Raw genomic sequence first — 110,288 nt, 5'->3', positions numbered from 1 at the left:
AGAAAGATGCAGAAAGGATATTTAAAGCTAAATGGCTGAAAACTTATCAAATGTGGAGAGAGAAATGAAAATCCAAGTTCATGAGGCTCCAAGGCCCCCAAACTGGTTAAACAAGATAGGGCTATACCAACATACCTTGCCAAAACTGAAAGGCAGAGGGAATTGTGAAAGCAGCAAGAGAAATGTGAGTCATCACACACGGGGACTCCTCCCATAAGACTTAAGGTGTATTTCTCAACAGAAACTTTGCAGAAGAAAGAGGTAAGATAGAGTCAAATGTTTAAGATAAAAAGTGCCAACCAAGAATAGGATGCCCAGCAAAGCTATTATTCTGAAATGGAGAGAGAAAAACATAACAAACAATAGTTGAGTTCATAACCAGTAGACCTGCCTCCCCCCAAATGCTAAAGAATATCCATGAAGCAGACATAAATGATCATAATTAACATTGTGAAAATGAAAGTGTTTGCAAAACTCACTGGTAATGGCCACCATATTGTCAAGGTGATAGTCTCTATATGTTATGGTGGTCCATAATTACCTAGAACTCTAGTTAAAAGGTTAGAAAATGTATAAAATAAAAAAAACCACAGTAAATTGTTATTGGTTAAAAAATATTTAAAAATAGGTAAATTGTAATATCAATTACCTAAAATGTGAAGGACAGATAAATGTAAGGATAAATTTATGTATGCTATCAATAAGCTGCTATCAGCTTAAAATAGGATGTTATAAAAATAAGATATTTTATGTAATCCTTTACACAATTACAAAGGAAAAACCAATAGAGATAAGCAAAAGTTATGAGGGGCACCTGGGTGGCTCAATCGGTTAAGTGTCTGCCTTCACCCAGGTCATGATCCCAGGGTTCTGCAAGCCTGCTTCTCCCACTCCCTGAGCCTGCCACTCCCCCTGTTTGTGCTCTCTCTCTCTGCCAAATGAATAAAGTCTTTAAAAAAAATAATAAAAATTAAAAAACAAAAGTTACAAAATAGGAATGAAAGGAATCAAAGCATATCCCTACAAAAAGTCATGAAAAAACAAAAGACAGCAAGATAAGAAAAAAGAAACATATAAATAAAAATAAATTACGTGGCAATAGTAATAAATAATTCCTTTAATCATAAAATAATTAAATTCTTTAATCAAAAGACACAGAATAGCTGAATGGGTAAAAAAAAATAAGATCTAAGAATATGCTGCCTACAAGAGATTCATTTTAGCTTTATTTTTTTTATTATGTTATGTTAATCACCATACATTACATCAATAGTTTTTGATGTAGTGTTCCATGATTGTTTGCATATAACACCCAGTGCTCCATGCAGAATGTGCCCTCTTTAAAACCCATCACCAGGCTAACACATCCTCCGACCCCCTCCCCACTAGAACCCTCAGATTGTTTTTCAGAGTCCATAGTCTCTCATGGTTCATCTCCCCCTCCAATATCCCCCCCTTCATTCTTCCCCTCCTATCTTCTCTTTTTTTTTTTTAACATATAATGCATTATTTGCTTCAGAGGTACATATCTGTGATTCAACAGTCTTGCAAGCTTCACAGCACTCACCATAGCACATACCCTCCCCAATGTCTATCACCCAGACACCCCATCCCTCCCACCCCGCACCACTTCAGCAAAACTCAGTTTGTTTCCTGAGATTAAGAATGCCTCATATCAGTGAGGTCATATGATACATGTCTTTCTCTGATTGACTTATTTCGCTCAGCATAATAACCTCCTCCAGTTCCATCCAAGTCATTGCAAATGGCAAGATTTCAATATTTTTGATGGCTACATAATATTCCATTGTACACACACACACACACACACACACACACACACACACACACACACACACACACACACACACACACACACATATCACCTTCTCTGTCCATTGATCTGTTGTGGGACATCTTGGCTCCCTCCACAGTTTGGCTATTGCGGACATTGCTGCCATAAACATCGGGGTGCACGTACCCCTTTGGATTCCTACATTTGTATCTTTGGGGTAAACACCCAGCAGTGCAATTGCTGGATCGTATGGTAGTTCTATTTGCAACTTTTTGAAGAACCTCCATACTGTTTTCCAGAGTGGCTGCACCTGCTTGCATTCCCACCAACAGTGTAGGAGGGTGCCCCTTTCTCCGCATCCCCGCCAACATCTGTCATTTCCTGACTTCTTAATTTTAGCCATTCTGACTGGTGTGAGGTGATAACTCATTGAGGTTTTGATTTGGATTTCCCTGATGCTGAGCAATGTTGAGCACTTTTTCATGTGTCTGTTGGATGTTTGGATGTCTTCTTTGGAAAAATGTCTGTTCATGTCTTCTGCCCATTTCTTGATTGGATCATTTGTTCTTTGGGTGTTGAGGTTAAGAAGTTCTTTATAGATTTTGGATACTAGCCCTTTATCTGATATGTCATTTGCAAATATCTTCTTGGTTGTCTTTGGGTTTTGTTAACTGTTTCCCTTGCTGTGCAAAAGCTTTTTATCTTGATGAGGCCCAATAGTTCATTTTTGCCCTTGCTTCCCTTGCCTTTGGCGATGTTTCTAGGAAGAAGTTGCTGCGGCTGAGGTCGAAGAGGTTGCTGCCTGTGTTCTCCTTTAGGATTTTGATGGACTCCTGTCTCACATTGAGGTCTTTCAAACTATTGGAGTCTATTTTTGTGTGTGGTGTAAGGAAATGGTCCAGTTTGATTCTTCTGCATGTGGCTGTCCAATTTTCCCAACACCATTTGTTGAAGAGACTCTCTTTTTTCCATTGGACATTCTTTCCGGCTTTGTCAAAGACTAGTTGACCATAGAGTTGAGGGGACATTTCTGGGCTCTCTACTCTGTTCCATTGATCTATGTGTCTGTTTTTGTGCCAGTACCATACTGTCTTGATGAGGACAGCTTTGTAATAGAGCTTGAAGTCCGGAATTGTGATGCCGCCAGCTTTGCTTTTCTTTTTCAACATTCCTCTGGCTATTCGGGGTCTTTTCTAGTTCCATACAAATTTTAGGATTATTTGTTCCGTTTCTTTGAAAAAGTGGATGGTATTTTGATGGGGATTGCATTGAATGTGTAGATTGCTCTAGGTAGCATTGATATCTTCACAATATTTGTTCTTCCAATCCATGAGCATGGAATATTTTTCCATTTCTTTCTGTCTTCCTCAATTTCTTTCATGAGTATTTTATAGTTTTCTGAGTACAGATCCTTTGCCTCTTTGGTTAGATTTATTCCTAGCTATCTTATAGTTTTGGGTGCAATTGTAAATGGGATCGACTCCCTAATTTCTCTTTCTTCTGTCTTGTTGTTGGTGTATAAGAATGCCACTGATTTCTATGCATTGATTTTATATCCTGCCACTTTACTGAATTCCTGTATGAGTTCTAGCAGTTTTGGGGTGGAGTCTTTTGAGTTTTCTACATAACGTATCATATCATCTGCAAAGAGTGAGAGTTTGACTTTTTTGCCGATTTGGATGCCTTTGATTTCTTTTTGTTGTCTGATTGCTGTGTCTAGGACTTCTAATACTATGTGGAATAGCAGTGGTGATAGTGGACATCCCTGCCGTGTTCCTGACCTTAGTGGGAAAGCTCTCATTTTTTCCCCATTGAGAATGATATTCACTGTGGGTTGTTCATAGATGGCTTACGATATTGAGGTATGTACCTCTATGCCTATACTCTGAAGAGTTTTCATCAAGAAAGGATGCTGTACATTGTCAAATACTTTTTCTGCATCTATTGAGAGGATCATATGGTTCTTGTTCTTTCTTTTATTAATGTATTGTATAACATTGATTGCTTTGTGGATGTTGAACCAACCTTGCAGCCCAGGGTTAAATCCCACTTGGTCGTGGGGAGTAATCCTTTTAATGTACTGTTGGATCCTAAGGGCTAGTATTTTGGTGAGAATTTTTGCATCGTGTTTATCAGGGATATTGGTCTGTAATTCTCCTTTTTGAGGGGCTCTTTGTCTGGTTTGGGGATCAAGGTAATGGTGGCCTCATAAAATGAGTTTGGAAGTTTTCCTTCCATTTCTCTTTTTTGGAACAGGTTCAGAAGAACAGGTATTAATTCTTCTTTAAAAGTTTGGTAGAATTCCCCTGGGAAGCCATCTGGCCCTAGGCTTTTGTTTGTTGGGAGATTTTTGATCACTGTTTCAGTTTCCTTAGTGGTTATAGGTCTGTTCAGGTTTTCTATTTCTTCCTGGTTCAATTTTGGTAGTTGATACATCTCTAGGAATACATCCATTTCTTCCAGGTTATCTAATTTGCTGACATATAGTTGCTCGTAATATGTTCTTATAATTGTTTGTATTTCTTTGGTGTTGGTTGTGATCTCTTCCTTTCATTCATAATTTTGTTTATTTGTGTCATTTCTCTTTTCTTTTTGATAAGTCTGGCCAGGGGTTTCTCAATCTTGTTAATTCTTTCAAAGAATCAGCTCCCTGTTTCGTTGAACTGTTCTACTGTTCTTTTGGTTTCTATTTCATTGATTTCTGCTATGATCTTTATTATTTCTCTTCTCCTGCTGGTTTAGGCTTTATTTGCTGTTCTTGCTCCAGCTCCTTTAGGTGTAGGGTGAGGTTGTGTATTTGAGACCTTTCTTGTTTCTTGAGAAAGGCTTGTATTGCTATATACTTTCCTCTTAGGACTGCCTTTGCTGTATCCTAAACATTTTGAACAGTTGTGTTTTCATTTTCATTGGGTTCCATGAATTTTTTAATTCTTCTTTAATTTCCTGGTTGACCCATTCATTCTTTAGTACGATGCTCTTTAGCCTCCATGTATTTGAGTTCTTTCCAACTTTCTTCTTGTGACTGAGTTCTAGTTTCAAAGCATTATGGTCTGAAAATATGCAGGGAATAATCCCAATCTTTTGGTACCGGTTGAGACCTGATTTGTGACCTAGGATGTGATCAATTCTGGAGAATGTTCCATGGGCACTAGAGAAGAATGTGTATTCTGTTGCTTTGGGATGGAATGTTCTGAATAAGTATGTGAAGTCCGTTTGGTCCAGTTTGTCATTTAAAGTCTTTATTTCCTTGTTGATCTTTTGCTTCGATGATCTGTCCATTTCAGTCAGGGGGGTGTTAAAGTCCCCCACTATTATTGTATTGTTGTCAATGTGTTTCTTTGCTTTTGTTATTAATTGCCTTACATAATTGGCTGCTCCCATGTTAGGGCATAGATATTTACAATTGTTAGATCTTCTTGTTGGATAGACCCTTTAAGTAAGATATAGTGTCCTTCCTCATCTCTTATTACAGTCTTTGGTTTAAAGTCTAATTTGTCTGATATAAGGATTGCCACCCCAGCTTTCTTTTGGTGTCCATTAGCATGGTAAATTGTTTTCCAACCCTTCACTTTCAATCTGGGGGTGTCTTTGGTTCTAAAATGTGTCTCTTGTAGACAGCATATCGATGGGTCTTGTTTTTTTATCCAATCTGATAGCCTGTGTCTTTTGATTGGGACATTGAGCCCATTTACATTCAGGGTAACTATTGAAAGATATGAATTTAGCGCCATTGTATTGCCTGTAAGGTGACTGTTACTGTATATTGTCTGTGTTCCTTTCTGGTATGTTGCTTTTAGGCTCTCTCTTTGCTTAGAGGACCCCTTTCAATATTTCTTGGAGGGCTGGTTTCGTGTTTGCAGATTCCTTTAGTTTTTGTTTGTCCTGGAAGCTTTTTATCTCTCCTTCTATTTTCAATGACAGCCTAGCTGGATATAGTATTCTTGGCTGCATATTTTTCTCATTTATTGCTCTGAATAGATCATGCCAGTCCTTTCTGGCCTGCCAGGTCTCTGTGGATAGGTCTGTTGCCAATCTAACCTTTCTACCATTGTAGGTTACAGATCTCTTCTCCCGAGCTGCTTTCAGGATTTTCTCTTCTTCTCTGAGACTCGTAAGTTTTACTATTAGATGTCAGGGTGTTGACCTATTTTTATTGATTTTGAGAGGGGTTCTCTGTGCCTCCTGGATTTTGATGCCTGTTTCCTTCCCCACATTAGGGAAGTTCTCTGCTATAATTTGCTCTAATATACCTCTGCCCCTCTCTCTCTTTCTTCTTCTGGGATCCCAATTATTCCAATGTTGTTTCATTGTATGGTATTTCTTATCTCTCGAATTCTGCCCTCATGATCCAGTAGTTGTTTATCTCTCTTTTTCTCAGCTTCTTTATTTTCCATCATTTGGTCTTCTATATCGCTAATTCTCTCTTCTGCCTCATTTATCCTAGCAGTTAGTGCCCCCATTTTTGTTGCACCTCATTAATACCCTTTTTGATTTTGATTTGGTTATATTTTAGTTCTTTTATTTCTCCAGAAAGGGTTTCTCTAATAACTTCCATGCCTTTTTCAAGCCCAGCTAGGATCTTTAAAATCATCCTTCTGAACTCTAGTTCTGACATTGTACTAATGTCCATATTGATTAGGTCCCTGGCAGTCGGTACTGCCTCTTGTTCTTTTGTTGAGGTGATTTTTTCCATCTTGTCATTTTGTCCAGAGGAGAATAGATGAATGAGACAACAAAATGCTAACAGGGTAACAATGTGCCCAGAAAATATACACTAAACAAATCAGAAAAGACCTGAAACTGGGGGGAAAGAAAGGGAAAGAAAGAAAAAAGAAAAAGAAAAAGATAAAAACAGACAAAAACAAAACAAAACAAAAAAAATAGGATATGATCAAATATGAGCAGGCTGGTGCATAGATCAGTGCCACACACTAGATTTTGGACATATTTTGGTCTGTTAGAAGAAAGTACCTCCCAAAATTTTAAAGAAAGAAAAAGTTAAATATGTACAAAAATAAGGGTTAATACAATGAAGGAATGGAATATGACTGTAAAGATGAAAATTATAAAAGATTTTATAAAAGGAATTGATGAAATAAGTTGGTTGAAAAAAATAGAAGAGGATTTAAAAAAATAAAAAAAGGAGAGAATGTGATCAGGCAGGAGACTAGAACAAAGCCATACACTAGAGATTTAGGGTATATTTTGATCTGTTAGAAGAAACTGTATCTTAAAATTTGAAAGAGAGAACAACATATATATATACCAAAAATAAGGGTAACTACTATGAAGGGATAGAATATGACTCTAAAAATGAAAAATAAAAATGTTTTTTAAAAAGGGGATTGATAAGATGTTGGTTGAAAAAGGGAAAAAGAAAAATTCAAAAATAATTAACTTTGAAAGACTAAATACTCATGGTAAAAAAGCCGTGAATTCTATGTGCACTATTCCCCTAGCACTGGAGTTCTGCCGTTCTCATTGATTAGTAAACTTGGTCTTGGCTGGCTGTTCTTGCTGATCTTCTGGGGGAGGGGCCTGTTGCTGTGGTTCCCAAATGTCTTTGCCGGAGGCGGAATTGCCCCGCCCTGTGGGGGGCTGGGCTAAGTAATCTGCTTGGGTTTGCTCTCGGGAGCTTTTTTTCCCTGCAAGCTTTCCGTACCCCAGCTTTGGAGGATGAGAGTGAAAATGGCGGCCTCCCAATCTCCACCCCGGAGGAGCTGAGAACTCGGGGCCCCACTCCTCAATGCGCCCCCAGAGGAAAGCAGTCAATCACTCCCGTCTCCCCGGTCTCCGGCCACACTCTGTGCTCACCCGGCCTGTGACCGAGTGTTTCTATATCTGGCACCTGACCCATGTGGAGTCTCCAAACCCAGCAGATCCATGTGGTGCACTCCTGCGATGCTCCTCCTGGGGGAGGAAAGGGAGTCTCCTCAGATCTGCCACTTGTTGGGTCCCTGCTGGAAGAGCAGTGGCCCAACTGTGCCACAGATCATTGTTTATGGCAACCCCGAGCTGAGAGCCTGCGTCTCAGCTCTGTCTCTGTAGCCAGCTTCCCTGCTCCAATCCCTGGGAGCTCTGCCACACTCAGGTGCCCCTGGTCTTTCTGTGACCTCGAGGGTCCTGAGACCACACTGTCCCAGTGAGGGTACCACCCCCCACTTAGTCACTGGAGCGACGTCCCTCAGTGGAGCTAACTTCTAAAAGTTCCGATTTTGTGCTCCGCAGCTCTATCACTTGCCAGAAGTGGCCGACAGAGGCCCCCTCCCCTGCCATCTATCCTCCCGATTATCACCTCGATTCACTCCTCCACACATCCTACCTTCCAGAAAGTGGTCGCTTTTCTATTCAGAGAGTTCTTGCTATTCTTTTCTTCAATCTCCTGTTGAGTTCATACATGTTCAGAATGGTTTGATCCCTATCCAACTGAATTCCTGGGACCAGACAAAATCCAGGTCCTCTACTCCTCCGCCATCTTGCTCCACCCCCTCACTTAGCTTTAAATACACATAGAGACTGACAGAATGAATGGAAAAAGATATTTTAGGCAGATGGTCCCAAAAGACAGCATTGATAGCTATACTTCTATCAGACAAAATAGACTTTAAGGAAAAAATGGTCAAGAGGCAAAGAAGTCATTATATAATAATAAAGAGGTCAATCTATCAAGAATATACAGCAATTGTACTTATTTATGCACCCAACATTGAGCACCTAAATATATAAAGCAATTTCTAACAGAACAAAAGGATAAATAAACAGCAATACAATAATAGGTGAGGGCCTCAATACCCACTCCCAACAATGGAAAGATCATCCAGACAGAGAATCAATAGGGAAACACTGGATTTGAACAACAGTGTAGACCAAACGAGGTCTAACACACATAGCCATTACATGCCAAGCAATAACAGCAGAATACACATTTTTCTCAAGCAGCTGTGGAACATTTTCTAGGATAGATCATATTTTAGGCCACAAAAATAGTCTTAACAAATTTAAGATGATTCAAATCATTTCAAGTATCTTTTCCAACCACAATGGTATGAAACTAGAAATGAGTAACATGTGGAGAACTGGAAAATGTTCAAACACATAAAGATTAACCACCAAACACTGAGTACCCAATGAATCACAGAAGAAATCAAAAGGAAAATACAGAAACATTTTGAAAAACAACATTGGAAATACAGTATACCAAAATATATAGGATGAAGCAAAAGCAGTTCAAAGAAGGGAGTTTACAGAAATAAAGGCATATACCAAGAAAAAGGGAATACAGCATCTGAAAAACCTTACCTTACACCTCAAGAACTATGAAAAACACTATGTGCGAAGTTAGCAGAACTTATAAAGAAATAAAGATTTCAGTACAAATAAGTAGAGAACAATAAAACTGTACAAAATGTTAAAGAAACGAAAACTTGGTTGTTGTTGGGTTTTTTTTGAAAAGATAAACCACATTGGCAAACCTCTAACCAAGAAACTAAAAAAAGGACCAAAATAAAAAAATATATATAAATGAAAGAGAAGACATTACAACTGATACAGGAATACAATAGATCATAAAATGCTGTGAACTACAAGCTGCCAAATTGGAAAAGTTCGAAGAAGTGGAAAATACAACTACCAAGACTGAGTCACAAATAAATAGGATATTTTAACAGACCAATAGTGAGTAAGGAGATTCAATCAGTAGTTGAAAATCTTCCCAAGAAAAGCCCAGAACCAATTTCACTGGTGAATTTTACCAACATTTATGGACTTAACATCATTTATTCTCAGACTCTCCCAAAACACTACAGAGGAGGGAACACTCTTAAACTTATTTTTCAAGACCAGTGTTACCCTGATATTAAAGAAAATAACACTACAAGAAAACAATAGACCAATATCCCTGGTGATTATAATACAAAAATTCCCAACAAAATACTAGCACAGAAAATTCAGCAGCATATTATAAAGATCATAAGCCATGATCAAGTGGGATTCATTCCTGGAATACAAGGATGGTTCAACATACACAAATCAATAAATGGGATACATCACATTAATAGAATGAAAGAAGAAAATCATATGATCATCTCAATAGATACAGAAAAAATCATTTGACAAAATCAATATCCATTCATGATATAAACCCTCAACAAATTGGGTATGGGAAGACCATACCTCAACATAATAAAGGCCATATATGACAAGCCCCCAACTAACGCCATACTTCAACACTAAAAGGTTGAAATCCTTTCCTCTAAGATCAGGAACAAGATTGCTAGCCCATTCTCACCCTCTTATTCAACACAGTCCTAGAAGTTCTAGCCGGAGCAATGAAGCAAGAGAAATAAAAGGCATCTGAATCATCAAGGAAAATATAAACATGTCTCTGTTTGCAAATGATGTGATGTTAAATGTAGAAAATCTTAAAGACTCCACCAGAAAACAGATTTCATTAAATTCAGTAAAGATGCAGAATACAAAATCAACATTCAAAAATCACTAGTGTTTCTATATACTAAAAAGAATTACCTGAAAAAAATAAAGAAAACAATTCCATTTACAATAGTATCAAAAACTATAAAATACTTAGCAAAAAGTTTAACCAAGGACATGAAAAGATCTCTACACTGAAGCTATAAGACACTGATGAAAGAAATTACAGCATAAGTCATAAATAAAAGCAAAAATGAACTATTGGGACTTCATTAAGATAAAAATCTTCTGCACGGCAAGGGAAACAGTCAACAAAACTAAAAAGCAACCTATGGAATGGAGAAGACATTTGCAAATGACATAACAGATAAAGGGCTGGTATCCAAAATCTATAAAGAAGTCATTAAACTCAACACCCAAAAAACAAATAATCCAGTCAAGAAATGGGCAGTAGACATGAATAGACACTTCTCCAAAGAAGACATACAAATGGCTAACAGTCACATGAAAAAATGCTCTACATCACTTGTCATCAGAGAAATACAAATCAAAACCCCCTCATACCAGGTAGAATGGCAAAAAATAGCAAGGTAGGGAACAACAAATGTTGGCAAGAATGTGGAGAAAGGGGAATCCCCCTAACACTGTTGGTGGGAATGTAAGCTGGTATAGCTACTCTGGAAAACAGTATGGAGGTTCCTCAAAAAGTTGAAAATAGAGCTACCCTATGACGCGGCAATTGCACTACTGGGTATTTACCCCAAAGATACAGATGTAGTGAAAAGAAGGGGCCCCTGCACCCCAATGTTCATAGCAGCAATGTCCACAATAGCCAAACTGTGGAAGAAGCTGAGATGTCTTTCAACAGATGAATGGATAAAGATGTGGTCCATATATACAATGGAATATTACTCAGCCATCAGAAAGGATGAATACCTACCATTTACATTGACATGGATGGAACTGAAGGGTATTATGCCAAGTGAAATAAGTCAATCAGAGAAAGACAATTAGTGTATGGTTTCACTCATATGTGGAATATAATAGTGCCAAGGATCATAGGGGAAGGGAGGGAAAACTAAATGGGAAGAAATCAGAGAGGGAGACAAACCATGACAGACTCTTGACTCCAGGAAATAAACAAGGCTGCAGAAGGGGAGGAGGGTGGGGAGTTGGGGTAACTGGGTGTTGGGCATTAAGGAGGGCACATGATGTGATGAGCACTGGGCATTATACGCAACTAATGAATCACTGAACACTACATCAAAAACTAATGATGTACTTACTCTATGTTGGTTAACTGAATTTAAATTTTAAAAAAAAGAAAGACAAATACCACAAAAAAAGACATAAACACATGGAAAGATAACTTGTGTTAATGGATTGGAAGATGCAATATTGTTAAATGACTATGATTCCTAAAGCCATCAATAGATTCACACAATCCCTATTAAAATTCCAAAGGCATTTTTCATAAAAACAAAGAAAACTTCTAAAATTTATTTGAAATGACAGATGTTTATAAATAGCAAAAGCAACCTCAGAAAGAGCAAACCGTGAGGCATTACAATTCCTTATTTCAAACTATATTACACAGCTATAGTAATTAACATAGTAGGTCCTGGCTTAAAAACAGACAAAGAGAAAAAAGGAACAGAATTGATTACCAGTAATAAACCCTTGGGTGTACATTCAACTAATATTGAAAAGAGAGCCAAGAATACTCAATGGAGGAAATATAGTTTATTCAATAAATTGTGCTGGGAAAATTGGACATTCACATGCAAAAGAATGTAAATACACCTCTAATTTACACCACTCACAAAAATTAACTTGAAATGGATTAAAGACTTAAATATATAAGTTCTGGGGAAGATGGAAGAGTAAGAGGACCCTAAACTCACTTTATCCCATGGTTACAACTAGATAGCACATCAGAGCAAACAAACCCAGAAAAGGACCCAAAGACTGGCCAAACCTCCACAACTAAATGTAGAGAAAAGGCCACACTGAAGAAGGTAGAAAGGGCAAAGACTTGTTGGGAACCTAAACCTTGCCGGTCTCAGTATTGGAGGGAGGGAGCCACAGGTCCAGAGAGGGGTGAGAAACAGACTAGAACACCGGGGAGCCTACAGGGGGAAGACAAATTCCCATAGCATTTGGCTTTGAAAATCAGAGGAGCCAAATTTCAGAATTTCATGAGTGCTTACAACCAGCCAGACTTAAAGCCTGGAACTTTAAATCAGCAGGCTTGGCTCTGAGAGAGCCCAGAAGGTGTTAGGAACTGAGCCCCTGCCCTTAAAGAGAAGAGACAATACTGCAAACAACCCACAGAGCTACAGCTTCGAAGTGACTGTTTGGAAGACACCTAGGGCTTACAGGAGGGAAAGTTTAGTTACTAATCTCAGAGTTCACTAAGGGACTTCTCCAGGAATGAAGGACCTGGTAGGTGTCATTTCCATCCCCCACCCCTCATCACAAACACACGGTCACCTGCGGGAACCAGTGCTGCACCTACTCTCACTACCTAACTTACTTACACCACACCACAGCCCCCTAGCCAAGCCTACCTCAGTCCCAGTGCTACAGATCCCCTCCCCCCAGAAGACCTGCACAAACCTTACCAAGACTGCATCTCCTGACCTCCCATGGAGGCCGAGTGCACCTTGTCAAAATGGCACACCCTGCTTGTGCTTTGATGAGCATCCCAGCTGGCCCAGGTCTCTGTGATGGCTGTGCATCCCTGGTGGAGGAGGAACATCACCACCTAGTTAAAGGTGCATGTCTCAACCACTACTTTGAAAGTAAAAGAGGTAGCTGACTTTCCTAACACAGAGAAACAGACACAGAGAGGTAGGTAAAAGGAGAAGACTAAGGAATGTGTCACAGATAAAAGGACAGGACAAAACTACAGCAAGAGACCTAAGCAAAATGGATATAAGTAACATGCCTGATAGAAAATTTAAAGTAATGATCACAAAGATACTCACTGGACTTGAGAAAAGAGTGGAGGACATCAGTGAGACCCTTAAGAAAGATAGAACACATAAAAAAGAACCAATCAGAGATGAAGAATATAATAAATTAAAAATGCACTCGATGGAATAGAGAGCAGGCTGTAAGACACAGAGGAACAAATTAATGAACTAGAGAACAGAGTAATAGAAAGTAATCAAGCTGAACAAATGAGAGTAAAAAGAATTATGCAAAACAAGAGTAGACTTAGGAAATGCAGTGACTCCATCAAGCCTAGTAACATTCACATTATAAGGATCCCAGAGGAGAAGAGAGAGAAAAGGGGGCAGAAAACCTATCTGAAGAAATAATAGCTGAAAACTTCCCTAATCTGGGGAAGGAAACAGATGTCCATGTCCAGGAATCACAGAGATCCCCCAACAAAATCAACCCAAAGAGGTCCACACCAAGACACAAAGTATTCAAAGTGGCAAAAAGTAGTGATAAAGAAAAACACTTTTAAAGCAGCAAGAGGAAAGATCATTACTTACAAGGGAAACCCCATGAAGCTTTATCAGGTGGATTTTTCAGCAGAGACTTTGCAAACCAGAAGAGGGTGGCATGATATATTCAAAATGCTAAAACAGAAAAGTCTACAACCAAGAATACTCTATCCAGTAAGGCTATCATTCAGAATAGAAGGAGAGATAAAGAGTTTCTCAGACAAAAACGAAAGGAGTTCATGACCACTAAAGCAGCTCTACAAGAAATATTGAAGGGGACTCTTCAAATGGAAAGGAAAGATCATAAGCGAGTGTATAAAACGTGGATAACAAGAAGCAGTAAAAATAAATATTTCTGTAAAAAAAATCAGTCAAGAGATTCACAAAATAAAAGGCTATAAAATATGACACCATATACCTAAAACATAGGGAAGTGAGGAGTAAAGAATGGGTTTGAACTTAAGCAACCATCAACTTAATCTAGACTGCTATGTGCAGAAGATGTTATATACAAACCTAATGGTAATCACAAATCAAAAACCACTAGTAGATATGCAGAGAATAAACAGAAAGTAATCCAAGTATATCACTAAAGGAAACCAGAAAACCATGAAAGACAGAGAAGATCAGAGAAAACTGCAAAAACAACCACAAAACAAGTAACAAAATGATAATAAATATTTATCAATAATTACTTTGAATGTAAATGGACAAAAGACACAGGGTGGCAGAATGGATAAAAAACAATAAGACCCACCTATACACTGCCTACAAAAGACTCATTTCAGACTAAAAGACACCTACAAATTGAAAGGGAGGGGATGGAGAAATATTTATCATGTAAATAGACATGAAAAGAAAGCAAGAGTAATAATACTTCTATCAGACAAAATAGACTTTAAAACAGAGACTATAAAAAGAGACAAAGAAGGACACTATATAATAATAAAGGGGACAATCCAACAAGAAGATATAATAATTGTAAAGATTTATGCATCCAACATGGGAGCACCCAAATACATAAAACAATTAATAACAAACATAAAGGAAGTAATCCAAAGTAATACAATCATAGTAGAAGACTTTACCACTCTACTTACATTGATGGACAGATCATCCACACAAAAAATCAACAAAGAAACAATGACTTTTGAATGACACACTGGACCAGACAGACTTAACAGATATATTCAGAACATTTCATCCTAAAATAGCAGAAAACACATTCTTTTCAAGTACACATGGAACATTCTACAGAACAGATCACATATTAGGCCACAAAACAAGTCTCAGCAAATTCAAAAAGACTGGAGTCATACCATGTATCTTTTCTGACCACAATGCTATGAAACTAGAAATCAAGCACAAGAAAAAAATCTGGCAGCAAATTAGACAACTTAGAAGAAATGGATAAATTCCTAGAAACATATAAAATACCAAAACTGAAGCAGGAAGAAATAGAAAATTTGAACAGACTAATTACCAGCAAGGAGATTGTCTCAGTAATCAAAAACTCCCAACAAACAAAAGTTCAGGACCAGATGGCTTCACAGGCAAATTCTACTAAACATTTGAATGCAAAAATCCTCGACAAAATACTAGCAACCAAATCCAACAATACATTAAAAAAATCATTTACCGTGAACAAGTAGAATTTATTCTTGGGACGCAAGGGTGGTTCAATATTTGTGAATCAATATATATATCACATCAATAAGAGAAAGGATAGAAACCATATGATCATTTCAATAGAAGCAGAAAAAGCATTTGGCAATGTACAACATCCATTCATGATAAAAGACCTCAACAAAGTAAGTTTAGAGGGAACATATCTCAACATAATAAAGGCCATCTATGAAAAACCCACAGCAAACATCATACTCAATGGGGAAAAACTGAAAGCTTTTCCTCTAAGGGCAGGAGCAAGATAAGGATGTCCACTCTCACCACTTTTATTCCACATAGTACTGGAAGTTCTAGCCAAAACAGTCAGACAATAAAAAGAAATAAAAGGCATCGAAATTAGTAAGAAAGAAATAAAACTTACACTATTTGCAGATGACATGATACTCTATATAGAAAACTCTAAAGACTCCACCAAAAAAACTAGAACTGATAAAAGAATTCATTAAAGTCACAGGATATGAAATCAATGTGCAGAAATCTGTTGCATTTCTATACACTAATAATGAAGCAACAGAAAGAGAAATTAAGAAAACACTCCCCATTTACAATTGCACCAAAAATATAAGATACCTAGGAATAAACCAAAGATGTGAAAGAACTGTACTCTGAAAACTATAAAACACTGATGAAAGAAATTCAAGACAACACAAAAAATGGAAACACATTCCATGCTCATGGATTGGAAGAACAAATATTGTTAAAATGTCTATACTACCCAAAACAATCTACAGATTTAAAGCAATCCCTATCAAAATACCAACAGCATTCTTCACAGAACTAGAATAAACAATTCTAAAATAAATATGGAACCAGAAAAGACCCTGAATAGCCAAAACAATCATCAAAAAGAAAAGCAAAGCTGGAAACGTCACAATTCTGGACTTCAAGTTTTATTACAAAACTCTAGTAATGAAAACAGTATGGTACTGGCACAGAAATAGACACATAGATCAATAGAACAGAATAGAAAATCCAGAAATGAACCCATAATGATATGGTCAATTACGACAAAGCAGGAAAGAATATTCAATGAGAAAAAAACCGTCTCTTCAACAAATGATGTTGAAAAAACTGGTCAGCTACATGCAAAATAATGAAACTGGACCACTTTCTTACACCATACACAGAAATAAACTCAAAGTGGATTAAAGACCTAAATGTGAAACCTGAAAGCATAAAAATCCTTGAAGAAAGCTCAGGCAGTAATGTCTCTGACGTCAGTCATAGCAACATTTTTCTAGATGTGTCTCCTGAGGCAAGGGAAATAAAAGCAAAAATAAACTATAGAGACTACATCAAAATAGAAACCTTCTGCACAGCAAAGGAAACAACAAAATTAAAAGGCAACTTATGGGATAGGAAAAGATATTCGCAAATGACACATTCAATAAAAGGTTAGTATCCAAAATATATAAAGAACTTATAAACTCAATACCAAAAAAACAAATAATCCAGTTAAAAAATGGGCAGAAGATATGAACAGACATTTATCCAAAGAAGGCACACAGATGGCCAACAGACACATGAAAAGATGTTCAATAGCACTCACTACAAATGCAAATGCAAATCAAAACTACAGTGATAGATCACCTTATACCTATCAGAATGGCTAAAATCAAAAACACAAGAATCAAGTATTGATGAGGATGTGGAGAGACAGCAACCCTCTTGCACTGCTAGTGGGAATGCAAACTACTGTAGTGGCCTCAAAAGGTTAACCTTTTAACCTCAAAAGGTTAAAAATAGAGCTATCCTATGACCCACAATTGCACTACTGGGTATTTACCCCAAAGATACAAAAAAGTGATCCAAAGGGGTACCTGCACCCCAATGTTCATAGCAGCAATGTCCACAATAGTCAAACTATGGAAAGAGCCCAGATGTCCATCAACAGATGAATGGCTAAAGAAGATGTGGTATATATACACAATGGAATAATACTCAACCATCAAAAAAATGAAATCTTTCCATTTGCAATGAAGTGGATGGAACTAGAGGGTATTATGCTAAGCAAAATAAGTCAATCAGAGAAAGACAATTATATGATCTCACTAGTATGTGGAATTTAAGAAAAAAACAGAGGATCATAGGGGAAGAGAGGGAAAAGTAAAACAAGATGAAATCAGAGAGAAAGACAAACCATAAGAGACTCTTAATCATAGGAAACAAATGAGGGTTGCTGGAGGGGAGAGGTGTGGGGGGATGGGGTAGATGGGAAATGGACATTAAGGAGGGCACATGATATATAATGAGCACTGGGTGTTATATAAGACTGATGAATCACTGACCTCTACCTCTGAAATCAATAATACATTATATGTTCATTAACTGGATTTAAATTTAAAAAAACTACAGTGAGATATCACCTTGCACCTGTCAGAATGGCTAAAATCAAAAACACAAGAATCAAGTATTGATGAGGATGTGGAGAGACAGGAACCGTCTTGCACTGTTAGTAGGAATGCAAACCAGTAACCACTGTGGAAAACAGTATGGAGTTTCCTCAAAATGTCAAAAATAGAACTAGCCTACAATCCAGTAATTCCACTACTAGGTATTTACCTAAAAAAAATACAAAAAAAAAAAAAACTAATTCAAAGGGATACATACACCCCTATGTTTAGGAGCATTATTTACAATAGCCAAGATATGGAAGCAGCCCAAGTGCCCATCAATAGATGAATGGATAAAGAAGATGTGGTGTAAGTATACAATGGACAATTATTCAGCCACTAAAAATAATGAAATCTTGCCATTTGCAATAACATGGATGGATTTAAAGAGCATAATGCTAAGCAAAATAAATCAGTCAGAGAAAGACAAATACCCTATGATTTCACTCATGTATGTAATTTAAGAAACAAAACAAACAAGCAAAGGAAATAGAGAGAGACAAACTAAGAAACAGACTCTTAACTATAGGGAACAAACTGATGGTTACCAGAAGGGAGGTGGGTGGGGGGATGGGTGAAATAGGTGATGCGTATTAAGGACACTTGTGATGAGCATCAGGTTTTGTTTTGTTTTGTTTTTAAAGATTTTATTTATTTACTTGAGAGAGAGAGAAAGAGAGCACAGGCAGAGGGACAAACAGACTCCCTGCTGAGTGGGGAGCCTGACACAGGGCTCAATCCCAGAATCCTGAGATCATGACCTGAGCCGAAGTCAGACACTCAACCGACTGAGCCACCCAGGTGTGCCAGGTATTGCATGAAGTGTTGAATCACTATATTGTACACCTAAAACTAATATAACACTGTATGTTAACTATACCAGAATTAAAATTAAAAGACTTAAATACAAGCCTTGATACGACTAAATTTCTAGAATCAAAATAGAGAAAAAACTCCTTCACATTGGCATTAACGATGATTTTTTTGGATATGACCCCATAAGCACAAAACAAAAGCAAAAATAAACAAGTGGGACTACATGAAACTAAAAGCTTTTATCCATGAATTTTTTAAGTTCTTCTTTGATTTCCTGGTTGACCCAAACAATCTTGAGCAGAGTTGTGGAAAAAGAGGAACCCTCTTACACTATTGATGGGAATGCATGTTGGTACAGCCACTTTGGAAAACAGTGTGGAGGTGCCTCAAAAAATTAAAAATAGAGCTACACTATGACCCAGCAATTGCACTACTGGGTATTTACCCCAAAGATACAAATGTAGGGATCTGAAGGGGTACATGCACCTTGATGTTTCTAGCAGCAATGTCCGAAATAACCAAACTGTGGAAAGAGCCAGCATCCCCTTCAACAGATGAATGGATAAAGATGTGGTCCATATATACAATGGAATATTACTCAGCCATCAGAAAGGATGAATACCCAACTTTTACATCAACATGGATGGGACTGGAGGAGATTATGCTAAGTGAAATAAATCAAGCAGAGAAAGTTAATTATCATATGGTTTCACTTATTTGTGGAACATGAGGAATAGCATGGAGGATATTAGGAGAAGGAACGGAAAAATGAAGGGGGGGAAATCGGAGGGAGAGACGAACCATGAGAGACTATGGACTCTGAGAAACAAACTGAGGGTTTTAGAGGGGAGGGGGGTAGGGGGATGGGTTAGCCTGGTGATGGGTATTAAGGAGGGCAGGTACTGTTGGAACACTGGGTGGTATATGAAAACAATGAATCATGGATCACTACATCAAAAACTAATGATGTATTGTATGGTGACTAACATGACATAATAAAATAAAATTTAAAGAATAAAAAATAAATAAAAAAACTTTTATCCAGAAAAAGAAATGATCAAGCCTACAGAATGGGAGAAAATATTTGCAAACCACATGTCTGAGAAGGGATTAGGATCCGTAATATATGAGGAACTCATACAACTAATAATCCAATTTAACAGTGGGCAAAGAAACTGAAAAGACATTTTTCCAAAGAAGATATTCAAATGGCCAATAAGTACATGAAAGCTGCTCAGCATCACAGCGGATCATCAAGGAAATGCAAATCAAAACCACAGTGAGCTATCAGCTCCTGCCCATTAGAATGGCTATCATTAAAAGCGGAGTAACAAATGCTGGTGAGGATGTGGAGAAGAGGAAACCCTGGTGCACTATTGGTAGCAATGTTAATTGGTATATGCACTATGGACAACAGTATGGAGATTCATTTAAAAAAATATGAATAGAACTACCTGCAATTCCACTTTGGTGTGTATCTGAAGGAAACAAAATCAATAACTCCAAGAAATCTCTGTACCCCCACATTCATTGCAACATTATTTACAATAGCCATGACATGGAAACAACCTACATGTCCATTGATGGAAAATGGATAAAGAAATGTTCATAAATACATACGATAGACTACTATTGAACTATGAAAAAGAAGGAAATCCTGCCATTTGTGACTTCATTGGATGGATCTTGAGGGCATTATGATAAGTGAAATAAGTTAGAGAAAGAAAAACACTATTATTTCACTTACTGTAGAATCGAAAAAACAAAACCCAACTCATAAAAACAGAAAATAGATGGGTGGCTCCCGGGGTTGGGAGGTGGGAGGTGGAAGAAATGAACAAACATGTTACAAACAAGTTATAAACTTCCACTTATAAGATAAAAATTCTGGGTGTGTAATGTACAGCATGTACATCTCAGACTCTGAAAATATCCTTCCCTCAGGTGACGGATGGACCACACTGATCATGGCTTAAGAGGGCAGATCTGCCTAATGGGGGAATGAAATAAAATTGTCCATTGCAGTATCATTTGTAGTGGTGAAAAATGACAAATCCCTAAGTGCCTAAGTCCAGAGACTTGGCAGATTGTGATGCATATATCACATGGCTTCATGGGATTCACCTCCACATCTAGGCTCTGCTGATAGGTGTGGCTGCTTGGAGACATCCATATCAATGTCCTGTGCCCTCCCTGCAAAGGGTCTGAGAATTGAAGATTTAGCTTTCCCACCAGGGAAGCTAAGTAGAAGGGGTAACAGAGTTCTTGATTAAACCAATGGACAACTGCCAATGTAACACTGAACACAGCTCATCCCACGAGGAGGCCAAGGGGATACAGTCATACAACTCTGTCCCCAAGTGTTCTCCTCTCCCCCGCTATTCTCTCTGAGTCAAAGAGGGGTTTTTTTGGCATGTGGCCACTGGTGGTCTGGCATGTGGCCACTCAGTGGTTCATGGGGTTTTTAGGAATTTTGTGAGCCAGCTATTTTAACACAGCCATTAATAAAAACTAAATTATGTAAACTTAAAAAGGAAGTTATATTTAAAACAAATGGAAGAAATGCTCAAAACTCAGTACTTCTTATTCTTTTGCTATATTTTACTATTTAATGGTTAAAACCCATGTTTTGAATGTTACTGCATCTATCAAGGTTGCTAAGCCAAGGCTCAGGGCTCATGGAGCACACTCCACAGCATGCCCTGACCCTGCTGTCACCCTTATTACCCAGCTGATTACTCTCCCCATGGAGAGACTGTGTGTCTCATTTATCTTTATAGTCCTGCAGGGCATCACAATGTGGCTGGTAGCAGGCTCTCAGGAAATGCTGGCTGCAGTGGACAGAAGTGCCCCTTTGTGTACCCAGGTCCCTAAACCAGCAAGTGGGAAGAAAGAACTATGTAATCTGTATGACATTACGTCAGGCATCAGGTGATTTGCTTGCAATTTGTGCAATTTGGCATCCTTCTAAGCAAACTCGGAACTCTCTGAAGGAGCTCAGTCCCCATGTTTTCCAAGCTTTGTTCTCCAGTCCTGCCATTAATACTGGGATCTACTCTCCCCTCCCCAGCCCCACCACATCCCCACCCTAGCCTTCTAGTTAATCTTGACTAAGTTGGCCAGTCTTTGCTGTGTGCATCCAAAGAAGCCTGACTACTATGGATGCAGCAGCTCACCCTGACTCAGAGCACTGTGCCACCTACTTTCACCTCCAGGATTCCATCAGGGAGGAAGGACCATGCCATGTGACCCTGCCACCCAAGGGCAAGGCTCAGCACTGCCCCTGCACCTGCCAGCATCCAGGCAGCAACTGCTGTGTTCCCACAGCACACGATGTGTCCACCGGGCCATTCTGACCCAATTGACAAATCTAATGTGTTTGCACCCTGATTTATGAAAGTTTTCATTGTTTAGAGTAGTCTTGCAGCTCAGTGTGTCCATTTTTCTTCCACAGAATCAGACATGACAGGACACCGAGCACCTGGGAGTGGAGCTCCTGCAGCACAGGTGGCCAGAGGGTAAACGCTGGACAATAAAATGCCCAGGCATGGCAGGGTGGGTCTGGGCCCCACTCCCACTCCTGGGGGGCAGCCCCCTCTTCTCCACCTGGCCCTGCCCCTGGAGCAAGCGTGGGTCTGCCCCGCATCCACTCACCAGAGTGCCCACACTTGGTTCTCCTCAGACATTAATCCATTTCCTTCTCCTCTGCTCACCTGTCAACTGTCCTCTTGTGCCAACCTGCTGGACCTACTCAGGTAGACCAGCCTCCACTTTGCCCTGGAGGTGCTCAAGGCTTGGAGGAAAGACACTCACGGCCATATGTGAGGTGGCACTGAGGAGGAGAGAGTGCCATCAGCCCTGCTGGGGAGGCTTTCCTCCTTGCCCTTCCCTAATCAACTCCACCAGCCAGTTCTTGAAGCTAGGACACCCATCTTCAGGGCTCCCCCTGCCCACTCTCCCCCAGCTGGTGAGCAGCACTGGCTGAACCAGACTCCACTGAGTGTTCTGAGTTTTCATAGTTAGAAAATAGTTATCCTCAGGCCCAGGAGGACCCTGATGAGGGGGCAACCAAGCCCCTTCCACATAGGGACCTCCACAGGCTTGTTATGCATAAACATCACTGGGCTCAAGTCAGCTTCTGCCCCACCTGTAAAAGAAAGCACAGGTACCCCACCCTCCTCCTTTCTATCTCTGTGGCAGGAGTCTGGGACAGGTGCTTTGCATGTGACGTCTCTTTCCACCTTCACTACACCTGGAGGATCGTCACCCTCTTTGACAGAGGAGGAGGACATCGTTCTGGAAAGACCCTGCCTGAAGTCCTTTGCAGTATGAGGCACAGCTGGCACTGACCCCCAAGAGTGTGTCCCCAAAGCATGCTTTGGTTGAACTGCCCATGTGATCCTCACAGTGCCCCCATTGGTGAGCACCGAGTCCAAACTGTGTGACTCCAGGGTAATCTAAGCCTCTGTTAACATCCTTGCCAAATTAATTCTCAAACTGGGTGCCATTGACATGAGAGTTTCATGCCAGCCTGTTTCTTGAAAGGGGCAGAGGCGACCACACCAGTCAGTGAAGTGACCCTGCCCTGACCATCCCTCCTCTCTCAGCTTCAATTCCCCATCTATAAACTAGGATTGGTGCTAAATCATCTCACCATGCCTTCCAGATCTACCACAGGATGACTACTTGAGACAAAGCCAATTCTCCCCCTTCCTCAAAGAACAGCTGGTCTGATCAAAGCCCTATTGCTGAGCTTCCATGAGCTCATGAAGACACATACACACCCAGATATACTCACACCCTCACATGCACGCACACACACTTCACGTACACAATGAAGTACACATACACTCACAAACACCAACACATACACTCACATATACACACTCTCACACACACTCACACACATACACTCACACTCAAATACACACACACACACACACACACACACACACACACACATTTCCCCCCAATCCATCGCTTTCTCCCCCCAGCTCTTCCTCAGGCAGCCCTCCAGATGACAATTTAGAACCGCAGGACGTCTTTCCCAAGCCTGGGCAGGCGCCCATGTTACTGCCCCCCGGGCCCTGCTGCACCCTGCACCCCTCTGCAGAGAGGCCCACTGGGCTGTCTTCTCAGCCAACCACAGCCATGTAGACCCAGTCATCAGAAATGTCCAGAGTGCCCTGAGCCACAGATGTGACAACTCTGTTTTCAGCATTCAAATCTGGAACATGGGATCTTACTGCAGGATGAAATCTTTACTACCAGGGATGCTTCATCACGTAAACATAGAAGTGACCGTTTATAGAGTATGTAGGTGAACACATGCCAGAGATGCCAGAGGCGTAATATGCCTTATTGCGTGGAATTTTCACAGTAACCACACGAGGGAAGCTGCACAATTCAACCCAAGGGCGTTCATCTCGAACCTGCTAAATGCCACATTGCTAAATGCAGCGCTGCCTTCCAGCTTCTTGAGACCATTGTGGGTCTGAATTCTGCCAATCACTATATTAGATATCCATCCAACTCCATGTTCCATCAATTTTATTATTCAAATCTTAATAATAATAATGGGACCAACAGGAGGAGGAGAAAGAAAGGGAGATAAAATAATAATAATAATAATAATAATAATTAATAATAATAATAATGAGAAAGAGAAGAAGAAAAGGTGTCAAGGGTACTGAACTGAGTGGGGACCTTTGGTATGACCAAGCTCCCTGAGGCTCACCTCTCTCCCACGCATCAGCACTGCTGGGCTAAGGTCACTCAGGCAAGTGCAAATAATGTCCTACAACACTCTGTCTGGGGCTCCATCTAACCGGTCCACTCTGTCTGTGACATTGCCAGATGGAAGCCTCTCAAAGAGGAAAATGTGTGTCTGACATGGCCTGTCCCAAGTGAACCTGTGCCAGCTCCTAATGCTCATCTCTTCCTGTCAAACAACTCACAGGCCCTTTCCCAGGGTCAACATTAGACTCTGGGTCTCACTGAGCTCCAGGCTTCATGCACCTCTCCTGTGATCCACCTCTCAGATGACCTGTGCAGATGCATGATGTCATCTCTGGGGTCACACCATGCCCTGGCCAGTGAGTTCTGGGTCAGGAACCCACATGCACAGCTGCTCGGTGGTGCCTAGCTCATTCTTCCTATGTGGACTGACTGATGCCCTTTGCAATTGGAGGATGGTTCTCTGCCAGACATTCCAGTGAATCTATGCAGCCCTTGTTCTCCTTGCTCCCATGCAATGTTAAGGGACCCTTTGCTGTCCCTCCACTCTCCTCAATAGTCTCAATTCATTCTGATCTCTCACTCCCTGGTATGATCTGCTCATCCTCCTCACTCTGTTGTGTATGTCCTGAGAAGAGTTCTCTTGTCCTCCTTGGATCTTTTCTGTCTGAGCTTAGCAAGACAGTCTTCTGAGTCACACAGGTATGTTTCAGTACAACCCCATGATCTTCCTATTGAGAGATTTTGATCCCAGACTCTCCCAACATTTCTGAGCCCTTAGATCAAGGGATTATGAAGTGAGGATCTCTGAAACCTTCTGAATCTGAGTTCCCCAAGTTGATGGGGTGTCTGACCACATCCAGCCTTCCCTATCATAAGGGATCCTTCTCCCTCAGGACACAACCCTCCTGGGGCACTAACCAGGGTTCTAATGACCAATATAAGAAGTCCTGCATTCTAAGGAATAAACCATCACACACCTCATGGTGTGAAAAGCACATGCTTTGTTGTTGTTGTTGTTTACACACTCCAAGGCTCTGGAGATGTTCTGCTTCTCTGTCTTTCCTAAACCTCCTGCCTGGTGAAATGGCAGCACTGTGCCAGATACTGATGAAGTCTGTGACTTCACAGAATTCAAAGGTGTCATGGAACTTAACTACCCATAGAGAGTTGGACTGGAAAAGATAGAAATGCTGGAAATTAAATGGAATGGCTTCTGATTAGGCAACCTTTGTACCAGGGCTTGAAAAACCTAGGATTTTCCCTTATAGTGAAAGAAAAGAAATATGGAAATAAAGTCTCACACAACTGAAATTGTTGGTACAGTTGAAGTGAAGCATGTGGGTTGTTGTTTGAGCTGCGCCAGGGATGCAGAGAAGATGAGGTTAAGTAAAATCCTGGAGGAACTGAGAGGAAAACCAGCCCTGAGTCCCTGTTCCTTCTTCAGTCATTCAATAAATGTTCTATATGGCCCTGGAGCCTGGTCTGCTTCTACCCCAAGCATGGGAGCTGAGTCATATCCCAGGCTACTGTTGAATGTAGCTCCCAGCCCCACCTGATCAGAGAGCCTGTCCAGAACACCTAGAAGCTGTATAGCCCAATAACACTTGAGCAGAGAGTATAGCAGGCAGACCTGATCATCTGCAGATCAAAGCCAGAGGCACCATTCAGTCAGCAAATTTGGGGAGCAAGTTGGCTTGATTTAATGCCACAAAGAACCCTTCTGGCCTGGAGCTACTTCCCATGCTCTGCTTAGTAGTGGAACTAATTCATAGTCCTCAGTCCCACCCAACACACTCTGCTGAGTGTAGCTCCCAGCCCCTTCTGACAAGAAAGCCTGACCAGGAACACCTGGAAGACTGTTTGGAGCTGGACCTTGTATTCTGCCCAGGCAGGAGTTCATTCATAGCCCCACCCACTGCTGAGCATAGCTCCTTGTCCACCTAACCATAAAATCTAGCTGGAATACCAAAAACCTGCATAGCGCCACAACACTTGAGCAGATATTCTGGCATGCAGAGCTGACCATCTGCAGAGCAAAGCTAGTGACACCTTTTAGCCAGGGAACTTAGAGTGTGGGCTGAATTGAGCAGAGATCACATCTAGTAAACCTGACTAGAGAACCCAGGCAACCGCAGACCCATCCCACAGTCTCATTTGGGGAGATAACTAAGCCAACAATCCTACCCAACTGTTCTCAGCCACTAGCACCAAACCCCTAATCTCAGAGTTCAATCAGTGGCTTTGCCCTAAAATAGGCCCTAATAACAAGCCTCACTTGTCCAAGGACATGACAGCAGACATGTCCAGAAACCCAAACTGAGTTGGCTGGTGAAAAACTATCTCTGCCAAAGTGAACTAGTAAAGTCTGGAAAGGAGATCACTTATTCCATATGCAGATACTAACATAAAAAAATCAGGAATCACAAAAATCAGGTAAACATGACATCACCAAAGGAAACTAATAAAACTCTAATAACTGATCCTAAAGAAATGGAGAACTATGAATGTCAGACAAAGAATTCAGAATAATCTTATTAAAGAAGTAAACTGCAAGAACACACAGACAACTAAATAAACTTAAGACAACAATGCATGAACAAAATGAGAAATTCAACAACAACAACAAAAAATAGAAACCATCAAAAGAAATCCAACAAAACCCTAGAACTGAAAAATACAATGACTGAAATGAAGAATTCAGTAGGGACCTTCAAAAGAAGACTCCACCATGCAAAATAAAGAATCAATGACCTAGAATCCAGGACATTTGAAATTATCCAGTCAGTGGAGCAAAAGTTAAAAAGAATGGAAAAGAGTAAGGAAAACTTACAGGACTTATGAAACACAATCAAAATGTTACAGAACCTGGAAGGGAGCAAGATGGCGGAGGAGTAGGAGACCTAGATTTCATCTGGTCTCAGGAATTCAGCTGGATAGGGATCAAACCATTCTGAACACCTACGAACTCAACAGGAGATCGAAGAGAAGAATAGCAACAACTCTCTGAACAGAAAAGCGACCACTTTCTGGAAGGTAGGACCTGCGGAGAAGTGAATCCGAGGTGATATTCGGGAGGATAGACGGCGGGGGGGGGCCTCTGTCGGCCACTTCTGGCAAGTGATAGAGCCGCGGAGCACAAAATCGGACCTTTTAGAAGTCGGCTCCGCTGAGGGACGTCGCTCTAGTGGCTAAGTTGGGGGTGGAACCCTCGCGGGACAGTGTGGTCTCAGGACCCTCGGGGTCACAGAAAAACCGGGGGTGCCTGAGTGCAGCAGAGCTCCCAGGTATCAGAGCAGGGATGCCGGCTGCAGAGACGGAGCTGAGGCGCGGGTTCTCAGCTCGGGGTTGCCATAAACTCTGATCCGCGGCCCAGTCGGGCCACTGGTCCCCCAGCAGGGACCCAACAAGCGGCAAAGCTGGGGAAACTCCCCTTCCTCCCCCGGGAGGAGCGGCGCAGGAGCACACCGCAGGTATCTGCTGGTTTGGAGACTCCACACGGGGTCGGGTGCCAGAGATAGAAACGCTCGGTCACAGGCCGGGTGAGCACGGACTGTGGCTGGAGACCAGGGAGACGGGAGTGATTGCCTTTCTCTGGGGGCACACTGAGGAGTGGGGCCCCGAGTTCTCAGCTCCTCTGGGTGGAGATTGGGAGGCCGCCATTTTCACCGTGGTCCTCCAAAGCTGTACCTAGAGCTTGCAGGGAACAAAAGCTCCTGAGAGCAAACCCAAGCAGCTTGCTTAGCTGGGACTGACAAGGGCGGGGCAATTCCGCCTCCGGCAAAGACATTTGGGAACGACAGCAACAGGCCCCTCCCCCAGAAGATCAGCACAAACAGCCCGCAAGCCAAGACCAAGTTTACCGATCAAGGAGAACGGGAGAACTCCAGCGCTAGGGGAATACTGCACATAGAATTCATGGCTTTTTTTACCATGATTCATTAGCTTTTCAAAGTTAAATTTTTTAACTGTTTTTTTTTTATTTCTCTTTTTCCCTTTTTCAACCAACATCTTATCAATCCCTTTTTAAAAAAAACATTTTTTATTTTTCATTTTTAGAGTCATATTTTATTCCTTCATAGTAGTTACCCTTACTTTTGGCATATATATATAAGTTGTTCTCTCTTTAAAATTTTGAGATACAGTTTCTCCTAACAGATCAAAATACCCTAAATCACTAGTGTATGGCTTTGTTCTAGTCTCCTGCCTGATCACATTCTCTCCCTTTTCTTTTTTCATCTTTTTTTTTAAATCTTCTTTCTTTTTTCAAACAACTTCTTATCTTATCAATTCCTTTTATAAAATCTTTTATAATTTTCATCTTTACAGTCATCTTCCATCCCTTCATTGTATCAACTCTTATTTTGGACATATATGTCTTTCTTCCTTTAAAATTTAGGAGGCACTTTTTTCTAACAGACCAAAATATGCCCAAAAGCTAGTGTGTGGCACTGATCTATGCACTAGCCTGATCATATTTGATCATATTGTTTTTTTGTTTTGTTTGTTTTTAACGTTTTCTTTTTCTTTTCTTTTTTCTTTCTTTCCCTTTCTTTTCCCCTGGTTTCAGGTCTTTTCTGATTTGTTTAGAGTACATTTTCTGGGGATGTTGTTAACCTGTTAGCATTTTGTTCTCTCATTCATCTATTCTCATTTGGACAAAATGACAAGATGAAAAAAGTCACCTCAACAAAAATAACAAGAGGTAGTACCGTCTGCCAGGGACCTACTCAATACGGACATTAGTACGATGTCGGAACTAGAATTCAGAATCATGATTTTAAAGATCCTAGCTGGGCTTGAAAAAAACATGGAAGTTACTAGATAAATCCTTCCTGGAGAGATAAAAGAACTAAAATCTAACCAAGTTGAAATAAAAAAGGCTATTAATGAGGTACAATCAAAAAATGGGGGCACTAACTGCTAGGATAAATGAGGCAGAAGAGAGAATTAGCGATATAGAAGACCAAATGATGGAAAATAAAGAAGCTGAGAAAAAGAGAGATAAACAACTACTGGATCACGAGGGCAGAATTCGAGAGATAGCGATACGATAAGACGAAACAACATTAGAATAATTGGGATCCCAGAAGAAGAAGAAAGAGAGAGGAGGGCAGAAGGCATATTGGACCAAATTATAGCAGAGAACTTCCCTAATGTGGGGAAGGAGACAGGCATCAAAATCCAGGAGGCACAGAGAAGCCCTCTCAAAATCAATAAAAATAGGTCAACACCCCGCCATCTAATAGTAAAACTTATGAGTCTCAGAGACAAAGAGAAAATCTTGAAAGCAGCTCGGGAGAAGAGATATGTAACCTATAATGATAGAAACATTAGATTGGCAACAGACCTATCCACAGAGACCTGGCAGGCCAGAAAGGACTGGCATGATCTATTCAGAGCAATAAATGAGAAAAATATGCAGCCAAGAATACTATATCCAGCTAGGCTGTCATTGAAAATAGAAGGAGAGATAAAAAGCTTCCAGGACAAACAAAAACTAAAGGAATCTGCGAACACGAAACCAGCCCTCCAAGAAATATTGAAAGGAGTCCTCTAAGCAAAGAGAGAGCCTAAAAGCAGCATAGATCAGAAAGGAACACAGACAATATACAGTAACAGTCACCTTACAGGCAATACAATGGCACTAAATTCATATCTTTCAATAGTTACCCTGAATGTAAATGGGCGAAATGCCCCAATCAAAAGACACAGGCTATCAGATTGGATAAAAAAACAAGACCCATCGATATGCTGTCTGCAAGAGACTCATTTTAGACCCAAAGACACCTGCACATTGAAAGTGAGGGGGTGGAAAACAATTTACCATGCTAATGGACACCAAAAGAAAACTGGGGTGGCAATCCTTATATCAGACAAATTAGATTTTAAAACAAAGAGTAATAAGAGATGAGGAAGGACACTATATCCTACTTAAAGGGTCTATCCAACAAGAAGATCTAACAATTGTAAATACCTATGCCCCTAACATGGGAGCAGCCAATGATATAAGGCAATTAATAACAAAAGCAAAGAAACACATTGACAACAATACAATAATAGTGGGGGACTTTAACTCCCCCCTGACTGAAATGGACAGATCATCGAAGCAAAAAATCAACAAGGAAATAAAGACTTTAAATGAAACACTGGACCAAATGGACTTCACAGACATATGCAGAACATTCCATCCCAAAGCAACGGAATATACATTCTTCTCTAGTGCCCATGGAACATTCTCCAGAATAGATCACATCCTAGGTCACAAATCAGGTCTCAACCGGTACCAAAAGATTGGGATTATTCCCTGCATATTTTCAGACCACAATGCTTTGAAACTAGAACTCAATCACAAGAGGAACGTCGGAAAGAATTCAAATACATGGAGGCTAAAGAGCATCGTACTAAAGAATGAATGGGTCAACCAGGAAATTAAAGAAGAATTTAAAAAATTCATTGAAACCAATGAAAATGAAAACACAACTGTTCAAAATCTTTGGAATGCAGCAAAGGCAGTCCTAAGAGAAAAGTATATAGCAATACAAGCCTTTCTCAAGAAACAAGAGAGGTCTCAAATACACACCTCACCCTACACTTAAAGGAGCTAGAGAAAAAACAGCAAATAAAGCCTAAACCCAGCAAGAGAAGAGAAATAATAAAGATCAGAGCAGAAATCAATGAAATAGAAACCAAAAGAACAGTAGAACAGATCAACGAAACTAGGAGCTGGTTCTTTGAAAGAATTAACAAGATTGAGAAACCCCTGGCCAGATTTATCGAAAAGAAAAGAGAAATGACCCAAATCAACAAAATCATGAATGAAAGAGGAGAGATCACAACCAACACCAAAGAAATACAAACAATTATAAGAACATGTTATGAGCAACTCTATGCCAGCAAATTAGATAACCTGGAAGAAATGGGTGCATTCCTAGAGATGTATCAACTACCAAAATTGAACCAGGAAGAAATAGAAAACCTGAACAGACCTATAACCACTAAGGAAACTGAAGCAGTCATCAAAAATCTCCCAACACACCCCAACGCCCAGGGCCAGATGGCTTCCCAGGGGAATTCTACCAAACATTTCAAGAAGAATTAATACCTATTCTCCTGAAACTGTTCCAAAAATTAGAAATGGAAGGAAAACTTCCAAACTCATTTTATGAGGCCACCATTACCTTGATCTCCAAACCAAAGACCCCATCAAAAAGGAGAATTACAGACCAATATCCTTGATGAACATGGATGCAAAAATTCTCACCAAAATACTAGCCAATAGGATCCAACAGGAACATTAAAAGGATTATTTACCATGACCAAGTGGGATTTATCCCTGGGCTGCAAGGTTGGTTCAACATCCACAAATCAATCAACGTGATACAATATATTAACAAAAGAAAGAACAAGAATCATATGATCCTCTCAATAGATGCAGAAAAAGCATTTGACAAATACAGCATCCTTCGTGATCAAAACTCTTCAGAGTATAGGCATAGAGGGTACATACCTCAATATCATAAAAGCCATCTATGAAAAACCTACAGCAAATATCATTCTCAATGGGGAAAAGCTGAGAGCTTTTCCCCTAGGGTCAGGAACGCGGCAGGGATGTCCACTATCACCACTGCTATTCAACATAGTATTAGAAGTCCTAGACACAGCAATCAGACAAGAAAAAGAAATCAAAGGCATCCAAGTCGGCAAAGAGGAAGTCAAACTCACTCTTTGCAGACGATATGATACTTTATGTGGAAAACTCAAAAGACTCCACCCCAAAACTGCTAGAACTCATACAGGAATTCAGTAAAGTGGCAGGATAGAAAATCAATGCGCAGAAATCAGTCGCATTCCTATACACCAACAACAAGACAGAAGAGAGAGAAATTAAGGAGTCAATCCCATTTACAATTGCACCCAAAACCATAAGATACCTAGGAATAAATCTAACCAAAGAGGCAAAGGATCTGTATTCAGAAAACTAGAAAATACTCATGAAAGAAATTGAGGAAGACACAAAGAAATTGCACTACTGGGTATTTACCCCAAAGATACAAATGTAGGGATCCGAAGGGGTACGTGCACCCCGATGTTTGTAGCAGCAATGTCCACAATAGCCAAACTGTGGAAAAAGCCAAGATGTCCATTGACAGATGAATGGATAAAGAAGAAGTGGTATATATACACAATGGAATATTATGCAGCCATCAAAAGGAATGAGATCTTGCCATTTGCAAGGACGTGGATAGAACTGGAGGGTGGTATGCTGAGTAAAATAAGTCAATCAGAGAAAGACATGTATCATATGACCTCACTGGTATGAGGAATTCTTAATCTCAGGAAACAACCTGAGGGTTGCTGGAGTGGTGGGGGGTGGGAGGGATGGGGTGGCTGGGTGATAGGCATTGAGGAGGGTATGTGCTATGGTGAGCACTCTGAATTGTGCATGTCTGTTGAGCACAGATCTGTACCTCTGAAACAAATAATGCAATATATGTTAAGAAAAAAAAAAGAAGAAGAAGATAGCAGGAGGGGAAGAATGAAAGGGAGTAAATTGGAGGGGGAGATGAACCATGAGAGATGATGGACTCTGAAAAACAAACTGAGGGTTCTGGGGGGGGGGATGGGTTGGCCTGGTGATGGATGTAAAGAGGGCACGTTCTGCGTGGAGCACTGGGTGTTATGCACAAACAATGAATCATGGAACACTACATCAAAAACTAATGATGTAGTGTATGGTTATTAACATAACAATAAAAAATTAAAAAACTAATGATGTAATGTATGGTGATTAATATAACAATAAAAAATTTAACGAAGTAAAAAAAAATTCTGATTCAAAGGTGTACAAGCACTGTGATGTTTATAGCAGCATTATCAACAATAGCCATACTATGGAGAGAGTCCCAAAGTCCGTGTGCTGATGAATGGATAAAGGTGATGTGGGAGATATATATACAATGGAATAAGAATGCAATCTTACTATTGGCTAGGTTGTGGATGAATCCACGGTGGATTAAGCTAAGCAAAATCAGTAAGGAAAGATAAATACCCTATGACTTCACTCATATGTGGAATTTCAGAAAGAAAACAGATGAACATAGTGTGGGGGTGGGGGACAGACTCAATCTTAGAGCACAAACCAAGGCCCAGGTGGAGAGATGGCAGATCACTTTCTTCTGTGCCACTGGCCTCACCCAACACACTCACTCACTCATCGTCTGTCCCTGTCCTTCCAGTTCACACTCCTCAGAGTAGCCAGGCTGAGACATTTCTTCGTGCTTCTTTCTTTGCATGTGTGTGGAGTTGCAAAACTTAGATGATGGAAATGACGGGTCATCAGAACATCTGTTACTCTTTTATTTCCTGCTCTCCTTTCAATCAGTGAAGTGAATTGGACCTGCTACTGGAAAGGGTTATCTGTGTGTTTTTATTTCCTCTTTTAATTAAACAATGGGAAAACAATCTTCCAAAATATTAAAAGAATCCCTTGTGGGTGTTCAAAAAAAATGCCATTTACATTAACAGCAAAAATGTAAGGTATTTAGGGAAGGCACTTGACAAAAAACATCAAGATCTTCATAGGGAAATTTATATGCAAGGCACTGGAAAAGGTATAAATAAATGGAAACATTGCCAGGTTTGCTGATATTGGGAGTCCAGATAGCAGATTCAAATTGACCAAAGTGTATCTATACATTTAATGTTACTGTAATCAAGTATTAAGAAGTTTGGGAAACTTTTCATAAGTTCAGGCAACTAAAACAAATGGCCAATGGCCAAACTGAATTTGAAATTGGACATGTTGAAAGTATAGCCCATAGCAGTACTGTTCTCAGAGGCTGCAATGTGTAAAGTTATCTAGAATCAATTTAGAAAAATCACAAGCCTGTGATCTACATGAAAAGTAAGAGGTCCGAAGAAAAAGAACAAGAAGATCTAAAATTTATATGAAATGTATATAGTAGTGCTTCTCAAATTTATATGAAAGAACAAATGGGTTTTCCATGTTTTTCCATGAAGCACAGACAAGCCATCCCCAGTCAGGCCTCTCTGCATTTCTGATCCACAGAACCTGTTCATGTAGGAAATGGTTTTTGTTTTATGTCACTAATTTGGGGGTGGTTTGTTACACAGCAGTAGATAACCAGAATGTCCTCATTCATAAAGGACTTTGGAATGCTTATACAAACCTTCTAGACCTTCTAGATCTTTCCATGTCCATGCGTGGCCTCAGTGTTCACACCAATGACCATTATTGTACTCTAGTCTCCCAGTTCCTGGACCTCCTCACCCACAGGGATGTCCTCATCTAAGCCACCTCAACTGCCTGCTTTGAGTTATAAAAAAGCAGGATCTTGAGGATTTTAACGGTCACTTGTGAGGGTTTAAGATAAGGGACAGTGGCAGCCAAAGGGATAATGGCAGCCTCATCTTACCACTCCCCCCACCCCGGCCAAAGATCCCAGGACTCCTGCCTGGGGTTGTCCACAGGCAGGACACTGAGCAGAGCTGCAGGTCACAAAGTCACCATGCCAACCCTCCTGTCCATCATAACAAAGCCTTCTGCCCTGCGGGTGCGGGGGAAGGGCCACGCAGGTAGTAGGGCCATCGCCCCAGAGCCAGCCACTTGCTTCTTCCGCCCAAAGGGCAGGTAGCAGGTGGAGGCTTGAAGTGCGTCTTGGGAAAGGGCTGGAGAGGAGGAGGCCTCCTTGGCACGGGAGGAGTCCAAGGAGGCAGCTGCTTGAGTTTACCTGAAGTGACCAGCATCCAGCAGCGCCGCAAGGGCGGCCCAGAAAATGGGGAGCCGCAGCCTGGGCTTGCCATGCCCCGCACTTTTCCTGCTGCTGGTGCTGCGGCCTCCACTGCTCAGAGCCGGAAGCTTCCTGCAGACCGTCCAGAGCTCAGAAATGTATGACTTTGATCTGGACACTGACCTGGACCCAGAAATATATGACACCGGTCTGCAGACCGTCCAGAATCCAGGCAATCAGAACACGAATAACCAACACCACCACCTCCGCCCACCTGAGAAAGTCCCCCAGCCCAACAGCAACCCGAGCCACAATTCCCAGGAGACCCTGGCAGAAGAGTCGAAAAACTGCAGAGGCGAATTTGATCTTTACTTCCTCTTGGACAAGTGAGTGGCCCTCCTGCCCTACCCAGCCCCCCAAGGGCAGAGTGGTCCCTGATGTCAATACGGGCAAGACGCGCCCAAAGGGGATTCCAGCTTCCGAGAGGGGAGGGGAGGGGGGAGTCTTGGTCCGACCCAAGGAACCTCGGCAGCTTCCTCGTTCCTGAGACAGAAGGAATGACCCCAAAATTTGTTCTCTGGGAATTTTCCTTTTGGAAAGGAGAAAAGGCCACTATAGGGTTTCTGGCTGGCTCTCAGTCCCTCCTCTGACATGGCCCAGATCTGTGACCTGCATGCCTCTTAAACAGCTGGAGGGGCAAGTGATTGCTAGAAGCTCCTTCTCAGCAGTTGTTAGAAGCTCGCTGGGTTTCAATTTCTGTCTGTGTGGTTTTTTGCTTGTGTTGCTTTTCACCTACGTGGATTCTGTTTTTACTGGGCACCAGAGAGATTTCCCTGTTGTTTCTGTTGGGCATTCCTGGAGTGTCACTGCTTAGAAAGTCCTTTGCTTTCCTGCCAAGACTTTTGCTTCTTTCTTCAACCACTTGGAGACCACATTCCGGATTGTGTTCACTTCCAGAACAGCTAGGTCTGACTGGGTGTTGTTCTGGGAAGCTGGGCTGTGAATTAGGCACCCTGTGGCCCTCAGAGAAAGAAAGGGGGTGGATCTTCATGCTCGGAGAAATTGGAGACATTGCCTTGTTTGCATTTCCAACTTATGGGGTTGAGAATAAACTTTACTGGGTCAATAATATCAGTGGTATGACTCAATAGTATCACTGAAGCACGTTTTGGTTTCCAAAACCCTTCCACTGCACTTCCATCATCCTCAAAACCACCCTGGGATGTAGAGTAGGGAAGACATTTGCACTTGCTATCTCCTGGGAAAGGGGTGGGATCTGGAGGTTGGATGAAGTAGCCCCCAGTCTGGTAGGGTTGACAGGACTCAGGCTTCCTCTGTGCCCAGATTATAGCATCCCAGGCTGTACTGCCTCTGATTCCTCTCATTCTCCATGGATGCTGACTGGGGGAGCATTGGGGGGGGGGAGGTGTGCCCAGTCACCAGCTTCTAAACAAAGCCAACAGAGCTGAGAGGCACTGTAACCACTCTGCCCACTGGAATAAGTCCCTCCTCACTGTCTGGTGGAGGGACTTCTGAATTGCCCTGAGCATGTCTTGTCTCAATGATATTGGCACAGTCCAGGGGGATGGTGATTTCTCTCTTAGGCATTAGGGTTGGGGGGTAGGAAGACTCTTTGTTGGGAGATTTTTGATTACTGATTCAATTTCTTTGCTAGTTATGGGTTTGTTCAGGTTTTCTATTTCTTCCTGTTTCAGTTTGGGTAGTTTATATGTTTCTAGGAATTTATCCATTTCTTCCAGATTGTCTAATTTGTTGGCATATAAATGCTCATAATATTCTCTTACAATTGTTTGTATTTCTTCGGTGTTGGTTGTGATCCCTCCTCTTTCATTCATGATTTTATTTATGTTGGTCCTTTTCTTTTTCCTAAGTCTGGCTAGGGGTTTATCGATCTTGTTAATTCTTTCAAAGAACCAGCTCCTAGTTTCGTTGATCTGTTCTTTTATATATATATATATATATTTCTATATCATTGATTTCTGCTCTAATCTTTATTATTTCTATTATTTCTCTTCTCCTGCTGGATTTAGGCTTTATATGCTCTTCTTTTTCCATCTTCTAGGTGTAAGGTTAGGTCTTGTATTTGAGACTTCGCTTGCCATGTTGCTATATACTACCCTCTTAGGACCACCTTTGCTGTATCCCAAAGGTTTTGAACTGTCGTGTTTTCATTGTCATTTGCTTCTGTGTATTTTTTTTTAATTTCTTGGTTGAACCATTTATTCTACAGTAGAACGTTCTTTAACCTCCATGTATTTGTGGTCCTTCCAAATTTTTTCTGGTGGTTGACTTCAAGTTTATAGCATTGTGATTTGAAAATATGCAGGAATTAATCCCAGTCTCTTGGTACTGGCTGACACCTGATTTGTGACCTAGTATGTGATCTGTTCTGGAGAATGTGCACTCGAGAAGAATGTGTATTCTGCTGCTTTAGGATGAAATGCTCTAAATATATCTGTGAAGCCCATCTAGTCCAGTGTATTCTGCTTTGATGATCTGTCCATTTCTGTGGGTGGGGTGTTAAAGTCCTCTAATATTATTGTATTATTATCAATAAGTTTCTTTAATTTTGTTATTAACTGGTTTGTATATTTGGCTGCTCCCAAGTTAGGGGTATAAATATTTACAACTGTTAGATCTTCTTATTAGATAGACCCCTTTATTATGATATAGTGTCCTTCTTCATCTCTTATTACAGTCTTTGTTTTAAAATCTAGTTTATCTGATGTAAGGATGGCTATCCCAGCTTTCTTTTGATGTCCATTAGCATGATAAATTGTTCTCCACCTCCTCACTTTCAATCTGGAGGTATCCTTGGGTCTAAAATGAGTCTCTTGTAAGCAGCATATCAATGTGTCTGTTGTGTTTTTTTTTAATCCATTCTGATACCCTTTGTCTTTTGATTGGAGCATTTAGCCCATTTATATTCAGAGTAATTATTGAAAGATAAGAATTTAGTGCCATTGCTGTTCCTGGTAATTGTCTCTGTTCCTTTCTGGTCTTTGCTACTTTTGGGCTCTCTCTCTTTGTTATTTTTGGGCTCACAGGATCCCTTTTATATTTCTTGCAGGGCTGGTTTAGTGTTCACACATTCCTTTAGTTTTTATTTTAGTTTTATTTGTCCTGGAAACTCATTATCTCTCCATCTATTCTGAATGACAGCCTTGCTGGATAAAGTATTCTTGGCTGCATACTTTTCAATTTAGCATGTTGAATATATCATGCCAGTCCTTTCTGGCCTGCCAGGTCTCTGTGGACAGGTCTGCTGCCAACCTTATGTATCTGCCCTTGTAGGCTCAGGACCTCTTTTCCCCAGCTGTTTTCAGGATTTTCTCTTTATCTTTGAAATGTGCAAGTTTGACCTATTTTTATTGATTTTGAGAGAGGTTCTCTGTGCCTCCTAGACCTGAATGCCTGTTTCCTTCCCCAGATTAGAGAATTTCTCAGCTATAACTTGTTCAAATAAACCTTCTGTCCCTTTCTCCCTCTCCTCATCTTCTGCGACCCCTATTATCCAGATATTATTTTGCTTTATGTAATCACTGAGTTCTCTAAGTCTCTCTTTGTGATCTAATAGGTTTTTCCTCTCTTTTTTTTCAGTTTCCTTGTTTCCCATCATGTTATGTTATCTATCTATATCACTGATTCTTTCTTCTGGTTCACTCATCCTCGTTTTTATTTTCTCCACTTGGGACTGCATTTTGGTAATAGCATTTTTAATTTTGGCCTGACCAGATTTTAGTTCTTTTATTTCTACAGTAAGGGATTCCTTAGGGTCTTCTATGCTTTTTTCAAGCCTAGCTAGTATCTTTAGAATCGTTTTAAATTCTAGTTCAGACATCTTACTTATATCTGTATTGATTAAATCCCTGACAGTGAGTACTACCTCCTGTTCTTACTTTTGGAGTGAATGTCTCCAAAAGAAAGAAAGAGAAAAAACAACAACAATTTAAAAAGACAAAACAAACAAACAAAAGACAAAAACAAAACAAACAAAAAAACAAACCTGATCTCCCCTGTGTTTTAGTCTGCTTGTTAAAGGAAACTAGATCCATTTACATTGACATGGATGGAACTGGAGGGTATTATGCTAAGTGAAATAAGTCAATCAAAGAAACACAATTATATGGTTTCACTCATATATGGAATATAAGGAATAGTGCAGAGGACAATAGGGGTTGAGGGGGGTGGAGACTGAATGGGAAGAAATCAGAGAGGGAGACAAACCGTATGAGACTCTTGACTCCGGGAAACAAACTGAGGGTTGCAGAAAGGGAGGTGGGTAGGGGGATGGGGTAACTGGGTGATGGGCATTAAGGAGGGCATGTGATGTGATGAGCACTGGGTGTTATACTGAACTGATGAATCATTGAATATTATATCAAAACCCAATGATGTACTATATCTTGGTTAATTGAATTTAAATTAAAGAAAATAAAAATAAAAATAAAAAATAGAAAAAAACAAAAAATGGGTAGAAGGCATAAACAGACACTTTTCAAAAGGAGACATACAAATGGCTAACAGACACATGAAAAAATGTTCATCATCATTAGCCATCAGGGCAATTCAAATCAAAACCACTTTAAGATACCACCTTACACCAGTCAGAATGGCAAAAATTGACAAGGCAAGAAAAAACAAATGTTGGAGAGGTTGTGGAGAAAGGGGAACCCTCTTACACTGTAGATGGGAATGCAAGTTGGTACAGCCACTTTGGAAAACAGTGTGGAGGTGCCTCAAAAAATTAAAAATAGAGCTACCCTATGACCCAGCAATTGTACTCCTGGGTATTTGCCCCAAAGACACAGATGGAGTGAAAAGAAGGGGCCCCTGCACCCCAATGTTCATAGCAGCAATGTCTGCAATAGCCAAACTGTGGAAAGAGCCAAAATGCCCTTCAACAGACGAATGGATAAAGAAGATGTGGTCCATATATACAATGGAATATTACTCAGCCATCAGAAAGGATGAATACCCAACTTTTACATCAACATGGTTGGGACTGGAGGAGATTATGCTAAGTGAAATAAGTCAAGCAGAGAAAGTCAATTATCCTGTGGTTTCACTTTTTGTGGAACATAAGGAATAGCATGGAGGACATTAGGAGAAGGAAGGGAAAAATGAAGGGGGGGAAATCGGAGGGGGAGATGAACCATGAGAGACTATGGACTCTGAGAAACAAACTGAGGGCTTTAGAGGGGAAGGGGATGAGGGGATGGATTAGCCCAGTGATGGGTATTAGGGAGGACACATATTGTATGGAGCACTGGGTGTTATACACAAACAATGAATCATGGAACACTACATCAATAACTAATGATTTACTGTATGGTGACTAACATAACATAATAAAATAAAATTTAAATAAAAATAAAAGAAACTACATCCAAAAATAAGAGAGAAAGACTTCACTTTATATTTAAAGTAAAATACAATGAAAGGAAACAAAAAATAAATATGTATACAACATAAACATATAAATAAAAAATTTTAAACAATTTAAAAAATCAGAAAATAACTGAAAAAATAATACTGAAAGACTAAAGAATAAAAATACCAGGAATGTTGTATACTGTTTTCCCCAAGAGCTGAAGTTTTGCAGCCCTCTATGATCAGTAAACTTGGTGCAAGACAGTTGTTTGTGCTGGTCTTCTAGGGGAGAGGCCTGTTTTACTGATTCTCAGGGGCACTTGCCCTGGTGGAAATGCACCTCCAGTGTGCAGGGAGTTAGGGCTTGGTGTAAGCAGCTCTGGACTCCACTCTGTGGTGCTGTTTTCCTCCCAGAAGGCTTTCAGCACTGATTGGCCCTGCTCTCTAGCCCCAGAGCTGAAACTTCGCTGCCCACACTCTTCAGTGAACCCTCATAGAAAAGTAGTCAATCACTCTAGTCTCCCTGGTTTCCTTCACAACTCTGTTCACCCAGCCTGTGACTGAGCATTTTTATTTCAGGCACATGACTGAGTTTCAAAACTCCAAATTTTTCGACCTTCTGCAGCTCAGATTCATGCTATTCCTCTCCAAGGGGGGAGGGAGGGTCTTGTCTCACTTTTGCCTTTTGCTGGACCCCTCCCAGGAAAGCAGTCACACTGTGCAATGGTTTGCAGTTTAAGGCATCACAGAGCAGAAACCCAGAACCTAGACTCGCTGTTCTCAGCCAGCTTCCTCGCTCCAATGCCTGGGAACTCTGCCACACTCAGGCACCCTTGTTCTTCCTGTGACCCTGGGAATCCTGAGATCACATTGTCACACCTGGGATTCCACCCCACTTTGCAAACTGAGCACCTTTAAGCCAGGGACATACCCCTCTGTAACACGCTTCTAGAAGTTCTGATTTTACACTCCACTGCTTATAAGACTTTGCAGTAGCCTCCTTAAACAGGCTCCTCCCCATGCAGTATCCTCAGCTATTTCACCCTGGATTCAAGTCTCTGCACCTCCTACCTTCCAAAAGATGGTCACTCTTCTTCTTGTAGATTTGCAGCATTTCTTTTCTCAGATCTTTGATTGACTTTTCAGATGTTTAGAATGATTAGACAAGGTGTATTTGAGGAACCAGACAAACTTAGGATCGCCTACTCTGCCACCATCTTCTTTTTGTATATTTTCTTTGGAGAAATGCCTATTGAAGTTCTTTGCCAATTTTTGAATTGAGTTAGTTAGTTTTTATTGTTGACTTGTAGGAATTCCTTATGTGCTCTAGATATCAATGCCTTTTCAGATATATGATTTGCCAATGTTCTCTCTCAATCTGTGGGTTATCTTTTCCTTTTTTTATAGTATCCTTTGCATAAAAGTTTTTAATTTTGATGTTCAGTTTATCTATTTTTTTTCTTTTATTGCTTGTGTTTTGGGTGTGATATCCAAAATACCATTACCAAATCCAACATCATGAAGCTTTTCCTCTGTATTTTCTTCTAAAAGTTTAATATTTTTAGCTCTTACATTTAGGTTTTTTATTCATTTGAATTAATTTTTGTATATGGCATAAGGTAAGAGCCCAACTACATTATTTTGCATGTAAACATCCAGTTTTCCCAACACTATTTGTGGAAAATAGTGTTCTTGCCCACATTGAATGTTTTTGGCATCCTTGTTAAAAAATTAATTGAAATATATGAGGGTTTATTTCTGTGCTCATTATTCTATTCCATTAGTCTATATGTCTGTCTTTATGCCAGTACTATACTATTTTGGTTATTGTAGCTTTGTAATAAATTTTGAAACCAGAAAATATGAGTCCACAAACTTTGTTTTTATTCAAGACTTTTTTTTTAAGATTTATTTATTTAAGAATGAGAGAGAGGGCATGTACGTGGATGCACACAAGCTCAAACAGGGGAAGGGAAGTGGAATAGAATCTCAAACAGACTCCCTGCTAAGGGCAGTGCCTGCGGGGCTTGATCCCACAACCCTGAGATCATGACCTGAGCTGAAATCAAGAGCTAGGCATTTAACAACCCAAGCCACCCAGTCACCCCAAGAGTTTTTTTAACTATTTGAGGTCTCTTAAGAGTCTATATGAATTTTAGGATGGAATGTTCAGTTTCTGCAAAAAAAAAAAATTGTTGAGATTTTGAGAAAGATTGCATTGAACCTATAGATAGCCTTGGCTACTATTGCCAGCTTTAGGATATTAAGTCTTCCAGTCCATGAATATGTGATGTCCTTCCAACGATTTGTGTCTTTAAATTTCTTTCAGCCATGTATTGTAGTTTTCAATGTACTAGTCTTCTGCCTCTTTGGTTAAATTTATTCATAAGTATTTTGTTCTGTTTGATAATACTGTAAATGGATTTGTTTTCATAATTTCCTTTTTGTAATCTTCATTGTTAGTGTATATCAAAATGTAACTGATTTTATAAGTTAATTCTGTATTCTGCACCTTGCTGATTTCTTTTATTAGTCAAATTTTTTTGTGTGTGGAATCTATGGGATTTTTTACATGTAAGATCATATCGTCCAAGAACAGAGACAGTTTTACATCTTCCTTTTCAATTTGGATGCCTTTATTTCTTTTCCTTGACTAATTGATCTGGCTAGAACTTCCAATACTCCATCAAACTGAAATGATGAAACTGGGCATTTTTGTATTACTTTTGATCTTAGGAAAAGCTTTTAGTCTTTCACCATTGATATGTTAGCTGTGGGTTTTTCCTATATGGCCCTTATTATGTTTATCAATAGAACTTTTCTCTATTCCTAAGGGGAACCCTCCCACACTGTTGGTGGGAATGCAAGCTGGTGCAACCCCTCTGGAAAACAGTATGGAGGTTCCTCAAACAGTTGAAAATAGAGCTACCATATGATCCAGCAATTGCACTACTGGGTATTTACCACAAGGATACCGGTGTGGGGATCCGAAGGGGTACGTGCACCCCAATGTTTATAGCAGCAATGTCCACAATAGCCAAACTGTGGAAAGAGCCAAGATGTCCATCGACAGATGAATGGATAAAGAAGATGTGGTCTATATACACAATGGAATATTATGCAGCCATCAAAAGGAGTGAGATCTTGCCATTTGCAATGACGTGGATGGAACTGGAGGGTGTTATGCTGAGTGAAATAAGTCAATCAGAGAAAGACATGTATCATATGACCTCACCGATATGAGGAATTCTTAATCTCAGGAAGCAAACTGAGTGTTGCTGGAGTGGTGGGTGGTGGGAGGGATGGGGTGGCTGGGTGATAGACACTGGGGAGGGTATGTGCTATGGTGAGCGCTGTGAATTGTGCAAGACTGTTGAACCACAGATCTGTACTTCTGAAACAAATAATGTAACATATGTTAAGAAAAAAAAGAAGAAGATAGCAGGAGGGGAAGAATGAAGGGAGGGAAATCAGAGGGGGAGACGAACCATGAGAGACGATGGACTCTGAAAAACAAACTGAGGGTTCTAGAGGGGAGGGGGGTAGGGGGATGGGTTAGCCTGGTGATGGGTATTAAAGAGGGCACATTCTGCATGGAGCACTGGGTGTTATGCACAAATAATGAATCATGGAACACTACATCAAAAACGAATGATGTAATATATGGTATTAACATAACAATAAAAAAATTTTTTTAATTAAAAAAAGAGATAACTAAAAAAAAGAACTTTTCTCTATTCCTAAAAAGAGTGTTTTTATAAAGGAAGTATGTTGATTTTATCAAATGCTTTTTCTACATCAATTGGAATGATCATGTAGTTTGTTTTTTTGATCTATTAAGTCTATTCTATTCTATTCTGTTAATTACATTGTTTGATTTTTGCATTGAACCCTGTTTCCATTGTGGAAATAAATCCTACTTGGTCATAGAATATAAATCTTTTAATATGCTGCTAAATTCAGTTTGCTAGATTTTTTTGTTGAGGATTTTTGCATCCATATCCATATGGGATGTTGATCTGTACTTGTAGTATTAGTCTGGCTTTGATATCGGAGTAATGCAGGTCTCATAGAATGAGTTTGGAAGTGTTCTTCAATTTTTTGGAAGAGTTTGGGAGGGATTGGTATTAACTCTTCATTAAATGTTTGGTCACATTAACCTATGAAACCATCCGGTCCCAGGATTTTCTCTTTTGGGAAATTTGTGATTACTGATTCAATCTCTTTACTAGGTATATTCAGGTCCATAGGTCTATTCAGGTTTTATGCTTCTTCATGCTTCAGTTTTGACAGGTTGTATGTTTCTAGGAATTTATCCATTTGCTCTAGGTTATCTAATTTTTTGATATGTAATTATTCAGAGTAGTGTCTTATGATTCTATGTATTTCTATAGTACCAGTTGCAATATCTCCTCTCTTTTTAATTTAAATTAAATTAATTTATTTCAGCATTAATTTATTTTGTTTCTTCTGCTAACTTTGGGCTTCATCTCATCTTTTTTTTCTAGTTCCTTGACATGTAAAGTAAGATATTTTATTTGATATTTTGCTAATTCCTTAATATTTGCATTTCTCATTATACACTTTTCTCCGAACTGCTTCTACAGCATTCTATAGGTTTTGCTATTTGTTTCCATTTCCATTAGTTTTAAGGGTTTTTTCTCCCATTTGGTTCTTTTTCCCATTCTCATCTTCTTTGACCCATTAGTCATGCAAAAATATGTTTAATTTCCACATATATGTGGATTTTCCAGATTTCCTCTTGTTTTTTTTATTCCATATTGTTGGAAAAGATAGCTGCTATGGTTTAAATTTTCTTAAATTTGATAAGACTTGTTTTGTGTCCCATCATAGGATCTATCCTGGAGAATAATCTATGTGGACTTGAAAAGGATGTGCATTCTGCAACAGTTGGATAAAATGTTCTATATATGTCTTTTAAGTCCACTTGGCCATAGTATGGTTCAATTCCAAAGTTTCCTTGTTGCTTTTCTGTCTAGATGATCTATCCATTACTGGAATTAGGGTATTGAAGTTGCTTGCTATTATTGTGTTGTTATCTTTTCTCCCTTCAGATCTGTTAGTATTGCTTAATATATTTAGGTGCTCAGATGTTGGGTATGTATATATTTATGATTTTTGTATTGTCTTGATGTATTGACCCTTTTATCATTATATACTAACTTTCTTTTTTTTAAGATTTTATGTATTTGACAGAGACACAGCGAGAGAGGGAACACAAGCAGGGGGAGTGGGAGAGGGAGAAGCAGGCTTCCCGCTGAGGAGGGAGCCCAATGAGGGGCTTGATCTCAGGACCCTGGGATCACAACTTGAGCTGAAGGCAGATGCTTGATGACTGAGCCACCCAGGCACCCCTATATAATAACTTCCTTTGATTCTGTTACTGTTTTTGGCTTAAAGTCTATTTTGTCTGATATAACTATAATTTTTTTAGTTTCCACTTGCATGGAATATCTTCAGTCCCTTCACATTGAACCTACATGTGTCTTTAAAGCTGAATGAGTCTCTGGTAGGCAGCAATTAGCTGGGTCTTGTTTTTTTTTTTTTTTAATCTGTCATTTTGCAGAGTTTTCTTCTGGTATTATGATGCTGTTTCTAATACCATGCTAGTACTGATGCTGTTTTTTGCTGTTTGAGATTTACTCATTTTCTATTGACTTCTTATTATGAGGGAAGAAAATTTAGCTTTCTTACAGCTCAGGTTCCCTACATGATTTTCCCCATTCTTTCCACTCTCCCAGCATAGTTATATCACTAGGGGGTTTTGGCCTCAAGCTTCAATGATGGAGATGTCTTCAAATGTCTGTTGATCATCTTCATTCTTATTAAGAGTGAGACACTAGAACATGATTGGAGCCCTGTGTACTGGAAGCCCACATAGTTGCTGTTCCATATTGCCTCCTTCCTAGGGACCTGTAGTCCCTGCAGTATTTTCCACTGCCCAGGAGCACTCATGTTGGTCTAAGGGTTTCTAGAGTCTAAACCTTTCTTCAAACTCATCACAAACTGGAAACTTCCCCAGAGCAAGTGCATGAGTTGAAGATTCTTGTTTCCTGTAAATCTTCTTTGGAAGATCCTCTTCACTCAGGGGAAAAACAAGAGAGAAAAGTAATGAGAAGGAGAGTGGATAGGGTTTCCATTAATTAAGGAAGTTGTCTTGCACTTTAGCATGGAAGCTTCTGAAAGAAAGTCTGCATTGCGGGTTGGTTGTCAGAGTCTTGTACTTTCCTATTCAACAATTGTCTTACTCAGCCAGAGTCACCCTGATCTGCCTAGTGCAATGGGTAGAACATGGGTTTTGAAGCTAGATCTGGGTTCAGATCCATATTCACTATTGATATTGTGGGAAATGCCATGACCTGTGAGTCTCATCTGTAAAATGGGAATATGGTTGATATCATATAGGGTTGTTCTGGAATTGGAAATAATGCATGTAAAGTGCCTGGTATATACTTGCTCCATGAATGATAATCCTGACATCATTAGAAACCACCCACTGATAGTTTTAGATATAGTCTAGAGGAGGCAGAAGGAATGATATAAAGGAAAAGCCAGGAGCATTTTGTTGAGATGTGGTGCCAGAGAGCTCTGCCTCCCCACCCAATCACACACACTTTCAAGGGGCAGGGGAGGAGCAGACATCTGGGAGACAATGGGCAACTAGGAGAGCCAATAAATCAGAATCACCGGAAGCTTTACCAACCAATGCATCTTCCCTCATTTCTTGTCCAACAGCCCCACCTAGCATGACCAAACATCCTGGTTTGCCACCAGAAGTCCCTCATCCTTGGAAGTTCCTCAGTCCCAAGCACAGAGGTCTCATTAGACAACCTTCCCACAACTCACACTGATGAATGTCACCACCAGGGTGACCTACTGAGGTCACTGAGGGTGTGTGGCAGGCTTTGGCTATGTTGAGGAGAATAAGGGTGAGGAGCTTGCTAAAGGGCCTGCAGGAAGGCAGATAAGGCAGTAACTATTCCTACACAACAGATGTGACTCATCTCTCTGACTCATGTTTCTTCATTTTCAGGTCGGGCAGTGTGAACAACAACTGGATGGACATTCACAACATGGTGGAAGATTTGGTCAATAAGTTTGATAAGTATGGCTTCTCTGTGTTAGTAGGGTGTTTTCTTTTGCCAGACACAGTACAGAGCTGTTTAGACTCAGTGGGCATGGAAGTCCCTCCAGTCAGGAACACAGAGCCCAGAGTGAAGTTCTGAAGCAAGAAAGGACAGATCACAGTGATTCCAAGGTTCTCAGCAACTTCACTTGGCTCCTGCCTAAGAGTCAGGCCATATTGTTGGGAACACAGTAATATGCCCTGAGGACCCAATAGATTAGGAAACAGGCAAACCAGTAACACATTAATTATACACCTGATTAAAAGGTGTAAGGGGCCAAAAGAAAAAGACAAAGGACTTATGTGACAAGCTTAAGAAAAGGGGAAGAATTTTAATTCAAGGATAGCTTCCCAGAAGATGTGGCAATATTAACTAGGCTCTGATAGATGAGAAAGACAGGGTAACAGGAACCATCAAGGAAACTTCTTATGGAGTGAGTGGTCTGTTTGGCTGCAGAGTAGGATTACCTCAAGGGAGGGCTAGGTGATGAGGCTGGACATGTCAGCTTGGAGCCAAGGCCATAATAGCTCATAGTGCCAGGGCATGGGGCCTCGATTCTGTGCTGTGAAAAATAGGGAGCTACAGATGATTCTTGTTTAAGGGTCTGACATGATCAAGGTTCTGTGTCAAGAAGAAAAGTCTGACAGAAATGGGTAAAATGAGTGGGAACAAGAGCCAAGAGCAGTAGGGAGCTCAGCTAGGAACAGATGGTACCAATTTAGCCAAGGATAATGAGGGTCAGCGGACCAGAAGACCATGGTCAGGAACAGGAAAGGGAGGGATATAGATGAATGGCTGCCAAGAGGGAAAATAATTTCTTTGAGATGAGGAGAGATGAGGTGGGGAAGACAGGCAAGGAAAGAAGGGCAGTGAAGTTCCAAAGAATGTTAAAGAAGAGAGGCCAGGTGGGAGACCCTCCTGCAGGAGTGTGCAGATGTTTCTCTATCTCCTTGTGCATGCAGCTGTCTGTGTGAGTGTCTGTGTGTGTGTGCACCCACATGCACATGCACATAAGAGAGAGAGACAGAGAGACAGACAAACACTACTGGGGTGTTGTGAGTGTAAGGATGGATCGAGATGCCATTCTGACACACTCTTCCAGAAAGGCCAGGCATCTTACAGCCCTCTGAATTCCTTACTAAAGTTATGGGAAGTTCTGGGGTTTGGGAAATGGGCCCCAAAGGAGAAGAATTGGGGTGGGGGCAGGGAAACTGTCATGTACCCACTCCCTGGCTGCTCAATGGCATCATTTTGAGCCTGAGACTTCTCACAAGCACATGCTTCCTCTCCAGCCCAAATCTGCGGGTGTCCTTCATCACCTTCTCCACAGATGGCCACACCCTCATGAAACTCACATCAGACAGGTAAGTGACATTTTGGCCTCCAAGGCAGGCCCAGTAGGTGAGACTGCAGAAAGAGCCAGGGAGCAACGGGTTCCCTGAGACCACAGTGGGAAGCCCACTAGAGTGCAGGCTGGGCAGGCCTGGGCTCCCCTCATTGCACTCTGACTCCCAGCTCTGGCCACCCAACCCTCTCCTACCCCTGGCTGCCCTGACATTGGCCGCCCTATGCTACTAGATATTCTCCCCCCACCCACCCCCAGCCCAAGACCTGCCTTTCACCTGTCCTGAGTCCTTGTTTCGGCATTCTTCCCTGTTCTTAGAACAGGCTGGCTGTGAGGACTCCCAAGACTGTAGGGAGCAGGTGTGTGGTTCCTTTTACAAACAGTGACCTGCATTAAGGATCTGTTGTCACGTGTCACTCTCAGCCCTGGGTCAGTGGGGATGCCAGTGAAACTAAGCCATAACCAGGGAGGAAAGGATGAGTAGCACCAAATTATTGATGGTCTCAGCCAAGGGGATCCTGCTCCCATGGTGGGTCTGAGACAGGGGAGCCCATGAGTGGGGTCCTGAACATCGGGCCTGAGGAAGGCATGACATGCCCAAATCCTAGGTGGGCCATGGTGGGCCCAACAATTTGCCCAAAAGCCTGCAAGTAGGCAGTTATGGAGCTTCTGAGTAGCTGGCTAAGGAAACTAAGATTCTTGAAGGCACAAATGACTAGAACTCAACTCAGAGAGAGTTAAGCAGCGAAGAGAGGTTGAACATCCTTAGGACTGGATGGGCCCCGGAATTTGAGACATAGAGCTGCCATTCAGGACCATGGAGAGAAGCCAGGAGCAGCAGAGTGAGCAAGAACAGCCAGCCTGCAGGGGAGGGGTGTCATGGTGTCAGTGCATGGAGACAGCACTCTCATGCCTGACTCCAGGACAAGCAGGGAGGGGGCTGGTTGCTCCAAGGACTAGTGGAGGCACGGATTTGTGCATATGTGTGGTTATGTGTTTAGGACAGAGAGACCTGAGTGCATATGAGGTGGAAGGAAGCAAGTCCATTGGGGTGACGCTGGCAGGTGGCAGAGAGATGAAAGCCTGCTGGGCAGGGGGCTCTGGTGGAGGAGCTCCCCTTGGGGAGGGGAAGACCTCTGCCTTCTCCAAGGTGGGAGTCTCGGGGCCCAGTTGTGAGAAGCTGTGTGGGGGCTCAGGGAGGGCCTCCCGGGTGTCTCTGGACAGGGAACATAACGACATCTTCCACAAGCGAGGGTTCAGGAGTGGGAGTGGTACCCAGGGGAGTGGAAAAGATGTGGAATTGGGGATGGGGCAAGATGTGCAGCCGGGAAGAGAGCTCATACTCATATCAGGGCCCTAAGGCTACCAGCTCCTGAGAAACCCACAGGATCTTGACTGGCGCTGGGCTCAGCCCGGGCCTGGGCGTTCCCAAACGTGCCCCACTGCCTAGGAGTTGAAGAGGCCTCTGGCCAAGAGCCCAGGTGGGCCCTGGCATGCAGAGAGAATCAAGGAGGAGACAATGTTACCTGATATACATGTGACTCTGGAGGGTCTACAGATAATGTGGGACCAAGGCTAGGACCTTACTTGGTGCTTTCTGAGCCCTTTCTGCTAAGGTCGAGTAGGCTGAGGAGACACAGTCCAAGAGGGGTTTGTTCTGGATGCTGGAGAAGCCAGATGGCACAGGGGCTAGGAACACTCCAGGGGTGTTGGCCAGGAGGGTGACAACAAGGAAGAGATGGAGGACTCCAAGGAGTTGAGACGGGTATTAAAGAGGAAGAGAGACTGCTAGGGGACAAGGAGTCTGTTGTCCCTTCCATGGACAGAGCTGGGAGTAGGACTGGAGGGGCAGCACTCCCTGGAGGGAGCCTATCGGGCCAGAACAATGCCTGGCCTGGGGGCTCCTGGGCCAGACACTGGGAAGAGCTGAGAGATCCCCCATACTTGGGGTGCCATCGCAAAATACAAATCTTCCAGTGTGTGATGAGAGAGGAGGAGACAGTGCTTCTTGGACGAGCAGTGCCTGGTTTGGCCTCCACTGGCCACGGGTCCCAGGCCTCTCCTCCTGGGCTGGGCTGGGCTGGGTTGAGCTGGACTGGACCCAGAGCTCTCAGGTCTCCCCCCACAGCAACATCTCCACTACCCACAGTGAAAAGCCTTCTCAGAGTCCACGCTTTCCTAGCTTGACTGTGCCAGCTCAGCTCGTCACATGGGATTGGCCTGAACCTAAGCCCCCAGCCCCTCTTGTGTCCCAGTCCCACCCCTGAAATCTGCCTTCGCAGCGGCTGTCTGGCCACATACCCGTGGTAGCCAGAGGATCACTGCTCGTCCACCTGCATGAACAGTCCTCAGGGTCACTTCCCCAGCCTTTGGCCTTTTTCTTCAGGAGCACATGAACTCAGGAGCCCTAGCGCTCTCATGAAGCAGCTTGCTAGTTCCTTTAGCACCAGTCCAGAAGGGGAAGAAGTTTGGGGGGGACCGAGTCAACCTCAGGGGTCTGTGGCAGGGGAGGATGGGACAGGGCAGGAGTATCAATCAGCAGGATGACCTTTTCCAAACTCAGCCTCACCTGTTGGAGGATAGTGTGCCTTCCCAGGGGATGCGTTAGCTTCTAGCAGCCCTGCCAGTCACATTGTGAGTGGGGATTCACAGTGGTACATCCATGGGTGTACCCCATGTTCACCGTGGATGGTCAAGGCAGGGCCTTGGGGCCCTGAGACAGTGACGAGTGCAGAGAAAGCCGAGCCATACCCATGGGACCAGCAAAGCAGCATCTCCCACCCTATGCTCACCCGATGGGGGACAGAGGAAGCCTGAGTGAGGCCTGTCAATATCAAGGACAGAGCGCAGAAGGTCATGACCAGACTACTTGACTTGTATCCTGTCTCAGCCAGACAGGTCTACACAGTGCAAGGTGGTTCCAGGATGGCTTGGGGCTGCTTTATTTTGCTTTTCTTTCTTTTTTTTTTTTTTCTATTTTTTTTGAAGTGTAGCTGACACACAAAGTTGTATTGGTTTTAGATGTATAACATAGTGATTTGACTATTCTATATGTTATGCTATGCCTACCACAAGGGTAGCTACCATTTATCACCATACAACATTATTACAATGTCATTGACTATATTCTTTATGCTGTGCCTTTCAGCCCTGTGACTTTTTCATTCCATAACTGGAAGCTTGTATCTCTCACTCCCCTTCACCCATTTCACCCCTCCCTCCAAGCCCCTCCCCTCAGACAACCATCAGATAGTCCTCTGTATTTATGAATCTATTCCTGCTCTTTCTTTATTTGCATCTTTGTTTTGTTTTTTGACTTCACATATAAGTAAAATCATGTAGTGTTTATCTTTCTATCTGACTTAATCATTTAGTATAATATCTTCTAGTTCCATCCATGTTCTTGGAAACGTCAAGATCTCATGTTTTTTTTATGGCTGATAATATTCTACTGAATACATAGACCAAACTTCTTTATCCGTTAATCTATCATTGGACACTTGAGTTGCTTCCATATCTTGACTTTTGTAAATAATGCTGCAGTGACCATGAGGGTGCAGATATCTCTTTGAATTAGTGTTTTCATTTTCTTTGGGTAAATACCCCATTGTGGAATTACTGGATCATATGGTAATCCTATTTTTAATTTTTTGAGGAATGTCCATACTATTTCCCGGCGTGGCTGCACCAGTTTGCATTCCCACCAACACTGCACGAGAGTTAGCTTGGGGCTCTTTTGAATAGTCCACACCTCATACCACCACAACCCCTTTTCTGATTTTTTCAGAAATGAAATACGTGAGAGTCTTGCTAAACTCCAGAATGTAGTGCCTTCTGGAGCCACAAACATGCAGGAAGGATTTAAAAAGGTACTGAATCTAGAGCTCTGAGGACTTCTGCGTAATGGGGTTCTTAGAGTATTCCTGGGTCCTCTCACTGCCCTCCCCCAACATTCCTTCATTTCCTTGCAGGCAAATGAGCAGATTCAACAAGCAAACACTCGAGGTAAGCTGCGTGGTGACTTCACTGTGGGCAGGTGTGGGGACAGAGCCAGGCCTGAGCCTCAGGGAGGTCTAGTGCAGACCCTCATTGGCCCCTTCCTAGCATGGACTCTTGGAGCAAGGTGCTGACCTCTCTGGGCCACGGGTCCCTCCTCTGTGCAGTGAGGATGAAACCACCCCCAGTGATGTGTCTCAGAACAACATGGGGCCATGCATGGACCTTCTAGGTTCTTGGTAACTGAGAGGTGCTTGACCTACACTTGGGCTGCCTGAACAAGAAAACAGAAAAGCCAGGGGACCTAGAGCAGACAAGATTCCATTTTCAGGAAAAAGTGCTGGATTTCCCCCTTGCAGCCCACTTTGTCTCCATCACATTTCTGGCCCTGGCTCCTTTCCCTTCTGTTCCTTCCCTTTGGCTGATGTCATCCTGTGCCTGTGTCTCCAGCACTGGAAAAGGCTGTGCTCTGCCCACAACCATGTTCGTCTAGACTGTAGGGCTGCAGCACTTGCCAGGAAGGAAGCGTGGGCCTGGTGGGGAAAGGCACTGAGCTGGGCATGGGATCTGCAGCCCGAGAGTCTCTACCTCGCCTCCTGGACCCCTGGGCCCGCAGATAGAGCAGGACTTTCTGCAGGCGCTGCCCTGAGCCAGAGCCAGGCTTTCCACTGTGCTGTGGGACATCTGGTACAGTCGAGTCTGGCAGTCCGACCCTTTGCTCATCTGAAAGGCTGACGCTTGTCCAGTGAAGTAGCTGGAGTTACCTTTCAGGGCAAACGTTGTACATCTGGTCATAGTGACAGTTCGGTAGGAAGGGCCAGAGCAGGGCTCAGGGCTGTCGTCTGTAATGTGGGTCCTGGCTAAGGCCCCTTCTCCCTCCAGGGCTGGGCTGCTAGCCCTCCAGGCACCCCTGATAGTGGATGCTCAGGTCGGGGTGCCTCCCCTCATGAGGAGGGAGTGTGGGGAGCAGTGCTGTGGTTCCAGCAGCCTGCAGAGAGTCAGTCACTCTGGGTGCCTTTACTGATCAGACCACTGCATGCTTCTTCTGCAGAAAAAAAGACTCCCAGCATTATTTTCGCTCTGACCGATGGAACTCTGCTGCCACAGCCCTATGGAAAGACCAAGTCGGAAGTGAGTCCCGTCCACTGTTACCAGTATTTTGCTCCACATATTTGGTGATTTATACTCAACACTTTCATTCTCTTAGGCTGAAAAGGCTCAGAAACTGGGGGCAATTGTTTTCTGCATTGGTGTAAAAGACTATATGAAAAACCAGGTAATTCCGAACAGGTAACATGGTGCCAACCTGTAAGCCTAAATGGGAAAAGCTTTCCCAGGGTTGCCTGAGATTGCTCCTCTAACCACCCCCACCCAGTGTCTGGACAGCAGATAGCCACTGCAGAAATGACACTTGTCAGTTGTGTAAAACCTGCCGCGGGAGGTGCAGGTGGAAGGGCTTTCCCTTCCCTAAGGGTGGGCTGCTGGCCAATGCCAAGGCCTGGACCTTGGAGTCCAACATGGCATGAGGGAAGAGACTGTCTCCTGGGATGGGGACTTCTGTGTCCTCAACCCTTGGCCATGGGCCCAAGGTACATCCTCTGTCTTGCAGCTGTTGGACATTGCAGACAGCCCAGATCACGTGTTTGGAGTGGACGATGGATTTAAGGGACTACGAAACATCATAGGAAAAGTGAGTGAGGGATGAAAGAAAGGGGATGGGGTGACTTCTCACCACAGCCGCCTGTTCCCTGTTGCTCACCTGCCCATCCCCCTCTCTATTCCAGCTCGTGGCTAAGTCTTGTATGGATATTACAAAAGTGGAGCCTTCCTCTTTCTGTGCGGGAGGTAAGAGCTGGAGTCACTGCTGTAAACACTGGGGTGTGTGTTGTACGCGCTGTGCGTGTGGTGTGTGCGGTGTGAGCATGGTGTGAGTTTCAGTGTGTCGTGTGTGCATGGGGTAGTGTAGAGAAATGTACACTGGGTATAGAAGTAAGTATATCTTTTTGTGAGGTGTGCATGCCAGGGATTGTGGGACAGGTATCTGTGTGATTCTGCTTTTTTTGTTTTTGACATAATAATATACATATGCTTCTCTACATAAGTTTAAGATGTTACCATGATTTCACATACGCATGTAGCAAAACGATTACCACAATAAGTTTAATGTGATAACTTTTTTAAACCTTAAAAGCAAAAGTTTAATATGTAACAAAAAAAATATATTTAAAAACCTTCAACAGAGCACTGTAAAATGAAATCCGAGAACATATAAAAAGAACAGTACCTCGAGACTAATTAGCCCTACAATACAAGTGTGATTCAGTATTTAAAATATCAGTGTAACTTACCGCATCAGCAATGTGTAGAAGAGAAACATGATTATCTCCATGGATAACTAAAGCATTGGACACAGTTCAATGGCCAGCATCATACTAGGAACACAGCCAGACAAAAGGCGCCCATACAAATACAGCTGACATCAGAAGTAGACCTTGTCCTGCTTCTGGTTTAAAGCACCGAGCCGTGTGGCCAACCTGACAGCTTCATCTCTCTGATTATGCCCCCTGGACACACACAGGCCATGGTGTCACAACAGCATGTCAAACTGCAGGTGCAGATGTCAGTCATCGTGCCTCCCCCACGGCGGCCAGGCCGGGCTTACAGGTGCCTGCCACACACCCGCTGACAGCTTCACTCAGCATTTCCTGCTCTGACCTTTTCAGTTGTTGCCCTCTTGAGGAAGCTGCCACAATGTGACAGTCACTTGGAGGCCAAGCTCAAGGCAGGAACCTGGACCCCAAATGAAATAGAAAGACGCATTTCATCAGGCTGTCATTCGAAATAAATCAGTGGGTCAGGGAGCCTTGGGAAGCAGATAGGGGATGAGCATGAGACTGGGCCTTTTCAGCCTCTCGGGGTGCTCTCCAGGGTGAGGCAGAGGCCTCTGCTGGCCTTCCTGCCTCTCTGCCTAAGCTCCAGCCCATTCTCTGCTCAGTGCCCTCCAGCCCTGTCTTAGTGCGACTGAGTGTGTGTTCGGTGTTAGTGTGACTTGTGTGAGTGTCTGGTCCTTGCATGGTGAGTAAATCCCAGGGCCAGGGCACCTAGAAAAGCAGACAAGGGGTGAGCATGACACTCACAGCCCCTTCACCTCTGTGGCTCAGGCTGGCCTCTTCTGCACAGCCTCTGCCCGAGGGCCCGAGGGCACAGAGCAGGCCCCTGCCCGAACCCCAGCCTGGCCTGCGAGCATGAGGCCCCTAGCCCCCCACAGGGCTGGCCAGGTCTTCCCTCAGCTCTAAGGCTGGGGGAAGGGGGAGAAGGCACTGGACTTCCTGCAAGCCCCTCCCTTTCCAGGGTCCAGCCCTCCTCTCCTTTGAGGCCTCACTCCCAGGAGTCTCCCTCTTGCCCCTTCCCTGGTTCACTGGCCCCTTTGGATTCCCACAGCCCTTGGTCTGTCCCTCTCGTTAGTCACCTGTCACTTTGTATGCGCCATGACTTCGGCTTGGCTCTGTCACGGTTTATTTTTGTCATTCTGTTTGTTTGGGTTTTTTTTTTTTCTACTGCTGCTTCTTTTTTTTTTATATATTTTCCCAGCCTTTTGTGAAGGAAATTCTCAAACCTACAGCAAAATGGAACAACTGTACAATGAATAGCCTTGTCTCTACTACCTGAATTTTGCAGTTAATATTTAGTATCTGACCATGGTTTTTATCGTTCATCTATCTAGGGCACTTGCTCTTGCTCTCTCCTTCTCTCTCCATCAATCCATCATATTTCTGTTACATTTCAAAGTAAATTATAGACATCTCAAGACCTTCATTCTGTATATGTTGACTAGGGACCAACTTTTGCTAAGAATTCTTTTCAGAAATACAGTCAACTTAAGTGTATTATTACACGAGTTCAGAAAAATGAACGCAACACATGTGTGACCTCAACCTCTCTGTAGACACAGAGCATTACAGCACCCTCTAAAATCTCCTCAATCCCTTGACAGACAAAAGTTGCCTCAGGGACCTGAACAAGGTTAATGTTCTGATTTTCTTTCCATAGCCTAGTTTGCTGTGCAAAAACATCTCTTAGTGGACTCAGGTGGTATGAACACTGTGTTTGGTTGATACACTAGGCTCGGTGGTTTGGAGATTCATCCCTCCTGTGTGTGTGCTAGGTGGACTTGGATTTTTGTATCAGGGAGGATGGCTGGAGGGGGCGCCTTGTCATTCTTTTTCCTGTCTGTGACTGGCCCAGAGAGAGTGTCTACGAGAAGCCCGACAGACAGGGCACATCCGTGGTGGCACATAGTAGCACCCAGGGCAAAGGAGGGCTTTCCTCAGAGATCCAGTGAGCAGGTCCTGCAGGGTGGCCAGGAGACTCACTGTGTGCAGAGGGCAGGGCAGGCTGTGTGGGGCAGGAGGACCCAAAGGGGGAAGGCAGGACCCACAGTGCAGTGCAGAGACACCTTTACCACCAGTTTAGGTACTGCTGTCCATCCACAATGATCAAGTTCCCCTTTCATCCCATCCTCTGTCTGCCAGAGATATCTACCACAGACAGTCCATCGTATATATATACATAGCTATTTAACTATGTTTTTCAAGGATGTTTTACGTTAATGGGATCATGCAGTCATAACGTTTTCCAACCATGAGCACATATTCCATTCTACACATGGAGGAAATTTCTTTCACTCGTCTCCCTGGTCAATATTCTGGTTGTTCCTAACATGTGGCTATAGCAGGCTGTGAGCACTGTGAGGCTCACTCTCTGTGAGCATGGGTCAGGATTCCCTGGGTCAATCCCAGAAGTAGAATTACAGCATGAAGAGGACACACAGGTGAAACGTTCATCAGTAGAGTCGAATTTCTCCCAAGGAGGCTGTGCCGAGCAGCAGGTGGTGTTCCCAGAGCCCGACCCTCCCTAGCGCGGTCACTTCCACTCATGTGCCCTTGTCGGTCTCATGGTCAGTGGGTGGCCCTTCCTCACTGCTGGCTTCCTCCTGGCCTTCTCGGGAAGCTGCCTGCCTTTCCAGCTCCTCTCTCTGGAGCCCTGGGAGACCTACTGTACAACTTCTCCTCCAGAAGGAAAGTTCTCCATCCAGAAGGACCGGTCTCTCTGCCGGGGGCTGCGGGTCCTCGTGCCGCCTGACTGCTGCAATGCAGTGGCCTCTCTGTAGGAAATGCAGCTCCCACAAGCTGCCGTTAGTCTGTCCTTGGCTTCATTTCCTTCCTGTGCTTGTTACTGTTGGAGGAATTGGGTGAGGGGTGTTGGAGCAGAGGGAGCAGCTACTGGACAGAGCAAAATCCTTTAACTCCATGTCTCTTCTGCTCAAAAATCTGAAACCATCACCCTGCTTTCCACTTCCTGAGTCTTGCCAAAGTGACAGGACCCTCTGAGAGCGGCAGTGCCTGGGGACAGAGATGGCACTGCTACAGGGGTGGAGTGATGACTGAGGAGGGCCCCGAGGGCTGCGATGCACACCTCGTGGGAAGCAGGGCATCCAGGCAGGACAGTGTGCAAGATTCCCGAGGAGTGCAGGCCCTGTGAGGTCCTGGGCTGTCAGGCAGCCCTGCCCTCAGCAGCTGCCCTACATCCTGGGCAACAGGGGGATAGCTGCCCAGAATGAAGAGAAGAGCAGAGGGGGCAGAAGTGAGACCTGCCTTAGTCACATGAGGTCAGATCCTAGCCCTGTACCTGCCGGGGCTCTGAGGAAAGCCACCTGCCATCTCTTAGCCTCAGCTTCCCTCTGTGTAACTTAGGGAGTAATGCCTAGTGCACACATGTTGGGAGGTTAGGGAAAGTGTAGATCAGCCCATAGTATATGCTCAGTTAGTGGGGAGTGTCCTTTTGGATGAACACTGGTGTTACATGCCTTGGCCTGGCACAGATTTTTCCCACTTCAGTTTCCTTCTGCCCGTTTGCTAGTGGCAGGAAGACTCTACTCACTGTTTTTGCCTCCTCTGGAGCCTGATCTCCCCCACATGCAGCCAGCTGAATTTTCCCTTCTCTGCCTGTATCTAATAACAATGTGGGTTGAGTTTACAGTTCTGCCTTGCAAGGAAATACTTCTTTGCAATAAAATCCTAGCATGTAAATTGCAAATGACACTTCCGTGAGACTGAGGGGCAGCAGCTCTGCTCAGGGTGACCCTAACTGCACTGGCAAAGGGTTCACAGGAGACAAGCACAAGTGCTCCTTCCAGGCCAATCTTGGAACTCTGTGTCATGGCGGGAAGGGTCCTTAGAGAGTGTGAGCAGTGGGCAGGCAGCCTGGCACAATCAAGTTCAAAGCATCATTGTGGCATTTGGCTACTGTGTGTGGGAGAGGACATGTCACTTAGAGACAACAAGCCAGCCCTGAGTGGGCCAATTCCATCAGGGGCTGTCAGGGGCCAGGCTGGTGCCATAGCAGGAAGGGTGAGTCAGGCCAAGCCAAGGATGATTGGCTGCAGGGGAGGGTGTACTGGAGTAAGGCAGGTGCTGGCCTGGGGTGCAGCCCCAATCTGAGCAAAGCAGTGGCCCATGGCCAACCAGTGGTTGACATGCAGAAATACAAACCCGCTAATGCCAGCTGTTCCTGTTTTCCAAGAAAGCTAGTGATCTGAATTACTAGGGAAAATGTGCAGGCTTTACAATGTTAACTCTCATTTTTGGAAAATACTTGAAAGCCTAAAAGCCCACATCCGCAGGCCAGCATCAGGCCATGGGTCTAGAATCTATTTTCTTCAAAGCAGAGCATTTACAGACACTGCCCTGATTAATGAGAGCTTCAGGGAGACTGGAAGAAGGAGGAATCAGGACAGCCTGGTCCCAGGTTCTGCTAGTGTGAAGAATTATACCTAGAGAGTAAATTGAGCTAGGGCAAACTGAACTTCAGGAAGGGGAATTAGCCCGGCTGAGACAGGAGGCAGTGGTGGAGGCTAATGACCTTGGGCTTGCAGCTGAAGACCTGCATGTTACCCTGGTGAACTCCCAGGGGGCCGGGCCCACAAGCTGCCCTCTTTGTAACTCCCGGTGTTTGCTTCAGAGGCCAAGAAGCACCAGGGGAGCCCCAGCAACTTGTTGAGGCTCTCAGACCTTAACCTGTCTCCACACTGATAGAGGAAGTGTTTGCTGAACCCCACGTGGATTGGTTGTAGTCCATGAAGCCTCAGGAGGAGGCAGGGTAAAAGCAATCAACTGTAGACTTCCAGAACCACATTTAAGACAGGACTTCTCCTTCCCTGGGGGATTCTTCTCTACAGGGTCACAGAATCATAGGATATGTAGAGCAAGAGACGGGGGCCTTTAATGGGCTCCAAATGTCAGGAGTGGAGGTGAGAGGCCCCCCAAGACCCTAAGGCTCCGCTGACACTCAAAGTGGACCCTTGGTGACACTGGGTGAGGATCTGGCCCAGGGAGATCACACATCTTGGTTTCGACATGTTTGCTTCCTCATAGGAATCCCTAAGAATTCCATTTTGGGGGTGACCTGCCATGGAAGACAGAGGTGCCCCAGCCCCGCCTCACATAGTTCTTTGAATGTTGCCTTTGCAGAAAACTACGAATTGAATGTTACTGGAACAGGCTTTAATAACGCAAGGAACAAAAACGAAGTTATCTGTAGATTCATCTTCAGCGAAAATAAATTCTTCGGTAAGTAGCCCCATTGGTGCCTCCAAGTGACAAACTCCCCACCTCAGGCTGCCTTCCCCTCAGCCAGCCAAGCCTTCAAAGCCCTTGCTGACATTGCACTGTGGACACTGTGAGGATAGATCCGTGTGGACAAGGGGAAGGAGGGAGCTGGCTGGGAAGTTGGGAAGTCATCAACCCCCAAAGCACCAGAGCCTCTTGGAGCAGGGCTTTACCCCTAACGGCTCTGGGTGCTGGGTCTGCCCCAGAGCTGCATTCCCCATCCCTTGGCTCAACACTCACTTGTCTTGAGCCACAAGGACCTGAATCCCCGGAGACTGCTGGTAGAAACGAGGCAGTCCTGGGGCTCTGAGTCTGGGCCAGGTGCATTGGTATCTTCCTGGAAGGGTATGTGCACCTGGGATGGAGAGAGGGTGCCACCTGCCAGACCCAGGCCCTGGGATCCTGGCATAGGCACATGTCACATGTGTGACTTTCACCAAATGAGGATTCTGTTCTCGGCCTCTCTGTTCTCTACTGTAAAATGAGGCTAATATGATAGTTGAGCTAACTAAGCCATATTGCCTATGCAAGCCAATATTTGGGAAACACTCGGGCTCAGGTGTACCTCCTTATGTCCGAGTGGCCTGAGGAAGCGCACGGATGGGCAGGCAGATGTGCCCTCAGTGCTGAGGTGGGTGTGATCCTCCCCAGAGCTCTGGGGGACAGGAGGACTTTCTGTGTCCTCCTCGGCGCTCCCAGTTAGCCCCCTGATGCCGTCATTTGACCTAATTATGTTCAGTGTGTGTTCAGTGACATCTTCTTCCAGGGCCATCTGGTCAACCTAGAACTACCTCCAGCCAACGTATCACTGCAGGATGAATGTTTCAGTCCCCTAAGGGAAATGGTGTCTCTAAAGGTCAGGACAGGCCCCCCATTCCTAAGCATCTGCCCCTTCCCTTCCACTCTCTGTGCTTCTTGTTGCTTCTTGTTGTCTCAGCACTTCTCACTCTCTGCATTTATTTTGTTCTTTGTTAGTTAGTTCTTTGTCTGTCTCCCTCCAGTCCCCCAAATGTAAGGCCCTTGGGAGCTGGGACTCAGCCTGCCTTTTCCATTCCAACCAGAGCATTGCACAGGGCCTGGTGCGTGGTAAGGGCTCAGAGGAAGGTGGGCAAAGAGAAGCTGGTGTCTGCCAGAGTGTTAGCTCTCTTTGCCGAGGGCCGGCAGAAAGAGAGATGGATGGACGGACATGCCATTGGCAGCATTCTCTTGTGATTTCCCCTTAGATAAAAAAGCTGCCTCTGTGGAAGACACCACCATGATGTGCCCGGGAGAAACGATAGATAATCCAGATCAGTAAGTGCCCAGGTCAGGGGCCACATGTACAGTTTTGCCACTGTGAAGTATATAGAATGTGGGATGCCACCTCTACTGGGGAAGCACATTTCTCTCCCAGAAGGCTCAGGGCATTCTCTACACTTGACCTTGTTGGTGGTCACACGAGATGCTCACGGATCTGCTGTGGCAGGGTCTCTGCCGAGGAGGGAGGATACTGGAGATGATGATTCCAGGAATGATACCTTTGCTCCAGACAGCTGTTGAGAGCTAAGCCAACACAGTCTATAAACGGAGAGGAATCAGGTGACCCCAAGCCACCCCGCTGGAAACTTAGCCATGACCATGAGGGCATCTGAACTCACGTAAGGCTCCTCATGCCTGGTCAGCCTTCACTGCAGAGGTTGACCTCAAGTGCTTAGGGGAGCCCCCCGAACCCGTGCCGTGTGCTCACCGATGGCCCCAAGGTGTGACGAGCAAATCATTACAATGAGAGGAGCCATGGGCTGTGGTTTGAGCTGAGTGGAAGAACTGTGCCTATCTGGGCTGGTGGTCACTTTCCACAATTTCTGTGCTTTAGGGTGGTCTTCATTGAAGTTAGCCTGAATAATGGCATCAACTTCATCAGCAACGGTGCTAACATCACCAGCAAGAACTGTGTGAGTGCCAGGGTAAGGCTGCAGCCTCCCTCCTGGGTTGTCCACAGCATTTGCACTGAAGGAGTCACACCCAGGGAGGCAAGATGTGGGGGACAGGGTGCCGAGGGCCTGAGCAAGTGGCTCCTGCAGACAGGCAGCTGGGGCAGCTTCTCACAGCCAGCTTGGGGCCCTCAGCCCTTCATTGGCAAGCCGTCCCCACACTCAGGCTTCTGAGGTGCTCTGGGAGTGCTTCCACAAGATCCCCTGCGGTGCAGCCACCTGTCCAGGCCCTGAAGAAGTTCTGCTCTCTGTGTGAACCAAGTGTCATTGGAGGCACATGAAAGGGGACAATTAGCTCTGAGCAGACTCCAGAAATGGTGCTGAGCCTGTGACACCTGCCTACCCACTCACCACCTCCCCTGGCCCACGTCTAGTGGTGGGGAGCTCGGGGCTCCATCCTGCATTCCAGCTGGGCAACTGGGAGAGGCTGGGGGGCTGTGTTCTAAGAGCCAGAGTCCAGGACCTCTGGGACACTGGGACACTCCAAATCCAGGTCCCAGACACAGGGCCTCTGGAGGGTGGGACCAGGTGTGTTTCCACTGTATGGATGCAGTTGCTGGTATAGCTGAACCCACACATGCCCATCACTGGCCCCGAGACTCGGCCCACATGAAGAACACCCGCTGTCATTTTGCAGAGAGCATCAGCCTCCCCTCTGCCTCTGCTTCTTTCTCACGCTCCTCAGCTGTCCTCTCTGCTAACTCTTTCTGACCTCTGAAGGACCTTGCTCCCTGCAGTGGGTGGGGAAGCGGGCAGGGCTGTGGGGAGGGCCTGGGGCTCAACTCAGGGACAGGCAGCTCAACGACAGGTGGGAAAGAAGGTTCTGCTCCCAGGTGCCCCTTCCTCAGAGCTCTGCGTCACCTGGACACCTGGCACAGGGCAGCATGAGATGGGTGACAGTGAGCGTCAGGATGTGGAAGACAGCTGCCTGGGAGGAGGGAAAACTGTGCCTAATTGCCACCACCCTAGTGCCCAGTCCCAGCCTGGGAGGGTTCCAGCAGTGCTGACAGACAGTCCTCCGACTGTGTCTTCACCTATGCCCGGACATGCACTCCTGGATCAGCAGACTGATCTCACCCATTTGCCCACCAGGAGTCCCACCAACTGACAGCCCAGCCTCAGCAGACACATGTCAGAAAGACCTCAGAAGGAGCCACACCACCGTGGGCCCTGAGCCTGCCTCCCCCTTCAGCTGCTTTGTCTCCTGGACACAGATCCTCACCCCACTCCCTCCCCTGCCTCTGGGAAAACAGACCACTTCGCTTAGGGCAGGGCTGTGCAGCATGTCAGCTGAGGCATGCAGTGAGGACTGGCTTTGTGCCACCACGGAGATTCCACTCCCTTGTCGGGGCTCTGGGACAGAGCTTCTGAGCAGGGCTAGTGGTGCGCTGGGCTCCACAGTGGCTCTCTGGTTACTGTCCCTGTCCCCCAGCCCCTCAGTGCTCCCTAGAGGTGGGGAAATCTGAGGTCCATGGGAGCAGGGAGATGGGGAGGCCTCGTGTGGGGTACTAGGGTGTCCTCCCAGTGAGAGGTCATGCATGCCCACCCCAGCTCTGACACGTGTGCTTTCTGTAGAATGTGCCAGAGGAGACTCCAGTTCCCGTTCCAGCTGTTTCTCCACCAACCGAGCCTCCCCCACCACCTAGCAAAACATATCTTCCAGATATCAACCCTCTCTGCTTGGCTTTGCTCCTCCCAGCCCTATTCTTAATCCTGTCTACTATCTGGTGCATCTGGCGATGTTGCTCCAGAAGGGTAAGTAACATCTTGAACATAGTCCCATTTCCTGCGACCATGCCAACAACTTGAGGGACTCAGCCTCCCAGCCTCACCCCATGATTCTGCCTGTGGGCAGGTTCCCATCAGCAACCAGGTCTTTGCATGAGCAAACAGAAGCACAGCCTGCCTTGTATTCCCGGGCAGATTCAGCCTGTGTCTGAGGGACCGCCTGTCTCACACGTGTCTCTGGAGGTGACCTAAGAGCTGCCCTGGCCACTGGGGAGAAGCCACCAGGCTGCCAGGCTTCTGGAAGGCTCACGGAGACCAAGCCCCAGAAGAGGCCTCTGGTGCTGAGGGAAGAAGGAGGGCCCTGCAAGAGGCACTGAGGGCTCCAAGGGGGAATCCTGGTGGCTGGGAGGATCCCTGACCTCTGGGGCAGCTGAGCCTTGGACACCAACAAGGATCTCTGCCCTCGTCCAGCGGGTCCGGCCTTCCTTCCTCAGCCATTACTCAGGGCCAGGGCATGCTGGGCCCCATGCTGGCCACAGAGGGACAGGAATGGAGCTGCCACCAGCCTTGCCCTCAGGAGCTCACAGTCTGGTGTCTGGTCTGGATTGGTACCTGGGGGTGGAGGGTAAATGTCACCTTCATAGGGTGTGGCAAGGAGAGCCCTAGCAAAGGACAGACACTGGCCCCGGGGGAGGCAGGAGGGCAGATGCACTGGCTGCTGGGTTTGCAAGGGCCCGGGCCAGAGCTGGTGAAGGAAGAGGAGATGGCAGAGGTAGGAAAGGACAGAGCAAAGCTGCAGGACACAAGCAGGTCCCATTGCTGCGGAGGGGGAGCTATGAGGACAGAAAGTGGGGGTGGGCGCTGCCATCGCACAGGAGGGGCCAGAGAGGGCTAGGGGCACTTGGGAGGTAAGGGGTAGGAGGAAGGGAAGTGGGGCGAGTGCTTCTGTCTTCGTGGGCTGGAAGGGCTGCTCACGAACACTACCAGCTGGGGTGCCTCTGCCAGGGACCAGGCAGCCTAGTCCGGCTGTCTCCCAGTGCACCCTCCAGGGACGTCCGATCCCCTTTGATAACCCAGGAGCCTGAGGCTCAGGGCAGTGCAGCTGGTTGGCCAGAGACCCATGGGCAGTGGGGCTGGTAGACTGACACCCAAAGCCCACGTTCTGTCCAGCTGCTGCTGAATAGGGCCCCCTCCTGTCTGCATGGTGGAGCCTGCAACGTCCATGCCACTCTAGCCCGTGTTCATGTCTCTTTAACATTCTAGACTGTCAAGGAGCCACCACCAGTGCACATAATAGAAAGGGTAAGTCATGATTTTGGTCCTGATGCGGTCAGCGTGCCCGATGCCCACACTGAACTTCACACAAAAAGGGCCCCTGTTGCCTACGGGATATTTGTACTCCCAGCCCCAGAACCTCCCAACTAGCTGGGCAGAAAGAGGGTAACCGAGGGACAGGGAGGGGCCTCGGGAGGACTTGGGACCCAAACACCCTTCCCAAGTATGCAGCTCTGCTGATCCAGGGCCTTTGCCACCAAATTAGCAACTCGAGGTAGCCTGTTTCAGCAAGCGCTCTGATCCTTACTAAAATATAGGGACTTTGGGTCAATTTCCAAAGGAATGTTTGAGAGACTCAGGTGAACTTTTAGAAAAGGAGCCTTAGATTTCAAAATTTGGTCCACTGCCCAGGCTCTGATGTATGTTGGGCTGCATATCATTGCTCTCCATCCCTGTGCCCTGGCAGGACCAGGGGCTTGGCTGGAGTTGGGGATGTTGGAGGGTGTCTTAACTGGCATTGAGCTGTGAGGCAGGCCCAGCCCAGGTGAGCACAGAGAGCCAGGGTCAGGGGAGCAGGCTGTGGATCCCCCAGGGTGGGGGCCCAAGCCAGGCCCCAGAAGAAGGTAGTGGGGGACACAGTGTCCTGAACAGGGGTACCTGAGTGGGGTACCTGAGCCTCTCGATGTGCTGCCTGGGGCCTCCTCATCCCTGTCCTCACACCCACCCCTGCAGGGTTGGGAGCTCCCTCCCCATAGTGGGGACACAGTGTCCTGAACAGGGGTACCTGAGCCTGAGGGCTGTTAGGAAGCAGGCCTCACTGCCCGGGGCTGTGCAGGGACTAGGTGCAGTGCCGCCTGCTGAGAATGGATCTGCCAGAGTCAGGTGAGTGCAGCCCTGTCCCCTGCAAATGCTCCCAACGCAGACAGCCCTCCTGTGCACTGCACAGCCCCATGACCGGGCTTCTCCATTAAGGGCCAGTAAAGCCATTTCTGCAAACCAAAGGAGTTTGCTTGTTTTCACATGGAGAACCCTGTCATGATGCAGGGTGCTCCTCATTTGTCCTTGAAAACTCCCTTGTGTCTTTTTGAGTGGCCAGTGCTTGACAGGTGCTGGAGCAATAGATGTCATGTGTCTGCACCAAAGAGCTGCCAGACGAAGGAGCAAATTTGCTTTCTCTTCCTAGGAGCCGGTGAGGAAATGCATACAGCCGTGCCCAACAATGATTGTCCCCTGTGGGTGCCAAGATGGCGGGATAAGACGGATAGAGGTAAGAGGCACATTGGGGAGGGTGCTGTGGCCTCCAGGCTGGGCTGAGGAAGAAAAGGGAGCAGCCCGTTCATGGACCCTATGAACCGTGGCATTCGGGGAGATGACGTTTATGGAAGGTGACATTGATCCCTTGGCACTGGAGAAAAAGCAGAGGGCATCCCGATCCCCGGGCCCAGGAGACAGCAAAAAGTGAGGGCGCCTGCCACCACCACCACCACGCGGGGCCCAGCACTAGGGTCTCCCCCTTGGCACAGGCCCAGGTTTGCAGAAGCTGGTGTCTGGCTATAGTCCCAGGCTCTCTCAGAGCTGGTCAGCAGCTCCAGCAATGGCTTCAGTCTCACCCGCCAGCAGGTGGATGAGGAAACACAAGCTCAATCATAAACAGGCTCCTGTGGGTCAGAAACAACATTTTCTACAGGAAAATTCTGAGCAAGGTTTGTTCACTATTAAAAATATCCAGAAACGCCGGTGGCTCCTACGAGCCTTGCATGAGTCCGCTCAGCAGAGTGAGGGACTGAGCTAACTCCATTGTCCTTGGGGCCCAGTGACATGGAGGGACCAGGGCCTCATGGAGGAGGAGGCCCGAAGGAAATGTCCTTACCCCAGGATGCGCTAGGCCCCACCCAGGGAGGGAGCTCCCAACCCTGCAGGGGTGGGTGTGAGGACAGGGATGAGGAGGCCCCAGGCAGCACATCGAGAGGAAGACATGTTCCAGATTCCAAAGCAATCTGCAGTGACACTCCTGCCCTCAAACCACAAGGCCACCAGGCCCCTGCCCTAGGTAGAGGCTGCAGTTCTACCTCAGTGTGTTCCTGGGGACACAGCCCTCTGGGACCATCTCAAGCCAGAGAGGACTCTACCCCTCTCGAGGTGACCTCCATGCCTAGAGCTTCCTCACAGCCACTTCTGCTTTTCAGGGCAAACTGGATACCCTGTGTGACTTTGTTCAAACCTGCAACCAGGTGCCATTGATGTGGTGTCAGCCTAGGAACAAGGTAAGCAGGGGCACAGGGATGCTTCCCATGGGGAAGGAGGCCGTTGCTCTTTGCCCTTGACAGTTGCACTCAGGGACTGTGGGTCAGAGATTGTGTTTAGGAATCTGCCAGGGAGGATGCCAAGACATGGAGACATGGTGCTCATGAGCCTCCCAGGCTGACTCTGGGCATGATGCCTGCATTTTCATGCATGTCCTCTCCAGAATAACAGGAACTTTCTTATGACCCAGGGCCTCCAAACTTAAGTCAAAGAAGCTGTAGAGGGAGGCCAGCCAGAGAGTTCTCCTGGCCCCTATCCATCATCCCTCCCTATTGAGTGCCCCTGCCGTGGGTCTGCTGGCTGCCCCCATCCACTGAGACTCTCCTAGGTGGACTTATGCATTGTGGGGCACTGAGAGCTGCCCACGGCTCTGCCAGGCTCCTGCCATGCTGGCTCTGGAGTTGGCCCAGTCCTCTCTGGAGCCAGGAGGGGCCCTGTTTGTGTGCCAATGGCAAATAACCATCCAAGAGGTCAGGAAAGGAATGGAGGCCACCCGGAGAGCAAGTTCGGCACCCAGGGCTGTCTGAAGTCAATCCGCTCATCCTGAGCAGAGCTGGGAGCCCATAACTAGGCCCTGTGGGAGGGGGCTCCCTTCCAACTCCTCTGTCCCCTCCCATCTGACTTTGTCCCTCCATCCATCCTCCTGGAGTCCCGAGTGTTGGTGGGCCCCCAGGACTGTGGTAGGTGCAGGGTTCTGGCACCTTCTCTTTAAGCCTTCAGTGCACTGGTCCCAGGCCTTAATCAACCAGGAACCAAAGGGTCTGAGTGTCACTGGGACCTGCGTCTCTGCACACCAACTCAGTCCCAAGTCCAGTCCTGAGTGTGCAGCCCCAGACCCCCAGCCTAGGCTGCTTGGGGTCGGTAATGGGCGTGGCCTGGTGCTTCCATGTAGGAAAGCAGATCCTTTAAATGTTTGTAAAATGCCTGAGACTCTGTTCACCCCCTCCCCCCACCTTTAAATCCCCAGAGGACTTTTTCTAAAAATGTTGACTTCTAGACCAGCTCTCCCTATACACAGATACAAAATGACACAGCAAGACTCAGTCTAGTCTCTTAATCTTGAGCCAAACCCTTGCTCCCCTCTGAGATCCTGAGTCTCTTCCTTTGTTGCCTTATCCCAGGGCAGCCCACTAGTTCACAGATGGTGGTACTGCTAGATCCGCCAGGAAAATCAGGCCACCTTACCTTCCCCCGCTGCAGGTGCTGCCCACTGTCCTAGAACTGTGTCCCAGTGCGTGTAATCTGCATGTCCCCCTCGAGAGGCTTTGTGCACAGCAGCTCCTTTCCTTCTCACAGCCACCTCACCAGAGACCGCACCTGCCATTTACACAGAGCCCCCAGACGGCCAGACACTGGCCTAAGGGTTTTATACAACTAACACCTCCATGGGGGAAAAAGCCGAGGCCACACAGTTAAGTCACCTGCCCAGACTGGCCCAGGCGTGAAGCTCTAGGGCCAGCACCAAAAGCCCAGCGTCTCGCTGTCATATGACTGCCCCTCTATCCTGCAAGGTGGTCACTTCTCTGCATGTCACAGCTGTGGGAACTGAGCCTCTGAATTTAGTGATGGACTCAATGTGACAGGGTTGTGGAGGGGTATGACAGGGCAATGAATGACCCCGGGGGAGGCTCACATCCAAGTCCATGCTCTGACCCGTGTACCATACTGTCAGGGTGATAGGGAAACATGTGGAATGTATTTCTGTTCACAGTGCAGTGTGTTAGACGTGCAAACAGTTGTGAATGTCAATATCTTACCTTCCTAACACGCTGATTATAGACCTCGGGCATGTTTGCTGGGAAAGAGTTTCTCCAGAGAACAATTAGAGCTGGATACAGATGGGCCTTATGATACATTAATGGTCACAGAGCTCCTGAGCCTTTGACCCTACCTATGGAGGGAGTGCCACCAGGGAGGGGTGTGTGACAAAGCTGGGACACGGCTTCACTCCTCCAGGAAGGCTGAATTTGACAGCCGACTATCAAGCCAGTGAACTTTGGGAAGGTCTCAGATGATAACTCTGGGATTATGACGGCAGCTGGCTCCCCAGCGTTCGGCAACCCTCCCTCCCCCGACCCAGAACTCACACAATCTCTCTCTCACACACACACACAGAGGCATGCCCAAGCACGGGCAAGGACATGCGCGCACACGCACACATTCCTCATGAAGCAGCAGGAAATGCAGTAATGGAGCCAATACTGCAAAGCACTGGAGATTAGGGCTAGCAAGCCACCACTGGCCAGCAGATTCAAGGTTAGTCCCTTCACTGGGCAGCCTGGAGATGATGGAAGAAGGGATTGGTCACTGGCTTCGATCATCAAATAGTAGGAAGGCAGAGAGGAAGGAGACGCCCCTCAGCCCCCAGACCCCCCCACTCACCCCTTGACACTTGCACCACAGATTCAGGGTCTCTGTGTCCCTCCAGGGTCCCCCGCCACATGGGACCCCTCGCTCCTCCCAGCAACCCATGGCAGATCCAGCCTGCAGCTCCCAGGGACAGGCTCAGGCGTTGGGGGGAGGATGGGCCTCAGCACATGTGCCCCACAGTCATCTCTTGACCAAATCAGAGGGCTCCCACAGCGGCTGCTCGGTCTAGAATAATCTATTTGCGTTCTGGAGTAAATAAGCAGAAATAAAGAAACTAGAAATAAAGATAAAAGATTCCAGTCTATTCTCGAGAGCAACACATCCATGTACCTGTACCACACAAGTATATTGACCTGTAATGAAACCACAGACCTTTACCCAGTGCTAGAAAAGAAGATTTGAGAACATAAAAACCTAGACCCCATTGTCAACTCCTCCCAGAGGAACTCATGGGCTTAGTTCTCCTTTAGAGGAATTGTAACAAACATGTTTAGGGAAAACTGATTTTAAGTTCACGCACAAACACACACACACACACACACACACACACACACACATACACACACACACACAAACACACGCACACAAAAAGAAAACAGTTAACAATAGTTTAGGAGTTTTTGATGTGATCCTGGGGCAGGGATGGTGAGGGTCCTGCCAGATGACCAAGGCCCTGCCCATGGGCCTGAGACAGACTGACCACAGTATTGAGAAGAGACGCACTGCAGTGTTGGAATTCAGCTCGGGAATGTGGTGTGACAAAGGTGGCATTTGAGAATGGGTGGGTCTGGATGTGTGAAAAGGAGAGGCGGAGCGGGGGGGTACAGCGTAGGGTTCAGGAGCGTAGAGGGCACAGCTTAGGGTTGCCTGGGTCCGTGCAGGGCAGCTTGGCACCACGCCAGGAGCCTGGTGCTGGAGAGCACACCTGGCAGTGGGAGGCACAGGTCAAAGTAGGAGATGGGGGATCTCCTCAGAGATGATCCTGTGCAGCCTGGACTAGGAGTGTGCAGAGCCAGGTGACCATGGGAACAGACATAGTCGGGTAGGCCTAAAAGGGAGCCTGAGGGCCTGGATGGTCCATGGGTGCACAGGAAGGTGAGAATGGACAGGTGACCGGAGACACAGGTGGCTCAGGACAGGGTCTGACCCTGGCCAAGTAGACCCTGAGGCTGGGCCTCGTGACCTGGAGGCTGGGGAGACCTGGGGAGAAGGAGGCAGGGAAGGTGAGCAGGGATAATATGGGGAGCCAGCTGGAGGGTGGCCGCAGAACGCATGCCTGGGCTGTGGGTCTGGAGGTGAGAATGGCCAGCTAGGGAGCAGAGATCATAAAAGGGATTGCTAAATAAATGATCAAAGAACTTGCTATATGCAGAGAGTTCAAGATTCTATTCAGAGTGGTCATTGTGGGTGGTTGGAAACAAGCAACTTCTATTTCTTCATGCATGTTTGTCTGTATTGTCTGGGTTCTCTGCAATGGGAAAGTGTTACTTTTATGATCAGGGAAAGCAAAAATACTTATCTATGAAAGATGAAATATTAACTTGATGGACACTAAGGTGATGTTACATAGAATGTGGCCCACAAAGTGACAGTTTACAAAGTATGTCCGCCAGGGAAAGTCACCGAGAGGAATCCTTGCCCATCTCTGGGCTCGGCTCCACTCTGCACAGAGGGGTGCAGGTTCCCAAGTGCGTATTTTCCGAAAGTTTCATTGGCTCAACATCCTTGTGGGTGTGAAAAAGGACAAGGTCAGGCTCCAGGTGTCCTGGGTTCCTTAAGAACATACTTAGAGGGGTGCCTGTGTGGCTCAGTTGGTTAAGCGGCTGCCTTCGGCTCAGGTCGTGATCCCAGGGTCCTGGGATCGAGCCCCGCGTCAGGCTCCCTTCTCAGCAGGGAGCCTGCTTCTCCCTCTCCCTCTGCCTGCCTCTCTGCCTACTTGTGCGCGCTCTCTCTCTCTCTCTCTCTAATAAATAAATAAATAAATCTTTAAAAAAAAAAAAAAAAGAACATACTTAGAAATCCAAGGGGTCTTAGGGGTTTTAGGTATGTTGTTTTTCTAATGTGGCTACATTAGGAGGGAAAAACCAAGGTCATTCTAAGGGGTTCGTAAGGATTTTTAAAATTAGAGTGATGATGATGACAGTCTCAGTAAGAGAAAGCAGCAGTCGGCTCCCTTTTTGACTCTCAGGAACTCAAGGTAACCCTTTGAATGAATGAATGACAGGTTCACAGAAGCCCCAAGTCTGCCCACTACATGGAGCACCTTTGGGGACTGAAGGGGTTTTCTGGAGACCAGCAGGCCCCCACAGATCCAGCAGGGCGATCAGTGGGGTTCTGGGCAACAGGAAAAGCGCGGGCTTAAGTAGAGAAGGTGTTCGGCAGGCCCAGCAGCTGGAGAAACCACAGCTTTCTGCTCCGGTGGTTCCTCAGCTACTGTCTCTCTTCTCTTCCCTACAGGGTCGGTTCTTCAACTTCACCCTAGTGAAGTCCCCCTGCAGGCAGTTGCCCTGCTGCCCAAAGATCTGCCTTCCACCCACCCAGACATGCTTCCCCCTCAACAGCTGCTGCTCACAGTACCAACACTCTCCACCCATGTGCTCCCGGGTCTCCTCCAGGATGCTGCCGCTGATCTCTCCCCCTACCCGAGCAGTCTGCGGAACCACTTTGTCACTCCCGCCCCCATAGCCCAGCCTCTAACGCACCAAAACCCCAAGATTATTAAGAGCCCTTTGTGCACTGAATTAGACATATGTATCGAGTCTTGGTTTACAGTCAAAGGAGGTGGAATCTGTCGCTGATCAGCAAGCGAGTTGGTTACCTGGAGAACATCACTCCACTGTGTGAGACATACAGTCTATGCTGCTCCTGCCAGGACAAAGCACCCTGGTGTCTTCTGGATGCAGACATGGATGCCTCCCACCTCCCACAGCCAGCTCTTCATCTGTCACCAAGGGCTGCGACGCCTGGGGTTTTGGCCAAATTCTGCTCCTTGAAAAAAGTCCCAAATGTCTCTGAAATATGGATATGATACTGTGTCTCGTTCCCTAACTTTATGCAGAGAGAAAGACTAGAGTCTCTCCCCTCCTTCACTCCACATTCTTGGTTTTCATAGTTTGGTTACCCACCTTTTGCATGTGTCCTAGAAAGAGGCAAACACCCCTAAAGCTCACCAAGCTGCCAGGGCAACTTCTCTTTCCAGACACCCCAAATGGTCCCTAAGCCCAGAAGAACTTTAGAGGATCCTCTCCATTTCCCTCGAGAATGTAAACCCTCCCTTATTTGCCGTTAGCTGTCGGCAGGACCATAACCAGTCATCTCCAACCCACACTGATAGGAAATTAAAGTCCTTTCCACCTTCATCCTCATATCCTTGAATGTCCTAATTATGCTTTTCAGTGGAATTTCTGTAAGACAAACATAGCGAAAAATATGTCAGGTTTGGGTTTTTAATCTGTATGGATTAAAGTGGCTGGTTAGTGATGACCATCATTTTTAAAAAAAAATAAAAGGTTTTCCTGGTGTGGCCTGTGTATACGTATGTGGAGATTGTTTGCAGTGTAACTCTCCAAACCATTTGTATCTGGAGCTGCTCTTTCTCGTGAACCCCTTCCCCACCTCCCCGTCCTGTCACGGCTTGGGCCCCAGATCTGTTTCCCGCCACCAGCCAGGATGGGAGCCGTGAGAGAGAACATCTCCTGCCCCATCGTGGGCCCTTTGCACGTCCGCCAGCACAACAGTCTCACAAGCTGTTTATAATAGGGCTTTTCCTGGCACAAAATGCCAGGCACACGGTGTCTCAGAGAAATAAGCCAACTCGAAATGGAGGAAGTAGAAGAGGAGGCTTAACCCTGTGGCACAGGACTTGGTAGTTCCACTGGGGCCCAGTTCCACGACCCGTTCCAGAGCAACTATATAGGTGCTTGAAAGAGAACAAGCAACTGCTCCATGACGTCCCTCATGGAATGTGAGGCCCTAGTCAATGTTTTGGTTCGCTCTGGTGTTACAAGAGTGAAAACCACGGGCAGTGTAAACACAGAGCGTGGTAAGGAGGGGCGCCAGATGCCTGGCTAGCAGGTGGCCCCGCCCCTGTGTGGCCCCGTGGGGAGGGGTCCAGACAGGTAGGTCACGGATGCCTGTGCAGCGTGGGATGAGTTCCACTGGTTCTTCACTGAGCCGCTGGTGCCTACGGGTCATGCACAAATGGGCCAAGAGCTCATGATACCAAGAAAAGTGTGTGAAACATTTTTTTATTGGACATAAAGGGAGTTAAAACAACATGAAAGTGTATAGAGAGATTTCATCTCTTCTCAAGAAGTGGAGTATTTTGTCTGTAACTGGTGAAAGCATGACCCCGGCCTGAGAGGTCCAAGGACACTTTTCTGAAACTAGCTCCGTGCTCTGACGTTATATCCATGTAGAAGGTGGCGCCCGTCTCAGAGCCTCTGTGACCTTGTGTGGAGAAGGGTATGGTCCTGACTGAAACCAACATGCCTGTTCGTTAACGGACACTGAGAGCCTTCTTACTTTTAGCCAATATATATGAAGTAGGGCTCATCACTCCTTCCTCATCCCTGAGCTGAGGAGGGAAGTAGGCATGGACATCTGAGAGGAACATTGGCCTGCCCCGGCGCCCCCACAGCCACTGACCCTTGCCTTTCTTCCGGTGCTGACAGTTTCAGGAGGCAGCAGGAAAAGCGAGTCTCTTTGGAGACCCCTTCCCGGGCCCACACTCCCACCCTGTCGTCCCAGGTTCTAGCTCAGCAGATCTTCTGGCTTGTCATCAACCGGGAGCTCCTCGCCTTCTCAAAGGGGAAAGGGGCATAGCCCACCACTGACAGCTGACTTGCAGTTCACCTGTCTCCGCCTCCTGCCCGAGGTTTTTGGGCAGGGCAGGACATTTTTAGAAAATAAGTCTGACATCTGATCTGTCCTGAGCTGAAAGGTGTACAAGGGGGAATATACTGGGCAATGCTTACTCCTTACCTTAGACATTTTCCGAGTGCCTCTTGGTGTCACGTGAAGTGGCCCCTGTAGACACAGAGTGGACCTCCGAGCCTGGGCCGACGCGTGTGCTTCTGGAAGCCAGGAGCCTCCCTCAGACCCCACCCGGCTCAGCCACAGACCTCCTTCATGAGCGTGCAAGCCGCAGTGCACACACGCCCGCCTCCATGTTGGAGGTGCACACGTAACAACTCCTCCCCTGTCCTTGTCCGTGCAGCGGGCCCGGGATGTCAAGGCAGGCAGGGTGGCAGAAAGAAACTTTGTTTCTCAAGCACTGTCTGGTGCTTCTCGCTGTGCTGTGCTCGGTGATCCGCTCCCAGGGTAAAGTAGTCTACAGAAACATCCACTCAGTTCCCTTGCTCTCCCTGTTTCCCATTCCACACTCCAAGCAGGTCGCCACGCCCTTGGTACGGCCTGTTTGCAGTGGGAAACAAGTGGTCTGAGGTCCATCTGTCTTCCACCTTGTGTCAAGACAGCAGCTCCTGAGGGGCGGTGCTTAGTGTCTCAGAGAGAGGGAGTAGAGTGGAGAAGGAGTGAGGACAAAGGCCTGGGGCCATTGCCACCTGCCAGAGGGGAGGCTGGGTGGTGAGGGGCCCCGGGACCCAGCCTCGCCAGCGCCACCAGGACAGAAGGCTGGCACTGGATGCCTTGGCGACAGCCATGCAGGGCCTCCTGCAGGACAGAACTTTGGCCCAGTGCTGGAGGAGGAGGGGCCCTCGGAGGATACGACATCTGCACTCTTCAATATGAAGAATTCTAGCATGAAATTGTGAATCTTTCAGATGAACTACAAAGCTCACAAAAATTTCAGAGACCACTTCAGAGTGTGCCCTCCGCTTGTTCACGTCCCCTGTCAATGGAGGAATTTCCATGGAAAAGTTGGAGACATCCTGCCAGAAGGGCCCTCCCTGCAGGAGACCACAGCCTGACCGCACACCAAACAGCAGCAGAAGAGAACGACACCAGCTGTGGGTCCGGACCTGTGGTCCCAGAGGCAGCCAGGCCGCGGCGGGAGCAGGCCCTGGAACGCCCGTGGGAACAATGCCTTCTCTTTCAGGCTCTCCTGCAAACGTGGCCTCCTCTGGGCCTTGTGGTCTCTGGGCTCTGTCCCTCCCGCGCTCTCGCCCCTGTCTCCTCCTCCCTGTGCACTTAGCTGCCCAAAGGTCCCCAGTGTCCCGTTGCTGGTCCTCTGCTCAGGTTGATTGGCTGCTCTCCAGTGTCGCGTGGATGCGGGGAGGATGTGCATGTGGGCACATGGCTGCTGTGAGGCCCAGCATGGGGTGTGGGAGCAGGGTGGAGGGTGTGACCACGGGCTGAGCAGGTGCCTCCAACGTTGTCTGCCACATGCTGGGCAGCCTGATCCATCTGTCCCTCAACGAGTGGCGCCCTTGTTGCCCTACATCCTTTCTCCCACTTTCTTTGTCTTCCTGATGCCCTAAGAAGCTGAGCCATGTGAGCAAGTAAGAGCCCCTTGGGGTCTGCTCTCACCTGCCCTCGGCACCCGCCCCTTCTCTTAGGGTCCCATGCCTGCCTGCTGCCTCTGACCTACAGCCCAGGCCTGTGCCAGCCGGGGGAGGGGGGGCTGGGCTTGCGCAGTGGGGAGAGACAGAGAAGTCTGGTCCCTCGCGCGCAGTCTGGGCTCAGTTAGCCGCAGACGGGACGTGCAGGGCGTCTCCAATCCAGCGGACCCTGCACGGGCTGCCATAACAAGGTGCCAGAGACTCGGCGGCTTAAACAGCAGAAATTCATTTTCTTACAATTCTGGAGGCTAGAAGTCCAAGACCAAGGTGTCTGCAGGTCTCATTCTTGCTGAGGCCTCTCTCCTTGGTCAGTAAATGGCCATCTCCTCCTGTGCCTTCACAGGCCTCTACTTTGTGTGTGTTCGTGTCCCCATCCCCTGTTTGAGGACACCAGTCATATTGGAACAGAGCCCACCCTAGTGACCTCATTTAATTTTATTATCTCTTTAAAGACCCCATCTCCAAATAATCACATTCCGAGGTACTAAGGGATTAGGGCATCCACAGATTAATTTGGCAAGGACACAATTCAGCCCATAACAGCCATTTACCAACTAATATTGTCAGGAGTCCCTTTTCAAGTGGTGGGTTCTGGAGGACATGGGGGATCCTGTGAAAAGATCCGTGGTTAAGGACAAGCTGGGTGACCACAGGCAAGTCAGTCTCCCCTCTGTAGAGACGACAGCTATGTGGAGATTGAGCGTGATGATGTGCGTAGTGCCCTGCACTCACACACACAGTGAGGGCTCCCACGTGGCAGGTCCTGCATGACAGCTCCCTGGGAATTTGAGGCAATGCTGGGTCGGGACCCAATTACTCAGGTCAGACAGTAAGATCGGGGAGGGACCTTGGGGACTCATCATCTCCTTTGACGAATGAAGAGCTGAAGAAGAGTGTGTTGGTGCCTCGACATTCTGGGGGCCCCTGCCCCATGTTCATGACCCTTGTGGAAATTCTGGGGCTCCAACGGCATATAGAATGCCCAGTGTTGCAGCCTGTGAGCCCAAAAGTCACCTGGGATTCTCAAATCCAAAAATGCAATTTCTTGTAACTAGAAATCCTGAACATTTTTTTCTTTCCCGCTACCCATGGGCGGTGGACACCCCTGGGAAGCAAACTCTGGCTCAGGGAGCAAATGGTTGGTGGTGAGAGGTGCTGGCCACACAGACAGGAGGCCATAAAGGAGAAGAAGGTTAGGGGCAGGGGCCCTGCCTTCGGTGGGCCGGGGCCGGGAGCACCCTCCAAGATGGGCTGGGGCTCAATCAGCGCAAGTCCCCTGGGGGCTCAGGGGACAGAAGGCACAGGAGGTGATGTGCATTTCCTGCAGTGACCCCTCCCCAGGGGCCTTCCTGCCTTGTAGCCTCGGGCATTAGGAGCTCAGTCGCCTCATTGAGGATGGGCATGAGGATGACGGGAGGTCAGTGTGATGTGGTAGATTGTTCCAGGAGATGGCGCTCAGAGCTTACATTTGTTTACTAGTCCCATTAAACCATCAGTGTTAGAGAGCCGTAGAACAAATACGGAGACTTCTGTGTCACCACTTAGTTAATTGCATGTCCATTAGGTGTCACTTTCTGTCACACCGTCAATGGTGACACTGTTTTTCCCTTTTCTGGAGACTGCTGATATTTCTTTAAAACCTGGAGAAATGGGAGAGTACTTGGCAGGGGGCGGGGGGGGGGGGGAGACCTTGCAGTGCCCTAAACCCTCAGCACGCACTTTTCCAGCCCACAGGCCTCCCACATCGCCTCCTGTTCTAAGAGCAGACTCCCAGCTGGGGCGGTTAGGTCTCTGCCAGTGGCCTGCTCCAGCCCCTGTGCCGGAGCCCAGTGGGCCCCAGTGCATGGGCCCTGCTCACTGTCAAGGACTCAGGGAAGAGCCCTGCCACTCTGCTGTGCCACTCTCTGCCCTCTTCCCCCAGCCATCCCTCTCTTTCCCTTTGGCTATAGACCTCATACTCGGCTGACACAGCCAGGCAGCCCAACGCCTGCTGTTAGCCCAGCGAACCTTGACCTCCGTGGGATGTCCCCTCCAATGTCATGACCTCTTATCTTTGACCTCTCAGCCTCCACCTCCCTGCACTGCAAGCCACCTGCCTACCCCTGACCGCACCCTGAGCCTTGTGATCCACTGACCGCACAATTGAGACACCTGCCTCTCGCCAACACCGTGTACACATCCAGTTTATTGACTTAGTACTCCCACCCCATTGTTTTTTAACCCCATCAGGACCTCCCACCCATAGTCATTCCCATTTTCTTTCCATCACAGCCCCAAGGCCCAGCCCCTAGGTCAATCTCACTCCAATATGCTGCTCTTCCCTGGCCCCATTTCTTTGTGTCACACGCTCAGGGTAACACCTCTGAGTCAACTGGATGAAACCAATTGTTTGCCTTTCTTGTGCCTGTCCTGGGCTACTGAACGCCACTGGGGGAAAACATACAGCCCTGCCAGGCTGGTGCCCTCCGAAGTTAATGCCCACCCATCTCCACTGAAGCCTCAGTGCTTCACAAATTCCAGCTAAAAAATAAGAAAAGCCATTTTCTAGTTGCCAGAAATGTAAGAAGAAGAGGAGGAGGAAGAAGAAGAAGAAACTTGACCAGATGAGTTGAGAGGTGAAGTCTCAGCTCTCAGGCACGCAGAGAGCTGGATCTGCTTCCTTTTATGTCAGAGCTGCTGAGGGCAATGCTCCCCCATGAAACAGGACAAAAATCCTCATCCCCAGCCCCAGCCAGGACACAGAGGAGGGCCACGTGCCCCAAGCTCCAGTGGGAGATGAGGGTCCCAAGTCAGCAGTGTGGTGTGCGTGGTGTGGGAAACCTGAGCTGAGAAGCTAGCATTAAAGTCCATCTGGACCTAACAGAATCTCCAGCTTCCAGCAAAACCAAACATGACCTTGTCCCTCTGGGATGCCTCCCCCAACCAGAGTACTGGGGGTTCTCATGGAAAACATTTCCTGCTAAAGAGGAGCTCAAGGGGGGAAAAGAATCCTAGGTATCTAGCCAAGGAAAGCCAGCAGATAAAAGAGACAAACTCAGGGCCCAGAAAGTAGAGATAATAGAGCAACCTAAAAGGGAAATTAAAATAAGAGTGTGTGAAATGTTCAAACAAAATAAAGGAATAAAAACTATAAGACAAGAACAACTAATTATGAAAATGGCAGAGTTTAAAGACGATCAAAGTTTTAAAGTGGCACTAAATTAGAAATCTAATATGACTGGGCATAATTGAAGAGAAAAAAATGGACTAAATCAAGAGACAGATCTGCAGATGCCGTCCCTGTTGACTGAGATGGAAACCAGAAGCGGGAAATTAATAAACGAGGAAAGAATGAGAAGCTACAGCCATGGCAGCTCATTCTTTTATCCCCAGTGGTCAAAGAATAAAACAAAGGCGCTGGAGCTCAAACACACAAAGGAACAAAGCCACATTTGCTGACTCACCAGGCCAGAGAGCAGACACCAGGAGAGAAACCCACTGAGTGGTCTGCTAAGAGGGAGAGTCAGCAGACTCTCTAGAAGATTCTGGAAGGACTGGTGGGGCTGATCAAGGGTGGAGAACTAGCGCTCTGGATGGGACAGAATGAGTTCCTGGGTCTGTACACAACTGGTTAAAACAAGCTCTGTGTTCCTGGACCAGTGGTGTCTTCACTCAGGCCTAACCCATCAGGGTGACTCCAAGTCCATGATCAATATTCAAGATAGATACCAGCCATAGGTTAATGTTTATCCCAATGACGATTTCAAACCTCTGCCTACCTCTGACCTCACTACTTCACCCCACACTCAGCACCTGCAATCGCCTCCGGACAAAAACAACCTGAGAGCACATGGAAGGAATGCCCTCTCTTTTCTGATATGCCCCCATTCCCAGCCCATTTCCCTTAAATGTCACAACAGAGGGTTTGGGTTTTCCTTCCTAACTAATGTCAGAGTCTCTGCTTATGCCCTGACTCCCATTCCCCACCTGCTTCTCATGGAACTGGTGTCCCTGTTCTGTTCTCTCTCCTGCATCTTCACTCCTTCTCTGCACCCCAAGAGCCTTTAGATACATCTAATCCCCTCCTTCCTTAAAAACGCCTTCCTTGGCCCACACACCTTTCCAGAGAAGGCCACCCTCTGCTTGTGTTGGCTTCATACCAGCCCCATGGCTCCCATGGCCTCCATGCCCACGCGGTACCCTCCCACGCCCACTCTCAGCTGAGTGGGAGTACAGCAGCTCCCATCACCCTTTGTGCCATGAGTGAAATATGCAGCTGGGGATCTTGGCAGCCCACAGAAAGATCATAACATTGCTCAAGAGAAGTCTAGCTCAGCCTGGCTAGGTACGCAGCACCCCCAGGCACTGGGCCAGCTTCTGCCAGCCTTGTGGCTGGGTGCGGTCTTCACACCGTCTGCCCAGGCTGTGGGAAGGACAGGCTACCATGATTTCCCCCAGGAGGAGCTTGCACAGAGTATTCAGATAGGCACCCCAGGGGGTGCCTAGCTGTCTGTTCTGTCTGACCCCCAGGCCAGAGCTCACTCATCAGGGCTCAAGGAGCAGCATGGTTTCAGACACCCTCTTCTTGCCAGACTCAGCGTCACCACGAGCCATCTCTGGCCAGGTAATCCAGAGATAGGTGTCACTGCGGATGGCATGGAAGCCCACATCCAGGGCCAGTGAGCTGCCCACATCTACCCAGGAGTGAGGAAAGGCCATTCAGGGGGGGGAAATAGGCACAAGGGCAGAATGTGGGTACAAGTGGGCAGGTGAGAGGCTCCAGAATTGGCATGAGGACAGGGTCCTCATAATGGGGGACCCAGTGGATGATCCAGGGATGGGGCTGCTGAGCCCAGGGATCCTGCAGGGGCAGGTGGGGGTCTTCGGGCTTTTGTCTCTGGAGTGGGAGGTGCCCAAGTGATTCCAAAGGGCAGCCAAGTTTCAGAACCACTGACAAGGAGGGGGAAGAACAGAGGGCCTAAGAAGGAGTCCTGGGGCCCAGTTAGGGAGGTAATAATAAGACTAAAATGGATGGCAAAGGGTGCAGGATATCCCAGAAGGGAAGCAAGAGATGGGCTTGGGAAAGAAGGTGAGGTTCTGGCTGCTGGAGAGGTCAGAACAGAGCCTGAGAAGAGAGCACAAGCACTGTTGGGGCCTGGTCTCCTCTGGTGACCTCCTCGGTCACTGTGCACCGTAGACCCTCAGAGGGCCAGGTCTCTTCTGCACCAATCTCTGTGGCCTGTCCTGGTCTCAGGGCCCGGCATGGCTCTCCGGGCTCTGCTCAGGGCCCACCAGGCTAGTCCTATCTAAGGTCATCCTCATAACTAGACTTTGACCACAGCCTCCTGGAGGGTACCTACTTCCCAGGCACACTCATGGCATGGTGCGGGCACCTCCCAACATGCACATGGCCATGGGCAGCTGAAGTCCCAAGAAGCTCCCCCAAAAAGGGCACCTTGCTTCTGACCCAAGGACTGCCAAGGAAGATGGGGAGTCTGGGCCCCCAAAGGCAGGAGTAGGCCCTCTCTCAGTCCGCGTGACCAGAGGCAGGCCGAAATCTTCCTCCTCTGATGGCATCCCACGGGGCTATATAGTAGTGATCCCTAGGCCTCTGGCCACTCTGGGTGGTGGCTGTCCTCCCCCCACCAACCCCAGCCTATGCAGGCCGGCCCAGCTGTCCCCACCCACCCCAGCCCACACTTCCAGAAAGAACAGCCTGGAGACATTGTGTGTATAGAGCAAAGAGTGTTGGACTCAGGGTCAGGAAACCAGAGGATTTTGCATCAAGGGACAACTCGTATCTGTTACTCTGAAAGGTCTCCTTGACTATAAAACCATCACACCACCCGGGGGGGGCTGGTTTTCACTCAGAGGCCAAGGCGTCCCTGAAGCCCTGGGGGTGCCTCCCCAGGAGGGAGGGGCCTCGGGTGGTCCCTGAGGCACTGGCGTTTACCCTGAAGGGCGGGTTAAGAGTTGGCTAGAGAGAGTGTGCTGCAGAATATTCTAGTCAGGGGACCCAGGGAGGGCAAACTGCAGACAGGAAAAAATTAACTTCTTTCCTGGGGAGCTGGCTCCCTCCCTCGGCTGGCAGCCGTGGCGTCCTGCGGGACCCCGCACAGAGCAGGCGCACGGCGGGTCAGGGAGAGCTGGTGGGTGACCACTGTGCTTCTCACGAGCAGTGGGACTTGTGCAAATTATCTGAGCGCTGGAGCCTGTTTCTTCCTGCAGTCCACGGAACTCACACTTGCTTCGTAGGGTTGAGGCAAAGAATAAAGGGGACAGAAGGTACACAGTGATTAAAGAAGCCTCCAGACTTAAGAGATACCCCAATAAAGGGAAGCTGCTCGTACTTATGTCCTTTGCCGAGCTCCCCACCGCATCGTTAGTGGTGTAGAACCTGCACAATAAAAGAAAGGGAGACGTGGTGTCCTTCCTTTTTTTTCTATAGATCAAGTCCAGCAACGACGGTCTGAAACTCCAGCCGCGTTTACTAAGTGAGGCCGTCAAAGGTTGGGACTCAGAATTTCCAGTCTACATAACAGCCACAGCCCAGACGTTTGGCAGTGAGTGGCAGAATTCCACAAGCAGGCTCCGGGCGGTGCCTGGGTGCGGCCAGGGAGCCCCAGGAGGGACCCAGAGGCAGGCGGAACCCAGAGGGGAAGGGGTGGGGCCAGGGGCGGCGCTGGGTGGGGCCTGGGGCCCCTGCTTTTGCCACCACACCCAACACCCAACCCCAAAGACCTGGCCTGCTCCTGTGGGAGCCAGTCCTGTGGAATCTCAGAGTAGAGGGAAGGCTGATCGGTAGATCTTCATCTCCCTGGGAAGAGGCGATCGGGAGAACAAGATGGCCTGGTGGAAAGCCTGGGTAAGTGGGGAGCAAGCAGCGGCAGAGGGTAGGGTTCCTGCAGGGTTTTGGTGGAGAGAGGTCTGCTCAATCAACAGTCACGCTGTCTGCTGGCCAAGCACCAGGCTGCCCACTGAGGAGGCAAGAGAGAAGAAACTGCCCCAGCCCTAGAGATGCTCATGACTAGGACAGACAGATAAAGGAACCTTTTTTTTTTCTTTTTAAGATTTTTTTATTTATTCATTTGAAAGAAAGAAAGACAGAGAGAGCACAAGCAGGGGGAAGGGCAGAGGGAGAGGGAGAAGCAGACTCCCTTGCTGTGCAGGGAGCCCGACACGGGGCTCGATCCCAGGACCTGGAGATCATGACCTGAGCCGAACACAGACACTTAGCCATCTGAGCCACCCAGGCGCCCCCAGATAAAGGAACCTTGAAATGCACTGAGGGAAGCTGAGGGGCTGGGGGAACCCAGAGGAAGAGCCACTGCAGTGAGGTGTTAGGCTGCTCGAAGCTAGAGGGTATCATGTTTGAGCGAGATGTGCATGTGTGTAGTATGTGTGCACATGCGTGTGTTTGAAGAGAATCAGGCAGATGATTCCTTGCAGAGGGAACAGTATGTGCAAAGGCCCAGAAGGGTGGGAAGCTTGGCTTCGGAGAGTAGTTCCTCATGGCTTTAGGGCCATGGGTGGAAGGGCAGAGGAATGGGGGGAGATAGACCTAGAGAAGCAGGCAGGGCAGGTCCTAAAAAGCCTCACATGGCAGGCTAAGGGGCTTGGGTTTTACCTCAAGAGCAGTGGGGAGCCACTGAAGGTCTTTTAGCTGGTGAGCAACATGATCAAATCGGCTGATGTTGGAGGCTTCATCAATGCCCACACCTTAGGGCATGGGAGGGCAGGCAGTCCTCCAGGAATCCATGGTGTGTATTTGTCAAGATTGAGGAGAGAGGAGAGAAGGCAAGAGGGCCTGGCCTACAGGGGCCTCAAGTGTCTGAAATCTATGCTTTACAGAGTGATGGAGACTGAGATGGGGAAGACAGCACAGCCTATCCCCCAGTCTCCCACCTCACTGCTGAATGAACAGATTCTTGGGAGTGTTTCATCTGGGTTTGAGTCAGAGGCCATCTTGTGCTAAGGAGGCACAAGGAGGCTCAGCAGATGCCCAAGGTTGCCACACTAGCAAGTGGTAGAGTCTGGGTTAGAATCTGAGCAGCCCAATTCCAGAGCCCAAACTGTGGGCCTTGGCTGCCCACAGCCCACAGGAGAGCTGGCTTGGGGCAGTAAGATCACAGGCAAGGCCCGCCTTGACTGGCTCAGGACCAGATGTCCTCTGGGCCCCCAGTTGGACCAGGACCAGGACTGGTGGGGGGGGGGGCGGTGCGAGGGTGTGAAAGATCAGCTAGAAGGGCCCCGTCTGTGCCTCTCTTACAGAAATGAAGTTCTGTCTCCTGGGTTCCCCCAGAGCAGCCTGGTGACAGGGGAAGCCAAAGGTGTGGTCTCCCCAGAACAGAGCTCTTACTGACAGAGTCATAGGCAAGACTGAGTCACCTTCTCAGTGCAAATGTTCCTGTGTGGACAAGCCCACTCCGGGCACGGGGCCCGGGCAGATTCTCTAACAGCGAGGCCTTTCAGATACGAAGATCTGGAGCCCTACCCCTCCCTGCGGATATTCAGGGGTCTGATTCCAGATAATTGTACTTTTTATCCCCTAAAACCATGGAGTGGGAAGAGAGGCTGAGGCTCCTCGGTGCCTCAAAATCACAACCCCCCCCAGGGAGTCGGTTGACAACCATTCCCCCCGGAGCCAACCCTGGACCTGCTGAGTGGGCTGCTCCCAGTGACTCAGTCCTGTGGTCTGGCCGGTCCCTGCTGCACAGTGCCGCGTGGCGGCTTGGGGGGCAGTGAGACAGCCCCTCACAGGTGGTCCCCAGAGCTCGCACTGCTGGACCATCTGCTTTCCTGTGGGCAAGGCTTCCTTCAGTGCAGAGTGCCAGGAAAGTTCACTGTCCCAGAAAGGTTGAGTCATCGATAGAGTGGGGGGAAGTAGAGAGAGCTCACCTTCTGAGTCAGGCTGTGGGTCAAGAGCTAGTGCCCCCCCCCCTTACTAGCTATGTTGCCTTGACAAGCCCTCTGAGCCCAGCTCCTTTGCCTGTAAAATGGGGCATTCATGGTTTGGAGAAGTCAAGGAGTGTGAGCATTACACTTCTGGCCCCTGAAGCCCCTAACACAGAGGACTGGCACAAAGGAGCCACTCAAATGGCTAAGGGTAGTAAGACCAGCTCAGACTCCCCAAACAAGGGACACTGTGTATGCGTGCACCCAACTGGACCACCTCTGGGACCACACAGGCTCTTCTGGAGGGAATTTGCACAAAGGATTATTTCTAATACTTCTTGCTGAGAAACACAGTGCTAAAAAATGAGATAGGAAATTTTCGTTTGAAATTCAAGCAAAAGAAATAGAAAAACTTTTCACCTCTTACTCAAAAGCAATATCCCTATAGATAGCCCCACAGATGGTAATCGGCCATGTATTTTCAGGATCTAATCAGGGCTTGAAGGATGCGTGGATGGATGGATGGATGGATGGATATAGTGATTAAATGGATGGATGGAAGGGTAGTTAGATGGATGTGTGGATGGATAGAAGGAGGGACATGGTGATAAAACGAATGAATAAATGGATGGATAGGTGGAAGAGTGGATGTGGCCATTGAGTGTCTGGGTGGAGAATGGATGAATAGATGAGTGAATGAGTGGGCTGGTGGGTGGGTAGGTGGGAAAGTAGAAGAGTGGATTGGGGCAGACAGAAGAAGTAGGTGAATAGGTGCCTGGGACACCAAACACGATGGGACTAAACTCCTTTCCACTGAGGAATCTCTGAGTCTTCTTCAAATTCAATGCCTATCTTCAATCTCCCTCCACTCCTCTACTATCCTTCTCCCAAAAACACATACTTAAGAAAGATCATCCGTTTTCATCTGAGAAATTCTACAAGGCACAAGTCTACAGAGCCCTCAGGCAAACCCTGGATTACAGAGACTTGGCTCAGGTCAAGGGCCCACGTATTTTGGTTATTGTGTTTATTCCGCAATTTTCAGAGCATCATGCAGTTCTTTCTAAACCTAACCTTCTGTCCTCCATGAGCCTGTGGACTTGCAGAGGCCCTAGGCTATCAGGATGCTCAGCCGGGTGCCCTGGCTCTCTACCTTCTTGTGACTTCTCCGAAAGAAGGCAGCTTGAGCTCAAACCATGCCTCTCTTCCCAGCCTTGTCTACACACTCTCAAAGCAGCACATTCAGCTCCATGAAGCCTGTCCTTACTCGCTCATTGTCCTTGTGGTTTGGGGGTAGGTGGTTCTTTCCCACTGACGGCACTGCTTGTCGATGGTGCTGGAGGGAGCTCAGGGGTGGGGGTGGGCAGGGCCTGCTGCTTGCCCTCAGATGACACTAGCTGGGAGAGGCCTGGCCTGATCCAGAGCCCACACCCCAGGGCGGGCGCAGGGGCAGGAGAGGTTTTGTGGCTTCTGTGGTTCTCGCTGATGCCAGCCTATGAATCAAAAATCCATTCTGTGGAGGTGACATAACAGTCCCACAGAGCCCAGAGGGGAACCAGCAACCCCTCACAGCCAGACCAGGCAGGCTGTGGTCTCTCAGGGTACCCTCACTTAATGGTAGCTTCCCTACACAGCTGACTCCTCTGAATGGCTAGCCTGAGTCACAGACCCCCCCAGGGGATTTGATGCAGCCTGCCAAACCCCAAGTAAGCTACCTCCCATAGGACATACTGCCCTTCATGTTCCCTTGTACCCCCTGTACTCACACCATGCGGTGCCCCCACCCCTCTTCCTCCTAAGCTCCCGTTACTCCAGGTAAACCTCCCCCCAGCCTCGAAAATCTCATCACAAAAGATCCAAGAACAGGTCTGTCAAGAAGGCTGAGGCAGGGAAAACTGCAGGCCCCTTCTGAAGACAGCCAGGTGGCCAGGAGAGCACAGCCGTGCTCATTATTGTACCTTGTTACCCCAATTAAACCACTGCAGGTCCTCTCTCGGGCCAGCTCCCCCACCTAGGACTTCCTCCCAGTTCTTCCCTCCTCCTGACACCAAAGGCTGGGTGGTGGCCCTGAAAGTGGCCACAGTGTCAGCCACTTTCCAGAGTCGGCAAACCCTAACTCCGCAGGACTGGCGCTGGTGCTGAAGGCTGAGATTCCTCTCTCAGGATGGCCCTGGATGCTGACCAGCCTGGCCCTGCCCCACCCTCCTCAAGAGGCCTCTCCTTCCTCCTTGAGGGCCGAGCTGACAGGACAGGCCTCCCCTTAGCCAAGGCAGCTAAAGGGCACAGGGGCCTCCACCCCCACCCCCCAGGCTTCCACAGCCCCGACGTGAGAGAGCTGTATGGCAACTTGGTGCCAAGTGGACCAAGGTGCCCCTTCCTCAACACATATCTGCTGGTAACTGTCATATCCAGAAGCTGCAGACCCCCTCGGGCCTCCCTTCATCCAAGATGGACGGTCAGGGAGAGCCATGCCAAGCAGGGGCAGGAGGGGCAGGAGCCTCAGCCGCCGGCCTGCAGGGGCTGAGCTGGTGCTCACTCTGCAAGGCAGGCCGCACGATGGGCTGGTGATCTGGTCTGCCCCCTGTGCCCCCACCCCCGGCCTTCCCAATTTGAACAAGCCTGCGTTCTTTTGCAGATGGAACAGGAGGGGGTTACAGTGAAGGGCAGCCCCCACTTTAATCCAGACCCCGACGCAGAGACCCTCTACAAAGCCATGAAGGGGATCGGTAAGTGGATGTCTGCAGACCTTCCCCCGGAGCACTGGGACTCTCTGGGGTCTGTCCGCTCTGCTTAAGACCGCGAGTCTCACAGCTCCGGAGGGGGGCAGCCAGGGAACACCATGCTCCCGAGACGGACTCCCAGCCCACACCAGCCCCTCCCCAACCCAGGAATGGTCTACGTCCCCCCCGCCCACGGCTGGAGAAGAGGGAGGGTGGCTGTGCCTCCCTGAGTCATGGGGTTGAGAAGGGGACGCCATCAGCTGTGCGTGCCTGTGCACCCTTGCGTAGGCAACTTTACCCCACTTGTCCGAGCTTTCGTACTCACAGAATGGCCTCAGGAACTCTGGACCTGTGTGTCACTGTGAATTCTGGATGGGATGAGTTTGGGAGTTCTGCAGGGCTGAACTGGGCCCCCGCTCTGCTTGGGCTGGGCACAGGCAGCCTCCTTCCGGTCTCCAAGATGCACATTCCTGAAGCCAGCCAGGGCTTGCCGTCCTTTCTAGATGAACCTTGGCAGCATGTTCATGCCCTCTACTTCATGTGATATCTCTGCTGTTACCTCCACTTCCCAAAGGAGAGAGCAGATACTCTGGGCAATGAGGCTGCTGGGCCAGGACTCAGATTCAGTTTTCTGGGCCCTCGGTCCTGACTCGCCCCCACTGCCACCAGCATGAGAGAGGACCAAAGGCCCCGGGGGATGTCCAGAGCAGATCAGATGATCAGAGGGTCCTCAGATTCTACCACTCTGAGACTGGCCTTAGGCAGCACCCCACTGCTTGGCCACCAAGCAGCTGCCCTCCCTCCTCCTCAGCTCCCTTAGGGGACAGTGGGAGTGCTCACACTGTGCACCCCTGTAGGGACCAACGAGCAGGCCATCATCGATGTGCTCACGAAGAGAAGCAACGCCCAGAGGCAGCAAATCGCCAAGTCCTTCAAGGCGCAATTTGGCAAGGTAAAAGGGGGAACAGGAGGCTTTCCTTAGGGGGCTAGGGGTACTGCTGCAGCCAGAGACAGCCTGGGAGGCAGCTTCGTTCTGGACAAGGCCCTTGTCTAGAGGCCAGCTTCTGAAAGCGTGGGGCATATAGGGCATACTGATACTAAAAATATTCTTAATTGTTTATCTGAAGTTAAAATTCCTCAAACCATCCTGTGTTTTATCTGGTTACGTTACTTAGGGCTCCCCACAGCCCTGGCTTGGCGGCAAGACTTCTGCGGTCCACTCCACCCCTCCGCCCCCGTCTCTCTCACCAAGCTCCTTTACCTTGGCTCCATGGCCCCATCCTTGAGCTGCGTCCCTGCCTCTGCACTTTGCTCACCCTGTTCCCAGAGCCTGGGATGCTCTCTTCCCCCACGGGCAGAGGTGCCGGCCAGGCTCTGTTCCATCCTGTGGCATGGAGCACTCTCTTCATGGCAGAGCTTCTGTGTCTGGGCCTGCTCCCCTCTGCCTCAAGGGAGCTCCAGGGGCATGGAGCACACACGCTGGACCCTTTTCTCTCTTCCCTCCCTCCACCACCCCGGGATAGAGCCAGGCATTGGGTGTACAACCTAAACACGGGAACAAAGGCACACATAGCCGCGGCTGCCAGAAGCCTCTGTCACCGCGTGATGTGCGCTGCGCTTTTCTTTTTTCTTTTCTTTTCCTTTTTTTTAATTTCTTTCTCTTAATCTTCACACCTGTGCATTATTCTCTACATTCAGCATTAGGGGAAATTGATGTTCTAAGAGTAAGCTCTAAGAGTAAGTGCCCAAGATCCCAGAGCCTGTAAGCAACAAGGTTGGGATTTAAATCCAGGTCTGACAAGGCCCTTGGTCCTTTGCTGTGCTGTGCAGATCAGCAGTGTGTGGCCTTGTGGCTTCTTGTGGAGACTAGCGCCCTTAGAAGGAGGCACGCATGAGATAGATTCCTTAATTCATTCCTGCATTTATTGAGTGCCCACGGGCTATGACAGGATTCGATGGTGAGCAACGACAAACATGTATTCCGGGCTTATACTGTGCCCAGCGCTGCCATGAGAGTGGAGTCGAGCCACACACATCTCTGCACCAGTCCCCTAAGAAATGGTATAACGCAGGAGTATCGCTGTCTCCATTTCATAGGTAAGGATAATGATGCTCAGAGAGGCTACGTTGCTGGCCCAAGAAACCCCAGCACCAGCTCCTGGTAGAGCCCACAGGAGTCCCGCCAGAGCCTCCAGGACAGGTTGCCGCCCAGTTGCCTGCACTCAGGGGAGCACAACGTCCAGATCGTTGCACTTCCTTCTTCTTGCATTAGGATCTCACCGAGACCTTGCAGTCAGAGCTGAGTGGCAAGTTCGAGAGGCTCATCATGGCCCTCATGTACCCACCATATAAATATGAAGCCAAGGAGCTGCACGATGCCATGAAGGTAACTAAGTGGGTGGGGTAGGAGAGGATTGGGTGGGGTCGCTGCGGGGGACGCCTTCCTCAAGAGAGCCTGGCACTGGGACCTCCGAGCTCCCCTTGAGCCACTCTCTGGAATGGCCCAGCCTGGGGAGCCTGCAGCGTGCTGACCAGGCGGGCCTCCTTCAGCCATCATGCGGCCACGAGGAACCCAGAATCAGCACTCCTCAGGACAGCGCCAGACCAGGTGTGCAGGAACAACAGAACAACATCTGCCGTCTCTGCCCGGTCCCTTGGATCTCCTATGACCCCCATTGCTCCTTGAGCCCTCGCAGAGAATAAGGAGGGAGTCAGGGTCCAGCAACTCTAATTATCTCCATTGAAAAGACACTCACTGGGTGTGCATGCCTGGCATTTCCCATCTGTTCCCTCTAATCCACCTTTGGGGTGGGCTGACTCTTTATCCCCGAGAACTTACGAGGGCCCCTAGGCTCGGCAAAGTGGAGTGACGTGCTGGAGACCACCTAGCACAGAGGGCAGAGTTGAGACAGAACTCTGCGATGGCCTCACCTGCCCACAGGATCCGCCCCTGGAGACAAACACAGGCGACTTCCCCCAGTAACACCCCCCGGCAGAGGCCCCCATCAGAGGGGGAGAGGGTACTGACCGGCTCTTCCGGAGGCTCTTCCTCTCGCCTCTTGACGGAAGAGCCCAGGCAGAGCTCTCCAGCAGACAGAGGTTTTTGTCTACAGGGCTTGGGGACCAAAGAGGGTGTCATCATTGAAATCCTGGCTTCTCGGACCAAGATCCAGCTGCGGGAGATAATGAAGGCATATGAGGAGGGTAAGGGAGGGCGCAGGGCCTAGACATAAAGGCTCACTTGGGAATGGCCACGAGCTTTGGCAGACTGGTAGGGGATGAGGGACAAGCAGTACACTGGGCCTCACTAGAAAAGACCCTTTCTGGGCCTTTCTACATATGCGTGCTGAGCACCCTAGTGTGTGCCCAGTCCTGTGCCTGATGGTCTCTAAGCCCCCTGAAGCCCACAGGCTGCTGGGGAAAGGGACATGTATCCCTAAACTCTCTGCGCCTCGAGGGCCTGGCAGCACTGTGGGTCCCGGGCTGTGTCAGTCCTGGATGGGTCTGGCTCCTTCCTGGCCAGGCACACGCTGACCCTGGGGACCGTGCAGGGCCCTGTTGCAGTGGGGGCTGTGGACCACAGGCCAGCTATCATGGAGCCTACGGGATGCAAGGCAAGCAGAGGCCAGCCTGGCCTCCATGTGGTCTGCCTGGCAGGCAATCTGCCTGAAGGTTCTGGCTTTGCCAAACCACAGATAAAGCAGAGCTCGTTAGGCAGCCCCCAGCAGGGCTCTCTGGCCTGACCTATCCCTGCACTTCGAGCCAGGTTGGCAGTCTGTGTTGTTTCCTCATTCTGAATGACCGCCAGGTGGTGGAGCCTCTGCCATTCAGACACCTGGGCAGTGCGTCCACTCCGCTGACTAGTCCTGACCAGAAGGCTTTAACAGGGGGAAGTGTGGGAAATGGGGCGGGGAGGAGGAAAGTGGATCTCTGTCTCATGGTACTGTTTCCCCTACAGACTATGGGTCCAGCCTGGAAGAAGACATCCAAGCAGACACCAGCGGCTATCTGGAGAGGATCCTGGTGTGCCTCCTGCAGGTATCAGAGCCCAGGCTCCTGGGAGCCCCTTGCCTGAGGGACCCGAACAGCTGGGCTCCAGGGAGCAATTCTTGGGGAGAGCTGCTGGGGTGGAGTGGGGTCAGGGCCTGGGTAGAGCCCCAGTGGCCTGGGTTTCTTGGATACCTCTCAGCTGGGCTGGAGGATTCTCACACCCACACGTCCCTGACACGGCCACATGGGGGCACCCCAGAATCGGGAGGAGAGTGCCCCATCACTTAGCAGGTCCTACACACCACACCCCATGCCTGGCACTCCGCTTACCTTAGCTCACTGAATCCCCCAGCTCCCTACGAGGCCGCCCTTACTACTCTCATTTTATAGATGACAAAATCGGGCCCTGGAGAGGGTAATTAGCCTGCTAACGTCCCCATGGCCAAAACGCCGTCGAGCACTGCCTGCCCTCCTGCCCAGCTCTCCCTGCTGCCCCAGCTGTTCTGCTGGGATATCCTGCCTCACACAGCCACCCCTTCTCTTCCTAGGGCAGCAGGGATGATGTGAGTGGCTTTGTGGACCCAGGACAGGCCATCCAAGATGCACAGGTGAGGCTACGTACATACACCCTTGGCAGCTTCCGCCCTGTGGGCCACCTGCCCCATCCTCTGGGGGCTAATGCCTGGAAGCCTCACCCAGCCCCTCTGTCCAGGCGTGCTTTCTTTGACACTAGGCTTGGCTGAGACCCAGATCAGCTCTCTTCAGACCTTTCCCCTCTGGTGTTCCAGAAGGAAAGTGAAAATGTTGGGGAGACTCAGGAACAGGAAGGGGAGTGACTTGGGAGGGGTCCACTGAAGCTCTGTCCTAGCAAGAACAGCCCACGAGCCTGGGGACCAGATGGGACTCTTCAGATCACTATAGTTCGGTCTGTTGGCAGAGTGCTTGGAGATGTCCAGCGGCAGAGCAAAGTCCCGGGGGTGGCAGGAGAGTTCCCAGAGCAGCGCCTGGCCTAGTATCCAGAAGGGGTTTAACCTCTCAGGGATAGGAAGAGAGGAGAATGCTGACCTGGTGGGTGGATGGGGGCTGACCCTCACCTCCTTGCTCTCCTTCACTGGCTTCTTGCGGCTGCCCCAATGCTAGGATCTGTACGCAGCAGGGGAGAAGATTCATGGGACCGATGAGATGAAATTCATCACCATCCTGTGCACACGCAGTGCCACGCACCTGATGAGAGGTACCGGGGAGGGAGGAGGCACTGTCCTTCACACGGGCCATCCAGTGTGCATCCTTGCCTGGTCATGATGCTGGGAAGAGAGCCAGGGAGACTTGGACCTTCCTGACAACCAAGTGGAGGTCAGGGGGGACACATTGATGTGCAGTCTCAGATCTGAGACACTGGGGGCATCACACTGAGATCTATATATCCCTTAAGAGAAGACGTCTCTCTACAGTGTTTGAGGAATATGAGAAAATCGCCAGCAAGAGCATTGAGGATAGCATCAAGAGTGAGACCCACGGCTCCCTGGAGGAGGCCATGCTCACAGTGGGTAAGAGATGGGGCTTGGTGCTCAGACACACAGGTGTCCGCAGCCACGGGGCCCAGCAAGGGGGCAGTTCCCTGGGGCGGCAATAGCAAGCGACTGGGTCCCTACGTCCGCCTTCAAGGGACCCCTCCCCCTCCAGACCACCCCCCCCCCACACACACACACACACACACACACACACACGTACCCTTCAGCCCAGGACACCGGGACTATCCTACCCTCGTGTCTTCAGTATGCCGTGCCCTGCCCCCATAATCCCTGCACTGTGTGAGTGTGCGAGCATGAGTGTGAGCATGGCACATGTGAGAATATGTGAGTATGTGAGTGTGTGTGCACATTTGCAGGATTATGCCTGACCCAGAGCCTGTGCTCATCCATAGCAGCCACACAGGGAACATTCTGGTTCTGATTATAAAGCCCTAAAGAAAGTCTCCTGTCTTGACCTTAGCCAGGGGCCTGGTCTCTGCCTCAGTTGTTCATTGAAGAAATGATGATGTATAGTTGGAGTCCAAACTCAGTGACTGATGGTCTGACACTGGGGAGCACTGAGAACCTTCCCTCAAGCACGACGTCAGGTCTACTTAGGAGGACCTGTTCCAGACCACGTCTTGGGGTACAGAACTGAGGTCACAGTGAGGAGAGTCATTGTGCAGTGAGGAGCTGAGGCCCAGGGGCAGAGGGACTTTTCCTCTCCTCCTTCCCATGATGGAGCCAAGGTCAGGGCCCTAGGGCTAGGGCACTCATCTCCACAACAGGCTGTCCCCATTCTGTGCCGGGCAGCCAGGGGAGCTCCACAACATGTCCGGGGCTTTCAGAGTGGACTGGGACATCTGACCATCCCCACCAGGCTGTGACTGCTGTGATAAAAACCAGTCTATGTTGGAGCAGCTCAGCATACCCCCTGCTCCAATCTCAGCAAATCAGCCCCTGCATTGAGTTTGAACAACCTCCTGAATAAATCATCAGGCAGGGAAAAGCAAAGGCGCACAGTGCCTCCTGTACTGGGCACTTCCTATTCACTTCTCCTTGAAGACTCCCACCATTCACTCCATAGACAAGGAAAGTGCAAAGCAGGAAGGTCAAAGAATGAAGTCACACCATGCTATCAGGGGAGAGTCGAACACCTGCCTCCTTCACGCAAAGCCCACGCTCTTTCTGCTGCCCTGAGCTAAAGTGCCAAGCTCCCTGACCCAGATGCCAAATCTCTGAAGCAGCATCCATGAAAGCAAACAGGGGCCCACTCTCTGGGCCAGATGTCCCTGGGTGCCCTAGTGCTCCAGGGCTGGGCCCCATTGTCATGTGAAAATTCAAATGCAGGGACCTTCCTGATAAGTGAGGAGTAAAGTGGACACCCCGAGGCCAGTGGTCACCATGACTATGGCTCCTCTGTGGAGCTGAGTGGCTGGATTCCTGGCAAAGCTGGCTCTGGGGTGTAAGAGTCCAGGGGCTGCGCTGGAAGGAGCCATGCTCAGAGGGGCCAGCCTCACATTTACGCCTCACCCTCTGCCGGCCCACTCTGTGCCTTTGGACCTGTGCCCAGTGCCCCAGGCTTCCTTCCCTGTCGCACCCCACCCAACGCCAAGCCTCTCATTTTGGAACTAGGCAACACATAAATAAATAGGCCAAGAACTGCATAATGCTCACGCTTAAAGATCCAAGGCAAGACATAAATAAATACACATGTATACAATGTCACCTACAACATCTAGTGTTAACAGAGCTTTCCTGTTTGCCAGTGAAATGCACCCGGAACCTGCACAGCTACTTCGCAGAGCGACTTTACTACGCCTTGAAGGTAACTCTTCCGTCTTCGGTGCCCCCTGTTCTCAGCCCTCCTCAGCACCAGCTGCCAAGCCAAGTGCTCAGAGCCACCACTGCCTTTGACACTTGTGTCTTCTCTAATTCCAGCCTCTTGTGAACAGAATGCTAGAGCTCTCCAAGGGTAAAATAAGTCTGGGGAAGGGAAGCCACAGCTCCTGGGGGCTGAACTGGAGCAGGTTTTTTCACGGGTGTGCATTGCACCGACCTCTTATAACAATCCCGTGAGACCCGTGTCATAACTGCCGCCCTAGAGATGGTGAAGCAAAGTCTTGTGGTCAAGGTCACCCAGCTGGTGACTGGCAGAGTCTCCATTTGAACCCAAGCCAGGCCAGCTGTACTTTTGATCCCACTGCGTGAACTCTTCGAGAGAGCACAGGTCAATGCTGCCAGGAAGTCAAGGTACCCTTTGAATGGACGTTCAGACAGAGATGGCTACACGTGGCACTCAACTTCCGTGTGCCTGCCAGGGATGCCGAGCTGGCTTTGTCTTTGTCCAATGCTGCACTGGGCATTCAAATAGACGTCCCAGCCATTTGTACTGGGTGGAGTTTCTGGCACCTGGAAGCCAGAAACTGGAAGATAATCAGAGGGATTCCCTGAGCCTGAAGTCAGTGCCCACCTTCTGTGCGCTGACACCACTGGAAGTTAGAACCCCAAGTTCTCTGGCCAGAAAGTGAGAGAGGGCATGGGGTTTCCTTGGCCATTGGCACCATCCGACAGGAGACTAGTCCAAGATGAAAGTAGGCAGGAAGGTCCTGCTTGAGAATTGGCCAGGTATGCTGAATTTCCTGATGCTGTTCCTCTAGGAAGAAGGCTTACTCCTAGAGCAGTGAGTGTTCTGTGTCTAGAATATGACGTGGCAAACCAAACACACACAGCACTTTGGGGCATTTGGCTCCCAATAAAGACAGACATGTGGGCGGTGAGGGAGAAGAGATGAAGGGAATGGAAACCCTGAGTCACTACAGCACCCCTCCCAGTGCTTCGCCACCTGAAGCAGAGGGTCATTCCCACATCTCCGTCCCCCTGTGAAAGCCCCCTGGCCCTAGAGCACAGATTTGTCCATCATCACAGAGGTGGGCAGTGAATGTTGATTGCTGTGTCTTGTCCAGGGAGCAGGGACGCGCGATGGGACCCTGATAAGAAACATCGTTTCAAGGAGTGAGATTGACTTAAATCTTATCAAGTGTCAGTTCACAAAGATGTACGGCAAGACCCTCAGCAGCATGATCATGGTAAGTCAGGGGTTCCCAAATCTATCCCCAGTTTGAAGCAGAGGCATTACTGGGAGACCTGGATGCTGGGACCGGAGTCCTACATCACATGTGCCCCTCCCTTCCCGGTGGGGGTCACACCCGTGCATTCAGGGCCATACAGTGTGTATAGAGATCAGCAAGGGGGTTGGTGCGGCTAGGGCCCGAAGGGGACTTGGGCAGGCGCACAGAGACCAGACCATGGAGGCCCCTGTACTTGGCGCCCAGAGTTGGCTTTGCATTTGAGTTATGGTTGCCCCTTTGGAAATGACACAATGAACTTTGCCAAGGAGACCATATCTGAATGTCAAGGATGGTAAATAGTTCAGTAGGAATCAGGCAGCTGCCTTCAAAGTCCAGACTGAAGTAGTCCTAACAGCATGATTTTAAGGAGATAAATCAGATGGGCTCCAGTGGGTTACCTCCCCAGATGCCAGTCAATGAACATTCTGGAGCTGAGAAAATGCACCATCGCACCATCACACCGCCATAATGGTGAGAGTAATAGCTCTTCTAGAAATTAATGCAAATGAGGTCTTGACCATTTCATCAAGAGAAATCAAACCTCGAGAAGTATATCCCCAAGTCTTCATTGGCTCTTAAGTCAAGTCTCTAGTTATTCTACAAATATCTGTTGTCAGCCACACTTTCCAAGACACACATAGCTCACAATATGTTAAAAAGACATTTCTATTTTAAGATGTTTCAGAAAGGGGCCATAGGTAGGTGAGGATGAGGGACGGTGGAATTATTCTTCACTTTGTTTTTGGCTTTCCAGCCAGTCTTGTCAAAAGACAGGAGGGCTACCCATAGACCAGCCCAGGATGTTGATGGCTTTGCCAACATCCAATCCCGGCAGAGTGTTAGGAATTTTTTCTCCCATCCATAATTTCTGTGGCATCAGGAAGACTCCTCTACCTTCTCACCATCATGATTAGATTGAGCCAGAGTCAGACTTGAGAGGAACAACCACACTGAGCAAAAAAGATCACTTTGACCCATCCAGGGTATAGACTTCACAGTGGAGAAAGCCTTAGCAGGCTAATTAGCACATGATCAATATAATATTGATCAATCAATAATAGAGTCCCCTGTCTAGACATACAAGAAGCCCACCCTCTATAGGTTTTGCCTATGATTTTTGTTTAAGAAAACTGAGTTGGAATTGTGCCTCAGGTGGTCAAATTTTTTTTAGTATAGACCACTCTCTGTAGATGTCATCAAAGCAAAAATGATTTCCAACAGTGATACCAGTATTAAAAACTCCTGCATAGAAATTAATAGGAAAATTTATAAAAACCCCATGCATAACTTTAGACCCATGCATTTAAAAAGATAGACAAAATGAATACAGTTTTCTAAAATCACAAAACAACACAAAAACAAAAATACCTTATTATAAACATTGTGTTGAAGAAAGAAAGAAAGAAAGAAAGAAAGAAAGAAAGAAAGAAAGAAAAGAAAGGAAAGCAAGCAAGCAAGAAAGAAAGAAAGAAAAGAAAGGAAAGAGAAGAAAGAAAGAAACAAAGAAACAAAGAAACAAAGAAACAAAGAAAGAGAGAAAGAAAAGAAGGAAGGAAGGCATGGAATTTAAAATGTGGCTAAAAATCTACCAGGAGATTTCAGACCCAAATGATTGTACAAGCAAATTTGACTAAAAGTTAAGGACCAGGGGATTCCCATGAGGTGTAACCGCTGCATCGAGTAGGACAGTAGAACTAGCCCAGCGCTCTCACTTGCCAAGGGGCCTTAATGAATAGTGTCTTCTTGCTCCCCTTCTCCCCAAGCACATAAAGAAGGAATTGGGTGATATGCCCTCCTCTGTTTCCCTTGGTTCTGTGTGTAGATCTCGGACCAGCCAGACCTACCAGGACCTGCCTAATAGCTAAGGGGGCCTGGTAGACCACAGAAACGGGGTTCAGCCATTGGTCATGTGGGGTCAATCCTACTGGGAGACAGACACCGCCTGACCCCTTCGTGAGCCAGCTGCTGTGCAGGCAAGCCCACGCTTCTCCTGCTATTTATCCCTCACCAAATCTCAGCAAGGCTCGTATCAGCATGAACGTCATTTGATAGATGAGAAGGAGTCTCAGGGTGGTGACAGGACTCATCCCAGCCACAGGGTTAGTGTGTGACAGAGCTGTGGTCCAGGTTCTGCGTGGACCCAAAGCCTGGGCTCTCCCCACTGCACCCCCTGCCTCCAGGTGTGGCACTGGGCACCCTGCTTTCTGCCTCGGTTCCCTGATCTGCAGCAGTAGGTGTTGAGTAAATGATGGGTCATGACGAATAAACGAATGGTTGGGCACTTTGGGGTCCTGAATGGAATATGGGGAAGAGCCCTGGGGCAGCCAATCGAAATGCCTTCCTTGCTCCAGAGCAGAGCTGTGTCTGCAATTCATTTCCTACATTAAGCTCCCCTGTAGTTAGTAAGAGAATCAAAAGGAGATACAACGAAGTATCCTGAGATGACAAACAAGAAAAGACAGGTGACACAGTGTGGGCCTGCGTCATAGGAACCACACAGAGATGTGCCAGGCCTCTCCCCAAGGAGCACAACTCCTAGTAATAACCACAGCTGACAAATACCCCTTGTGACTCCCCTGTCCCTCTTGTCCTCAGGGAGACACCAGTGGCGACTACAAGAATGCGCTGCTGAACCTGGTGGGCAGCGACTCCTGAAGGTTCAGGAAAGAGCAAAGGCCAAGAAGCTGGAGCCACCAAGGCCCTGCCTGCTCAACCTTGGCCATGGATTGGGGGGTGGGGGGGGAACCAAACTTGCCTTTCAGTCTTCTATCTCCCAGCTTCCGGTACTTTCAGGTCAGTTCCGGGTGTGAGCACAGGGCCAATCTTAGCATAATCTGGCCTAAAAACACCTCGGCACGAAGGGGCTGTTTCTTCCTCCCGACCCAGGCGTTTTCCCAAGCTCAACTGGTCACAGAGCCTCCCGGGCCCAGCTTACACAGATACCGACCCCATCCACTAAATCAGGTCTGCAGAGAAGAGACCAGAGAATAAGGAATTTTAATAAGCATCTCAGCTGATGAGCCTCCTGAAAGGCCACCAGTGAGCTAGGAGAGCCCATATGTTTCAGAGGACACACATGTGAGCAGCTGAGAGAGAAACACATGCATTTGGGCCCACTGGGATGCCCCTAACATTTGTTCATCTAAACACGTTAAGCTACAGGCAGAACGAACATTCTCTCCCTGTCTAACTAACAGAGAAAGCTGCAAATCAATGTCCCGACCCAAGGGCACTGTGATCTAAGGGGCCCAGAACTTATCCAGTCCTTGCTCAGAGGAGCTGTTCTTTCCTTTCCTGACACAAGTGTGGAGCATCTCTTATTCTGACCCGATGCCAAGATACAGAGACGCCTCTGCTGTGCTTTTCAGAATAATAAAGACTGTACATTCGAATCTAAGTGCCTTTGGATTTTTAGCAGTGACCAGAGTAGGACCAACTTAATTTGTCAGTGTTCATAAAAGAAATGTGATTATAAAAAGCTTTTTTGGGGGGGGATGAATCCAACCTGAGCACACAGGTAGGCATTTCCCCACGGGGACACGCTGAGCAGACTATGCCCGCTGTCGCCCTGGGGACAACTCGAGTAAATGAGGATCCTTCCTATCCCCGAAATCCTCATCTCTCAGAGGTGGGGGGTGGGGAGTTTTAAAAGTCTTGTGCTCCTATTTCAACCTGTGGCTTTCCTCGCTTCCATGGCATCCACCCAGGGGGGTCCAGCTGTCCTCGGCTTCCTCCAGGGATGGGGAATCCCAGCCTCCCTGGATAGCCCCGTCTTCTTCCAACAGGAGTGATAAGCAGAAATCTTCCTTTAACTGAGCCAAACCCGGCCCCACACAGCCCTCTGCTCTCGACTCCCCATCTAGGGCCACAATGCCTATCCCTTCCTATCCTCTCTGCCTATCTGAAGACGACCCGCAGCTTCCACTAAAACATCTTCTGTCAAAGCTAAACATCCCCAGTCCTTTCAACTGTCCCTCCGGGAGCCTGGTTTGGGGCCATATCCTCTGAACATGTTCTAGCTTGCAAACTCCCTTTTAAAGTATGACCCCAAGGAGCCAGGGATATCCGAGAGATGGGACAGCAGGGCCTTTGCGCTCACGCAGATGAGAGGTAGATCCGGCTCTGCCCTGTGCTGGCCATGTGACTCTGACCTAGTCACATCCTCTCTTCCTCTGAGCTCAGTTCCCTCACCTTTAAATGCAGGAATGCAGTCCTCCTTACTTGCTGCATTTCAAACCACCCGAAAGCTGGTATAAAACCATCATTTTACAATGGTCATGGGTTCTGCAGGTCAGGAATTCAGCCAGGGCCCGGGGGCAGATAACTCAGCTCTTCCCAGCCAGTCTGGGGACTCAATGGGGAAGACTCAAAGGTTTGGCGGAACTCTACGGCAGGATCAGGAAATCATCTGGAGGCTTCTTTCACTCACCGGGCTGGAAGGCTAGGCTCAGCTGGAACTGTCCCCTAGCGCTCCCACGTGCAGCATCTCTGGTATGCAGAGGGTAGTGGGGCTCCTTACGTGGCAGACGAGTGCTGCATTGCCTTCTGGGATACACCTCAAGAGTCCCACAGATCACGATCACCATGCCCTATCGGTCAAAGACATCACAGGCCAGCCCAGCTTCAAGGGAAGGAGACACAGTCCCCGGCTGTCCATGGGAAGAAGGTCAAAGAATTAGGGACCATTGTCTTAAATCATCAACAAATAGTTTAAGTAATTGAACAAGGGGTGCAGCACCCCCGAGCCCAAGAACGCCACTGTGGGTGGGGCCGAAGCAGGGTCCCAGAGGCCCCGGCAGCATCCTTAGGGCTACCTGTGTGGTCCCAGGCCAGGCTTTCAGGTGGTCCTAATTCTTTATTTTTTTTTTTAATTCAAGTCCTGCTCTGAACTTTCTTTCAGTGCTGAGTCATCGAGTCACCTTCTGCCTTTAGAAAAGACTTAGAGGATTTCTCTGCCCTGCAATCCCTTTGGAATGACCGTTCTCTGGGCACAGGATTGTCTTGAGGCCCACCCTAAAACTAGCCTGATGTGGCCACACAGGAGCCTCAGGAAAAGTTGCAGCCAAAGAGACAGTTCGGGAAACTCTGTTGTATCCAACTATGTGCCCTGCAGGGGAATCTGTTTTAGCGGAAATGTGCAGTTCATCCATCATTCCGGAAGGAGAGAATGGAGCTCCGTCTGGCCCCATAGGGCAGAAGCAGGTCTCCTGAGATTAGAGGGATGCTCTCTCCCCCTGGGGTCACAGCTAGAGCAGCATGGGTGGTCGTGTGGCATCCCCATGAAGGGGCTCCTGACTAGCTGAGGGCGTTCACCAGCTGGGTGTTACCAGTTGGCTCTCATGGAGGCTGGGGGAGAGGTGTTGGTTGGCAAAGGGACTTAGCCAGGACACTGAACGTGTCCTCGGCACTTCCAAATCATTTTTGCTAGAATAACCTTATGGGCTTCTCTGATAAAACAGACATGGTCCCAAGGTACTTTTACAATTGCTCTAGGATTTTTTTCTTTTTCTTTTTCTTTTTCTTTTTAATGCATCTGTGTCCTTAAAGATAATTTGGGGTCTGCTCAATTTGATTTCAGCAAAAGAGAAAAATGAGAAGCTGGGAGCTCCCCGCTTGTGGCCTTGCCATAGGTCTATAACGAAAGCTGTGGTTTCCAAACTCTCTACCAGAGATTATATACTCATAAACTCCCCCTCTATCCTCAAATCCAAGGCGCCTCATCCTTGGACGCTAGACCTGCTCTCTTCCTTAGCAACGCCGGCTGGTAGGGGAGGAGGACCTGATCCAGTCCACTGAGTTCAGGGTTTGTCCTACGGCACGACTGAAGACATAACTTTCATTCAGTGCAGGATTCTGGGAGCTATCCAATGGCTTTTCATAAATTCCTTTTCCGCTTAAACTATCCAGAGTGGATGCTCTTGTGAGCAACTCAAAAGTCTATTACAAAGAATCCATGCCCTTACAACATCAGAGGATAATGACTTACTTGTGGGTCTCCCTCAAAAAAAAGCTGGGAGCCCAGGAGAGCAGGAACCTGGTTTTATTCATTCCTGAACATTCAGTGCCTATCGTATAGCAGGTACCTGATGAATATTTTTGAATGAACAAAACCAAACAAGATGACAGGCTTTGGGGATGGAAAACCATCTTGCCAGGGCACCTGAGCCCATCCTTCATCATCTCTGATTCTGAGAAGACGCTGGCCTCTTGGACTCTTGAAAGAGGGAAGCCTACTCAGCCAGCCCTAATGAAAATAGTCCTGAAAATATCTAACGGGGCAGGCAGCTTCTCCCCACTCCTACTTGGCACAGGCCCTATTTCAGATTAAACACCGTGTGACGAACAAGCCCAGCAGGATCCGTCCCTGCCTGAGCCCCTTTGGAAGCACACACCGCCCCCTCCCCCACCAACCACCAGTCCAGTGGGGAGTGCAGACAAGACCAGAACCAGACCCGTGTCCACAAGCATCGCTTTGTGCCGCCGGAGGGCGAGGACTAGCATATGGGGCTTGGCTTCTTTCAGGTTTACCCTTGAGCGGGGGAAGGGTCACCTTACTGAGGATCAAATACTTGGGCAAAATCAGGATCATCTCAGCAAAGAAGTAAAGGGGGGAACGGATTTGTCCTTAACACCCATCCTACACTTCTGTTACCACGGTCGTGCATTGCACCTGCTGCCAGGGAGGGGCTAACCAGGGAAGGCTTTGTAAGGAAGGTAATGTTTGAGCAGAGTCTTGAAGGATGACTTGGTACTTATCAGGTAGACTAGACAGGGGAGAACAATTCAGGCCGAGGGAGGAATGCAAACACAGCAGGGTATCTGGTGTCCAGCAGATTACAGGAATGGTATGTTCGGGCCTCCTGAGGTGGGACAGTCAAAGATAAAAGTACTGTCAGGAAGCAAGTCAGGGCAAACTCCAACTATCAGACTGAGAAGCTCAAAGTATTTCCAGGGACAATGGGAGCTTTTAAAGAGTCAGGCAGGTGAGCATCTGGGAGTGGTCTGGGGAAGATTCCTGACAACACCACAGAAGAGGAGTTTGCCTGCATGAGTCTGGAGGTAGGGAGCCCAGCGCTGAGGCTGGTTCAGCAACCTTCCAGCCTAGTCCTCTGTGGTCCTGAGGCAATTTCCCTAGGAGGAGGCTGGCCTTGGCCACTTCTTGTCCTGGTTTGGGGCCATCTTTTACATAGTTTTGATGTAGCCCCAGGCCACCCTATTTTTGACTCTGTAGCAAGGAGCAAGGCTGACTACCACAGCTCCCACTTTAGCACGTTCATCGCTGAACTAGCTCAGTGGGCCCTGGGCCTGTGTGTGGGGGTCCAGGGACTTTCGTGGCCCTATGTAGGTGTCCAAGTTCCCCCCATGGGTTTGGGCCAAAGTTGCCCAATGCCCCAGTGGCCTGTGACCACCTTTGCTCCTCTCCCAGCCCCTTCCTGGCCGTTGGGCTATGATCTAGTACCATTCTGGGGCCACCCCCTTGGAGGGAACACACTGGCTGGCCCTTCCACATCACGGGTGAAGGCACTGCTCTGGCCTCCTCCCCGCCTCCCCCATGTGACCATATATGACTTAGAAAGCCCCCCGCTGCCGCTGGAGAGCCAATACCCCTTGCTGCAGGGACCCAGCACCGCATCCAGGCGGCCAGCAGCACCAAGCTGGCTGAGAAACCTGCTCACACAGTGCCCTCTTGTGGCTGCAAGGCTAACTGTCAGCCTAGGGCCTGACACCCGCTGCCCAGCAAAGAGGGCTTCAGGGGCCCTGGAGGAGGAACCCTAGCCCTCCTCACCGCTGGGTGGGGGATGTCCATGTTTTCTTGCACGCTAGCTCTAGAGTGCTGCATGCACTCAGCTTGCTCCAATTAGGTTGCAAACACACTTACCTGGGGGCTCCTGTATGGCTCAGTCGGTTAAGCGTCTGCCTTCGGCTCAGGTCCTGATCTCAGGGTCCTGGGATGGAGTCCTGCTTCGGGTTACCCGCTCAGCAGGGAGCCTGCTTCTCCCTCTGCCTCTGTCCCTCCCGCTGCTTGTGCTCCCTCTCAAATAAATAAATAAAATCTTAAAACACACACACGCACGCTTACCTGTACTGACACTCAGTGAGTCATTGCTACACCCCTTTAACCATTTTGTTCCCTGGGGAGTGACCTGCCTAAGGCCACCTGACTGGACACTACCAAGCTACACCCTGAGTTCCAACGCCTAAATGCTGTTCCTACTGACTCTCCTACACGTTTTCCTCTAATTCGTTATTTTTTTAATATTAAATGTAACATCCACATCTGGTTAAAAAAATTCAGAAGTAGATCAAAGATATACACTTAAAAGCTTATAGAATAGAACAGAATATCTTAACCACCTTTGGATTGGAAAACATTCCTTCGATAAGACGCAGAAAGCAGAAACTCCAATGTAAATCACTGATAAATTAGACCTTATCAAAACTTTAAATTTCACCAGTAAGAAAATTAATAGACAAGTCAATGACTAGAGGAAGGATTCACAAAATATACCAAATAAGGGATTTAATGCCAGAATATTTAAGAATTCCTACAAGTCTCGGTCAAAAATGAATAAGTTCTGGGGATCTCATGTACAGCATAATGATTATAATTGATAATACTGTATTATATACTTGCAAGTTGCTAAGATAGTGGATCTTAATGTTCTCACCACAAGAAAGAACTGGTAATGATGTGATGTGTTAGCTAATCCTATGGTGGTCATCATTTTGCAGTATATAAGAGTATCAGGTCAACATGTTGTTCACCTTGAACTTAATGTTATATGCCAGTTACATCTCAAAGCTGAGAAAAAAGATTTTTTACAATTCAATAATAAAAAGCCCAGTTAAAAAATGGACAAAAGACTTGAGCAAACATTTCCACAAAGAAATATATACAAATGGCCAATATGCACAAGAAAACGGCATGCTTATTAAAAATTTCAAATAGGGGGGCGCCTGGGTGGCTCAGTCCGTTAAGTGTCTGCCTTCAGCTCAGGTCATGATCTCGGGGTCCTGAGAACGAGCAGCATATCAGGCTCTCTGCTCAGCAACGAGTCTGCTTCTCCCTCCCTCTCTGTGACCTCTCTCACTCTCAGTCTTTCTCAAATAAATAAATAAAATCTTTTAAAAAATTCAAATAGGCCCATCTATTTTGCTGTGGGAAGGTAAATGATGTAAAAGCTTTAGAAAAAAGTTCAGTCGGGGCACCTGGGTGGCTCAGTCGGTTGAGCATCAGACGCTTGATTTCCCTCAGATCGTGATCTCAGGGTCGTGGGATTGAGCCCCCACCGCCCCTCACCGCCAGCTCTGCACTCAGCGTGGAGCCTGCTTGCAATTCTCTCTCTCCCTCTGCCCTTCTCCCTGCTTGTGCTCTCCCTCTATCTCTCTCTAAAATAAATAAATAAAATCTTTTTTTAAAAAAAAGAAAAAGGTTTAGTCATTTCCCATAAATTTAAACATATGCCTTACTGTATGATCCAGCAATTCCATTCTTGGGTTTTTGTCCAAAAGAAGTGAAAACTCCTCTTACAAAAAGATTTACATGGCTATGTTCCTAGAAGCTTTATTCATAAAAGACAAAATGAGAAACAATCCAAACATCTATCAACAGGAAAATGAATAAATAAATTGTGGTGTATCCAGGCAAGGAAATGTTAGCGGGCAATTAAAAAGGAAATTAGCTATTGATGTCCATTACAACACAGAAGAATCTCAGCTACTTGGTCCTGAACAAAAGAAGCCAAACATAAAGGAGCATATAGTGCATGATTCCATTTATATGAAAACTAATCTACAGTGAAAGAAATCAGACTAGTACTTGCCCTGAGATTTGGGGGTGGGTTGAAGGGGCGGAGATAAACTGGAAAGGACATAGAGGAACTTTCTGGGGTATTAGAAATATTTTAAATCTTATAAAGGTAGGGGATCCAGGCAGGTGTGAATTTGTCAAAATATATCAAATTGTAAAACCTAAGAATTGTGCATTTCACTGTATGTAAATTACCCATCAACAGAAATAATACAGACAAAGCTGCTATGAACATTTCTGTGCAGATTTTTGTGTCGACTTACATTAATGTCTCTGATAAATGCCCAGGAATGTGGATGCTGAGTGACACAGTAAATGCAAGTCTTTGCTCAATGGACATTTAGGGTGTTTTTGGTCTTTTGTTATTGGAAATAATACTATAATAAACGTTCTTGTAAGAATGTCATCTTAACAATATCGAGTCTTCAAATCCATGAATATAGGATATCTTTCTATTTATTTAGGTCTTCTTTAATTTATTTTAATAGTGTCATGTAGTTTTTAATATGTAAGTTTTGTATTTCTTTTATGAAATTTACTTCTAAGCATTTTTTGATGCTGTTAAAAATGGAATCGTATTCTTAATTTTATATCTGGATTGTTTGTTGCTAGTGTATACAAATACAATTACATTTTTTATATTGATTTTGTATCTTCAAACTTGCTAAACTCATTTATCAGTTCTAATAGTTATTTTGTGAATTCCTTAGATCATATCATCTGTGAATATAGCTTTACTTCTTCCTCTACAATCTGGATGTAAATTATTTCTTTTTATTTATTCACTTACTTATTTACTTATTTGCATAATTGTCCTGTCTTGGACCTCTAGTGCCATGTTGAACAGAACTGGTGAGAGTAAATTTCCTTGCCTTCTTCCTGGTCTTAGAAGGAAAGCATTCAAACTGAGGGTTGCTGGAGTGGTGGGGGGTGGGAGGGATGGGGTGGCTGGGTGATAGACATTGGGGAGGGTATATGCTATGGTGAGCACTGTGAATTGTGCAAGACTGTTGAATCACAGATCTGTACCTCTGAAACAAATAATGCAATATATGTTAAAAAAAAAAAAAAGAAGAAGAAGAAGAAGAAGATAGCAGGAGGGGAAGAATGGGGGGGGAAATTGGAGGGGGAGATGAACCATGAGAGACGATGGACTCTGAAAAACAAACCGAGGTTTCTGGAGGGGAGGGGGTGGGGGGATGGGTTAGCCTGGTGATGGGTATTAAGGAGGGCACGTTCTGCGTAGAGCACTGGGCGTTATACGCAAACAATGAATCATGGAACACTACATCAAAAAAAAAAATAAGGTGAATAATGGGAATAACATAGTCAAAGACTTTTTGACTGCTTTAAGTAATCATAATTGATGGAAGTGGTATTGTTATTCTGAAACTGTTGTTTGTGTAATGTAGCATGGAGCAAATAAATTATTATGTGGCAAAAAAAAAAAAGCATTCAGTCTTTCACCATTAAGTTGGATATGGTTTTTCATACATACCCTTTTTCAGGTTTCAGAAGCTCCCCTCTATTTCTAGTTTGTTGAGTGTTTTTATCATAGAAGGGTACTGGACTTTGTCAAGTACTTTTTCTGCATCTATTGAGATTATGTGGTTTTGTCCTTTAACAGCAATTTCAATGTCAAGTACTTTTTCTGCATCTATTGAGATTATGTGGTTTTGTCCTTTAACAGCAATTTCAATGTCTGGGCTTCCCCTGTGGCAGTTTCTAATGACTATTTTTTCCTGTGAATAGGCCATTTGTTACTGTTTCCTTGCATCTCTCATAATTTTTTTCTTGAAAATTGACATCTTAAATAGTATAATGTGACAACTCTGGACAAGAAACCTCTTTCAGGGTTCGTCTTGTTATTGCTGCTGACACATTTTCTGTTTGTTTCTTTGTTTGTTCAGTGATTTTTGCTGGACCAATTATCTAAATTCTATATTCTTTGTCACTTTTGGTTACTGATTCTTTTCTTGGTTAGTTTAGTGGTCACCTAATGATTGGACAGAGACTTCCTTTAGTACCTGAACCACTAAGTCCCCCAACTTTTGCTATGAAAGTGTGTGTGTGTGTGTGTGCGTGTGTGTGTGTGTGTGTGTGTGTATTGAGGTATGTCTTCAACATGCCAGCAAGCAACTTACAACTGTCTCGTCTTTACTTCCTGCTTGCTCAGAGCCTCAAGGTCAGTGATAGGTTAAGCCTTATACAGGTCTTTCTTGGGCATGTGTACAACCCAGCTCATGCATGTGGCCTCCTAAAATTCCAGGAATATGCCAGAGCTTTTCCAAGTCCCTATGAATATTTCATTCACCTGTTTTTCATTTTAAGTGTTTTGATCAGCCTCTTGTTAGCCCCAACTGGTATTGCTACCCCCAGGCTGCTGATTGTTTTTGACAAATGCCCTCAGGATAGGGCTGTTTGCACAGAGCAAGCACTGAGCCATGTCAAATAAAGATAATCCCTAAGAAGGGAACTTTTCCAGGGAACTGTCAAATCAAATAGTGATAATTCTCTGGGAATGGGGTTTTATGGAAAGCTCCAAACCCATTCTGTCCTCTCCAGTGATTGCCAGGCTGCTGGTTTTCCCTACCAGGGCTGTGAGAATTTTGGTTTGCAAATGCACCATGGACCTTAAAAGGAGGATGGGAGTAAGGCAAGTTAAAACACCACAAAGCTTGACAGTTTTTACCACAACTCATCCATTTTTCTTGAATCAATTATACCCAGATAGTTGAAAGCCTTTGGTTAATTTCAGAGCTCTGAAAAAGTTGACTTTGACAATTTTCATCAGTGTTCTCCTTGCTTTTATGAAGATGTATATTTTCAGAGGTCATTATTCTGCCATTTTGGAATGGCTTTTCTGGTCTGAGTTTTTGTGTGGTCTTTCAGTTTGGGTTTTTGGTGTGTTTTTTTAGCCTGGATTTTGGAGGGATGGCTTTTCACTACCTAACCTTGGAATTTTTTTCTTTGAAGTCAAACATTCATTTATTAGTATCTTTTTCAGTGTTGACCACTCTGAATCAATTTTCCTTCCAGCCAATAAATTCAAGTCTACTTTTGTTTCAGGAAAGTTGTTTTGAATTTGGACCTTAATATTTGTTTTTCTATTCCATAGTTCAGGTCTCACTAACCAAGGAACAGAATGTCCTCCTCGCTTTTGAATGGCTTCTGCCTTCTACTACTGAAGGTTACCTGTATACCACTTGCCGTTCAAAACAAGGGCTCTCTGTGGAGACTTCTCTGTATCCAACACAAAATTTAGAGACCCATCCGTGCTTCCGCACCAATGATATTTATAATAGTAATCATTGTTATAAGGTAAGCATCTAATGTTCCAAAATCTGATGTCATTTAATGACCACAACTACCTGGTGAGATCAGTATTATCTTCATTTTACATTTGAAGATACAGTGGCTCAGAGCATTTGATAACTAGTCCACTGCCACCCAGCAGTTAAGTGT

The 110,288-nt window shown here is 47.0% G+C and overlaps 2 protein-coding genes across 5 annotated transcripts; both read left to right on the top strand.

The window, feature by feature from the left end:
* Window positions 1–34,908: 34,908 nt before the first annotated feature.
* ANTXRL (ANTXR like) lies at window positions 34,909–73,154 on the top strand. Of its 4 annotated transcripts, none has more exons than XM_035724285.1 (17): window positions 34,909–35,454; window positions 47,517–47,588; window positions 48,903–48,974; window positions 52,743–52,824; window positions 52,927–52,960; window positions 54,003–54,082; window positions 54,159–54,227; window positions 54,561–54,641; window positions 54,736–54,796; window positions 60,481–60,579; window positions 61,842–61,911; window positions 62,471–62,549; window positions 64,164–64,343; window positions 65,580–65,618; window positions 66,775–66,858; window positions 67,778–67,855; window positions 72,723–73,154. In XM_035724285.1, the coding sequence occupies exons 1-17, from the start codon at window positions 35,114–35,116 to the stop codon at window positions 72,948–72,950; spliced, it is 1,749 nt and encodes a 582-aa protein (XP_035580178.1). In that variant the 5' UTR covers window positions 34,909–35,113; the 3' UTR covers window positions 72,951–73,154. The 4 variants fall into 4 exon arrangements, with proteins under 4 accessions (XP_035580178.1, XP_035580177.1, XP_035580179.1 ...); XM_035724284.1 differs by having other exon boundaries at window positions 62,471–62,561; XM_035724286.1 differs by lacking the exon at window positions 48,903–48,974 and having other exon boundaries at window positions 62,471–62,561.
* Window positions 73,155–83,459: 10,305 nt separating this feature from the next.
* On the top strand, window positions 83,460–100,398 carry LOC113922701 (annexin A8). Its single transcript, XM_027594905.2, has 12 exons — window positions 83,460–83,630; window positions 88,296–88,386; window positions 89,238–89,332; window positions 90,653–90,766; window positions 91,494–91,584; window positions 92,339–92,418; window positions 92,919–92,978; window positions 93,511–93,604; window positions 93,822–93,917; window positions 95,651–95,709; window positions 96,848–96,970; window positions 99,608–100,398. The coding sequence occupies exons 1-12, from the start codon at window positions 83,610–83,612 to the stop codon at window positions 99,665–99,667; spliced, it is 984 nt and encodes a 327-aa protein (XP_027450706.1). The 5' UTR covers window positions 83,460–83,609; the 3' UTR covers window positions 99,668–100,398.
* The last annotated feature ends 9,890 nt before the right edge of the window (window positions 100,399–110,288 follow it).

Source organism: Zalophus californianus, chromosome 15 (genome assembly GCF_009762305.2).
Source record: "Zalophus californianus isolate mZalCal1 chromosome 15, mZalCal1.pri.v2, whole genome shotgun sequence".
Lineage (NCBI taxonomy): Eukaryota > Metazoa > Chordata > Mammalia > Carnivora > Otariidae > Zalophus > Zalophus californianus.
Note: the sequence above shows the minus strand (reverse complement) of the source record. Positions and strands in the feature narration are given on the sequence as shown.

What these genes read in the sequence shown, in the direction of transcription:
- LOC113922701 (XM_027594905.2), top strand. Translation starts at nt 83,610, where the DNA reads ATGGCCTGGTGGAAAGCCTGG. An exon ending in TCCTGGTGTGCCTCCTGCAG is followed by an intron (nt 92,419 to 92,918) that starts GTATCAGAGCCC and finishes TTCTCTTCCTAG; the next exon opens with GGCAGCAGGGATGATGTGAG. An exon ending in CCCTCAGCAGCATGATCATG is followed by an intron (nt 96,971 to 99,607) that starts GTAAGTCAGGGG and finishes TCTTGTCCTCAG; the next exon opens with GGAGACACCAGTGGCGACTA.
- ANTXRL (XM_035724284.1), top strand. Translation starts at nt 35,114, where the DNA reads ATGGGGAGCCGCAGCCTGGGCTTGCCATGCCCCGCACTTTTCCTGCTG. An exon ending in CAGCGAAAATAAATTCTTCG is followed by an intron (nt 60,580 to 61,841) that starts GTAAGTAGCCCC and finishes ATTTCCCCTTAG; the next exon opens with ATAAAAAAGCTGCCTCTGTG. An exon ending in AGAACTGTGTGAGTGCCAGG is followed by an intron (nt 62,562 to 64,163) that starts GTAAGGCTGCAG and finishes TGCTTTCTGTAG; the next exon opens with AATGTGCCAGAGGAGACTCC.